Source organism: Nylanderia fulva, unplaced genomic scaffold, assembly GCF_048542155.1.
Source record: "Nylanderia fulva isolate GAGA-0341 unplaced genomic scaffold, ASM4854215v1 Scaffold7, whole genome shotgun sequence".
Taxonomy (NCBI): Eukaryota; Metazoa; Arthropoda; class Insecta; order Hymenoptera; family Formicidae; genus Nylanderia; species Nylanderia fulva.
In genome coordinates this window covers 151,774-277,039 of record NW_028190807.1, presented here as the reverse complement: position 1 = coordinate 277,039, position 125,266 = coordinate 151,774, and the positions used below count along the sequence as shown (strand labels likewise).

Sequence of the window (125,266 nt, the reverse complement as noted above, 5' to 3'; positions counted from 1 at the left end):
GGGGTTCGGACCCCCTTTGTGGGATTTAACCCGTACCCTAATAGTACAACATATCCGAAAGATGTTCAGAGGATATTCGAACATCCTCAGAATGTTCTCCGAACGTCTTCGGAATATGTGTGCTGTTAGTGATGTTAAATGGGAGGGTCATTAAACGCTAAAATGACGACATTTTCACGTCTGATGTGGAATGACATCATTAAACGTCAGAGTGACGTCTGGTCCCTAATAGCATAACATATCCGAAAGATATTCAGAGAATATCCAGAGGATATTCGAACATCCTCGGGATGTTCTCCAAACATCTTTGGAATATGTGTGCTGTTAGTGATGTTAAATGGGAGGGTCATTAAACGCTAAAATGACGACATTTTTACGTCTGATGTGGAATAATATCATTAAACGTCAGAGTGACGTCTGATCCCTAATAGCATAACATATCCGAAAGATATTCAGAGAATATCCAGAGGATATTCGAACATCCTCAGGATGTTCTCCAAACATCTTTGGAATATGTGTGCTGTTAGTGATGTTAATGGGGGGGGGGGGGGGTTTTAAACGCTAAAATGACGACATTTTTACGTCTGATGTGGAATAATATCATTAAACGTCAGAGTGACGTCTGATCCCTAATAGCATAACATATCCGAAAGATATTCAGAGGATATCCAGAGAATATTCAAACATTCTCAGGATGTTCTCCGAACGTCTTCGGAATATGTGTGCTGTTAGGGATGTTAAATGGGAGGTCATTAAACGCCAAAATGACGACATTTTCACGTCTGATGTGGAATGACATCATTAAACGTCAGAGTGACGTCTGATCCCTAATAGCATAACATATCCGAAAGATATTCAGAGAATATCCAGAGGATATTCGAACATCCTCAGGATGTTCTCCAAACATCTTTGGAATATGTGTGCTGTTAGTGATGTTAAATGGGGGGGGGGGTTTTAAACGCTAAAATGACGACATTTTCACGTCTGATGTGGAATGACATCATGAAACGTCAGAGTGACGTCTGGTCTCTAATAGCATAACATATCCGAAAGATGTTCAGAGGATATTCAGAGGATATCCAGAAGACATTCGAATATCTTCATGTTCTCCGAATGTCTTCGGGATATGTGTGCTGTTAGGATAATTCGGGAGGCACGCCCGATACCGCGCTAAGTCTAACGGCAAATGGGATTACGAACCGCGTTATATTATATTACTAGAGGAAGAGGGAACGTAATAAGCCGCGGGTGTATAAGGAAAAGTAATTAAGGCCGCATCCCCGAGCACGACGCACGAAAAACTGATAATGGTGATAAATAGGATTACCTCTTCGCTAATTATTCCCGATGATGAAAGTAATGATTATGTCTGTTCTCTGTGGTTTTCTGATGATTATTAAATAGATGCTCGCCTCTCCTCCTCTCCCTCTTCCATTGTGACGTGTTATAATTTTATGGCAATTATTAATCCAATTATTGGAAATTTATTACGATGCACCATTTACGCGGCGGCCTCAATTTTTCTTCACTTTTTAAGAATATTTACATTAATTTATGAAAAATATATGTGAAAAATTGCTAGATAAATATATTTCGAAAAGTTTAAAGGATAATTTTCTTGTTAATTAATATCACGTAATATTTACAATGTAGCTGAAAACATTTAAAAGGATATCATTTATAGCTTTTTTTAATACCTCGCCTTTTAGCCTCTGTTAATGAACGAGTTATACGCGAAAATTTTTCTACACGAGTAAATGACTACTAAAGAGAGAAAGAGAGAGAGAGAGAGAGAAGTAAGTTTTTTCAGGCTTCCATGGCTGTTTAATATCAAATCAAGAATCTCGCGTAAAATCCTTCCCAAAGGTACTTTGATTTTTCTATACTTTTCCGTTAAATTTAGGCATGAAAATAAAATTTCTCTCTGCAGAAATTTCTCGGAAAATTTAAGTAAAATTAACGAGTGATGATAGCAAGTGCGGTGAATATATATCAGTAAGTGACAGATTAAAGGAAAATTATTACTAAGTAAATTAACTTTTTTACTAAATAGAGGTATTTTATTTTTATTAGACATTTCTCTCATTATCTTCTCCGCTGTTTTGCATTTATTAAGCTTAACGAGCTTATCGGTGTATAAAACCCGATAATGAATTTGTACGAGAGGTAGAATAAGATAAAATTTCCCGAATCATATATATAAATAAACAATTCGCTTCGCTATCAAAAAAAAATATTATTCTTTATGCAAAAAAGAAATATATTAAATACCTTTCTCATTAAATAAATTTTGATTAATTTAAAATCATCTTTTTTTCCGACAGAAATGTCGAAAATCAATGAAAATTAAAGAAATATTAGCAAAAAAAAAAAGTAAAACTAAGCTTGAGAATATGAAAATTTTTAATTTTAATAAAATTCTACTTTATTTACAGACAGATATTCGATAAGTTCTCTCGAAATAGATTTCCTGATTTTATTTAAATTTAATTTAAATTGACTAATTAACACGAGTTTACAAAAAAATTTTTTTTATTATTTTAAAGCAGACACAATATTTTTAACAGATTTTCGGATATTGAAAACGATGTCGCAAGCCAATTTTCACCAACGCGTCAAATTTCCGAAATAATTGAGGTTTAATATGCAAAAAATGGCTATTTTGCGATATTTGAGATTTTTTTCAAAAAAGTTTACGTTATATGGAAATTCTGATCAAATATCATGTTTGAATGTATTGTTCATTCTCTATAAAATGCATTTTTTTATTTCAATATCTTTTTAATAATATTAGAAAGAATATAAATATAAAGTTTCACTGAGATAATAAATATTTCGCCTATAAAACAATGAAGTCATATAATTATATTCATAATTTATCATTTTTATCTATTATGATAGATTTCATCAATTATAAATATATATTTATATATATAGGGTGTCTCATTTTAATTGCTTACCTTGAATTTTCGAAATAAAATGCATTTTCGAAAAAATGTTTTAAACAAAAGTTGTATAATTAAAAGGGGAACAAATAATGGTAAAATCAATTTTGGAAAAAAATAATTTTTTTCTTCAGAAGCATCTTCATATAATTCCCAGTTTTATTTTTTTTTATAACATGACTAAAAAATAAGATATTGAAATAAAAAAATGCATTTTATAGGGGTCGAACAATATATTCATGATATTTAATCGGACTTTTCAGCTAACGTTAATCTTTGTTACAAAAAAAATCTCAAATATCGCAAAAATGTCATTTTTTACATATTAAAACTCAATTTTAGCAATCTGACCTACTACTGAAATTGGAGACTTGCAACCAAACATCTATAAGAGAGAACCAATTATCTCTAAAACAATTTTTGGCTGTGCGTGAACCAGTGTAATTATTTACCAGCAATCAACAGGGAGATTTGAAATTTAAATTAACGCATGGATGGATTCATATCCTACGCTAAAGGAATGTACATTTTTTATTAGAACACAGAGAGCGGCTTTTAATTATAGATACTTCTCGAATGCATCTATTAAAAACCCGACAATCGGATCGATTCCGTTCGACCTCGCGTTAAACAGCCGGCGACGACGCTGAAGCAGCAGCAACATCTGCGCGAGGAGAAGGGAGAAGGAGATGCTATCCGAGATATTAATTAGCACGGAGATATCTCGCGTGTATGTACCATATACGATGCCGCGCGATACATATCTAGCCTGAATTGCCGCGTCTATCTGGCTACATCTGAAAAGCCATGCCTACCTAAACCTACTGTCGACGACGCGGCAAGGTCTCAGCAACACGATATATTGATTACGTCGCAGAGAGAGAGAGAGAGAGAGAGAGAGAGAGAGAGAGAATGTCAGAATGTTGGAGTAAACCAGAGTAACGCGAAGCACGCCGAGCATGCACGGAGTAGAACAGCCAAATTCATCGAGGTGCACCGGAATATACGTGAAAATATGCGAATATATCACTCTCTCTCTTCCATTCCCCTCTTCGTTCCCATCCCTTTTATTGTTCGCATGTAATCGTACGGAGTACGATTCGATAGCGCGAGCGTCGGTCGGATATCCTTCGACAAATTCGATAAAACTGAATCTAGATTAATCGTCGTGAACGACGAGCAGGTTCTGTCTGCGATCCATCACCGAGGCCAGGAGGTTTCGGCCCGACATGGACGGATCTCTGTGTTTGCGGCGGGCAAGCTTGTGTGTTCCCTGGTTAGGTTCGATAATCAGGATGCGGGTAATCAGCTGTCTGCACGAATTGATCTTCGTTCTTCCCTCGGACGATGCACCAGCCCGATGCCAACAGCCTTTTCTCGACATTCATCCGTTAACGGAACGCGATGATGTTGCAAAAATAAATTTCATGATTAGCGGAATTTATTTAGGCCGTACATATAGTCATCGAATCACTCTCCTTCTTCTTCTTCTAGTCCCCAACGGCGTAATAGAAAATTACACTTTGTTGGAGTCGCAACTATAGTAATGGGAGTAAGTATCTTATACATTGGATTGAAAAAAGGACAATATACTTTAAAATAGGTTTATACATGGACGAGATAGATTTGAATTCTATAAATTTATCGAAAAACAAAAGCGTAGTACTTCGAAGTACATTAGATATTTATATATAGGTATCCCGAAAGTGGTCACCAAAAGTAGTCACCAAAAATAGTCACCAAAATAAGTCGTCATCCAGTAAAAACAGCTTAGTCAAAATGATGTCAATATGACATCAAAGCCGTCGTTTGTCGTCATTGCGTCAAGGAAATAATTTTATGACAAAAAATTAACATCATATATATATATATATATAAATATAAATTTAACATGTATAAGATAGGCAATAAGAGCCAAATCGCGGATGACAGTGCGTTATCCTAAACGAAACTAAATTTTTTCGTTAGAATTAATACCTGTGCACAAGGCACCAAATTTTTACTTGGACTGTCCAAGTAAAAATTTGGTGCCTTGTGCACAGGTATTAATTCTAACGAAAAAATTTAGTTTCGTTTAGGATAACGCACTGTCATCCGCGATTTGGCTCTTATTGCCTATCTTATACATGTTAAATTTATATTTATATTACAGAGCCTAGTTAAACTCTTAATATATATATATATATATATATATATATATATATATATATATATATTGATGTGCGTAACGAAAATATTATATAAGATAAAGTAAAAGTAGATGTTTAGATAATTATTTTAATATTATATGACAAAAATTCATTATAAAATATATATAGTCATTTTGATGTCAACATGACATCAAAATGATTATATATATGTATATTATAATGAGTTTTTATCATATAACATTGCTTCCATGTAATTGCAATGTTCTGTGCTATATTAATAAGATATAGAAATCACAAATTGTCTTATTATTGTATAATTTACTATATTGTAATTTTTAATTCTCTATAATGTAATTTTTTCTTTATTTTGCTCCTATTCAATGTAATTTTATTAATTTTAAGACTCTTGCACAATTCCAAACAACATGTAAGTAATATTAGAAACAATAAGGAATAGAAAATATTCGCCAATGGAAAAAGAAAATATATTAAATATTTATTATTTTTCCATTGGTAAACATTTTCTATTCCCTATTTTTATTGTTTGTTGCTTGATATTATGCAAAAGCCATTTAATCCTAGCATTTTATTTCTTTTTTTTTTATAGAGGTATAATTATTTACTTTGACATCAAACTGACATCAAAACGACAATCAGGATCATCGTCAAAGTATGGGATGTTTTGCAGTCAAATTGTACTTTTTTGCCATTATTTTGATGTATCATTTTGACACCATACTCTTCATCAATTTGATGACATTTTGACATTATTTTGACTATAAGCTGTTTTCACTGGTCACCTCCTTTTATCTTTTAAATGATTCAAACTGAACTCTATGGCGAATATAGTTGTTACTTATAAAAGCTATCTGTACTTATTAATGGACAAAAAGATATGCATAATTTTTTAAAATAATATGGATACTTCAATATAATGAAAGTTCTAGCACCTTTTTATTTTCGGTCCTGCGATATGACTAACTTCTGACTTATATTATGATCAAATAACAACATGATTTATGTCATACTCTAACGTACGAGTCAGAAGTGGGCTGTATCAGATTCGAAAGTGAAAAGGTAGACATCACCCACGATAGAAAATATTTATAAGTACGATAAATCGAACCTTGAAGGTGATCAATCTAAGAAAGTCGAATATGACTACCCAGGTAACAAGCATACGTCATTTTGATACTTAATAACGTCAGTTTGCTGCTTGAGTGTTTTAGATTGGATTACTATGATCAAATATGATAAACAAAATCTTGTTGATTATTATTGAATACTATTATTCGTATCCTAGAAAATGAAACTTAAAATTATTGTATCTCAAGTAGCAAACTAACGTCATTAAACGTCAGCATGGGTGCGTGTTGGTAAGACACCGTAGCGCTAGTTTTTTCACACATACAATTGTAGCGATGTAGCAGTATGTATTGTATGTATTGTAGTTTTTTGTAGCGCTACTGTAGCGCTACGGTAGCGGTGTCTTACCAAAACACACCCATTAACGTCATTTTAATACCTAATGACGTCAATTTGCTACTTGAGTGTTCTAGATTGGATTATTATTCGCAAATATGATAAACAAAATCTTGTTGTTGACTATTATTTGAATCCTAGAAAATTAAAATTGATTATTGTCTCTCAAATAGCAAACTGATGACATTATTAAACATCAAAATAACGTTATTTTAATACTTCTCATGACGTCATTCGCTGTCAAAATGACATACTCTTGCTATTTGGAACTTGGACTTTTAAGTATATAGGTACATATTGAACTTGATCCCATCCCTACCCAAGTAGAACAAAAAATCAAAATAATATCATTTTGACGTCATTGATCAAATTTGGAGTTCAAAAATGGTCAAGATGACGTCAAAATAATGTCAATTTGACGTCATCTTGACCAAATTTGAACTCCAAATTTGATCAATAACGTCAAAATGATATTATTTTGATTTTCTGTTCTACTTGGGTAGGTCTACGTGACTCGGAGCTGGAGCTAGAGCGTAATCCCGTGAAAATAGGTATATCGGCCGGCATGTGCCTCCTTCCGAGGCGTATAATTACATTACAACGTCTATCTGATCGTGCGGCGGCGGCCCTGTATATCCCATCTGGAGAGCGGCAGGATTTATGCGCGACAAACCAACTCCCCGGGTTTGCAGTCGCCAGCCGGAGGATAGGAGGGTTAGCCAAGGGGGACAAGAGGGAAATTTGCGGAAGAAGGTAGAACGTTCCCACGTAGATCCTACGGTGCATTGGGTATAATAAATTTTCACTATCGCGAGTTTGCCAACTAATCGGCCGCCTTTACCATTTAATTAAGGCAACCCGCCCGGCTCATCTATTGTTCGCGTCGCGTCAGCTCGGGCTGGCGCGCGTGCTTAATTGCCGGACACCCGGTGAAAATCAAGAGAAATCTCTTGCTCGCCCCCCCCCCCTTCCCTCCCCCCGAGTCCTACCGCCTATTACAGAAAAAAAAGAGAAAATAAAAAAGTGATAAAGGCGAGGGAGAAATTATGTAAATCGCGCACGACGATTCGCTTATAATGACAGATATTGTGTAATGGTTATTTGATTATTTTGCCTGTGTGCGTATTTTTCCCGGATAATCCGTCCGCGAAATAATAATCGGATTTTCCGCACAGATGGATTATCTTTGAGTGAGAAACCTGAGTATAAAGTTTACTATATTCCACTAATGTGAAAGATTAAACTGTTGAGCGCGCAAATGTATCTTTAAGGGGATACTGCAGTTGTTCTGTTTTACCAACTCTAAGTTAGGTTAGGTTCACTTTTTATTGAATATACGGATTGAAAAATCCTCCACAATGAAAGTACTGATATAATAATGAATGGGGAGCGATGTCCGGTAACTAATTTTTGCTGTTTTATGCCTCGACATCGATTCCGCATGCAAATAATTAATTCAAGTACGAATCTTTTGATACAGGCTTTTAATCTCATTTTTATTACTTTTGTATTATTCTTTCATGTCCTCTCATTGAAAGCGCCATATTATTTTGTGCACAAATAAACTGCAGAACTTTTGTATTAAATAACTATTGTTAAGAGCTGATGCATGAGGCCGATAAAAAAACTGTAATTTTTTAACTTTTATTGTTTTTTTTTGTACAAAATTGCAGCACTCCCCGTTCATTATTATCAGTACTTTAATTGTGGAGAAGGATTTTTCAATTTGTATAGCCAATAAAAAGAAAAGCCCTTGAACTCAAAGTCGGTAAAACAGTCATGGTTAGCATCGCCTTAACTTTGTATATGTATATATGCTGCTTTGTGGATAATATATATAAAGACTTCTTTATGTATCATGAAGTTTTCAAAAATTAAAGTATTGTAAATATATAGATTTTCTAAATTTGATGCATTATTCTGCAGAAACAAATATATAATTATATATGTCATTTTACTTTTTTTTGAAAATTGAATAAACTATATAAAGCCTCTATTTTAGATTTTTTAATCGATTGTTTATCTTATCGATTATCGAATTTAAATAACTTGAATTTTCGAGAATTGAAACGAAATCTAATAACTGTTCAATTTTTGGTGAATCTAAAAATTACTAAAAATTCAATATTAAATTTAAAAATTACTAAAAATTCAAAAATATATAATTTATCTCTTTAATTTGTAATAAATCTAAAAATTACTAAAAAAGTCAAAAATAAATAATTTAGCAATTTTTTTAATTTGTAATAAATCTAAAAATTACTAAAAACCAAAGATAAATAATTTAACAATCTCTTTAATAAAGGTAAGACTCTTCTCTCGACCGTACTGGCAAATATTATTTATTAATCACAACGTTTCGAACCTTCTTTGAGTCCTTATCAAATGATCTAGATCAGAGCTGTCCACATTTTGCTCTTTTCGGCCGATTTCCGAGATTCACCGCCCAGCGACCCCCACTCGCGCTCGAGGCCTTAGCAACGCGTTGACCGATAGCCGTAACTAATAGCGTTTTCGATTGGGGTGCACTGGCTGCACTGAATGTCAGGCGCGTGTTCGATTGGTAGTGCCAATGCGCACTTGGCTAGTGTTGCGTGTTCGTTTGAACGCACAACACTCGCATAGTGCGCACTCAGTGCGCACTAAGTGGCACCAGATATTTTGACGGTGCCAGTTCAGTGCACTGGATGCATGCAAGCAGTAGGGCATTCTTTTGAACGAAAATTCGACATAATGAGCAATTCGGATTTGGCTCTCTTTAATATTTTGGAGACATTTTTGGAATCTTCTTCTAGTTCAAGCGAGCAAGAAGAAATAATTACAACTCTTCGAACTAGAAGAATAATTTCAAAAACTGTAAATTATGTAGAATGTGTGAAAAAAATGGATAATGACACCGTAAGTGTTATATCTTTTTATATAAACATCGAACCTATACCCTTTTTTAAAATATAATTAATGTACTTAATGTAATAGCATTTTTATACTGAATAATAATAATTTTTATATTTGTCATACGTGATATTCTTGATCATCTTCTATATTTAATTACATATAATAAAAATCATTACTTAACTGAACACAAGATGTCGAGGTTACTTTTTCGTTCTTCCCGGAATCTAGTCAACTCAAGTGGCATTGAAAATTTCGGCGTGTTCTTTTTCACCTGCACTATTCAGTGCAACCCATGGAACTTGTCCAGTGTTCGTGTGAACTGAGTGCGCACTGGTGCGCACTAACTTTTTCCCACTCGAAAACGCTATTAGTTACGGCTATCGATCAACGCGTTGCTAAGGCCTCGAGCGCGAGTGGGGGTCGCTGGGCGGTGAATCTCGGAAATCGGCCGAAAAGAGCAAAATGTGGACAGCTCTGATCTAGATATACATAGAGAAGAAATACAGTACAGAGATTAATATAATAAAAAAATTACTTCACTTAACAATATTAGAAAATAATAAAACAAAACAAAACATACTTGTGAAAATAAAAATAAAATTATAATTCAAAGATGTCAAGAACAAACATAGTGTCGATTTGAGAACACATCAAGACTCTTAGACGAGTTATTGGAGACTAAACGACCTTTATTATTTTGTCATAGATATTACTTAGATTGTCGGTATCCTTTTGTAAATTAATAGCGTTATTATTTTTCTTAATAAAAAACATTTCAGCGATTTCTCTTTTTCTTACGTGTTTTTCACTGTGGAAAATAACAGGCGAAGTCCAGTCAAAATCGTGATCGAATTCAATTTTATGTTTGCTGATAACTGATAAATTACTCGAACACATTTTGATGTTGTTGAAATGTTCCTTTACACGTGTACACAGATGTCTCTTTGTTTGTCCGATGTATGACACGTTGCAATCATTACAATTAATTTCGTAAACTACTTCCGTCTTTTTATTTGTAGGCAGTCTATCCTTGCCGAGTGTAATTAAATAATTCGGTTTTTTAGGAATATTATGAACAACATTAAATCCGATATTTTTAAAAATTCGATCGATATCGCCTAAGCTATTAACATAAGGTAGTGAAATGAAAGAAGACTTATCAACAATACTTCGCTCATTCCTCGATTCATTCATGTTTCTGTGTTTTAAAAAATTAATTCTTTTATTAACCCAACGATCAATTACATGTTTAGGAAAGCAGTTATTAAATAAAATCTGTTTCGCGATATTAATATTCTCGTCGTGAAACTAGTCATTAGATAAGAGAATCGCGTGATCTACAAGATTAAAAATTGTGTTAATTTTGTATTTAAAAGGGTGATTGGAAAAGAAATTCATATATCTGTTCAAACACGTTTCCTTCCTGTACCAATTTGTTACCAGCTTTCCATTTGACCGAGAGATCGTTGTATTCAAAAAATTAATACATCCGTTTAATTGAATTAAAATTATCAAAAATTTCTAAAATAAAACATTTAAAAATCTCTTGAATTTTTAACATATCTAAAACAATTAAAAAATTAAAACTACAAAATTTAGCTATATTTAATTTTAACAAAGCTCTTTAATTTAACAAATCTAAAAGTTACTAAAAAACTGAAAATAACAAATTGAACAATTTCTTTAATTTTTAATAAATCTAAAAATTGCTAAGAATTCAAAAATAAAAAATTTTGCAATTTTTTTGTGACTATTTGTGAATCTAAAAACTATTAAAAATTTGACGGTAAAATTTACGCGACAAGTAAAAAGTGGATGTCAAATAACTCTAAAAATGTCATATATTATATACATATCAGACGCAGATACAAATAATGCATTAAAAAATATAACAAAAATAAAATCTCGACGGCAATCGGAGCATGTGCGGATGACATGCACAAAATTAATAAATTAAAATGAGATCTCAAGTCAAACTCATTTATTAAATTCTAAACGTTTCGACCCACTTCGGGTCTTCTTCAGTAGCTGCAAAATACAAAGAAACAAAAAAAAAATAAAAGATAATCGGTACAATCAGAAAATTATAAAACTCGTATACATACAATCCGCAAATAAATTAAATATCATTCTCCTCCCTATTCGAACCGTCCGGCCGTCGGAGTGTCTCCCTAACGGTGACCATCGTCAGGAAGGAAGCAGAGCAGTGACTCCCTTACCAACACTAATCAACATAGTATAAATTAAACGTGTAAGATCCCCAAGAATTATAAATTAAAAACCGGGAAGAACACTCACCCCGACAGCAAAAACAGAGAGAAGACGATGCTACACGTGACACATCACTCTAACGACTGTGCGGTATTCTACCTCGACACAGTCGATACATATATACGCAAAAAGACAAATATAAAAATAAAATATGAAAATAAAAATAAAAACAACTAATACTTATCGGCACTCATGTCAAAGGTCTAACGAAAAAATCCGGTTATGTATAATCACAAAGCTAGATTTTGGTAAATTTTTCAATTAACAGATCAAAATTCTCGTTTAATTTGTCGGTGTCGCTATGTAAATTTAAACTATTCTTCTGACGCTTTATGTGGATCATTTCGGATATCAAACGTTTACCTAAAAAAGGCTCCTCATCCAAGATTTTTACATCCTCCCAATTAAATTCATGGTTCAATAATCTATGTTCCGATATGACTGATAATTGTGACGCGTTTCTTTTTATGTTGCTGCGATGTTCTTTCATCCTAGTTTTCAACAATCTACCCGTCTGCCCTACATACGACGCATCACAATCCATACAATCAATTTTATAAACTACATTGTTACGGAGTTCCCTTGGTAACTTATCCTTGTGTACTTTGATGAATTTACGGAGACTGTTAATTGCTGTATAGGATGGAATGACATCCAAATCACGTGTAATGTCCTCGATTCTCTTTGATACATTATTAATATACGGAATATTAAAGTACGAAACTTTTTTCTGCGTTGGAATCTTGTCATTGCATATATTTGTTCTATTGTTATGCAACTTATTATTGTACCTTATTATTTTTTCGTTAGACCTTTGACATGAGTGCCGATAAGTATTAGTTGTTTTTATTTTTATTTTCATATTTTATTTTTATATTTGTTTTTTTTTGCGTATATATGTATCGACTGTGTCGAGGTAGAATACCGCACAGTCGTTAGAGTGATGTGTCACGTGTAGCATCGTCTTCTCTCTGTTTTTGCTGTCGGGGTGAGTGTTCTTCCCGGTTTTTAATTTATAATTCTTGGGGATCTTACACGTTTAATTTATACTATGTTGATTAGTGTTGGTAAGGGAGTCACTGCTCTGCTTCCTTCCTGACGATGGTCACCGTTAGGGAGACACTCCGACGGCCGGACGGTTCGAATAGGGAGGAGAATGATATTTAATTCATTTGCGGATTGTATGTATACGAGTTTTATAATTTTCTGATTGTACCGATTATCTTTTATTTTTTTTTTGTTTCTTTGTATTTTGCAGCTACTGAAGAAGACCCGAAGTGGGTCGAAACGTTTAGAATTTAATAAATGAGTTTGACTTGAGATCTCATTTTAATTTATTAATTTTGTGCATGTCATCCGCACAGGCTCCGATTGCCGTCGAGATTTTATTTTTATTGTAACACAATAATTTGAGCCGAGATTAACAGTTTGTTTTATATTAAAAAATATAACGACAATCTCAACGTAAAGGTGAGAGAACGATTATCTTCAATTATATATTTGTTTCTTTAATCTTTAATAAATGTTTAAATATAAAAAGAGATGAAACTAATTATTACGTGTTAAGAAAATAAGTGGTTATTGAAGTAAATTTAATTAAGATGTGATACCTTGAATTCTAAACTGATTCCTTAAAACTTGATCACTATAAAATACCGATGTAACACTTTATGTGACACTAAAGATAAAAATTTTTTTCACAAATATATTTTTTAGTGCGTACAAAAATATTTAAAGCGCTTCGGCGGACATGTCAAAATCTCGATGTGACGTCAAGTATCGATATATCGATGCATCGATATATCGCGCATGCGTGCAGAATGACAGAATTTTGACATTTAAAAATGGCGGATTAGACTCGCGGAAAGTTAAGAAGGTTAGAATAAGGGAAACAAAATATTATAAATATAAATTTACAACGCAAAAAAAAAATGGGACAATTGTGCAAATCGACGAAAATTACATTTTTGCAAACTTATGCAAAATTATGTTACACATTATGGCTGAGAGGAATAAAAAGCGATACGAAAAGTTACACCAAAACCGTGCTTTTGCCGCAAACTAATTTTCCGGCACGATTGGGCGGCAAAAAAAGAGTGGAGATGGATAGCTATTTAATAGAAGTGAGTTTGTTGCCTTTGCATGTTAATTTTCCAAAATTAAAAAAATGTTTTTTTTAATTTTTTCAAAATATTTTTCCTTAAGTTTAAAATATTTGTTTTTCTCGAAGGAAATAAAACGTAAAAATCAGTTGCAATCTTATATATAATATTATACATGTATAAATAAATAATATTATATGTGTAAATAATATTATATATAATAGCTTAATAAGGACTCGATAATCTACAAATAAATATAAACTTAATTATCTGTAGTCTGTAGTCAATTAATGTATACAAATTAATAATAACACATACATATGTTATAAGAATTTATATATATATATATTTTTTTTTAATTGCAGAAATGTGGTTTCTTGGAATTATACAATTGGCAGAGAAAGAATCTTAAAGGGCCAGATTTTGTCTTGCATGATGGTCCACCTTACGCTAATGGAGAGCCACACATGGGTCATGCAATTAACAAGGTCTAACAAAAGCTTCACAAAAATGCAACAACCTTTCTTATTGAAATTTAGAATAAGTTGTTATTATTTGCTTAGGTCCTTAAGGATATTACACTGCGAAATAAAATTCTAACAGGTAAAAGAGTGCATTACATCCCAGGTTGGGATTGTCATGGTCTGCCAATTGAACAAAAAGTACTTAGTAATAATATAAAGGATACCAATCCATTAGAAATTCGGCGAAAAGGTATTATATTCCTTTTCTAAAATTTCTATTATTTAGATCTTATTTATCTATTATTAAAATTTATGTACTTCAATAATGTCGTAGCTAGGAAATACGCCAGCGATGCCATAGCAAAGCAAAGAGAAACTTTTATATCATGGGGCATCGTGGCTGACTGGAACGAATCGGGATGTTATTTCACAAATCATGCTTCGTATATAAAAAATCAGCTGAGACAATTTATAAATTTGTATGACAAAGGACTTGTGTTCAGAGCCTTTAAACCTGTGCACTGGTCACCGTCCTCCAGGTACTTGGTCAGATCAAATCTAAAAAAATGTTTCTAATTCTTAATATTAATATTAAATATTTAGCCCTTTAATTTTATTTTGTATTTATTTTATAAATATTAAATATTTAATATTTTAAATGTTAAATATTTAATATTTAATATTTTATAAATATTTATAAAAATTATACTTAATATTAAATAGTTATAAAAATTTTTTCTTGATATAATCGTAGAACAGCATTGGCAGAGTCAGAGCTGGAATATAATGAGTCTCACAAGAGCAAAAGTGTTATTATTCGTATGCAACTTGATGCATCTATATTACCCTCAAAATTGAGAAGCTTAGAGAATAAACCTCTTTACGCCCTAATCTGGACTACAACACCTTGGTCATTGATAGCTAATCAAGCTATAGCTTTCTCAGATAATATTGTATATTGTATTGTGGAAGACAATTCGAAAAATTTATATATTCTTGCTCAAGAATGCTTGACTAGTGTCGAGCAGAACCTTGGTCCATTAAGATTAATTACAACCATCACAGGTAAGACTCATTTTCTTGCTCTTATAGTGTTTCATGTTCTTAAATATTTTATATAACTGAAAACTAATTTCCTTATAGGACAAGAATTGAGTGAAAGTAAATATTTCCATCCTATTACCAAGAAACGTTTACCATTCTTGCCTGGGCAACACGTAACAACCAATGTCGGTACTGGATTAGTTCATACAGCTCCTGCACATGGTCCAGAGGATTTCCTTATTGCAGTTGAAAATAATATACCAGTAGTAAGTCAATTTCTCTTCTCAAGTAATAAACTGACGTCAGAATGACGTCTAGTAACATCATTTTGATGTTTAATGACGTCAATTTGCTACCTGAGTTGTGTCGAATGATATTAGACGTCAAGATAATGTCATTTTGATGTTTAATTACGTCAATTGGGACTTGGGAAACCTTCTATTGGATTTAATGGCATCAATGTTACAGTTATCCTTGATAGATGTCGATGGATGTTTCATGGGAGAAGCTGGTGACGAATTCGCCGGTTTAGACGTCTTGACCGATGGCGCTGATAAGATTTTACATCACATCGGTGAGGATGTGTTGCACATTGATACAATTACACACAGCTATCCATATGACTGGCGAACCAAAAAACCTATCATCATCCGTGTGAGTCACCAATGGTTCATAGACATAAATTCTATCAAAGAAAAGGCAATTGTAAGTCTATTGAGATTTTCTGAAAGAGATGCACTATCACACATTCGTCACTTATGTGTTTGTATTTTATTTTTAACGCAAGGACAGCATTGCGAATATAAAAATATATCCGGAGCAAAATCACACGTCATACTCGAATGCACTACTTGCTCAAGTTAAACAACGACCGTATTGGTGCATTTCCCGGCAACGATCCTGGGGAACGCCGATACCGATTTTGTATAATAAACGAACCGATGACGTATACACAAGCAGGTAACTCTATACCCAGTTAGCAAGCATATGTCATTTTGACGTCGAATGACGTCATTTTCACATTTAATAACGTCAGTTTGCTACTTATACTATAATAATTAAGTTTCACTTTTTAAGATTCGAATAATAATTATCAACAAGATTCTGTTTATAATATTTGCGAATAGTGATTCAATCTAGAGAATATCCAAGTAGCAAACTGACGTCATTAAATATCAAAGTGACGTCATTTTGACATCTAATAACGTCAGTTTGCTATTTGGATGATTAATAAATGTACAAAAATAGAAAAAATCGCGTATTAATCCTATATATAAAATTGGATCCCGATAAAATCAACTAGTTGTAGCTGATGACTTACTGAAAAGATGTTAATAGGCTCAAAGCTAAATAATAATAAACGATTACTTCCAGTCACACATGAAAAATTCGGTCTCTAAATAGTACTCGACTGGCTGTAAGTCAGTAACTAGCCACTATTCAACTTTCAGTCCATTACATCTTTTGTTCAGTAGGTCATCAGCTACAACATATGAGAAAACCACCCAAGGAGCAAGCGTACGTCATTTTGACTTCGAATGACGTCATAGACATCAAAATGTCATATTAACGTTTGATGACGTCAACTTGCTACTTGGCCAGTTGGTTTAACCGGAAGACAAGGTCATATGGGATTAACATAGGGTTTCCTTTCACTTATCATTGTTCTTGTTGCAGAAAATGGGTCGAAAGGTTGTGCAAATTGACGGAACGCTACGGTCCTGATTATTGGTGGGAACTGTCGACCGAGAAATTAATCGGTCGCGAGCTACGGCAAGAATTGAACGATATAGATGACCTGGAGAAAGGAACGGTAGGTGCAACCGAGGATCTCTCTCGATTCAAAGTCTCCCATCAATATCTGCAAAGTACATGATTACATTTCTTCAAAGGATATCATGGACATTTGGTTGGACAGCGGTCTTTCGTGGTCGGCCGTTTTGCCGGAATGCAAAGCGGATTTGTATTTGGAAGGAATGGATCAGTTTCGCGGTTGGTTTCAGTCGTCATTACTAACGTCCGTCGCTCTTCAGGAACGTTCTCCCTACAGGTAGTTTATACAGAATGTCGCAATTTTAATCAACCACCCCCAGAAACTGTTTATTTTCGATTGTATAACAAAATGTTTCAAACGAAAGTTGTTTTATGGAGGACAGAAGATGACGCTACTGACTTTTTTCTACAGAGCACTTTTCAAGGTCATTTATGGTTTTTTTTAACTATTTATTTATATAAATCGATTTCTTGCAATTTTTAGCATAAAAACTTATAAGAGTAATTTTTTATGTCAAAAATTACGAGGAATTGATTTATATAAAAAAATTACAGTAGTTCTACATGTATTTTAATAAAATAATGACCTTTAAATGATCTTAAAGAGTGTTCTACAGAAAAAAGTAAATAATGTCATCTGTCCCCTTTTAAATCAAATCACTTCTGTTCGAAATATTTTGTTGTACAAAATCAAAAATAAAAGTTTGGAAGTGATCGATTAAAAAGACAAGTATTTATCTATATTATTTCAAAGTGCTCTGTTCGTGCACGGATTTGCGGTGGACGATAAAGCTTCGAAAATGTCGAAATCGGTTGGAAACGTGGTGAACCCTGAAATAATCATTAAAGGTGGAGAAAACTTGAATAAGAACCCAGCGTATGGCGTCGACACTTTAAGGTTAGCTACTTTTTTCGTAAAATATATGCGTGAAGTTTAAAATATTATAAAAATATTGGGTTGTTCAAAAAGTCATTGCGTTTTTTTCCAATAGATAGCGCTGTCCACATCTATTTGTATCTGAGCGTGCCATGAATGTCAAATGTTTATGCACATTTTGTTGTTGACACTTAACCTAAAAACCAAAAAAAAAGTTGACGCAATTTAGTCGAGTTTTGTGCTTGCAATTGTATTGTAGTTTAAACATGGAGAATTTTGAAGAGCATATTCGCCATATTTTGCTTTATTACTTTAAAAAAGGGAAGAAAGCAACTGAAGCAAGGGAAGAGTTGCGTCAAGTTTACGGCAGAAATGTCATTGAAAAACGTCAGTGCCAGAACTGGTTCGCCCGATTCCGTGGTGGTGATTTTTCGGTTAAAGACGCTCATCGCTCCGGTAGGCCTTCCGAGATTGACGACAATAAAATCAAGGCATTGGTGCAAGCAAATAAGCATTCAACGGTTCGGGAGCTTGCTACCGCTCTAAAAGTGTCCATTGGAAGTGTTCATGGACATTTGAAATCGCTTGGTTTCGTGAAGAAGCTCGATATTTGGGTACCGCATGAGTTGAAAGAAATTCATCTGACAAAGCGTATGAACGTCTGCGATCAACTCACCAAACGCGAAGAAAACGATCCGTTCTTGAAGCGTATGATCACGGGCGACGAAAAATGGATTGTCTACAACAATGTGAGCCGAAAAAGGAGTAGGAGTAAGCGAGATGAAGCACCGGAAAGGCAAGCAAAGGCGGACATCCACCAAAAGAAGGTGATGCTGTTAATCTGGTGGGATTGGAAGGGACCAGTCTTCTATGAGCTGCTTCCACAGAATAAAACGATCAATTCCGATGTCTACTGTGAGCAGCTACAGAAATTAAGTGATGCCATCGCACAGAAACGTCCCGAGCTGATCAATCGTAAGGGTGTGGTGTTTCACCACGACAATGCGAGACCACACACAAGTTTGGTCACTCGGCAAAAATTATTGCAGCTTGGTTGGGATGTGTTGCCACATCCACCATATAGCCCAGACCTTGCGCCATCAGACTTCCATCTATTTCGCTCCTTGCAAAACTCCTTGAACGGTAAAACGTTTGCTTCTGAAGACCTCATCAAACAGCACCTTGACAAGTTTCTCGCAGAGAAAGATAGGAAGTTTTATGAACGCGGTATTATGAAATTGCCCGAGAGATGGCAAAAGGTCATTGAACAAAACGGCCAATATATTATTGATTAATGTTCATTACGTATATTAAATAAACGCACCTGAAAATCAAATGAAAAAAACGCAATAACTTTTTGAACAACCCAATATATATAATAATAAATATAATATTATAAATCATAAGATTAAAATATTATAAAATATTATAAAATATTAAAAATAAAAAATAAATTGACAGATGGTGGGTGGCCAGCCACGGATGTCAGCACAGTCAAGTTCCAGTCACGACGACGTTGTTGCGCGAGAGTCACGAATCTATACAAAAGCTACGGTTAGTTCTACGCTTCCTCTTAGGCGCTCTACATCCCTCCAGCGAGGGAATCACGGTGGAACCGGAATACCTTCACCTCGACAAGTACATGTTGCACGCTCTGCATCAGTATAACAAAGAGGTAATCACAAGAGAGATAGATACTTGAAAAAAATTATAATGTACAGGGTGTCCCATAGGAAATTGTTGAAACTAATCGCCTATCATTTTGTAATGCATGCAATTATCGAGAAAACAGAAAGTTGTGTTGAAAAGTTTGCAGTTTAATGGATATAAATAAAATGTTTGTATACCAGTTTATTTTATTGAAAAAAAGTAATGGAAAAAGTACTAATAATAAATATTTTCGACGTGCGCACCATTTAAATTTGTACAAAATTTTGTTCTTTTACGAAAACTCGTAAAAATTTTTTCTAATATGTCTTTTTTAATGTTATTGACGATCCTTTTAATGGCTGCTATTAAATCCTGGCACTAAAAATATTTATCATTAGTTTATGTAATTTTATGTGATTATTAGCACTTTTTAATTCCTTTTTATCAATAAGCTGAACTAGTGTACAAACATTTTATTTATACCCACTAAAAACTGCAGATTTTTTTCCTCATTCCAACACAATTTTTGTTTTCTCCATAACTGCATACATTAAAAAATGACACCCTATATACCTGGTAATGATGTATCATTTTGCAGATTCAAAACTTGTACGACAACTACTTGTATCATCACGTGTGCAAGCTGGTGATGAGCTTCCTGACGAATACCGTGTCGCCGGTATACTGTCACTTGATCAAGGACAGACTTTATTGCGACGAGGTAGGATCCCCGACGCGGCTGGCTGTGATGGAAGTAACTTGCGAGACCTTGACCGTACTCGTGAGATCCATCGCGCCGATCGTTCCGCATTTGGCGGAGGAAGTGTGGCTCTATCAACCTGAAAACTTATGTAAGCGAGCGTTGAGCGAGAATTTTCCTAACTTTCAAAATCTTTATCATTCACAATTTTATCATTCGCGCAGCATCGGTGCCGTTGTATCATGCTGAATATAAAGTGCCGGAAACTTGGCATCAACCGGAACTCGCTAGGCACGTAGAGAGGGCGTTAAGCTTGAGAAGCAAGGTCAACACCCTGGCTGATCGTAACACGTGGGAATTGTCGGGCACCCTGACAGCTACGACGAACGACTATGAATGCCTTTCGGCAAGTTGCTTTATTTCTCTTTGCGAAGAAGCTCGCACTAATTCTACATGAAAGTAAATCCCGATAAAATCAGCTGGTTTTATAGCTTTTAAGTCTATTCTTTTTAGCTGAATTGGCTGCACTAGTTCACAGTTTATCTCTTTCCTTTCAATGTGGAATAAAAAAGATAAACCCTGAACTAGTGCAGCCAGTTCAACTGAAAAAAACAGATCTAATGATTTACTGAACAAAAGATATATAATAAACTCAAAGCTAAATAATGGTCAGTTACTGACCTATTCTAGTCAGTCAAACAATGCAGAACTTGGGGTTTTCGTGTTTGACTAGCTGTAAATCAATAATTATTCATTATTCAATTTTGAACATTTACATTTTTTGTTCAGGAAGTCATAAGCTACAATATGACAGAAACTCTGCTAATTTTAGGATCCACCTTCATATAGGAGAAATGCGGAATATTTTTTCTTGTAATTAGTTCTTAATCCTGATGATAAAAATAATTAGTATAAATTTCCTATCTATTCACAGATACTTCAGAAAGACGGAGAATCCTCCACGTCGGAATTGTGCGACATCTTACAACTCTCGTCAATTACGTTGTTGGAATCGCCTATGGCGAACGAAACGCAGATCGAATTACATAATACGGAGAAAATGCTCTGCCAAAGGTGTAGGAGGCATCCTGAATTGGATAAAAGCGGCCTCTGCAACCGCTGTGTTAAAGTACTCGACCTGACGAATGTGTCATCGGTATCAGTGTAAGCGCAATACAACCAGGTAGCAAGCGTACGTCATTTTGGCATCAAATGACGTCATCTTGACGTCACATGCCATCAAACGACGTCATCTTGACGTTAAATGCCATCAAACAACATCATCTTGACGTCAAATTACATCATAAACGTCAAAGTGACGTCAAATGACATCATAAACGTCAAGTGACGTTAAATAACATCATAGACGTCAAAATTACGTCATTTTGATCCTTAATGACGTCAGTTTGCTACTTGAAAGAGTTATACATATATATTTCTTATAACAAACTATCCGATTCTTTTGCTATAAGTAAATAAATAAAAATACATAAACGAGAACACATTTTGAAAATTAAATTATTTTTAATAGATCGAAATGATTTACATACATATGATTACCTATATCTTTTTACACTTGTCGAAACTGTGGAAGAAGACACGAATTAGAACGGAACTTTTTTTTTTACTGCACTATTGTTGCTTCGTCGTCAGGTAGTACAGATGATTTATATTCAAAGCGTTGAGGAAATGCGTCAGGTGCGGCTGATATCCGCTGGTGGCCAATTTGTGCGCGACATGAGCCATGTATGTCCGCCATTCGCAGAAGGACCGGTACATCTGCTCCAGACTTTTGAAATTCGGATGGCTGTATCGACCAGGATTGTCACCGTCGACCGTCCAGGCCTGCGACCTCAAGCGATTATGAAACTTCAGGATAATCTTGAAGATGTTGATCAAGCACACGCGCATCTTTTCACCGCGCGTGTTGAGCATACATCTAAAAATTGATACGTTGCGCGTGAATATCTTCAGTCTTTCAATCTTAGATTGTGACGTCAGAAGCGAAAAAGCCATTGAATCTAAAACAGTGTTTCATTGAGATATCTTTTCACTTAAAAATGACATCCAAGAATTTTCAGTCTGCATTTTCTCGCCTCTGACGTCACAATTCCAACATGGTCGGTGAAAAACCAGGAAAATAATAACCTCGAAAGGATCCTCTTAATATAGCTCATGTGCGAGAGATGAATCTGATCTATCGTCCGGGAATTCTGCAAATCCTTTTCGAACTCGCTCCAGCTTGCGTGCAACACGCTGCACGTTAAATAATTGTGAAGAGCATTCGTGAATTGGGTCATGGAGTGTCTGTATAACTGTAGCTGTGGACACAAAACGAACGGAAAAATTATAAGAAAATTATTTCGTAATATTTCTTTCATATCTAGTAGTAATTAAGACTCCTGGGTCCTCGCTGCGGTCATGTTAAATTGTGACGAGGCGAGAAACTAAATACGCTAAAAATTCTTAGATGCTATTTCGAAATAAAAAGATATTTCTATGTAACAACACTTCAAAGACTTTAGCTACCTTAAGTAGTGTTTCACTGACATATTCTTTCATTTAAGAGTGACATCTCAGAATGTTTAGCGTGTGACGTCACAATCTAACATGGCTGCAGCGAGGACCCAGGAACCCTAATTAATTGACTTACCTTGTGATATTGCTCCGAATTAATCGCGTTATGCTCTACCTTCATTATGTTAAAGTCCTCTTGCAGCACCCACGACATTCTGCCGGTCATTATTAGGAATTTGAACACCTTGCTATATTGCAGCATCATCGTATCATCCAAGATAATATTTAACGGCCATGCTATTTTATAGTTTAGGCAAAGACATTCCAAAACATTTGGATCAGAAATCTGCAATAACAAATTTTTTTTATTATTAAGGGTCCTCGTGTCATTTTGACGTTTAATGGCGTCAGTTTGCTACTTCAGATACAATAATTAAGTTTTATTTTCTAGGATTCGAATAATAGTTATTAACAAGATTTTATTTATCATATTTGCGAATAATAATCCAATCTAGAATAATCAAGTAACAAATTGACGTTATTAAGTATCAAAATGACGTCATTTTGACGTTGAATGACGTCAGTTTGCTACTTGAGCCGGGCAAGTTATCATGACAGAGTATCTACTTCCTGGAAAATATCTAGAAAATTAGAGAATTCTTTTTCCAAAAAATTTGAGTACAAACATCCTGTCAACAACAATAAAAATCTCCCTAAGTCTTCTACACTTACATACAACTGGCAGGGCTGATCGATGGCGGAGAGACTCAAGAGTTCGGAATTGGCGTAATTATTATTGAACGAGTTCATCAGCGCCTTCTTCAAGAGATTCGCCAGGGTCGCGGAATTGAAGAGTTCGATCGGAGCGGATATCGCGTAAAGGCGAGAATAAAGCGAGTTGGTCAGACTCTTAGCGAATTCGCCGTTCAGCAGGAAGAAGTAACTGCGTAGGCTGCGCAGGTGCGAGAGCATGTTGCACTCGTTCACCAGGTGCTTGATGATCGCATCGTTCACCAGCCGGGTCTGTATCTGCAGGGGGATGATGACGGACTTCTCCAGGTATACCTGGAGCGAGGTGTGATCGATCATCTCGACGTCAGCTATAGTCAGGAACGACGGCGACGACGATTTCCCCAGGTTCGGGTTCTCGGACCCGAGGTCGACGACCCCGAAGAGATTCGGCAGCTTGAAGTGGCCGTTCATCGGGGACTCGAAGCAGGTCACCTCCGTCATGATGGACTTCGTCATGTCGGACGGAGACGACTCCTGACCGCCGTTCAGAACGAATATGTCGTCGCTGTTCGGTATCTGCGACAACGGGGTGTGGGTCGACAACGTGGTGAAGTTGTCAGTCGTGCAGGACATCGGGGTATCCATATTATTATTATTATTTTGCACACTGTTCAATATCGAAGCGTCGTCGAGCCTATTTGAACACTCTTCGTCATCCGTAGGCCTAATTAATGCGTTCGTCACCTCTTTCTCGGGCAATTTGACATCCGGAGTGAAAGAAACGTTGTTGTTCGCACCTTGTTCATTATTGCCGTTCGTGTTCGCGCGATTAATCCTACTGAGCTCGTTGTTGTTAGAAGTATTCATCCCGTATTCCAGCAACAGTACCTTCAGCTTGTTGGTCTGCGCCGTGGTTTCCTGCGTATCGCTCCGTTCTTCATCTACATTCGCGCAATTAATTACGTTTCCTCGTTTATTCGAGAGGATCTCGCTGAGCTCGTTGTTGTTAGGAGTCATGCCGTATTCCTGCAGCAGGACCTTCAGCTTGTTGGTTTGAGCCACGGTCATCTTGTCTATCTTTTCGATGGCCAGGGATCTAGGCCTGTTAATAGTACCGACCAGTTTCTCGGTGATCTCCTCGTTCTCCAGGATGTTGTCTATTCGAGTCTCAACCGCAGCCGCCGTCTGTTCGTTGTCGTTCATAATCGTGCGGATGTTCTTCATCGCTTCGTCGCGCAGGAAATCTTGCAGGTTGCTCCTCTCGTTATTCCTCTTGTAGATGTAATTCATCGGTAAAGAATCCTTACTTGTCGTAATTTTCTCGTCCGAGGCAGCAACTTCGGAGTTTACACCTTTGGCGACTGATAGACTCTCTTCAGCATTATTAGAAGTGTCGTCTGTCGTCGCTAACTGATTCACTACCTCGTTCTCGGGGAAGTTACTGTTCTCATCTCGACTGGACGCGACTACCTCCGCTTCGGATGTGGAAATTGTGTCCTGTGTGCTGGGTGAGATGGGGATGTCTTCATTTTGTTCGTCGGTGTTGGTTGCATTTTCACTTGGTGGCACTTCTCCGTCGAGTTTCTTTATAGATTTCAAGTGTTCCACGCGTCTTTCGAAGTGACTCATTCTCGTCTTACGCCAGTTTGATCGCACGCGATCGCTCTCTAAATCGGTGGTTAATTTGTCGTAGTAATTTAGAAGATGTTCTCTGAAATATGATGAGAAAAACGAACAATGCGATTAGTATGTTGCAATTATTTTTTAGAATTTAAACTTATATACATATGCAAGACGAAGTAATAACTTTTCTGTCCATCTTGAATTTTTCACTATTTTTAGATAATTTTTTTGAACTTTTTTATTATTTTTAAATAATTATCTTACATAAATCGATTCCTTGTAATGTTTAGCATAAAAAATTACCTGAAATTTTTCACTATTTTTAGATAACTATCCGAAATTTTTTATTATTTTTAAACAATGTTCTTATATAAACTGATTCCTTTTAATACTTAACATAAAAAATTATCTGGAATTTTTCACTATTTTTAGATAACTTTCCGAAATTTTTCATTATTTTTAAATAATTTTCTTACATAAATTGATTCCTTATTGTAATATTTAGCATAAAAAATTATCTGGAATTTTTCACTATTTTTAGATAATTTTTTCCGGAATTTTTCATTATTCTTAAATAATTTTCTTACATAAACTGATTCCTTTTAATACTTAACATAAAAAATTAGAGTTGAATTGTCAAAAAATGAATGGTTCACAATCACGTTGGAATTGTGACATCATGACGTCATTTTGATGTTTAATGACATCAGTTTATTACTTGGGTAGTTTTTGAGGTATTTTAAAATGCGCTAAACCTATCTAAAGTAATGTTTCATCGAAATATTCTTTCAGTTAAAAGTGGTATATAAAAATTTTCAGCGTGTATTTTCTCGCCTCTGACGTCACAATCTAACACGGACCCAGAAGCTTTAAATGACCTTAAAATCTCATGAGTCTCCATTTACAGAAAAATAATTACTAGCGTATTATGGCTCTCTTAATACAGTACAACTTTTATAATTACAATATTTTCATAAAAATAGTGGAGATATTCCAGATGGACAAAGGTTCTATATATGATTTTTCCAATCATTTTTATTCAAGATTTGCTGATCTTTTTACCGCTCGGCCTTTTGTTGTTCTCCTATCTCTTCCTGCTCTCGCTCAAATTTCTCGAGTAACAATTTATCAGCTAGCATCTCGATCTCCTTTTTCTTCTCCTTAAACAAAGCACTTTCTTCCGCCTGGTGTTTCAATTCTAGCAACAATTCTCGTTTACTTTGCGCCGCCTTTGCGATAAGTTCTTTGCGTTCCGCTAAAGATAAAATTGCGAAAAAATTGTCAAATACAGTGTTTGCTGTTATCTAAATAAAATTATATAGACGATCATCTGGATGAAACTTTGGCATCATCTTATGTTTATATAGATAATAAAAATATATCTATGTCAGATGAAAAAAGTATTATCTTTACTAAATTATGTAGATTTTTCAGATAATTTTGATTTAAAATCATAGCACATAAAACTACTTAAATAGTCGAACTTAAGCAGTAAACGATAAAAATTTATAATTAAAAATATGAATACATATATTTTTATATCCCTTTTATAATTTACAGTTTTTTTAATAACTATGTTTACATAAACAGTCCTAAAAATTATTATCTAGAAATTATCTAGATGAATCGCCATATAATTTTATCTTTTATCTAGATATATTTCAAACAAAATCATCTTCATCTAATCTAAGATAAATTTACATATTTTTATCTCATCTTTATCTAGGTAATTCTAAAATCATCTAAGCGTGATAAAAAAAATATAAATAAAAATAAATAAAAATATATTATATCCCTTTTACTATAATTTACATTTTTTTATAATTATTTACATAAGGGATACTCAAAATAATAATATTATCTGGAAATTATGTAGATAAATTGCCATATAATTTATCTTTTACATATATATGTATATAATTATATATAATTTTTACATCTTTTATATCTAGATATATTTAAAACAAAATCATGTTCCTCTAATCTAAGATGAATTTACATATTTTTCTCATCTATTTTTTATCTAGCTAATTTTTAAATCATGTAACAATAAGTATACCACTGGTCAAATATATATATATATATCTTGAAGCTAGTATAGAAGCTAAAAATTGAGCTAAAAAAATATTACCGTTCAGTCTCGACAACGTTGCCTGCTGCGCGCGTATCACCAGCTCAGCCGTCTCCCTCTCGGCCCTCTTCTCATCCCGAATCGCGGATAAAAGGGAGACGATCGGTCCTAAGGCCGCTTCACCCTCGCGCTGATACTCCTGACACCTTAGCAGCTGCTCTCGCAACATGGACACGCTCAGGCAGACCTTCACTTCCGGTGGAGCGTTGAAGGACACACTGCATACAGGATTCTGAAATGAAATATTAATATTGAAAAATCTTCTTTTTATTCTTTTTACTTATATTTTTTATTAATTATATATTTTCACGGTGAAAAAAATAATATAATATAAACTATAACGAAGACTGACATGGGCGTCTGCAGAGAATCAGTGAAAAAATTAAATATTTGCTCTTCTGAATAAACACTGAAATTTATTTGTATATTTCATATATAAAAAAATAAAAATAAATTATTACAAATTTAAAAAAAGAAAAAAAATGTAATTATGCCTCTTCCTGGAAAAAATCCTGCGGACGCCTATAAAGACTCACCTTCGGGTTGCAAATTTTCAAAAGTCGCAGCGTCTTCCCGCATTGCAATATCGACTCCGATAATTCGGATAAGAACCCGGGCACCGATTCCGGGTCGATCGCGAAGCTATCGGTCCAGAATTTACGTCCTCTCTTTCGCAGATTGTGAGACCGAGCTTGGATCATAAATTCCCCGTAAACGTCGTCGCACGTCCCTTCGAACAGCCAATTTTGCAGCAACCTGGAATAAAATTCCAACAAAATAATAATAAATATTATTAAATATTCATATATTTTAGAGTTAAATATTAAATAATAAAAAGGAATATATTTTTTCATGTAGAATATAAAACCAGATGTTCAATAATTTTTCAATACTTATAATAATTGTATTAAAACAAAATGAATACAAGTAACATGAGAAATAAAATAAAAAATTCCATTGAATTCCATTAAATTTCCATCTTTACCGAAAATAGACCTCGCAGCAGGACTTCAATGTGGAATAAAACACCAAAGCGACCTTGGGATTGGTGACCTTGGTCACCTCTTTGTAAATGTGCGTTAGAATTCCGCTGCCTAAGGTACACTGACTGTGGTTGCAGCAGCGATCGCACAGTCTTGCGACTTCGACGATTAAATGAGCCAGAGGACGAACCCTTTTCAACAGACTCAACAATCCGTCAAATTCGTCTCGGTTGAGAATTCGTTGCAACGCCGAACGATAATACAGGAGCAGCTCCTTCACATTAGCACACATTGCCTGCACCAATTATTGTATATTTAGAATAACATATTTGATTATGTGCTATATTACTTTATAAACAATAAATTACAAACTGTTTTAAATTTAAAATGAAAAAATATTTAATATAATAAATTAATAATTTAATATATTTTATATATTAAATATATTAAATTAATAATTAGTAATAAATTAACTTCTTCTGACACAATAATCAATATTATTTACCTAAAATAAAAACTATGGAATTCAGATTTTTCAGTTAAAAAATTCATAAAATATCAGACAGTTGTAACCTTCCAAAAAAATGTTAGCCCTAAGTTTTAAATAAACTAACTATTAAATTAGTTGCTAATTACAAAAAAAATGTAACTAAGTTGAGTTACAGTTATAAATGCAGAAAAAGGAACGAAGTTAAGTTATAGTTCTTTTCAACTCTGCTTATACGTAATGTAGAAAAGTTATGTACTTTGAATATAAGACCATCCTGTTGTAATTTTCCCGTTTGTGGATCAGGCATGACGAGAAGCGACAGAGATTTGAAACTGTTGCCCCAGCAAATCGCTTCTTCGCAAGTGATCTTCAACCTTTCCGAATTTATACCGTACACACTGATGTTTTCCTTCAATTGAAATCCTATCTGAAATATATAAGTATAATATTATTACAAAATAAGTATAATAATATTACATATATAATTTTATATAAAATATAATATTATATTAAAATACATATAATATTACAAAATATAATAGGAAATATTGCGTTATACAAAGTAATATATGATTATATGTCCATACCATAGTATTATATTTGAAACAATCCGAATCTATGCCAAATAACAACAATTTAACATCCGATAAGAATTTTTGGGAAGAAATTTCTTGTATCAGGGATGTGGAATGCATCGCCTGTAACATAAAAAAAAACAATTTTTTTTATACAATATATTTGTAAAAGTGTATTTGCAGGGTTGGGTAAGCTAATAATTTTTTAAAACTAAGTTAATTACAGTTAGTTGCTTATAAAATTAATTTAGTTAAAAGTTTGCATGAACAAAAAATTAACTCAGTTAAAGTAATATTAAATTAACTGAAATTAAATTAAAAGCTAATTTTTGAAAACATTATATTAAATTAGAATTGTTTGTTAATTCTTTTAAAATTTATAATAACAAATAACACAGAAATTTTTATATTTATATTATTTGGTAATTACAATGAAACAAATAAACATAAAAATTAATAATACTTTTAATTTACAAATAATACATTTATAACTTATAAAAAAATAATAGTATTCAAAGATAAAAAAATTTAACCTAGGAAAAAAGTTTGGTCAAAAATAACTAGTTAAAGTTAAAAATTAATACATTTTAAATTAGCTAAGCTAAGTTAAAAGTCATTAACTTTTTTTAATTTTTAACTAATTAACTAGTTATTACCCAACCCTGAGTATTTTCTATACAACTACCTTCTTTGGTAGCAGCGGTAAAATACTCGTTTCTCTTATCCTTGCTAAATGCAGCATCGTCTCTGGAAGATCAGTGACAAACAATAATTGTTTGGAAAACTCTAAAGCTCCGAAAGATTCCCACGTTCGTAATTTTGGGATGTAATCGTTGGAAATTTGTACATCTTTCCACAGCGTATTGATATTTCTAACATATTCCGATTCATCCATAAAGTTGTAATTGAAATTATTCGACACACGTGTAACACACAAGCGATTTTCATTTTGATTATCTACAGATTTGATCCATTCACAGGGTAAAGTTACATTTGATATAAATCTTTGAGTAGACGAATATAGCATATTTGTTTGCTCAACCTGAAGAACAAATTGCATACAAATTTATATATTAAAAAACTTGCATGTGAAAAACATGTATATATATAAAATGGTACAATACATCTTACCATAATGCTTGTCAAAAAGGGAGCAAACATGTTATGTGGTTTAGCTGTACTCTCGGTGCAGCTGGATATGCAAGGGGCCATCTGGATAGCATTATTGTACCTAAAATGATGTCTACGTACAGACAAGTCCTTAACAGATACATAAGAAACTTAATATCATACCTAATCGTTTCGATTCCTACTACAGTTTTTGATATATGCTGGTCCTCGAAAGACACTCTACTAACAAAATTAGCCAATGTACATCTGTCTCGCCTGGCAGAAGTCCTGCGAATGCCCAGTATCCCCTCAAACTTTTCCGGCATGATAAACGATTCCAAGGGATATGTTTGAAACATTGGTACACCATTTACGGATCTCGTAACATCCTCAGGCAAGAAAGGATTGACTTTACCATAGTGAAATACATCCTGTATGAAGAGTACAATGTTACATTTTATAAAATTTGATAAAATTTTCTATAATTTCATAACTGATTGAATAATTGATGATGAGACAAGTACCTGTACAGTGCTTGTGTCTGTCTGAAAGCTTTTAAGCTCTATCAACAATCGAAGAACTGGTTGAATCACAGTCTCTACATTAACTGTGTTACTATACAATTCGTTTATTAAGCTTTCCAGCTCTTCTGCTTCCAATACACGTCTGAGGGACAATCTGAGCACGAAGGCGTACTTCAATATCTCCACTAAGGGATCAATTTCAGAATTCACTACATTCTCTGCAACAGTGAAGAGTGCTATTGTTTGCGCAAAAGTATCTGCATCCACCTATCATACTTTATTGCATCAATAATAATAAATAATAAGAATATATAATCACAATAATAAATAGGAATATATAATCATAATAAATAAAAAAAATATATAATCATAATAATAAATAATAAATAATAATAATAATAATAATAAATAATAAAAATATATAATCATAATAAATAAAAATAAAATAATAATAATTATATTATGTGTGTATATAAATATGAATGTACCTTGACTGTACACTTTCTCACTCTTGTTCAACAATATTTCATAAGCTCTGGAGCGAAAATCCTTTACTGTTTTGACGTCGTTCCTCGGTGGTGTATAGGAGTTCCCATTTTCCGTGCGATTCCTTCGCAAGGTATGTTCGACCAACTCGGTCACGAGGCCGTAAATACCGCTACTAACATCGTTCCGTTCTGGATCCATGATCGAAGTACTCTTTCAAGCGATTATTAATTAATCGTTGCGACGAATTACGGGAAACGAGGATTATTTTCATAGTGCCATATGTAGTCGGCCATAACAATACAACGCGAGCTTTTAAACTCTCCCCACCCACTTTTTCAATGTTGTTTCAGAATAAAGAAAATATCAAGAATAGAAAAAATGTTAAGAATATAGAAATTATTAAGAATATAGAAAATATTAAGAATAAAAATGTTGATAATAGAGAAAATGTTAAGAATAGGGAAAACTATCAAAAATAGGGAATTTTGTCCAAATAGTCATTTTACGAATAATAATTATATAATTAATTGAAGAAGCACACACACATATGCACATGGGGATAGGAAAAAGCATATGCATTAAAGAGATTTATAATATATAGTATTAATTTTATTGCAATATTATACATATGCACACATACATGCGTATTATACATCGAACGAAAATACGCACATGCCTGCAAACATATATATTGATCTCTTTCGCGACATATATATGCATATACATATTTTTTATATATCTAGATTCCTATACACACACGTATGTGTACGTATATGTATAATGAAGGAACATACGTGCTGCTTTTAATTTTTTGTGAGATACGTATGTGTCAACATTTTGTACAACAGCGTAGTCCATCTACCAATTAAGTATCATCCAAAATCTTCTTTTGTTATGTCCCAAGTAACAAATTGACGTCATAGACGTCATTAAACGCCATTAGACGTCATTAAACGTCATTAATCATCATTAAACGTCATTTTGATGTCTAATGACGTCAGTTTGTTACTTGAGGCAGAATGTGTGCTCGTATATATGTATATTTTTAATTATAGAAAAATAAAGTTTTAGATAAACGTTCGTGTGCGCATGCGCGCGCAAAAAAATAATTTTGAATTTTTTTTATATTACACCACCGCGCAACTTCTCCTAACGCATCCAAAATACCCCCTCTTGGTTTCCGATAAATCTACATATAATAATGCTATATGTATTTGTTTTTCTATAACGCTAATCCTCCCCCTTTTATAGAGAAAAATTAACGAATTAAGGTGCCTTTTCATATGCAGCATGCTGCAGCAGCAAATCAGTCACGTGATCAAAATTTATTAGAGCATATTTCTTTGTTCTCTTATTATTTCGAGATTAAAATTACGATTTTTGCTTTTATATTCTCACAATAATCTATTTTATTCTTAAAATCTATTATTTAACTAATATAAGAATAACAATAATTAGAATCAACTAGTTGCGTGTTCTTTTGCTTTGTTGCCTTTGCTGTTCGTTCAATTGAACTTCACCAATAGCAACAAACTGCTGCGGCAGTACCCTAACAGCAGAAATGTTCGAAAGATATTCAGAGAATATCCATAGAATATTGCAACATTCTATCGATATTCTCTGAATATCTTTCGAACATTTCTGCTGTTAGGGTATGCTGCACATGAAATGATACCCTTACATTGCACGAAAAAAAATATGTATATAATAAATAGACTCACAATCAGTATAATTTAGAGTTTGACATCTCATAGATGATATTTTCTTCTCCTAAATACGTATATTTTATCAGATTCTCCCATTTAAATTTTATTCTTTTTTTTTTTTTTATACGAAACATTCTCTTATTCAAACGTCAAAAATACTCAAGTGACAAAATGACGTCATTTTAACGTTTAATGGCGTCAATTTGCTACTTGGACGCTTTAAATGAAATTAGATAAACTATTCCGCGATGTAAGATACAAATCCGAGTTAATCTCTGATTAAATTTCAGCAAAATTAAAAATTATATGCATGCTGATGTAAAGATTCCCCGGGAACTCTTGTATTTGTATATGTAATTATATATATATATATATATATATACTTGTGTATTTTTAAGCAACCCCTGCTAGACTTAGATCCACTAAATCGCGTCCTTATATATGCTCTCAAATAGCTGACGTCATTAAATGTCAAAGTGACGTCATTCAAAGTGACATATGCTTGCTACCTGGATTGATTTAAGGATGTATAGGAGACAAAAGTAAAATTTCAACAAATTACTATTATTTTCTTCTAAATGGTTTAGTGAATGTTAATGTAATTTTGCAACATTATTCCTTAAAGGTTCCTTAAATTATACATGTAGAAAATTTGAAAAATATAGTACTATTTTTTTATATATTTAACATAATGTAATCAATCATAACGAATTTTCATAAGATTATATGTAAAACTAGCGGAAATTTAAATTGCAATAACTTTTTAGTTAGTGAATTAAATCAAAGTTTTGACAGTAGCTTTATAATTTTAACTCTATATAATTTTTACAAATTTTGTACCATTTTTAGATATCTCCCATACATCCTTAAATGTAAAATATTACAAGGTTCTACCTTTTTTTTGTTTCTTCTGGTAACAATCTTTAAAGCAAACTATATCATCGAAAAGCTCATAGTTTCCTAAAGTTTTCTCGCTCATCCGCTAAATATTTTTTTTTCATTACTCACGATACAATGATTTATTTATTTATTTTTTTAAGAGTAATCTCTCTATACAGTCTCTTGTTAAAACTGTGCCTCGTTTTCTTCACCCTCACACATGGAACATTCATGATTGAGCATATCATAAATGAAAAACGCTGTTGTAATAATAATTGTAATAATAATCTATTTCTCTCTTTCTTCTATCATTTTGCATTATTATTATTATTTAATCATTAATTGCGATAACGACGCCAAGTTGGTGCAAGCAGTAGTGCAACGAAAAAAATCACGCGAGTATATATATGAAATTGGATGTTTGATCTGCGAAATGTACTCGTAAATACACACACACACACATACGTGTGTCTGTATATATAAATATATATATATACACACACACATATATCGCGCGTTCACTCGATTGGATTACATTGGGTAACACATTCTCGTTTCTTTTTTTTCGTCTATTTAATAAATCGGCTATTAAACTGCTGAATGGCACACGTTACCGCATCACATTATTGCAATTTGATGTATCAGCACGACGTATCAGCTGCTGTTACTATTTTGGATGACTTCATTATTATTTTTTGTATTTCTTTTCAATCAAATAAGCTCCATATACATATATATACTATATCTTCAGCCGAAGTTAACAAGTCATAAAGAGAAAGCATTTAATAAAGTATATTATCTTATATACATTGACTGATTGAGAGAATCATGTTTTAAAACATGAATAATCTAGAACGGGAAAAGTGTGCCTTTCCGTTCTCGTCATTCGTTCCTTTCTATTTTTTTCCAAAGTATCGGTAATTCTTCTGCGAACTCAACATACAACAGTTTTCTCTCTCAATTTATATAATAGAGAACCCTGACACGCTTGATCTCGAATAATGTGCAGTCTAAAGCGGTTAATGCAATTAAAAACAATATGAAGTCTGCAGTATGTGTTTTCGACGATAGAGTCAAATAATGCAAATGTAAATGATCTACATTAACGGGACGCCGTGTTGGTTCAATGATCATCCATGTCATGAATACGTTGGCGCTTCGGTTGCGACGGCTGGGACGCCTCCGGCGGCTCCGGACTTTCGACGATTGCCAGCGGGGCCGGGGAACCCGGCGAGCTATCCGACTCGTCGTGGGCACGTTTGCTAACGCTCCCGACGCCAGCATCGGGGCCGATAAAATTTCCACTGTTTCAAAACAGAGAGAATATCAAATAGAGATCTCGTTAACAGGAGCATCGTTGGTTACAGAGATATATAACCAGAGATGTGTATTAATTGTTATTCGATAAATAAATGCATTTGAAATGGAAATACAAAATGTGGCCATTTTACATTTAAATTTTTTTTACATTTTACATTTTTCTACTTTTAAATAATTTTTATTGCCCCATTTTCTATTTCAAATACATTTTTCTTGCGAATATTAATTGGTGTCAAGAATATTGTAATCAAGAAATATAGTTTCAAAACAATTGTTATTGGACATAAAATCAACGACATCTAACAATGTTCATGGTCCGTTTTCTCGCTTCTGACGTCACTATCTAACATGGTGGCAGCAGGATCCAGGGTCCCTTTTCCTTAAAATGGAAATACAAAATGTAAACTATGCCTATTTTATACTTAAAATATTTTTTTTTTCAAAAACTTTTCTATATCTATTTTTAAATGATTCTAATTACCCATTTTCTGTTTCAAATATATTTTTCTTGCAAACTAAATTAATCGAGATATCAATAATATTGCAATCAAAAAATGGCATTTTAAAAGACTAACTGTGAATGTCTGTAAATAATAGATATTATAGACATTTTTTATAATCTCATACATAAATGTTTATGTAATTCAATTTTTGTAAGTTTATATTAAAAAAAATAAGAATTTAAATAATAAGTATAATAATAGTAAGAAATATAAAAGATAAAAAATAAAAATGTTAACAAATATATAATATTGATATTTAAATACATTTTTTTTATTTTAAAAAACCATTTTTAAAAATCTCCATTTTCTATTTTAAATTGAAATTTGAAAAATAAAAATGTTAACAAATATATAATATTGATATTTAAATACATTTTTTTTATTTTAAAAAACCATTTTTAAAAATCTCCATTTTCTATTTTAAATTGAAATTTGACATTTTGCATATTTTCAAGTGGAAAGAGATTGCAACTGTTTTATATTTTCTATTTTAAATTCTATGGGTTTGTGGAATACCTTTTTCTGCACATCTCTGATTACGAATTATAATCTACAAGAAACAAACCTGTAATTATACGTCGTTTGTACAATAACAGGAGCAGGACTATATTGGCCAGCAGGGGATAAAGAATGGTCCTCTACAACGTTTGGTCCAGGCACCAAATATTTTTCTAGAGAAACGAGCGATGATACATTATTATTTTACCAAAAAAAATGACAAAAAAAGAAAGAATCTTACTTAATTAAGGAAAAAACCCCTTACCTTCTCTTCCAGTATCACCAACTCCGTTTGTCACAATCGTTGTTTGCATTAGACGTCCCTTGTGAGTCGACTGAGTCGACGTGTACGGGTGTCCAGGGGAGCCAGGAGCGGATTGACTCGTCGCTAGTTGTCCAGCCGGAGAAGGGACCGAGCTGTCTGGATACGATTCTGGACCCGGAGAAGCCTCTCTGCTGAGGCATTCCGGAGTCATCAAGCCACTGATTCCTACGTGAGACGGTGAAGCTGGTGCACTCCTGCAAACAATATCATGTCAGATGGGGCTCAAAGACTCCTAACTAGTAAACTGATGTCATTTTGACGTGTAATGACGTCAGTCAACGTCAAAATGACATATGTGTTTAATATTTGAGATATATATATATATATTTAAAAAAACATTCACACCCAAGTAGCAAAATGACTTCATTAGACATTAAAATGATCATTTCAACGTTTAATGACATCATTTTGGCGTCTAATGATGTCATTCGATGTCAAAATGGCATATATTTGCTATCTAGGATATATATATATTTTATTATATATATATATATATATATATATATATATATATAAAATATAAACATCTTGATACTCAATTAACAAACTGACGTCATTAGACGTCAAAATGACGTTATCAGACGTCAAAATGTATATGGAAAAAAAATATATGTTTTTTTTAAATTTCTTTAGCATTACCTCGAAGACAATGTCCCGAAAGGGGCACGAAAGCAAGGTACGCCACGCTGTCGCCTCCGTCTGAAGGCCTGATCGATTAGTTTTGCTTCCGACTGAGGATCAATTTTCCAAAAAGATCCTTTTCCTGGCTCTTCCTGGCTCCTGGGAACTTTGATAAAATAACGATTCAGAGACAAGTTGTGTCTGATCGAATTCTGCCAGCCTTTGTCGGCTGTCCTATAATACGGATAGTTCTTGGTGATATAAGAGTAGATGCCGGACAGTGTGAGCTGCTTGTCCAGCGCCGAGGCTATCGCTTGTACAATCAGTTGCGCGTACGAATATGGCGGCTTCGAATCGTCCTTAGGCGGGCTGTAATGAGCGGTTGTGCCGTTCGGGCCTGAATTGTTTCCACCCCGGTAACGCGCTTCGGGTTCCGGGCTAATCTGCCTGCTGGAGGAGGAGCTCTGCCCGCTTTCGTGCCTCTCCAACGCGTTATGTCTATCCAAGGTGGAATTCTGCGGATCATTCACTACCGCAGCAGCGTACGCGGCCACCATATGCAGGTCCGCAGATATGTTTCTCCTACCCTGGCCAGCTCGTGGACTAGCCGGGCAGGAGTTGGCGGCGCTGATGGTTCCCGTCGGCGACGGGAACGGGCTGCTGTATCCTGTATCCGGGATGTTGATCCGCAACGGCGGCAGGGGTGCTCTTTGCTTCGGAGGAGACGGCACGCGGATGTTACCCTGCTCCTGCTCGTCTATGAGCGATTGGAAGATCAGCCTGATCGTTGTACTGGGAAATCTGAATGTACACCTGCAACAAAGAACAAAGGTTAGAGATGATGTTGAAATAAGAGAGTACATTATGTTACTTCGAAAGAAATTCGTCGCCGACGAGAACTATCAGCGCCGCCAACTCCTGCCCGGCGAGTCCACGAGCTGGCCAGGGTAGAAGAAATATATCTGTGAACCTGCATATGGTGGCCGTGTACGCTGCTGCGGTAGTGAACGATCCGCAGAACTCCACCTTGGATAAACATAACGCGTTGGAGAGGCACGAAAGCGGGCAGAGCTCCTCCTCCAGCAGGCAGATTAGCCCGGAACCCGAAGCGCGTTACCAGGGTAGAGCTTTTCATTACACAAATGAGATTATATTTTACAATATATGTGCTTTGAAATTATTTATCAATAATATTCATCAATAATCTTTTTCTTCAAGTTATTAATATATAATCAATTATACTTACATGACTATTGATATTGTAAAAATAACCATTGTATATTACCTTATCTTTCTATCTAATTATCTTTAGTTATGGGTTTTTTTTGTAATTATTTTGTGTAATATTTTTGTCAGTTTTTTAATTATTCTGAGATAATAGTTTCAAGATGTTATATTGTAACAAAAATGTACAATTTATATTCTATGAGGTATTTGAGAAAAAGAGTATCCAAAAAATGTGCAATTATGTATTTCTTACAAAGTTACATTCCAAAATTTACTCCTTAGCGTAAAGTAGCTTTTGAGTGACCAATCAGAAATTTATGTTTTTTTTTGACCTTTCGGAATTGATTTAACTAATCAATTAAAGGCTACTCTAGGGAGTAAATTTTAGAATGCATCCTTTTGCTATAAAAAAGAATATAAAATAATATAATTATATTCTTTAAAAGTATTCCAAAGGAAGAAGAATATCCAAAAAAATGTGTAATTATATTTTCTTACAGGTATTATTTGAAAAAAAGGAGTGATATTCAAATCTTCAATCAAAAAGGAAAATATCCAAAAACAATTGTATTTCTTACAAATATTCGAAGAAGAGAATGTATCCAAAAAATGAACAATTATATTCTTTGCAGCAGAAGAAGAAGAAGAAGAAAAACAAGAACCATCTAAAAGTAATAATGGTGGAAAAATCTAACTTTCAAAAAATGTGCAATTGCATTTCCTCACAGTATATTTGAAAAAAGTGTATGATTTGATTTCTCATATGTATTCAAAAAGCAAAATATCCGATAGCAATTATATTTCTCATAGGTGTTCAAAGAGAAAAAGGTATCTAAAAATTGAAGAATTACATTCCTCGCAGATCCTAAAAAAATAAGTATCTGGAAAAATGTTACAATTACATTCGTCACAAATATATTTGAAGAAGGAGAAACATCTAAAAGCAACAACAGTTGAAAAATCCAACTTTCAAAAAATGTGCAATTGCATTTCCTTATGGTATATTCAAAAAAGCAATGTACGATTAGATTCTTCAAAAAGCAACGTACCCAAAAACAATTATATTCTTCATTTAAAGAAAAGATGTCTAAAAGAATGAATAATTATATTCCTCGCAGATCTAAAAAAAGAAATATCTAGAAAGATATGTATATTTGTCAATATGTGTCGGGGAATTGTGATCAACGCAAGACTGTTCTCCCAGACAACACAGTCTGTAACCAGGAGGTTAGAGAAATATCTGGAAAAATGTTACAATTATACCTTTGTCACAAGTATATTTAAAGAATGAAAAGCATCTAAACGCAACAACGATACAACTATCCAACTTTCAAAAAATGTGCGATCATATTTCTTCATGATATACATGTATTCGAAGAGAAGTGTACTATTAGATTCCTCATGGGTATTCAAAAAGCAAAGTATCCGAAAGCAATTATATTCCTCCCAGGTATTCGAATAAAGAAAGAAAATCCAAAAAGTGAACACATAAATTCCCCGCAGCTCCTAAAAAAAGATGCAATATCCAGAAAAATTATGCAATTAAGCTTGTCAAGGTATCCAGGACCAGAAAATGATGGAAAAATCCACCTTCCAGCCATGAGATAAAAATATTTACACTTCTCGACGAAACGATAACACGGAAAATGTCTGTAAATAAATAAACAAACATTCATATAAACGCGGAACGGCGAACTCACGATTTTGGTAGTTGAAAGGGTGGCGCGCCCTTGCGCTGAAAAACCCCGTCGACGAAGACCCCATTCTTTCCGTTGCACATCATGAAGAAAAACGGGTGGTCGAAGTAGATCTCCAGGTGTCGGCGCGAGATGAAGGACGAGTGGCCCATGTTGACGTCGACCTCACCCTTGCTGCTGTTGCGGCCGATCGTGATGCGCCGCTGCCTAACCATATACTCGAACTCGCGGCCCTCCAGCCGGGCAATCGGCGCGCCCTTCGACTCCGGGTTCCACTGCATCTTCGTCGGGCTGGCCGGCGCCGACTTCAACGCCAGAAGGGCCCAGGCGTCGCTCTCCTGGGTACGGGAGTACGTAGACATAGCACACAGAGAAGATGAGAGCCAAGTGAACTCGCGGTCTGGTGTGGTGCTATTAGGATGGATGGAGAGAGAGAAACAAGGGGGGGGGGGAGAGAGAGAGAGGGAGGGATATAGACAACCGCGCTGCGAGATCGAGAGATAAATCTCGAATGTTATATTAGATAAATAGATGCGCGCAAAAGATGGTGGACAAGGTGTAAGAGGAATATTGACACTCTCTCTCTCCTCAAGATATATATATATATATATATATATATGTATATATATATATATATATGTATATATATATATATATATATATATATATAAGTGGATAAAATGAGAGGGAGGGAGAGAGAGGATGTATATGAGGAGGGGGAGTGAGAAAAAAATTAGAGCGAGAGATAAAGATGAGGCTCCAAAAAGTAGAGAGAGAGAGAGAGAGAGAGATAGAGGGAGAGAGAGAGACGCGAGAATCGAAAAACACGTACGGCGCGAGTAAAAAGTATCTTCACTCGCGCGAAATATGGCCGGCTTATTTCCCGAGAGAACTTCCCCCTCCAACCTTCTTCTCCTCTTCAGCTTCGCGCGCGCACGATATTACGTGACGTTTTCTCTCTCTTTCATATACAAATTTACACTCTCAATTACATATATATATATATATATATATATATGTATGTAACTTTTTACTTGCACATGTAACTTACATATATATGTAACTTTGCATGTATATGTAATTTTACATATATATGTAACTTACATATATATGTAACTTACATATATATGTAACTTTACATATATATACATATATAATCTCTTACGAGTTATAAACCTGGGTGCAGAGTAGGGTAAGATTTATAAGCAGCTTCTATCTCTCTCTATCTCTCTCTCTCTCTCTCTCTCTCTCTTTCTGTCTCTCTCTCTCCTCTGTTTTGGTGCTCCTTCTTTACGAGTCCGCTAACGATCGACGACTGTCAACGACGACGTTGACGGTGACGATGTGGATTGTGGATGATGATGTGACGCGGGAGGAGGAGGAGAAGGGCCCCGACACACGATGACGGGATGATGATATGATATACACATATACGCGCGCAACAAATATTTTCTTTCCTTCTTGTTTACCCACAATCCGAAATGTGGTTGATCGCCACGTGACCCGGCGACCGCAAATTTGGCGGCGATTTTGAATCCCCGGCGGCAAAGAAGTATCGAATTATCTTCTTCTTCCGAAATCGACGAAGATATACATTTGTAAAAATTGACTTTTTCTCTGAATTTTGTAAAAAATAAAATAAGTATATTAAATTATATATGGAGATAATATATAACGTTATTTCTGATCAATCTGTTTTACCGATATCGTTTTAGAATATGTCTAATGATGTTTTAAAACACCGTAAGATGGCGCTGCATGTTCAATAATTTTGCGAAAATTAAAACTGAGTCCACAAAAAAAAACACAAAAATTAAATATTAGTTCTATTATCTAAATATTGTTTCTATGCATACAGTTTTATTTATATTTTTTATATTTACAAATTGAGGAAAAAAAATATATATATTGATATTTCAGAGAAAAAAAGGAGAAATAGAACAATATAATTTATTTTTTTACAAAAGATATATTTGCTGCTCAGTTTTTCATTATTCACCGATTATTTACTTAATAACCTGTTTGTATTTTTCGCGTTTCATTGCGATAAAGAATTGCGATATACATACTCGGTTGTTAGAAAAGAACAGCAACCGAGGCGCCCATTATCGATGGCCAATCAAATTTCGCGTACGAGAAACGTCATCGTGAAGTGTCAAACGTCAGTCGCGTATCTTGCGAACACGTGCACCGTGGTTAAATTCTCCATAAAAGAGAAAAAAAATAACAAAAAATAAAAACACTACTAATATAGGGACAGAATAAAGGAAGTAATAAGAAAAAGAGGAGAGAAAGAAAATATATCGATTTTTTATTCGAATTAATATATCGTCATTACAATTTTCCTTTTATAGCTCATTATATTTTGTATTGTTTTTTGACATAATTAATTTTGATATATATAAGATCACACACACACACAGAGAGAGAGCTATCTGTGCGAGATAAGAAATAAAATAATTCGAGACAGGCGATTATATAAATTTTTTTATTTATTTTTTTCCAGAAAAATCGAGCAAATTTAACGCATTTTACACTACTGTCACTCAAGAATCAATCTACGCATACGATCTCTCGCGATTCGTCTCTCGACCTATCCGAGAATAGGCCGATCTTTTTGCTCCTCTTATACTTGCATACTCAATTTTCATTTATACAAACAATTAATTGAAACAATATACAGCGCGTCGAACAGCTGATCTACGTTTGAAAGTTTATGAAAGTTGTGTGCGTGCATTTTTTAATGTGTGAAGAAAAGCTGGAATTGAAAAGATGAACACAATAAACTGTGAAGTATGTATATATATATATATATATATTTTATTTTTATATCTATAAAATAAATCTCAAATCTTCTCGTTTTAGTGAATTTCACTTTTAAATGTCATGATATAAATAAAAAAATAATGCGTATTTCATGAATAAAATTATAATATATCTGAATATATATATATATGATACTTGAATATGAATGACATATTATATATATATATACTCACATGCATTCAAATAATCTCGAAATTTTACTTAATTGCGGTTATATCTCTTTAACCTTGAAAGGGGGCATCTTTCTTTTTATCTAATAATTATATAATAAATAGCATTATATACGTACGTATTACGATTTAATTTATGAATAATAAAGTATTTGAAATATAATAAATTGAAGAATAAAAATAAATATCGCGGGGTATCTGAAACTTTTTATTAATTAAAATTTATATATATATGTGAACAATATAATTTCTTGTTTCTATATATATAGTGTAATTGCTCATTATCATTACTACAATTTTCAGATAATTAAAACATTTTAAATTATAAGCTATTATATTTAATACATTCCAAACATAGATCGCAATAATCGATCGTATATGATTATCGTTCAGTATATTTATATAATCTTAAACGCATTGCAATGAAGGACACATTTGAGATAATTATACATATATGCATCAAACATGATGGGAATTAATGATCCAACATATTATCACGGAGTAAAAATAAAATATACACTCGAATCATAAACAATTAAGGAATCATAAAATTCATAAATATGCTAATCAAGATCGCTGCTCTTTGCTCATACAAAACTAATTATAATAAAAGTCTTACTTTTTATGTGATAATTATATGTTAATTATATATATATATATTATTATTAATACCAATAATATGTCATTCGTATCTTATTCATTGTTTGCATATGAAATATTATGTTTGTCGAGATAAAAATGCGTGTACAAATTTCGGATTGTGTCGAAAGAATCAGAAGAGACATGAAATATATAAAGCGCAGAAAATGCATTTTAGGCCAAATTCCTTACATATTTCTTTGCTGACTCCGCTTGAAAAGATAGGCGATACGATCTGTCGGCCTATGACAGATTAGATCGGTCGATGACAGAAAAGACATGTTCCTTACTTAATAATGACATAATAATGCCTCTTGTGACGCGACTATAAATATATACGCGCCTAATGGTCCTATTCCGAAAACGCGAGAAGCCGAGTCTATTTTAACGGATTTGGAGCGACTAGGTTCCCCGGAGTAGGGTCCCGTTGACCCTACGGACGCCTAAAACCAGACGTCCTGGACGGACGGCCAGAGAGAGTTCTCGGCTACTCGCGAGTAGCGATCCTCCGAGATCACCTTGATCGCGTCATTCGTCGCGAATTTGCAATTCACAATTCACGACGTCACTCGCTCCTGCCGGGTTGCACTTTAACCTCCCTTTTTCTCTCTCGCGCGCGCGTCCCGGGTCCACGTGGGTCGCCGGATCAACCGCAATGCAAAACGTACGAGCATTGGTAAGTGGCCGATTCCGATCGAAATCAAACGGGTTGCTTGCAATCTCGCCAATATCCCAAAAATGTCTTATACTTTGCTCAATAAGCGTGATTTTTTAAAGATAATATATGTGCTGAAAAGTCGGAGTGATAAATGATGTGTAAAAAAGAGATTTATATATTTCAATTTTTTTTGTGTGTAAATATTTTCTGGCAATTCATGATAATTTGTATTATATAATATATATTCTAAAAAAGGCATTCGTCCAACATCCCTTATCCAAAAACTTTCATCAAAGTGCATAAAAATCTAAATTTTAAAGAAATGTTTGCAAAGTTATAAAAGTTGTAAACAAAATTTTCTACAAATACAAATCTATAAAACTTACATTTATATTAAAACAAAGTTTTATATTTCTAGGTGCTTCCAGTCTTAGCTGCAGTGGGAACAATAGTTGTTATAGGAGTTGCATTTAAAATATACAAATCTTGGAGCGATAAAAGAAAAAAATCTCCAATACTACTGATTGATCCAGTAGTCAAGTATAGTTTACCTTTAATTCAAAAAGACATAATAAGTCATGATACAAGGAAGTTTAGATTCGGCTTACCAACACCGAATCACATTCTGGGTCTACCTATTGGTCAACATGTACATTTAACGGCAAGAATCGGGGAAGAGGTTGTGATACGGTCATACACACCTGTCTCAAGTGATGATGATCATGGCTATGTGGATCTTGTCATCAAGGTAATTAATTAAATTATTAAATTAATTATAATATAAAAAAAAACATGTTTTGAATATATATTTTTCAGGTATACTTCAAGAATGTGCATCCAAAATTCCCAGAGGGAGGAAAATTGTCTCAATATTTGGAAAACATGGAAATAGGAGACACCATTGACTTTAGAGGTCCATCTGGTAGATTGGTTTACAAAGGAAATGGAAAGATCTGTATAAAACTTCTTAGGAAAGAACCACCGGTAGAATATAATGTTAAAAAGGTAAATACATTTTTATACATATATTAAATACGAGTTGTTATATAACTTGGGTTTTATTATTATTTTTAAGAGCAACTAGGTATTTTCTTAAAAGAATATGTATAATAAATCTACATTTCTTTCTCTGTACAGATTGTTATGCTCGCTGGTGGTACAGGCATTACACCAATGTTGCAGTTAATCCGTGCGATAATAAAAGACCCTACAGATGAAACTCAAACTTCCTTACTATTCGCTAATCAGACTGAGAAAGATATCTTGCTACGAGATGAATTACACGATATCGCCAAAAAACATCCGAACAAATTGAAACTTTGGTTCACAGTCGACACAAGTAGTGAGGGATGGCCTTACAGTACAGGATATATCAGTGCTGATATAATAGAAAAACATATGTACCCACCATCATCAGATACCATCGTACTAATGTGTGGTCCACCTCCGATGATCAATTTTGCTTGCACTCCAAATCTCGATAAACTTGGTTATGATTCCAAATTACGATTCGCATATTAATTGATGATTTGTCATGCAGATCATATAGAGTTTGCATCTGGCAAAGATTTGCTTTGCTTTTAGTAATGTTTAGGGGTAAATTTCTGATTAACTAAATGTCATACAGTCTGCTTGGTACATAATACCAATCAAAAACTTATCTGTTAAATTTTCATCCAAACTTATTCATAAAGACAACTCAAACAGTATTGCATAATTCCTTGTATAAGTGTTATAAATTTACAAAATCAACGAAATGTAATTGTGCTATATACAAATTATCTATATAGAGTTAAACGAAAAACACCAAAAAAGTTTTGATTTTTTTTTTCAATTTTAAAGATTGACAAACAAGATTTTAGAGCAAATCATCAAATTTATATGAAATAAACATTTTCCTTATGACTAAAATATATTTTATTCAATTCATTTTTTTGTTCATTAAAAAGTGTACAAAATTAGGTAATTAAAGTATATTGTTCGTGTAGAATATGCATACAAAATATTGTATAAATATTTTTCAAGCATTTATTAATGTTGAATCTATTGTATTGTTATAAAAAGTTCTGAATACAGACGTTCTGCTTATTGTACAATATCTCTCATTTGAGAAATTAGGAAAAATAAAACACAATTCTTGTAGAAATATAACACAATGTTCGAAGCAGTGTAAATGGTATATTCTGCTTACTGTGATAATTAGTACATTAGTATCAAATATATAACATTGTGAACAAGAGAGTGAAATATTGACGCGCAATTAAATAATACTCCAATATCTTGTTAATTAAACATGTTAATTTTAGTTGTTGCATGAGAAAGTAAATGGCAATGATAATAGCCATGTGAAAGTATCGCAAATCGAAACAAAGATAGAAATTTTTTATTTTAACAATGTCCTCTATCTTGAGTACGTTTCCTAGGAGCCGCACGCAAAATGTCATCCACACGTAATATCATTTCCGCTGCTTCAGCTGCGCTTATGAGAACTTGTCGTTTTACCACCCAGGATTCGGTGATTCCTAAACGCTTCATGCAACCAATTTTGCCCAATTCCATATCTGCAAGATAATACGATAAATTTAGTTTAATGTATCCTGTGTAAATCATAAAAGCTGTTCACATACATACACACATATACAATGATGTTATATATATCACAAAAATATCAGATCGAATAGAAATCACCGACTATGTTGGAATTGTAACGTTAACGGCAAGAAAACATATTAAAAATTCTGATGCCATTTCAAAATAAAAAATATTCCGATAAAACCACTTCAGATGGCTTTAGCTCTTAAAATATCTTGAAAGTTATCTTTTTTTCTTTATAATCAATTAATAGCTGTAAAAAAACTATAATATTGGCCTAGTCTGCGTAGTTTGGTATATGCGCAGTTATTCCGCATGACAAAAATCTGATATCATGATCATTTTAAGAATTTTCAGCGTTTCTCACTTCTGACGTCACAATCTAACATAGCCACGGCGAGGATCCAGAAGCCTTAAACATTTACCTAATCCCATGGTGCTGCCACCAGAATTATGCGCAGCTCTCAACTCGCTAATCAACTGCGCAGAGTCATAGCCAGCATTGTCGGCGATGACGGTCGGCAACTGCTGCAAAGCTCGTGCAAATGCTTCCATCGCAACCGCTTCCTTACCCGGTGTGGAAGCAGCCGCTCGCATAACGGCGCAAGCCATAATCATCTCGCTGCACCCACCGCCATAGACTATTTTCGATTCGCGCACTGTGGCGGCCAAGACGCAGAGCGCGTCGTGCAACGACCTCTCAGCTTCGTCGATGATCTGCTGAGTCGCGCCGCGAATAACAACGGTGCATGCTTCACCTAATGGAACTCCGGAAAATCTCAGGAGCGTGTCTTCCCCGATCATGACCTGCGTATCAAACAACATATTAATTATATAATATAAAATTCGTATGTGTGTGTTACTGTAATATGTTACTTATAAGTTATATTTATGTAAATGTATAATATATTAAAAAAATTAAATTTTAACGTTATTTGTAATCGTCGCGTTAATACCGAATGTTGTATTATAGATAACTGAAACATCCAATATTGAATTGCAAGAAAAAGGAAAATTAATTTACCTGCTCGATAAGATCGCATTTTCCGAGCTTGACTAATTCTGGATTATCAAAGGTGCTGACTATTTCGCCACCAGTAACAAGCGCTAATCTCTCGATACCGTCGAAATCTGCATGCTCGATAGCCATGATTCCGGCGTCGGCGAACAATTGTTCTGGATAATTGTAAATCAATTGTCTATTGATGAAAACGTTGCATTCATGCTTCAAGATCTTGTCGACCTTATCCTAAAACGAAATGCAGAAACTTATTGCACATTGATTGGAAGTTTAGAAACATGCATGAAAAAAATTTAATGTAAATATTATACATGTACCTTCATCTTTTCTTTTTCCGCAGTTTCCAATTCTGCGATCTTCGCCATTGAATCCACACGAACTCTGGAACCAAATACCTTCAAACAAAAACGCATGCAACGTTAGAATCATTTAGATGATTAAAAAAAATATTATATGTACATACATATATAATAGAAGTATATACCTTGATTTTGTCCGTGTCCATAGATGTATTAGCGATAAGTATGCGTGCGTCGCTAATTTTTTGTGGTTGATGAACACCAGGCTTCTTATCCAACAGGAATCCCTCATCCAAGAACGAATCAGCGAGCGTTGCGCCGCGTTTCTTTATAACTTGAATAGCAGATAAATTACCAGAACCCTTAAGACGCAACACCGCGTCAACCGCAAGCTTGCTAAAATGTTCCTTGTGTTGCGATAAGATCTTGGAGCTCAGTGTTGTGCGCGCGATATTCAGTAAATCCTCGCGGAACCGTTCGGGATCCGCCGAGTTATTTGCTGATGCATTAAGCAGAGCTTCTGTTGCTACAGTAGTAGCATTTCTCCAACCGCTAATAATAGTCTGTGGATGAATCTTTTGATTCTCAATCAGTTTCTCCGCTTCACGCAAGAGTTCAGCAGCTGCAAGGAATAAAAAAGAGAATTAAGCAATGTTTAAGTGACTCAAGCAATGCTAAATCCAAATAATTAATGTACATACCAAGAACAGTGACTGAAGTAGTGCCATCTCCTACTTCGTCATCTTGGACACGAGACATGTCCACCAAAATTTTGGCAGCAGGATTATCAACACCAACACTCTTAAGAATGGTAGCGCCATCGTTAGTAACTTGCACTTGCCCTGCAGACCTTCCGTGAGATACAAGTATCTTGTCCATGCCCTTAGGACCGAGGGTGGATTTCACTAGATCTCCAATGGCTATAGCTCCAATGAACGAGCTCAACCTAGCAATCTCTGCTTTTTCCTCTCCAGCTTCATGTTTGAAGATCCGTACCGGATTCAAGGAAACCTTGCAACAAATTTGGTAAATAATTTATTTACTTATTCACATAATATAAAATCTGTAATACTTGAACAGAATCGAAATGGAGCAGCATCCGTTTCTTTCAAGTAATAACTACAACATTTATAAATATCATGACTGATGTCGAGATAATTGATTTAAAAACGAAATTCTTGAATATCACATCGTGCAACATTATAAATATAGTTGAAATTATCATGTGCAAGTTGTCTTCTGCTTTTTCGACGAAACACGCCATTTGTCGTTCGCTTGAGACCGGGTTCTTGACAATCTTGACGATCAAGACAATTGCTGACGTTTACTTCAATTTTCAGGTAAAAGAGAAGACGAAACCACGTGCGAAACTTACCATCGTAAATTAATGCGAAGATCACTATTTTTTCACAAGAAAATCACGCAAATGACGGAAAGATGAACAATCGTCGTAATGGCAAATAATCGTGATGTGATTATTCAGACCGCCATGCGTCATGTGACGTCACTCTCGACTTGTTTTCATGGAACGATGACACTCGACGCTGATTGGCCGCATCTGACAGAAGAGACCAATCACGTTCGAGTGCTACGTAGCAGTCGAGTCTGCTGAACGCGGTCGATGATTCGCTGCGACACAAACGAGGAGCGAATCATGAAACACGATTCAGAAGACGGAGCGGAAATAAGCCAATCGGAGAGGATATTTGGATTTTGGATAACCGTTGAAATCGCGATATTCAACCGTGCAAGTGAGATTTGCTCCTTTCTCTTTTGAGCGCGTTGTATGTCATTTTCTGAAATTAATTTCCTTTTATGTCCCGATTTGAACGCTGATGATTCATATATGTTAAAACGAGATACATGCAAAGAAAAGAGATAGCTAAGTACAGGTAAGAAAACAAGAAAGACAAACAGTGTATCAATAATGAAAATCATATATACTATTAAACAGAAATGCCATATTTAAAAATTATTATAATTGATCAAAAAATATAAATCTTAAAAAAGATTAAAAAAGATATAAATCTTAAAAGAGAAAAAATTTTATGGAATTACTATAGCAAAATTTGTTGTGTAAATATTAATTTTAGCAACAAATATGGTATTAATTATAAATATATACATTCGTAAGAGGAAAATTATGAAAAATAATAAAATATGAAGATTTACGAAATAATTAAATGTGTTACAAGTATTTTGGAGAATTATATCAAGTTATTTATTACCATAGAACTTATATTTATTACAGAGTATTTGTGTAATGTAGTTGTTGTATCTTGTAATTACGTGAATTATTTTTTAAACATCTCTATAGAATATTTTATATAACACCCATTATTTCCAACACTGCCATATTGAATGATCTAAAAAATCAAGTATACAATTACAATGTATCTTCATTAATTTTGACATACATATAAAGTATAGATTAGATTTAGAAATGCGCGCATACTTAGAAGCACTTACTTAGAAGCTATTTGATCACCTGGAATGTAAAATGGATTGCAGACAGCATTGGAATATGCAGCATGTAATTTCTTGAAAGTCTGTAATCAGAAGTTGTTAGGGTGATTACTTACAATATAATGAATGAGTAATCAAAAAGTTATATAAGAAGAAAACAAAACATTACCATTTTTACTTCATTGTCTCTTAATGATACATTGGATGACTGCAACACTATGACAAATTTAATCTTTGTGTTAGTCGCATATCCATATCTAAAAACAGAAATGAATAGAAGTATACATTTGACATATAATTTACATCTGTAATAGGTAATGTTCTTTGCATAACGTTACGTACATTTTATATTCTTCAGTCGCGAACAACAAGCCCAAATATAAGTCTCGTATATCAACTGTCGTTTTATTTCCTACATTCAATTTTTCTTCTATAATATCAATCGACGTGTGCACTTTATAATGAAATTGTAAAGCAGAAGCTTCATCTGCACACTTAATGTATTTTGGAGAATTCTGCAAAATATTTTTCCATTAATTTCGTGAATAATTTAATCTTTACAATTTGACGAGACAGGCAGGACTTGGGATAAGGATATATTTAAACATATACACATTTTATTACATTTATTATTAAAAAAAAAAATTCTGTTCTTAATCGTAACCTGTAAATTCGAAAAGAACGTATATACTTGCATCTTTGCCAATTACAGCTACACAAACGACCATTTTAGGAGATTCTACGAAAATGCAATAACAAGATTTATTATAATATATCACACATTTTCTGCTAGATATACTTTTAGATGAAAATAATCGCGAGGGTAAACATTTCGTAACTAGAAGCAAGATTAGGTTAGAGTAACTGTACTATAGTATATGTGCAGTCATTTGAATAAAATTAAAATACTATTTTTTTAATAGATAACTTTACTTATAGTTAAAAAATATAAAATACAAATATTAATATTTATTGACATGATACATAACTGTATTATATACAGTATGCAAATATGTATATATAAAATGTGTATGTATACATATCATATATATATGTATATATTACAAATCAATAATTCTAATTTATAAAAGTATACTGCATTGATTGAGCAGTGTATTTATACAATTAACGTGGAATTTATACAACATTATCAAACATTTGTACAATTTGATATACAATATTCTTCCTTCTCTATTATTGGTCATAATATCTTCTCTTCAAGGTTCTGTACTTGCGCAACATGTATAAAGCTTCTAATTCTTTGATTACAAAATTACCATGTCCTATCATTTTATCTATTTTTTCAGGATCAGTTTCTGTCTTGTTCTTATCAAAAGCTCTCTTCAGCTTGGTCCTGAAATATTGATATCCCTTTGGATAGTCTCGGCCCATGAACAATAGCTGAAAAAAATTCAATAAAAGAGAAAATTTTAAGCAAAATTAATAAAGAATTAAATTTTGAAATTTATTTATATTCTAAAAATAATACTAAATTATATTAATAATTATAAAATGAGGTATTACATGTTGAACACAATATTAATTATTAAATACTATTAAAATATGTATGACAGAGAACACTTACCGTTTTGTATAATTCAATAACTTTAGTACGCTGTGACATGGCACATGATAAATTTCCAAGTTGAGTTGACAGATAAACACTTTGGAGAAGAAGCAATTATGACATTCGGTTATATTTTCGGTTTTGATTATTCTCATTAAAAACAGCAAAAATGAGAAAATAACAGTATGAACTACGCTTTAGAGAAGTGTCATGTGAACTGTACATGTGCAATGTCATTACTGTCGAACGAATCACACTCTAGACATTTAGCCTTCTCATGTTTGTATATAAACATATACAAAGAACGTTTTCCGCGAAGTTTCGCAAACGCAGTTGAGAAAGTATTCTATCACTTTACCATTATTGTTGTGTCTGCGACGAAAACCAAATCTCTGTGTCTGCGTCGCAATTGAGGTAAATTTCACATTACACATGTTTGTAATTCAGCGATACCGGTTTTTTTTAATATATCGCTATATATAACATTTTGCAACGAGATATAAAATTGAGCACTTCTTTTAATGACCTTTTTCTTTATTTTTTCGCCAAACATATTTTCAATTTTGTATAAAATGCACTTTGATCCGAGATTTTGAATATTTCTCAGGTTACACAACGCATAAAAATCGAAGTTAAAACTGTTTTCGGAGTAATTCAATATTGCTTTGAGAAAAAAAATTATTTGAATGTTATATCAAAGTGAAAAGAATAAGAAAATATAAATTAAAATAATATTGTTACGTTTTCAACAGTAATATAAGTAAAAAAGAACAACAAAATTTTAAATATTGTTAATTATTCTTTGGCATTTTATTTTTATCTACTTTTATTTTTTCAATGTAATTTTATATTTTAAAGCTCTAATACATAATACATATATACATATATGTATGCCTTAATTTTACATTTATTTACATATATATATATATTTATGTAGATAAAATTGCTGATTATTGGCTTTTTTCTTTAATGACATTATTTGTCACTGTGATAATATCCATTGTTGCATTAATGTGCCTTTTTTCCTGTTGCCTCTTTTTAAACAAGACAAATGCAATAGTGTGCACCATTAATTCGATTAATGTATACGTGCCCATCCATCAATCAATGTGACCCATTAGGTCAGCTGTGTTATCGGAATACTGATAAATACATAAATATATGTTTATTTTGCTGTGTATTTCAGAAAAGAAAATGTCTAACTTTAGGAGTAGTATATTTTTAATATTTTTTGGTAAGTAATATGTAATATAATATATTGTGTTAATTTATCTTTTCAGTTTTTTTTAAATATAACTTTAATATAACTTTAAACTTTGTATAGGAATATGTTATGCAACGGCGTTTTCCACGAAAACTTTAACAGCACCAACATTCAGTAAAACATATACAGTAAAAGGAACTCTGTATATACCATATGCAGAGATCCGAGAGCCTTTTTATGCATGGTACGATGGCAACAGCGGATCTAGTCGGATTGATTACTATGGAGGTAGATATTTTTAAAACTTTATTCATTCTTCTATTTTTAATTTAGATATAAGCTAATTTAGTTACATAGCATATATACGTAATGTATGAGCAACGTATATGAAACCTATTATTCTTTGTTCAACAGGAATGGTTAAGACTTTTCAACTGACAAATAAAGGGCAATATGGAGCCAGCATAAAAATAGCACCTATTACTACCGAAACTGTTGTTAATGAAGAAACATGTCTTCAAGTAAATGGCACTTTCGATATGAAGATACAGCCTCAATCTATTACTCCAGATGCCTCTGAAATGGAGGTAAAAAATATACAATTAACAATTTATAAATATGGAAAATATATATTGAATATGTTTTTAATTTAATATAATAATAGAACTTAATTTAATGTAATAATAGAACTTAATAAAATAAAATTTATATACAGTGCATCGGCGAAGAGATGATCAATGGATTGTTGTGTGAGAAATGGCGGCTCATACAAGAAGTTGGAGAAAAAACGAATAAATATACACTCTGGATACGTTATAAAGTAGGAATTTGATTATTTGTGTAATTTATTGCAATAAAATAATATCTACAGTATAAAAGGAGAAATGGTCTTTGCAGAAATCACCATATTTTCCACAAGTTAAGGAGCCCATCCCTGTAAGATATGAAATGAAAGGATTTAATAGTCTCTTAGGTTCACATTATGATCATTATTATTTGGAATATGACTGGTATTCCTTTGATAAACCTTCCGATGATGTCTTTAAAATCACAGAAAGTATGTAAAATACCTAATTTTTACAATTTTATTAGTTTATCCTGATAAGAATTTTATTTTTTAATATCATAATATTACTTTTAAATCAAATTTAATTACAAAAGAATATTGTTTATTTGCAGATGCAACATGTATTAGCTTCCCAGGACCAGGTGAAAAACACATATACACTTTTAATCCAATGCGTGAATTTATTCATAATTATGAAGATCATTTAAATGAAGCATTTGACATATTCAAGCAGACTCATCAGAAACATTACAAAAATGAATTGGATCACACGTATCGCAAAAATTTATTTAGACAAAATATAAGGTACAGTTCTGTCAGAGAGAGAGTACACATTGTACATATTATAAAGATTATTCTGTTATTTTATGTAAAAATTTCAGATTTATCCATTCTATAAATCGCGCCAATTTAGGTTACCAGTTAAAGGCAAATCATTTGACAGATCGTAGTGATCTCGAAATGAAAGCTTTACGAGGCAAACAATACACTCCAGGTTACAATGGTGGAGCACCATTTCCACATGATATCGAGAAGGAAATCGCAAATGTTCCGGACAGTATAGATTGGCGATTGTATGGTGCTGTGACACCAGTTAAAGGTATATAATTCATATACAATATCGCACTTTGCAATTATATGTACTAAGATGTTGTTATAATGTATTTTATTTTAACAGATCAATCAGTTTGTGGTTCTTGTTGGAGCTTTGGTACTACTGGAACAATAGAAGGCGCATATTTCTTGAAGCATAATAAGTTAGTGAGACTATCCCAACAGGTAAGCAATTTGTAATCAGTATCAGAATGTACAAATTTTTATTATTCTGTTGTGTGAGAGATTATTATTGTTTTTATTTGGCACTTTTAATGTTAATGTACTATACAGGTAATAATAAATGAAACATGAATATTGCAGACTCTTATTGATTGTTCATGGGGTTTTGGTAATAATGGATGTGATGGTGGAGAAGATTTCCGTGCATATCAATGGATCATGAAACATGGTGGTTTACCTACCGAAGATGATTATGGTGGTTATTTGGGACAGGTAAATTATTCCATTACATTTATTAGAGACAAAGGTGGCCAATTGATATAATTACTTATATTTATTGCGTATACAAAACGAAAAATATAAAGATGATTCTTTTTTTTTAGGATGGATACTGTCATGTAAATAATGCAACGTTGACAGCTAAGATTACAGGATTCGTCAATGTTACTCCACGCAGTGTAGACGCTTTGAAAATTGCCATTGCTAAGCACGGTCCAATTTCCGTCGCTATCGACGCCTCCCATAAAACGTTCTCGTTCTATTCTCACGGAGTGTATTACGATCCAACTTGTGGTATGAGATTTTAATACTTTTATTACAATTTGTAAAAGTTTTTACAAGTTTCTTTACTCAATTACTATATTTTTGGATTCAAAAGGCAATACAGAGGATAAATTAGATCATGCTGTTTTGGCCGTTGGCTATGGCACTATGAATGGAAAGGGTTATTGGTTGATAAAGAACTCCTGGTCAAATTACTGGGGCAATGATGGATATATTCTGATGGCACAAAAAGATGACGATTGTGGAGTTCTTCTTGCTCCTACATATGTTACTATGTAAAAATATATCTATTTCTTTATAAGAAAGAAATTATCTATTCTATATTTCTAGGAACTAAAATATTATATAGTGCTCTCTAAGTTTTCAGTTAACTTAAACTTAAAACATAAATATAAATAAAAGAAAAATTATGAGAGGCTACATAAAATATATTTAGTAGTTTAGTTACATGTTTCATAATAAAAATGAACTATAATAAATTGTTGGAGATTCTACTTACTATTTATATAATTGCTAAAGGAAGATTAAGATATGGAAATTATATAATAGTTAGAAATAATTAGAAATATAGAAGAAATAAAATGTTTTCTAATAAAAAGCATTTGCACAAATTTTAAAAATGAGCATATATATGCTTCAAGCAAAGAATCCTATATTTATCTCCAGAACAGAGAACTAATATTAAATTAGTATCACATAATTTTATAGACTCGATTTTTTTAATTTATAAATAATTTTTTGATAAATTTTGCAATTTTTGAAACACAAACGCTATATCATATTTTCAATTAATTTTTATTAATAGCTTTGTTAACGAATAATACGATATATATTCAGAAATTTTTATAAACTGTTTTTACACATAACGATGTCAACCGTAATTAGCAACTATACTAATTCGTTTCTTCTTTTTTATATTAATTAATGCATTTTTTCTGTTTGTCAAATAGCCTTGTACAAGTTCAAAATACGCGATAATAACTATATATTTTTACAAATATATAAATACTTTTCCTAGAGCATGTGTGCATTTATGTCCAGTAATGGAGAGCGTGTAGTAATGTTTCATGATATGGATACTTTCAAAATATACATAAGTAATGCTGCTTATAATTATATCTGCGTACGTACAAACTAAAGGAATGTAGAAATTATAAACGTAATACAAAGAACATTTATCAAGATAAAAATTGGAAACGTGTATCAAACTATTAAATTAATTTTTTGTAATAAATTTAATTAGATACGTTGAAGTGTCTCTTGATAATATATATTATAATATATTATACATTATATTATAAAATATATATATATATATATATATATATATTATATATATAATATATAATTATATAAAATATTATATATCAATGTGAGATATAAAAAAGAAAGCGAATAACTAAAATATTAATGCATGAAAAAATGATATCGGTAGCAAACAAACAATACATTGTGAAGTGTCTCTTGATAATATACATATATTATAACATTATATAATAATATTATATTTATATATAATATATAATTATATATATATCAATAAGATATAATATTAATGCATGAAACAAATTATATCGGTAGCAAACAAGTCTTAATGAAAAATTGCTCTCTGGTAAAATCTGACATAGTACATTAATAAAAATTGTTGAACTTCGTCGTTATCGTAAAAGTAAAATGACGCAGATGATAAATATTTAAGTACATGAAAGAAGGATATATGTATACTTTTCGCAGATTTTGTTTTTAGTTTATATAGTACATGTGCGACTACAGAGTCGACGCTAAAGCCAAAAGTCCGCAAGAATCTTGTACATAAATCTTTATATATCCGAACTTTTTTCTGAGATGGTTCACTCGTTATCACTAAAAATTTTACTTTCATTTTATATCACTTACGGACATACGTCAATGTCCTATCGAGCTCATGAAATATTTCGATATCGGCGAATATAGCCACAGATGGAGGCGATGAGCCTCCTTTTTACATATATGTATATGTAATGATAAGTTATAAAAATGATAAAAATTGTTTCAGAGAAATAGAGAGAAGGTGAAGTACAGTTAAGCATAATTTTGTCATTTTTTTTCTTTTTGTTTTAGATGCAATGCAATCTTCCATATGACCGAAACGTTTCCTCGTCTTATTTTCTTCGTATATATGTATCTTTGTTTTGATTAAAGGAACCCCATTTTTAAGGCATTGTATAGGGCTTGAGTATCCGAATGGCTATTTATTCTCCAAAAGGGAAAATTGTGCGCTCGAGCTGCCGTCTCTTCATCTGAATCATCACCTATCACCACGTACGTACATCTACGTCCAAATCGGGCAACCACTCTGCCGAAACAGCTCTCCTTTCCTAAAACGGTAAAAAAATTAATTTGCTATTATTCACAAAAATAACAGCGAAAATGTCTAATTTCTAATGTACAATTTATATTATATTATAATTTATATTATATAATAATTTAATTATTTCTTTGTTTGATATAGTATAAAATTACCAATTTTGGAGGCCGAATATATATTTTCTATGGGAAATATCCCGCCGATGCCGAAGAGCAGAACCTTGGAGAGCGCGGGTACCAGCTGCGTAGTCGTCACCAGGATGTTGATGCAATGACTCCTCTTATTGATGATGTTAAGACACTCGACGGCCGACGTCAACCATTTATCAGTCAGCACTTCGATCTCGGAACGCAACTGTAGCCACTGTTCGCGTTTGGCCGTGCCCAACAAACCGCCCACGTTGTTACGATAATTGCAGTAGATCTCCTTAATCTTACGATAACGAAATGCCAACTTCCTCATCCAGTCGACGCCGCCTCGTACACCAGACGCCAGGCATATCCCGTTATTCGCGGACGCGCACTGGAAACCATCGGTCGTGAAGTTGTAGGACGACAAGTCCTGTCCGTTATCGTCCGACGAAACGTCGTCTATGTGTACTTGATCGCAGTCCTACGGGGAAAAAGAAAATAGATACTGGAGAGCTTTCATTAAAGTTATATGAACAAACCAGGTACTTGAACTATCATTTATGAATAACACATACAAAGTAATACATTCTGTATATCTTTTGTCAAGTACAAAATGTTATACATAATTGTAATTATTAAATTAAATATTAAATATTCGCAGAGTTTGATTAAATATTAATAAAAGAATCATATATATACATTTTTATATATCTAGAAGAATTGCTCTATTTTTTATTTTTAATAAATTAATATTATGTATATGTAAATATGTATATAAAAGTTATGTGTAACAGGAAGATTTTATCACCTCGACATCATTGAAGAAAAAGTGCGTATCTGCTAAACTGAATATCATCTCTTCCATTCTGTACGCCGCTTGGGCCAGAAGGGCTGGATCCTTACGGTGCTTCGTGGCGAATTGTCCGGTGAGCAGAGAGTGAAATACAACTATGGTTTCATCCAGATCCCAGATGAATATACGTTCGGGACCGGCTTCCGTCGTATCCGCCGAACCGATACTGTTTCCGCTTCCGCTCTGCCTCCTTCCGCGCCTGCATGGCTTCGTCGTCGCCACTACGAAAGCGAGAACATTTGTGAAAGTGTCGCTCTCATCGATAAATATCTTTCGATCCCACTTACGTGAGAACAATGTATAAAAATATTATTCTATATTTTCTTTATCCAAATATGGACACAAATTTCAAGCGAATGTTATGTCACACGCAATATTCTACCAAAAAAAAATATATATATAGAGTATATTAGCTATAAAAAAATTAGCTACCATAAGTTAGCTAAATTTTAGTTATCTCTATATTACACCTTTAGTTATCATGTCTAAATTTTAGCTATGATAGTTTTTTTAGTTATAGAATTCTCCGTTAAACTATAGCTAAAAAATATTACTTACCATAGCTAAAATTTAGGCATGATAACTTTAAGTTGTAATATAGGGACAGTTAAAATTTAGCTATGGTGACTATTTTTTTCTCTGATATATACTACGTGAAAATATCGTAGATATTGTTTTTTAACTAGACGTAACAAAAATCAGTTAGATTTAAATGGCTAGATCTGCGACTAAAAGGTTTGAAAACTATAAAAATGCGTGTTACAACAAAGCAAGATATAAATCGGTTTTTTGTTACCTTCAATGTTTACTGTTTCCCTCGCGGTGAGATCGCTCGCATCATGCGTCGTCGGATCCAAAGTGAGCGCGGACTTTGTTGAATCTTCTTGCAAAACAATTATAATTAATTACAAATATTTGACATAAAAAAGCATTAAATGATGCAGATGATTTAGTTTATTTTAAAAGCTACGAAAATATAGACAGGTTCGAATAATTACAAAGCACATATGTGACACATAGGCATGAATGCAAAAGTGTGAACTTTTATGTCTCTCGAATAAACGACCTATATATATTATATATATATAAATTTTATATTATAAATATTTATTATAAATATATAATATATATTTTAAATATCTATATATATATATATATATATATATATGTATGTATATATACATTTTATTTTTACTGATTTATAATTTTTTAACAATAGTTTATGTAAAACATTGTATTTTATTTTCTCCTTACAGGAAATTTCGTTTACGAGAGATAGAGAGAAAGGAACTAAAAGAGCGTGTGATTTAATGAAAAACTTACCAGCAAAGTTGATGTTGCCGATGTTAAAGGAGGTCGGAGGCGCGTGATAACCGGGTACAGGATAATATCCGGAATACTGAAGCGGTACCCTGTCGTTTCCGTATAAACTACTGCTGTAAGCGCTATAATCTAATTTCTGAAAGAGAGAATGAAAAGTGTCACATTTGCATTTGGAGGAAATTGTGAAAATGAAATGATCACCTGGGTGGCTGATGATATATTCTGCGCGACGTTCGGGAATGTCGTCGTCCCGCTGTTGTAACTAGCGTAAGGTGCATACTGCGTCATCGAGCTTGACGACGTGTAAGAGCTTAGATACGTGCTCTGCAAGCTCGCGTTTTTCGAAACTGTCGTCGATCCGTAAGGCGGCGGGTTGTATAGACTAGACGAGATGGAAAAAGGAAAACGAACAGAAAAAGATAAGTTTTTACGCTGATGAACAATTATCTGTACGTGAATTAATTATAATACAGTCCAATGATTAAATAATGGTACTAATTTTGTTTTAAAAAGTGCTCATGTTTTATCTAATGCTGAAAATACATTCCTCGAGTAAACAAAATATCATCTTTTATCGTAAATTATTTTGTATCATTATTTAATCGGCAAATTATGTGCAAATTAAATACCTATTGTAATATTGATTGGTATCATACAGGGATCCGTAATCCGTCTTTTCCATCGAATCCGGATACTCCTGTTCCTTCTCCTCAGCATTCTCATCGATGTAGAGTTCGCCACCGGGGACGCTATCGTTTTCGGGACAGTCCTGCACCTCGTTTTTAACTTCGGTCTCTTGTATGAAAATTAACAGGTAATATAACATATAAATATTATTTTCTAAAATATTTACGCGCTTAACTTAATAATAATTGTCAATCTTTCGATTGTTTTTTCAAAAAGTAGGCAAGATTTATATAGTAAAAGTCATGAAGAAAAATGACGAACCATATGTGCACCGATGAACGATCATTAACATGAGTGATTATTAATTTTATCTCAATTTTTATTTCTGTATAAAACATACATCATCTTTTCCTGCTTATATAGAGATAACGGTGTTTAATAATATTTAATCTATCTATTTGATCTATCCAGCGAGATATCTAAATGTATATGTCATTTGATCGGTGCACGTTCACTCCACGTCATTGTAGAGATTAGAGATCTTGCTATTTACCATTGTTTACAGTGCGAGGATGCTGTACCGAGGCTTCAGTCGACGAAGACACGTTGCCAGCATTGTCTAAAACCCCTGCTGGTTTTGTCGGATCATTGTCCTCGGTTAACATATCACTCTATCTGCATGACATAAATCATCGATTCATTGTTACGTTAAAAGAGAATGAAAGAGGATGATTTACGAGTTAATGAAAGCAATAACTTAATTTGTGCTAATTTGAAAATTATTCTAATTTAAAAATTATCGAAATCTTGGCGATATATCTCGATATATCTTTGTTGCGGGAAGATTTGAAAATTCAAATATAAATATAAAAAGAAAGTCGTGGACGAGGCATAAAATCCTATGTAATATAAAATAAATATAAAATAATATTAATGTTACATATCTATTAATATTATTATATTAAATAATATAATAATAATAATATATTAAATAATATAAGTTTTCTATTATTTTTAACTTAATGATTATTACATATAACAAATGATTGCACTTTAACGTGATTCTACAGGTGAAAGAAGATTGCACCTGCGAGATCGCAGGAGTTCGCTCGCGTGTGAACTTCATTATTGTCTGCCAATTGCGTGTCGAAGAGGAGTGACTGGTTGGGTAGGCGTTCACCATGAGGCACCTAAAGCAGCCAATGGAACCTCTCACGATGCTTTACATTATGTATTCTTTATGTTGCCAAGTCACTATCTATCTGCACTCCGCCCTGTTATGCGTGTATATGTATATAACATACATATATCGCGCTATGGAAAGTACCTTCTACGCGAAAGCACCAAGGTGTAACTATGCAGACGTAATTTAAGGACAGTTTTTTTCTTAAATGAGAGTATAAGTGCATCTCATATAGCTTTGTTACATTTTTTCAATATTTAAAATTGAATAAGATCCTCGATAAGAAATTTTATACACAAATGATAGTTGAACATTCTTATAGGATACCTATATATAAATATTAACTTAGTTTTTTTGCCGCTATAGTTTTCTAAGATTTGTAATTTTATCTCGAGCGAAGAATTTTGATACTCTCATCAATGAATAGTTTTCTAGATTTTTATACGTACATGTACACAATGCGCAAACTTATTCTGCAGCGTTGCGAATATCTTCTCTCACCTGCGGAATCGCGTTAAAATTTGTGTGCAATCATTTGAGATATTATTAAATTTGAAAAAAAAAACAAAAAATATTTAATATAATATCCAATTTACTTAATAGGATGTGTTATTTGGTTAAATAATTTAGTGATTATAAAGTTGATTTATTAATAATATAATTAAATAAAAGAATGCACGACATCTCGGATCTAGATGAAAAATCGCGTCTTTTGTGCAACGATCTCACGTTTTCGACAATTCTGTAACGACTGATTCTACCGTTAAAAGTATAAAAGTTTATCTCACCTAGCAAAGGTCACACAAATATAATGAACATTACTGACTCAACAATTACAAAACGATTCAAAATAAAGATAACATATATTAAATTAAGTAAATTAAAGAAACAAAAATAAGAACATGGTACACTTATATTTCTTATTAATCAAGGTGAACAAGGTTTATAGTAATTGCTAAAATAACGCGTGTAACAGTGCATGCGCAGTTAAAGAGAATAAGATTTTCTTTTTTATCTGTTACGTTTGAATATTAATTCTAAATTATAATTTTTCAGGTTGATATTTTTCTCTACGAGATCGCCTGCGGATTAATCGAGGGACTTATTATCGTTACGTCACGGATACGAAATTGTCACCCTGTATATCATTATTGCTCATCTCGCCGTATAAGCAGAGAGAGAGATGAAAGGCACTCCGCTTATCTAAACAAAAGGCCGTGCCGAAGTGTTTATCGCGGGTGAGTTGCTTAGCTTGCTGTCTGGCTTGGCTGCTTGTCTGTCCATCAAGCGTCAGGGAAATGCAACGAAACGAGAGGAATGCCGGCTCGGTCTCTCTCGCCCGCAGGACTCTTCAGACTCGGGTCGGCTTACGTCGTCGACCGTAAGAAAGAAAAGGAAAAGCAAAGCGCTAAGGATGGCTACAGTTCGTTGAGACAAAAGCTTTTTGTCCGGGAGCCTACCTAGCCGCGTGTCAGAAGGAAGAAACGAAAAGTCTTTAGGAAGGGTGCGCCTCTTGAAAATATTGTTTTTCCGCCCCGGGGTTCCTATTTACTCCTACTTATAGTAGCTTCTGAATTTATTATTGCCTTAGCAAAATATGTTAACCATTAAGTCCTATAATAGATCTTTTCATAAGATACTTCACTTCATTACTTAATTTAAAAAAATGTATTACTTTTTTTTCAAATTTTCCAAGTTCTCTTTGACAACAGATTCGTGTCATTGTTCAAATTACTATAATATTCTGATTTTAATTTTAATTTATTACTGCTAATTTTTTCATGAAATTTTATAATATAATTGATACCATGAAATAGATTTTTTTAAACATTAATTTTATTCATACTTTCATTATCTATTTTTAATTCGATTTTATTTTCTTAATCTTAATCTTTGCTTAAGTAATCTTAAATTATTTTTCGAAGATCTGGATTGAATCTTTCTAACAATAATAAGTCATTTCATTTTTTTTATTTCAGTTTTCACAATCTCTGTCTATGAAGTAAACACGCTTGCAAGGATTAATACTGGAACGACAATTTATTGTATCAGCGTTACGTATTTAGAAGAGGAACTATCAGCCTTTTTGGAGGGAATGTATTGTTTGATACTACGCAACGACCAATTAAAATACATTACTGTCCTAACGAGCCGAATGAGATGCATAAGTTACGCATGCTCAATTGATAATGACGTTTCCGCGTGTGTGCGAACAGCGACTCTTGCGTCTCTAATACAGTTCCTCGGAAAAACTTTACACTCGGAAAACTTTATCACGCGCCAAGATAAACTGGTATTTAATTCTCAATATTAATTTCTCACCATTCTTATCAAATATGGAGAAGAAAAATGTGCAATTCTAGAAGAATTTTAAATTAAAATTAAATTAAATTTAAATTTAATTAAATTTTAATTAAGCAGATCAAGTTAATGAAAGTATTCAATAAAATTTATTCGATAGAATATGTTATTCTTGAATTTTTCGATATAAATTATATAATAGTTTTGAAATAGTTTATATTTTCTATTAATACGAAAGGTATTTTTTCAGAATATAATCTAGAAACACGGCGATATAGTTGAGAATTTATCTAAACAAGTCGATCTTGTTCTATTTCTCTCTCGCAAGATTTTGGATATGCCAGAGATCAAAAATTAATAAAAGTGATGATTGGAAAATTGAAACTTATATCTGACTAAAAGGTGAGATTATTATCATATAATCATTTGAAAACAAAGCAATCCGTATTTTTATTTTCTTCACTAACTCTATTTTTTTTATTAGGAACCTCACGTAAAAGATCTACTCTTGCGTCGTTAAAGGAAAACTACGCCAAGTAAACAACATAATTCAGGAAAGAGAGAGAAAGAAAACCTCTCTTCACGACAAGTCTAATTGAGTAAAATTGAGCGAACCTTACGTCTCGTTACTCCAGATTCGAGATAGGATATCCACTGATGCACGTTCAAGGAAGCCTTCGGCGATTCTCTCCCGACAACAGCATCGTTATATCCCGGAGATGAAACGTAAACGTAACGCGCGTATGTGCGTACGTGTGTGTCTACGTGCGCGTAAACGCGTATCCGGATACGCGCATAATAATTATAATTCCGATTCACTTTTCTCGCACTTTTCGCGACCACGGGAACATCGTGTCGTAGCTCGTCTACGATCCTCCCTGCCCGTTTTACGTTTCTCGCGCACCGCCCGGCATACACGCGCGCACATGCACGCAGAAGGAGGCACCGTCTCTCGTCGAAATCACAGATAATATCCAGGTCCGATCGAACACACAGATCGGATGTTCGCGAGAGAGCGGAGACTGGAATCGCTGAAAGCAGCAGGATCTCTCCCGCCGCAGGATCACCCTGGATTCCGCCCGAGGGTTGCACCCCACCAAAGAATCCACTTGCGATCGCGAGGATCGAGAGCAACTTTTCCCGTTTACGAGTATTTTCCCAGAACAGAGCTCTTTCGCAGGAGGATCGCAGAGATCCCGATCCTTTATTATTCTCGCGACGGACTCGCTACCATTGTTTCCCGGCGCGCAGAGTACGCGTTCGAGAGGTATGCGTATATATGCTGTGCCGTGTGTGTGCGATACGCCGCGGCCTGTGGAGTTCTGAGCATGCGAAATGTCGCCTGCCACCCCCGCCCGATGGTCACGTGGTCGTCCGCTCGTTCGGCTCTTCTCCGTCGCACCCGCACCTTTCCTGCCCATCCTCTGCGTTCGTCCCTGTCATCTTGTTCTTTCATCTCTCTTTGTTCCGTGCTCTCACAGTCTACCTTTCGTCCTTTAATATCTTTCTTCACTTTTCTGTTCTCTTCTCTCTCTATCTTTCCTCTTTCTTCTCTCTTCTATTTTTGTTTTCTCCAAATTGCTCCATGAATGTTCCATGAGTGTTTCAGATGCATCATATGTTCATCCTAAAGAAATTTCATCCAGGATCATATATTGCATTTTTTCTTTCTTCATCTCTTTCTCTCTCTTTTGCTTATTCGTTGTTCTCTTCTCTTTCATATCTTTCACATGTGCTTTTTTTATGTTCTACATATTATGTACAACTATTATGCTAGATAATACATCAATTTTTTGTGTTTCAGGATCAAGATATCGTAATAAAAAGCTTTGGTTCTTTCCCTATCTCTCTCTGTATTCTTCATCTTGCTCTCACAGACGGACGCACACAGATCGCTCATTAATTAGAGCCGCGCGCATGGTAGGCGATGGCGCGAGAGATAAAGGAGGAAAGAGAAACGAAGAGGACAGAGATAGAGATAAGAAAGGAGAGAAAGAAAGAGAAGTCCTGAATTAACGGAAGAGAAAGATGGTCCTACGTTCCCCCTACATAATTGTCACCTTCTGTCACCGTTTATTTGTACAAATCGCTCGGCAATGACGTTCCTCTCTTGCGCGGGACAGGTTTTCCAGAAAGAACAGCGATTAAAAGGATCTATATAGGCGATCTTAGATAAGAGTCGTAGAATACGTGTTTTAGAACCTTACGAATTAGTATTGTAGGATAAAAGAAAGAGAAGAAGCGTCACGCGCGTTTCTACATTGAAAATGTATTTATATGTAGTTTTACATATAAAATACTTTTGCATACTTCGATTTAATCTTACATATTTTTATTAATTTTTTTCGTGCTAGACATCAGAACTGCTATCAATCAATTGTCCGATTTTGACAATAAATTAGCATCGAGCAAAAAATAATAATACAATGCTTATTACAAGTCGGAAAAATGATTGTTTCAACCGAATAGAGATTTCAGAAAACAAAATTTATGAATTCAAATTCATCGATATATTCCTTTTTTTTTGCATATTTGCGAATCGTGACGCGACTCTCTTTCTCGGTCTTTCTGCCTTTTTTTTTTGGTCGTGAGAAAAGAGTAGGGAAGATAAAGAATTCTTGACGGGAGGTCCACGCCACCGAGGCAATACGTCATACTCGATAGGTTCCTGGAAGAGGCGAGAATGTTCCCGCGTCCTTTTTTTCCTCGCTTTATCGATTACGGCGCGATAAAAGCGCCGCGAGAGATGTCCGCTTCCTCTGTCACTGTGTGACAAAACAAATTGAGGCCCGTGTTGTGAGTGAAATAACGGAGGGCGAGCAACGATCGCTCGAAACATCATTCGCAACCCTTAAAATTAAAAAAGAATTACATTTGTCATGCTGAAAATAGATTAAAATAAATTGACAGAAACTTGCACATCTTTAATCACAGATCGCTTTCAAAATATTTGACTGTTTATTTTTTTCTTTTATTTTATGATTATTATATAAATAAGCTTGTAAAATTTAATGAAGAAATTGCTTGTAATCATAATTTTCAACATTCTATTGTTAAAGAAGTTATGAATAAGAAAAAATTGGAAAAAGAACTAGAATTTTTAACATTTTAGTTAAACATTCGTGACTTCTATTTTTATTCTATTCTAATTTTTTCTTAATGTATTTCTTTTAAAAAACTTGTTCTTTCCAAAATAAACTTTATTTCATTAATGTTTCAGACTTGAAACCTCTTTACGGCTAATGTAGCTGTAACATCGAGGGTGAGTCTTCATTTTTCAAGGACGATATGACGAAAATGAAGAATAACACGGGCGGCAATATAATTTTCTACATCCTATACCAACATCCATTGTATGTTTTCCACCAACTTGATGGACTCTCAAATTTCGTTAAAAGTCTCTTGCTAACGTTACCATAAAAGCATCTCAAGAAACTTTCCCGTTTTAAGCTCTATTCTACGGTACGCTTTTTGTTCGCAATTGTTTCGAAGCTTTCTTATGCGATCAATAATATTTGATTGTTATATATATATATATATATATATATATAGAATGTACATAATAATAAACAATATCTCGTAGTTGTGAAATATAATTCTTAATCGATATTAATTTTCAGGAAAATCGTGTTCACTAAAACTAGACGATAGAATAGCGAATGAATGTATATGTTCTCGGGGAATATATGGCGATCGACATCTTGATCAGGGCTTTGTGACGAATGACAAAGGAGAATAATGCTTTTACATAACGGTGAGTAAGCATGCGAGGGTCGGATAAGTACGGCTAATCCAACCCTCCGGTTTGTATTTTCACAGTACATCAAACACAGAAGGATCTCTTCGCATTTCTGAGAAAGATTGACTATCATGCATGTTCATCTCTTTATTGAAATCGACCGATCATCGATCTTATATTACGCAATACGTACTGTCCATTTACTTCAAATGGATACAAATGCGATATTGCGTAAGTAAAATTGTCGTTCAGAAATAAGCTACCTTAAAGAGATGTATGCTTCATTTTTATATGTACAATAAAATATTTGTCTGTATATAAAGAATGTCACATGAGGATTTGAATATTTCTTAACAATAGATTTTTTAGCCAATTTGTTTCCCTTAATAAAAATGTTGAGGAAAGTCATCATATTTTTTATATTATATATATTCTTGTAATTAAATTTTAAATTAAAATTCTAAGTAAGACCCGAGATTAATTAAAAAAATATATAGTTTTGTTAATCTTTCAACTTCCACAAGTTTTGCGAAAAGTTATAACTTATTATAAATTGTAACGATGCCTGGATATTTTCGCTAAGGAAAAAGATAAATTCTTGAAATTATATAAAATCTTTAGAAAAAAGAACATTCTGTGATTTTAGAATATAAAAAATAAACGTATTGCCAAAAAATTAAAGTAGAGAATTAGCGTAAAATTTTTTTTGCTATATTTATTCAATGCTATTATAGAATTATATATAAGATCTTTTATCGTATAAGGATATGTTTGTAATTTTTTTCTTTTATTTTAGGGAAAATGGATTAAATGCACGCTGGAATTCTCATGACAAAAAGTTTCTTCGTTCTATTATCTATAGAATTCAACACTTTCCACGTACGAATGAAATTCTCAATCTTCTTCCCGAGGGAGCTCGCAACTCTCGCATCGTGCTACTACTCTTCGAGATAAGTGCGATACACCAGCTTCGTGAAAGAAATATCGATTCTAACGTGTGACGGACATTATTGCGTTCCCAAGAGTTCGCCTATCGCAGAGACAGCGGATAATAAAAGAAGACGCGCCGGAAAGATAGACATGGCGTCGACATTATTCTGCAGTGGGTCGCAGCCGCTGAAGAAATGGCGGAATAATGGTTTTGACGATATCCTTTAATAAGGGAATTTTTTGCAAGTTGCAAAAAAATGCATATATACACATGTATATTTTTTCTCTGAAGTTACTCTATGAAAATATGGTCCTTATTTTCAAGATATATTAATATACATAGTAGGCGTATATATGTGACGACCACCCAGGTGTATGTATACCTCATTGTGTGCTCCAGGAAAAATGCAGGGACATAGAGACGTATACGGTGTCGTCGTGGGATCTGCGAAGTAGGCCCTGAGGTATGCGTTTTATTGTTGATGCCGGGATAACATTATTAATCCTTAGACTATCGAGATCACTATTTAATAAGTTTTATTTCTCTTATTTTAACAAATAATTTTCTCATTGAAAAATATATCTTCTCTTTTCTTTCAATTTTATTTTATTTTTATGATTTACATTCTTTTGAAAAAGAAAGCTTAACGAATAATACAATATAAATACAAATTAATGAAAAAGTTAATTTGATGATCCATTGTCAGATATTAAAATTCCATATGAAAATTGGATGATTAATCTTTCGTGTTAATGTAATCAGTATTACGCAATATATCAATATATGTTATCTTGAGAGAATTTTATGAAAATACCTAAAACTACGGTTTATCGATCATAATCATTCATTATTTCGAGTGTGTTTGTTGTAGACCTACACGGCGGATTGTTATGAATCATGTCAAGTTTACCTTTAGACGAAAGAATTGCAAAGGGTTAATGGATATACAATCAATACACTCATCGTCAATGAGGATCCGAAAAAAATTAACGAGTTGGCGTACAAGTAAAGCCAGCAATCTTAAAAATATTGATTGAAGGCGAATCATCAAGTTCCATAGGAAATTCCAATTCCACTAGGACTAGCAGATATGCAAAAGGCGATTTTTTTTCGCAAAATAACATCGCATCAACGCATAAGCGAAACACGTGACATACTTAAAGTACGGTCCTGCAAAAATGGACAAACACACATATGTTAGAGGACCTGCGAGAGTTTCGGGCCGGAGCTAAGTAAGCGCGAGAGATATATCCCCGTTTTGCACGAGGATGTGTGTGTTAGGAAATGGATATATGTATGCAACGAGGAAATATCTCTGTCTATGTGAGTAGGTAGATAGGTATGTACGAATGTGCGTTCTCCCTTCTCGTTATACAGGGTGTTTCGCTATTATACAAAGACAAAACGTATATATGATACCCGGTTAAAAGAAAAAAGAAAAGGACTTTGTAAAAACTGATCCTCCTGCAACGAGGCTGTTGAAAAAAAACTTTGTTCATAATCGATGAAGTCAATTATATTTTTTTTGTTCGCATCTTATGTGCCAAATATGGTTTAAATAAGTTACACATATGTGTTTATTGTTATCGATACTTTATATTTGTTAGATAAGGATGTAGATGAGGATAAATTCTTCTTTTCCGAAATCTCTAATTTACTATTATTTATATTGATATTAAATTTTTTCAGAATATGCGCGCAGTTGAGCCGCATTCTCGGCCGGAGATCCTCAAATTCCGCGGCGATGACGAACGAATGATTTTCGGCAAGGACACCCTGTGTGCATGCAACGCAGGCGCAGGCAGCTGTCACCTTACACCCATGGTAGAGGAGGAGAAGGAGGAGGAAGCATGGGGCTGCGGCGGCCATTCTCAACTTATCTCTAGGATCTTTGTAAACATGTCGTGAAATCCGAGTATTCCGACAGTGGCGTAGATCACGGGGTGGAAAGGATCTATCGAGAGGCGGGGAATTAAATTAAAATCGAAAATTGACAGAGCCGCGGTGTAATTTCGAGCCCTAATTAAAAGCGCGCCGAGATCTCAACTCTATCCTTATTTGTATGGAGACTCGATTTTTTTTCTAGAGCGACGTGGAAAATTTCAACTCCACTGCCAATATGTTTGCGTAATTTTTCATGTCCGAAAATGAGGATCCTCGCATGAATGCGGCATCGCGACGCCGCTATCCATGTGGTTCCCTTGACAACCAGGATCGCTAGTGGCAACGTCACTAAATGGAAAGCGCATCTTTGTTCCGTGCTAATAAAAAGGACGCGTCTGTAGACACCTAATGATCCTAACGATCCTAGTTTAGAATATGCGCCTAACAATGTTCAAAAATTACATAGTTGAGAATTGGAATGTCACATATACTTGGAATTGTGCTGACTATTCATAAATGAGATTTAAAAAATCCCTTAAACATCGTTGTGAGATTGAAAGCCACCGGCTTTTACGTATTAATCATTATAAATGTAAATGAGAAACAAAGCTATTAATTTAATTGAAAATAGACTTTCTAATGTAACACATTATCAACTTCTTGAAAACGTTAGAAAATGATTATTTAATTAAATCTTTACTAGTAATAAATGTTGAAGTTGATTAAAAAATTTGTAGATAAAATTTCGTATAATTTTTCAACACATTCTCTGTGTGTATATCAAAGTTAAATCTCTTTTTTTTATTCACGCTAGAATTAGTAAATAGACGAATTAAAATCGAATATGCATCAGGGAAGACTTGCTCATTTTTAACTATAAACTTTAATATTTTATTTTCGAAATTGTTTCAAAATTTTGAAATTCCTTATTTCAATATCTTATCCCATCTTACATAAATTTTAACTTGGACGAAAATTATATAGGATATATTTAGGTAGAGGTGTAAATCAAAGATTTCATAATTATAATTAAAAAAAAGATTAAAAATAAATACTATTATATATATCTGTATCTGTATATATAAAAAGATTACAAAATAACTACATATATATACATGTCTTTATAATCTCATTTGCACTAGTTCTATATTTTTTTATAAAATAGATCTTGTATATAAATATTTTAAATGTGAGGCACAATGCTTGTATAATTAAGCAATGCCCTTATCGCTACAATGCTATATAAACATATAAATGATATAATTAAACAATGATATATAAACATGCAAATGATATAATTAAATATCATAAGTATACAAAAAGAAATTTAGTAAATAAAAGCGCACGTTTGTAATAAGTGCATACATGACGATCAATTGATTAATAAATGCATAGTTATTTTAAAATGACATACAATTTTAAGATAACTAGTATTGAATTTAATCTGTGAAAAAATTAATAATATATGTGGACACGCTATTACGCGACATTTCGAAACTATTGTAAAGATTCTGAGTTTCAGGACTCGCCAGACAACAACCGCAGCAACGTGAAACATAATACAAGTTGCACCAGCCAGTCCTAAGCTCAGCCATGCGAAGCGAGCAGCCAGCAGCTAAAAAACGCGACGTACGAATCAGATTACATCTTGCGTTGGCTGCTTATCTATTCTTCACCTTACATCGCCTCGATTCACCTCATTTCGCTTCAGTGACTAACCCTTCGATCAGCGTCTTATAACATAACGTCTGTATGCACGCGATCATATGAACAAAAATTCTTAAATCCTCAAATATCGAAAATTTTTGGATAATTAAAATAATTTTAGGATAATTAGATTAATTACGAAAGATAAGAAATAAATAATAGTATATAATTTTCTATAAAATTATATTAGGAAAATTAGAGTACATGAGATTGAAGATACAGCATGAAAAGTGAAAAGGCCTTGTGCAAATAAAAATTTAGTTGTTTCAAATGCTTTGCATATTTCATCACAACAAACACTTATTCTAAATTAATTGTTGAATAATTATAATTACCAGACGATTCATTCAATTTCTGTGACATTATTTTGTGTTGCTTTAAAAATAATAAAAAAAGGTATGTGTGTGTGTATTTTAAACATTAATTGTCTGATAATTCTAATTACACAACAATATTTTCGTCATCCACACTTCTTCGCCTTATATTATATGGCTTATAATATATAGCTAAAATATTAATATTATTCAGTATCTGCGGTGGCAGTTTGTAAGAAAACTGGAGCTTGAGCACCTTGCGCAACTTGTATCAATTGTGGTTGAGTTTGAATAGGAGCAGTTTGAATTATTATAGGTTGATTACTTCCACCTTGTACTTGCATACGAATCATCTGCAGTTGCTGAGGAGTCAACTGAATCTATTTAAAAAAAAAAAAATAATGAAAAATGCAGAACATGTAAAAATTAAATTAGGTAAATATTTTATGAAAAATTTCTTTTATATTTACAGGTATTTGTTGAATTTCACCACTAGGAGTGACAATTTGCTGCACGATTTGTATTCCACCAGTCTGAGTGGTGGGTGTTTGCTGTGCTTGTTGCAATTGTATAATTTGTTGACCAGATGTTTGTTGCGGATTTTGAACCGTAACCGTTTGGGTTGTATTCGTATTATTGGTCTCCTAAAATTGATAAAATATTTATAAATACATATTGAAATATGTGAAATTTGTCCAAATTAGTTTAAAAAAAAATGTATACCTGCTCTACCGGACTGCCAATATTGATAGTCTGAATTTGTCCACTGGAAGGTTGAACAATCTGTATAGGTTGCGTAGTATTGCCACTGCTTTGTACACCTTGATTCGCCGAAGCTTGTTGCTGCGCCAATTGAAAATAGTAATGAACCTGATCAGAGTTCATTGATGTACGTACAGTGGCTTCATTCTGTGCTTTGCTTTGTTTGATTTCATCTCTAGGTACTATATCTATGAGAAAATCAAATTGATCATATTTTGTAACTGCCATTGCAATATCGTTCCTTTGAAGAGTTCTTCTCTTATTATCCTCTGTATGCACCCAAGCTCTGAGAGTCAGTTCATGTATAAAAATCTCTGCTGCTTTGGCAAAAAGCATGGGAGCTTCTGCACTTATCATCTTCACATCACCATCCAATTTCATAATCTTCTTTATCCTTGCCAATGGTAAAGATTGTGTTTTAAGATCCATCTAAAAATGTTCATTTAAAAAAAAAATTAAGAGAACTGTACTTCATTAGATTATTAGTTTTACTAACTGTCGTAATATTTTTTATTTCTTCCATAACTTTTGGCCAGAAGTGAGCCAATGCTTGTTGGGCCTCGGAATTGCCCGGTGATGCAATTTGCAGGTCTCCATTTGAATCACCCTCTACTTCACTATCTTGATTTCTAAAAATGTATAACAATATATAAGTTTGTGTAATTTTGTCTTCTTGGCTCTATTGTTCCAAAGACAAATTTAGGAAATTAAAATTGTTTATCCATAGGATATATTTTTTTTTTTTTGTACATATATTTATTATATTTTACTAATATAAATATATATATATATATGTATACCAAATATAATAACATCTAACCTAAAAAACCAGTTAGTATGTTTACTTACGCATTTAAGAAAAATACAGACATTTTTGCAGCTGTCACTTAATTGCATATAAAGGTAAAATTCCTTTAATTATGAAAACTTCATCATTGCAGAAAATTTAGCAATCATTCAAATTATATTTTTATTAAAACTGTTGCACCTCCTATAAATAGTTCATTAAAAGAAAGAACAATCAACTGAATTATGATCCTCCTTTATGTCACCTGTCACTTGGGTTAATAATTATACATGTTTACACAAGAGTAAAAATGATTACGATTTTGCAATTGTTGTACCATATTATTATATTCGCCTATATTTGTCTCTGCAAAGAATAGATATACGATCAAGTGGTATCAAATGGAGGGATTTTTTCGCGCATGCGTAAAAGCATAAAGTCCCTCCTCTCTTTTAAAAAACGAATTCTCTTTCAGAGAATTACAAATTCTATCTCATCATGTGTGTGTGTAACATTAATAATTATTCATATATACATTATTATATGTTAATATAAAAAAAAGATGTTAAAAATAAAAATCTACATCTCAATTACAGAAATTTCTTACGACTTACAATGTACCCAAGCATGAAGAACCAGTCACGTGGCGGAGCATGTACTTGCGATTTATCATTATTTCTGCACTTGAAACGAATTGAATACATCAAATTCTTCCTTTGATTTAACACTTGGTTCTTTTGAATTGATATTTAATAGATAAAAGTTTCACTTGCAACTAAAAACAGATCGATCACTCAAAAATTGGATCCGAGCAAGACATATGCGGTAACACGTTCAAACACGAATAGGTCCGTTCCACGGACAACAAACAACAACGGACTCGAGACATAAAAATTGGACGTTGCAAAGAGAGAGAAAAGCGAAAAATTCGCTCAATGCAAAAGTATAGACAACAGAAACGGGGAATAGAAATACATCCACCAATAGGACCAGAGGATCATATTTAAGCCCTGCTTCTATTGGTGAATATATTTCTATTCCTGTTTCTGTTGTGCATAGAAGTAGAATTTCCGAACACACTCCAAAGTAGATTTACCACGTGCATCGCACGCCTACATTTGTTGTGTCATACAGATTTCAAGTTTTCGTGATGTTTAATATTTAGTCTGATTAGATTTTAATCAACGAAAGAATCACTTTTTCTCTCAAGATGAAGACTAAACCGACTCGTCACAAGGAAACGAATACTTTTCAGGTATTGAAATTGATGAAAGGAAAACTATTAGGTTGTCGGAAAAGTCGTGATGTATTATACAATAATTAACTATATATAAGTAAAAAACCTTTGAAAAACAGAAAAAATACGTCATGACTTTTCCGACAATCAATAACTTACATATTCATTGTTTCTTTCTACTAAACCGACCTTTTGTTTTTGCACAGTTCAAACCGTTCTCTGAAAGAGTGACGGAAATCGATGTCGATGTCTTTCATCGCGTAGTGCATCGGTATGAAGATAATGACGAGGAAGTAGAGACTTATTTTCACCAAACGCTACAGAAATGGAATGTCCTCAACTTAACGGAGGGCTATGTCACTTTTAAGAAGCAAATGAGGAACATTGTTACATTGCCTCAATTGATTCACAAGAAGCAATATGTCATCGACACGCTTATGGAGTATTTGAAGAAGCGAGATCCCTGGTGTCTGCAGCCTATTCTAGAGTAAATATAGAAAACTGCATAGATATATTCATATATTATATCTTATATTTTTACATTTGTACGATTTGTTTCTTATAGATTAGTAGTAGCTGTAGCGAGGGATCTTCAAAAGGATTTTTACGAATACTTTCCAACATTCTTATCTGAAATGATCAATTTATTACAAACAAAAGATACAGAGCAGATAGAATATACATTTACCACTCTGGCATATCTATTTAAATTTTTATGGCGATATTTAATAAGAAACGTAAGAACTGTGGTCAATCTACTGTTGCCATTATTGTCTGACACACAACCGGTCTATATAAACAGGTTTGCCGCCGAAAGTTTTGCATTTGTAGTTCGTAAGATTAAAGATAAAGAGTCCTTTCTAAAATTAGTACTGCATATTTTGGAAGATAATGCAAATGGAGTATCAGGTTGCGGAAAATTATTATTTGAAGTTGTCTTTGGCATCACGGGACAATTTCACTCTTGCGGAGAACAAATGTTACTGATTTATTTTAATGCTTTGCAAGATCAGTCTATGAATCAGAGTCTTACTTATGAAATATTGAAAGAGATCATAAATTGCATCCTGCAAAATATACATCCTCAAAAATGTGGTATTATGTGGAACGTTATATTAAAAGTAATAGATATGTTTAGCGAACAATCGAAGCAATCGTTGAAATCTTCCGAAAGAGAAGACGCGTTAGTTTTATTTCTACGTCTTATACATATAATTATTAGTTATAAAAATGGAAAGTTTTTAATCGATACTATATCTCTGATAAAAAAATTAATTGTTATAATGGACACATTAAATGAAGATAATATTTTGCAAGAGGTGATTAATGTGTCTGTTGCTATTCTCTTGGCATCCAATGTCAAATTAATGCAAGAAAATTCGAGTCAACTGTTGTTGAAAATTATGGCGGTGAACAATACAAAATTATTGTACTTTGCTGTTGAAAAGTTGATGCACTATTCTTCATTTGAAACCTTAGTCTTACCTCATGCATTACGTCGAATTATCTCTATCGGATTTGACAGTGAAACGTTGCTTCTCTTTGCCAAAATAATTCTTGTCAAAGCATCACCTTGCCTTAATGGTATAAGTTTGAACAAATGGAAGAAATATATATTAGACATACGAAATATCAGAGTTGAAAACATCGATTATTTCTCGTCGGAATTGAGGACATTATCTACTGATTCTGTTTCGTTCGATGCAATGAGGATATTGATAATTTTACCGCACCTAAAACCATTGCACGAAGAATTTAAAACTGCATTAAAAACTGGATTGTTATTTACGTATCAAAAAATGCTGGAATACGATAAAAGTATAGAAGATGCTGCAAGCCTCAATAGAACTAGTTTTATATTTTTATTAATGCTAGAATCGATAATACATATATTAGAGCCGAGTGAGCTTCACGAGTTTTTTGTAAAATCCAACATAACAATAGCTGATCTTATTAACAAATATCACGATAACAAGTACATCATAAACGCGATAGATCTCTGCTTGACATATTTCGTTGCCTCAGAGTATCACTCCAACTATATCAATTCCGCAGTTTTCGATACATTAAATAACAATATAGTGAAGAGGCTGAGTTCGCCTTACAGTAATACTCGATTGATCGTAGCACACTTATATTCTTTATTTGGTAACGTTGATGATCTGAGAGGGCCTTTGATAACGCAGGATGATGGCAACACAGGCAAAACTGCCATGGAACTTGTCTATTTGGTAGAATGTGAATCCGCAACAGTACAAAACTATCGTGCCAAATTATTGCATTTGCAAGCTTTAGGATTTCAGAATCAGGCGATAACTAATTTAAATTCAAGATATTACGAATTCCCATTGCGTTGCCTGATCGCTAATCTATATGTCAATTTCTCTCTGCTCTGGCAACCTGTAAGTATAGTCCTAGCTAGTTACGGCAACAAAGAATGTCCACAGTTCTGGCCGACGTTTCTGGCCGAATTAACGTCCAACAGTGTGCCAGAAGTTGAATCGAGATCGTTGTTCGATTGCGACGTCATCTCCTCGTTGGAGATCCAGATAGAGAAGCGCAACGACAAGCCCGACTTCGAAAATTACAAGATACTCCTCTGGAAATGTATGACGCACTTCTCCCATTACGCCGAGACGAAGAATAGAGATTTAACTGGATTGTTTATCGATTTTATAAATACAAATTTCTTTAAATCTAACTCCGAAGATGGCAAGTATTGCAATATCAAGAAGCGCAAGTGCGGAATCGACATAAATAATGACATGAATGATAATGAAGAAGAAGAAGAAGAAGAAGAAGAAGAGGAAGAACGGATTGAAATTATAAAGACTACTCAAGTGGATGCGAAGAGTAGAAATTACAAGGTGAAACATCTACTTGCTCAGATGGAGATATTTGAAAAAGTGTCAAATCCAAAGATGTTGCACAGAGAATCAGAGATGCGTCAGATTTACTTGGACCTACTCTGTTCGAAAAATGCCGACATACAGAAAGCCGCCTTAAATTGTCTCTTTGCTTATAAGCACGAGTATCTTTTGCCATACAAGGAATCGTTATACGGTTTGATAAACGAGAAGAATCTGAAGAACGAGCTCGCGCGTTTTAAACTGGATCGAGAGAGTGATGTAATAAAGGAGATGCATCGTGAGAATCTCATACCGATTATAATGAGAATTATCTATGCGAAAATGCTTATGAAGACCGGTATAAGAACCGGCGGGAAGGCCGGCGGATTTACACGGCGGAAAATGGTACTGCGTTTCCTAGGTGGCACCCAGGAGGACGAGATGATTGTATTCGTCAAAATGGCCTTTCGACCCTTCAAAGCGTACGTGTCGCTGGAAGTGGAAGAAGACGAGGCGTTCGATTTGAAGCGATACACCGAGAACATCGTCGACGCGATCGATCTGGATAACGTTATGCCACCTAAACGTATGCAAAGCGCTGTGAATCTGCTAGGGATAGTGATGGAACAGTTCGGCGGGAAGATGTCGACAAGACTGTTGCCGCGTTTGCTCAGGATATTGATCTGCATCCTGGCGGAGGTGATCGGAATTCTAAGTAGATCGGACGAGATTTATCCAGGATACCTGTCGGCGATCAAGAACGTGCGAACCAGTTGCATAGGCATCTTGGCAAGATTTTTCGTGCATTTCGAGGACTACGACTGGAAGCGACACGAGATCGACGCGGTCTACCACGTCGCGATATTTCCCCAGTTGCAGAAATTACCAGTTGAGGGTATACACAGTCCCACGGCCTTGTTGAAGCTGTTCATGGCATGGGGTCAAAATCCACGGTATCATCCATTGTTCGTGAAACATCGAGAGGACGACGAGTCGATCAGCCCTCTTCCTTACATCGTGCAACTGCTCTTGAATCCCAAAACACACCAGTCTGTCGTCAACGCTATTTTGGAAATTATTGAGAAATTACTGACGTTAAAGGATTACGGACAATCGAACGAGGATAGCATGCAAGTAGATAATCCGCCGTCCTTACCACTAATACCAATACTGACGAATCTGCTTGATAAGGAAAAGAACATACCGAACGGGATCAATTATGGCTCCTCCATCCTTCTGCCGCATATCCCTCGCATTTTGGAATTTATCAGAAATAAACTGGAGAAATCCAACAGAGGCATAAACAAGACCGAATTGCTCATATTGTCGCGAATCTCCGAATTTGTCACGGACGCTGAGACGTGCGACACAGTGTTGAAACTGATACTGCCTGTGTTAGTGAAGAAGGCTGCAATTGGCAATAACGAAGAAGCTATCGTGGAGCTTACGACGACCGTGATGAATCTCGTAAAACTTGCGAACAAGCCGGAGACTCACGTGCGTGCTATCGCACCGCTAATGGGTCTTGTATCGGACGTGTCAGCTCGCAAACTTCTTCTGCAGCTGTACGGCGCCATCGCCGAGAAGTCCTCGGAGGAGTGTCGCGAGACTATGACACGAGATCGCGATATCCTGATTGCGCTCAACGCGTGGGATCGCAGGTGGATCGATCAGCCTGACTTTCAGAGAAGACTGGACGCCTTCGACGAAATTAAAGGTTTGACTGAGAAAAACGCGATCACCCTGGAATTCGGCGTGATTGTGATACACAACTGCTTTCACTTTCTGAAGACCGAGTCGGATCTGGCGATGAGAGATTGCGCCGGTCAGTGCTTAAAACTCGTGGGATCTAGATTGGCGAAGGAACACCAGACTAATCCTTCTAACAGACGTTATCTGATGGACGACACAATTCTGGCGCTTACGAGAAAGGGGATCACGAGCAGAAACGAGACTATTCGTCTGCAATCGATAGCCTTTTTAGGACACATGGCTCTGGAATGCGCGGATGTGCATCCTATCTTGCGAGACATGTCATTATTAACTAATCCAACCGATCCCGAGGTCGATTTCTTCGAGAATATGCAGCATTTGCAGTTGCACAGACGAGCTCGTGCGTTCTTGAAGTTCTGTACACTCGCCAAGACGTTACGGAAACCGTTCAATTCTCGAACCTTGACGCAATTCATCCTTCCCCTCTGCTCTTCTTATCTATGCAACGAGGCTTTCATTAATAAAAATAGCCTCATCGACGCCGCCATCGAAACTGTCGGGGTGGTCTGCAGACTTTTACCGTGGCATCATTACGAGATCATCTTGAGACATTATTTGAATAAACTGAAGAGATCCATAGAGTTTCAGAAACAACTCATTAGAATAGTAGTAGCAATATTAGATTCGTTCCATTACGACTTCTCAAAGTATAAAGAAGTGCAAAAGATTACTTCGGCAGGAACCAAAGATGATGCCACTGTGATTAGCGAAGAGAAAACTAATGAATCGATCGGCGAGGAGAAAACTAATGAAGCGATTGATGAAGAGAAAACTAATGAAGCGATCGGTGAAGATGCGATTTTGGAGGATAAAGAAGCGGAAGAAATATTGGAGGAAGCGCTAAATGATGAAAACGTCGAGAATATTGAAGAAGTAGAAGGAGATACTGAAGCAGCGAAGGAAGATTTACTAATCGAAAGGCAGACGTTACTTTCGCAAAGCGGAGCGAAGAAAGTCATGTTCAGTATATCGCATGGTTTGTTACCCCAACTGCTTCGATCTATCACAGCTAGAACGCGACAGGACAGCAGTCATAAGCTCAACAAGAAGAAATTTGCGTCCGAAACGGAGGAAAATGATTTGATGAGAGTTCCCATCGCTCTTGCGCTTGTTAAATTATTACAGAAAATGCCCGGGGATATTTTGGACGCAAACCTTCCAGGGTAAGTTTATGATATCATGTAGCGTAATATTTATCTAATATAGGAGCAGAAAATCTCTATTTTATCTGGTTGTATAGATTTTCTGTTTTTTGTTTTAAAGATTATTTCTTTGAATTATGTGGATAATTAATTGAATAAATGAATGTTTCTATACATAGAACATTCTGATAAAGTTTGTTATTTAATTTTGATAATTTTGTATATTTTTTTAGAATTTTTATGAAACTGTGTACATTTCTTAAATCGCGCATGGAGTCAATTCGACGTACAACTCGTGAGACACTGCAAAAAATTATGATAACATTAGGACCAAAATATCTTCATCATCTTCTGAAAGAAATGAATGCATTATTAACAAGAGGTTTTCAAGTGCACGTTCTGGTATACACAATACAGTCCGTATTACTTGCACTGAAGCCATATTTTCAGAAATTCGACATTAATCATAATCTACAAAGTATTATATCTGTAAGTATTTATTTATAATTACAAGCTTAATGTAATGTGTTTATGTCTAATTTGTATATATTTCTAAAATGTTTAGTTTCGCAATATAAATTTTGTCATGTGTGTATTCTACCAATTGTAAATTCTAAAAAGATATATACATATATAATATCGTTATTTTTAATATTCAACTCTTGAATCTTCATTCTTTGCCATTATGTAATAATTTTAATATTTATATTCTTAATAAAAATTTATTTATAATTCAGAATCAGAATTTTTGTTAATATAAAAAAACTTTTAATGCTTGTAATTCTCAAAACACATTTATACTACATTTGTAAAATATATTTTTATCAATTAGTAGAACATATATAAAATTTGATCAAAAATTTTCTGTATCTTTGAGTAATTAACTAATTTTTACACAGGTATGCAAAGTCGATCTGTTTGGCTTAACTGCGGAAGAAAAGGAGATATCTGGTATCGTTAAAAATGTGTCAGAAGCAAGGAGCACTAAAAGCTTCGACATCTTCCATATATTAGCAGAGTTTATAACGGAATCTTGTTTATTGGACTTAATCATGCCGTTGAAAGAAGTGCTGTTGAAAACGCATACGTACAAAACGATAAACAAAGTTACGGAATGTCTTCGAAACGTAACTCTGGGATTGGCGGATAACTCTTACATACTACTGGAACAGATGCTCATATTTCTCTACGGCATCATCTCGGAAAGCATACCGGATCTTCTGCCGGAGAAAGACGACAAAAAGCTCGTGGAAGAGAAAACGAAATATCTCGTGCCGCAGCAATCAAACTGTTTCATCATACCACCAGCACCCAAAAACAGAATGGGTATTAAAGCCACAGCGAAAACCACCAGGCACATCAATGTTCACGTAATGATAGAATTCGGTTTGAAACTGTATCACATACTATTGAAACGAGACAAAATTTCTTCTACGGAATACAAACCCTATTTGGAACCCTTTGTATCGGTTTTGAGCGATTGTTTAAATTCTCATCACGTTAAGCTGTGTACCGTGGCCTTGCAATGCTTAAACTGGATGCTGAAGATGGACTTAACTTCGACATTGGCATCGATCTCGGGAATCTGTAAAGCCATGTTCGATATCTTACATAAATACGCTGTCGCGGGATTAAGCAAGGGAAACAACTTCGATCTCGTGATGGCGACATTCAAATGCATGTCCGTGATTGTTCGCGACGTGAAATATTTCAGCATCGACGCCGATCAGTTGAAGATCCTCATCTTATACGCGGAACAGGATCTGCACGACAGCGATAAACACGCCACTGCGTTTACATTGCTCAAGGCTATAATTCATCGAAAAATGATCGTTCCTGAAATGCATGCTGTCATGGAAAAAGTCGCTAAACTAAGCATTACCACGGAATTGGAGCACGTTAGATTGCAATCGCGTTCCTTATTCTATACGTACTTGATGGAATATCCACTTGGCAAACATTTAGACAAACACATATACTTTTATCTCAAACAATTGAGTTACGAGCTACAGCCAGGTCGATTGAGCGCATTGGAGATGATTCATACTATTGTCACAGGATTTCCGTTAAAAATTTTAATTAAAAGAGCGGAGATTATATTTCTAATGACGAGTCCAAGATTAATAGACGACGATGATCCGACCTGCCGTAAACTTTGTGCGAAATGTATAACAGAAATACTCACCCGGATATCCTACAATGAAAAGAATAAGCTATTCGACAATTGGCCCGTTCAGTGGCTAGGTAATTCCAACATAAGATACCGAACGTTGGCGGCACAATTATGCGGCATATTTGTGACTGTTGAAAAACATGAATTTGATTCACGATTACCTCAAGTTTTGCCGTTGTTATTGAAGCAGTTTCACGCAAATGTCCCCGTTTTTGGCAATGAACAGTCTGGAATATCTATGAAGTTAAACAATAAAGACCGCTTACAGAAAAATGTAAAGGATTTAGAAAGAGCGAAAGATCATCATTTAATTCAAGTTTTACATTTATTGTTGAAGATAGCACGTTACACATCATTACTCACGAATGAAAAGTACAAAGATTCCATCGATTCTTTTGCCGGTAAGAAACATTCATTATAACTAAATAAGCCTTTTTTCCAGCAAGTACACATATATTTTATTTTATTTCACAGAATATAGTCAATCTTTGTTGTCTCACCCACATATTTGGGTTCGATTATCTGCCGCACAATTTATTGGATTTATCTTGACTACTCTGGACGTTGATAAAATTGTGACGCTTTTAAATAATCCAGAAAATGACGAAGAACAAGAGGGATACATGTACTCAAATCCTATCGATACTTTAAAAAGTTTGATTTTAGACTTAATAGCGCAACTTTATCCAGATATGACATTTGAAGAATTAGCAGATCAAGTTGTGAAAAATCTAATTTTTATCGCACAAATATTAAAATCAATGAAAATATCGGATGTGCAAGGTGATAAACAGGATGATAAAAATACAGCAAAGGATAGCAATAATTTATCTCTTTTTTGGCTTATCAGAAAATTGAGAAAAGCTGTTAATGTAGAGATAACACAAGCTCCCAAATCGACATCAGTAGTAAGGATATATTTTTATTTCTCGATTATTTTCTATGTTGAAAATTTATATATACACAGAAATTATATGAATTCTACATTTTCAGAGAACTGCAGCATTCAAATTTATTGCTGGTGTAGTAACTACAATTCCCATGGAATATTTAAATGCGATACTTTTTAGTATCATGTCTCCATTGGTACGAGAGATAGCTATAACAGAAGAAACAAATGTTGAATTACGTCGACTAGCTAAAGAAGTACTTGCTATGATTAAAAAATCTATAGGAAATGAAGAATATGTTAAATTATTAAATCGAGTACAACAAAAACTTGACATTAAGAAAGCAGAGAGGAGAAAAGTTCGCACACAACAGGTAAATTCACTTATTATTTATCTTTTCATATTTGAAATAATTTTTACATGAGATATAAGAAAAAATATTTAGGATCACATACAAACAAACTTAATATACATGATATTTATTACAGTTTGTAGTTAATCCTGATCTAGCAGCCAAGCGCAAATTGGCTAGACAACAAAAAAAGAAAGAATCGAAAAAAAGGAAAATAAATAATATAAAAGCAAATAAAGTAGTCAAAAAACGCAAAAAGAAAGTAGACCCAGACGAAGTGTAATATGCGTAATTTATAAAAATTACAATTTCACAATGATTAATTACTATTTGTAAATATTTGTAAAATATATGTGTATAAATTATTGTAACATTTTTACAGAATATACAAAAGTATACACAATGTCAATGTGTAAAGTTTATAATTGTGTGAAGTTAAAAATAAAGACTATAAGTAAATATATATTGCGCAAAGATATATGTCATTTATATATATATGTATATATTGTGTATTTATATATATGTATATCTTTCTTTATATATAAATATAATTATAGATATTTATATAGATATATATAGATACATTTTTGAAGAAAATTTATTATAATTTTAAATAATTTGTTTATACAAAATATTTATAATACAATCGGCGAAAATAATATATAAATTTTATTTATTTATATATATAAATTTTATATAATTTTCTATATAACTTTGTTTTATTTTTCTTTTTTATTGTTTTATTTTACAATTTACATTTATTTTTTGTACCTTATATAACTATTGATACTATCGCAATAAAATAATTATGTAAATATTAATTTTACAGAAGAATTTGAGAAATTATCTTTGAAAATAAGAAAAACTTAATTTTTGAACGCATTGAACATCGTTGCGCATGCGTGAAGAATTTATTTTGGGTGCGTTCCGTTATGCACTGCAAGTACTGGCACAGATTAATAGACAGATCGCCAAAGGTCTGGATGAAGGAGAGACCAGCATTTCTCACTGATTTCAGCGCCATATCGTAGTAGTAGTCAATGCAGTAACTATTAATACGTTCCCAAGATAAGAGCGTCTCATGCTCATGAACTCGTCCGGCGGCATGTACGAGATTTATCTTTTCGTAGCGTTCGCGTATTTCGGAAAGGACAGAATTTTATGATGTTATAAATAAATAAATAAATAAAATATTAACCTGACCTATTATAATTATTTTTTAATAAATGTTTCATTATTATTATCATCTAAGTCTAAGTCGTTTAATTAATTTTTAGTTTTTTAATAATTAATTTAATTTATTCTAATCATTTTAATATGTGAAAAATACTAATACGTATACGTTTTATAATGAATTAATATATTTCGAGAGTCGAATTATATATTTTTAATAATATAAAAGTGTTCAAAAATTATATTTGACTTTTAATTTTAATTATTTTAGCAAAGAGTTCCGAAATCTCTTACACACATAATAAAGATTTTGTTCATCCATATAATTCGCAATTAAGTATATATGTTAATTATTAATTTTAATAAAATACAAAATTAAAATTAAAGGTCAAATATAATTTTTGAACATAAATATATTTAATTCGTTATAAAACGTATACCCGCGTGATAGTATTTTTCTCGTACAAAAATAACTAGAACAAATTAAATTACTCATAAAAAAATTAAAAAATAATTAAATAATTTATATTATATATGATAATAATAAAACATTTTATAAAAAAAACAGATTCAATAAATATAAGTATATATATAACATGTACTTATATTTATTGAATCTGTTTTTTAATAAAATGTTTTATAAGCTTAGAAAACTTGACTTTGACGTAACTAGCAAATTTTATTTAATTATTTCACGACGGTTTGACGTAATAAAATGTTTTATTATTATTATATAAAATATAAGTTTAAATTCTTTAATTAATTTTTAATCTTTTATGATTAATTTAATTTACTCTAATTATTTTTGTACGAGAAAAATACTATCATGGGTATACGTTTTATAATTAATTTAATATATTTGTGTTTAAAAATTATATTTGACCTTTAATTTTAATTTTTATTTTATTAAAATTAATAATTAACATATATACTTAATTGCGAATTATATGGATGAAAAAAATCCCCATTATGTGTGTAAGAGATTTCGGAACTCTTTGCTATAAAATAATTAAAATTAAAAGTCAAATATAATTTTTGAACACTTTTATATTATTAAGAATATATAATTCGATTCCCGAAATATATTAATTCATTATAAAACGTATACGTGATATTATTTTTCTCATATAAAAATGACTAGAATAAATTAAATTAATTATTAAAAAACTAAAAAGTAATTAAACGACTTAGACTTAGATGATAATAATAATGAAACATTTTATTAAAAAAAGATTCAATAACTAGTAGGTCAGGTTATAATTTTTTTATTTATTTATTTATAACATTATGAGCTATTAAGCTCATCATCTCGTTCGCTCTCTGTCTTGCTTTCATTCGGCAAGTCACAAACGATATATGATACTCGTATGTTCCTACTTCAACTCTCGAGAATCTGAAACAAACGAAACTCGTGTCCAATATACAGGGTGTCCGGTAACTAACAGACCAATGATTACAAATGGATTCTTTGGTCAATTTGGGAACGATTTTTCCTCAGCGAAAATGTCGAAAAAGGTCATCATTTTTTACAACTTTCCAATCTTTGTCATTATGTATCTTTATAACTAAGCCTTAAATTAAAATTTTATTATAGTAAACTCTACCTGAAATTAACTGAAGAATGTAATTATGTTAGACTTTTAACTCCAAAACGTTTAGTTTTCAAAAAACCTATTTTTTTTAATCGCTTATAACTCGAAAATTATTGACTTCTCAACATTTTTGCTAAGGAAAAATCGTCTCCAAATTGGCCAGAGAATCCGCCCTTAATCATTGGTCCGTTAGTTACCGGACACCTTGTATATATTATATAAAAGTGTATAGCACGTCAGAAGCTTGTGAGCTTACAGCGATAAGTAAAAACAATTGCGTATTTATTTCATTGCGTTTATCTGTTTAAACGCGCGCTTTAATTTTTCCAACGTTTTTGCCTGTTTATATTTTAAAGGTCCTCTCTTCTAAAAATCTTGTTTTAAAGATTCTCTCCGCGAGCAAAATTCGAAAACATAAATTATTTAATATTTTTACTTTATTATTTGTAAATCCTCGGTAATTTCAAAATTTTTCTATTTAAAAATTATTAATTTTCTATTGCCAATTAATTTTATCACAGACTTTACTCTTACTCCCATTGCACTTTCGTTTGCGGTTTTCAGTATACGATTTTTTATCGTAGTTACTGAAAATTATTATTGTGAATTATACTTGTGCAGTGATTTGAAGAATTTACAATTTCGTTGAAATTGTTGATTTTTCAAAAAAATTACGAGATTCGCGGAAATTGCGTGCTTTCTTGGCATTTTCCGTTCGCGGCAGGCGGTTTATTTTTTATTGTTGCAAGTGTTTTTGTTTTTTTTTATTAAAATAGATAATAATAATGTGAAATAAATCACGATATTTGACAGATGTGCATATATATAGAAATTGTAATAATAATAATATTATATCATAAAATTGTAAATTGTTTCAATTTTTTATAGACTGCGATAAAAGATTTTACATTTGGATAAGAAACTGCGGTAAGTAAAAATATAAAATTCTTGAAAACGTAAAAATATTTGATAACGTAAAAAGGTGAACTTTGAAAAATAAGGAACTTAAAAATTGCACTAATAAATGGGCTATATATATGTGAGCCGTGCGCGGATGTAAGGTGTGTTATATCGAAATTTAATTAATAGAATTGAGAATTAATCCCAATTTTAAGTCTTACAAATGTCCAAGCTAATTTTTTGTACCTCGTGTACATTTTTGAAAGTTATATCGAAAAATTAAATTTCAATATGCGTCTTACATCTCACATTTCGCATACGGCTCACATATAGCCTATTTATCTCTTATACTTTATTTCAACCCTTATAGAAATTTATTACTAGTAACGCCAATTTATCACTTATTTCGAGTAATTAATCACTTTTATTTCGAATACTTAAATTACTGTATATTATAGTATTTTAAATACTCAAAATAAGTGATTAATTGGCGTAGTGATAAATTTCTACAAGAGAATAAGGAGCCTTTAAATTCTTAATGTAAAAAATTTCAAGTAATTTTCTTTAATAAAATTTAATTAAAAAATTTAATTAAAAAATTTTTGAACACTGTGTTATATCACATTTAAAATCGTGATTATTTCAATAAAAAAACATTTTATGTGTAAAAAATATATTTTTTATATTTAATAAATTTTATATATATATGCATATATGTAAAATATTCTCTCTCTCTCTCTCTCTCTCTTTCTCTCTCTCTCACACACACACACACACACACACACACACACACACACACACACAACGGGGGCCAAATCTCTCAAATTGGTCTCATGATCAATTAGCCTGGATTCGCACCAGGGGCAAAGTCTGTTGGTAATGTCAAACGAATTTAGCCTGGACTTGCACCAGGGGCAAAGTCTTTTGGTCGAGTCTACGAAATTTAGCACGGACTCGAACCAGGGGCAAAGTCTTTTGGTTCAAGTCTACGAATTTAGCACGGACTCGAACCAGGGGCAAAGTGTGTCGGTAAGGGGCAAAGTCTATCGCACGAAGATGGCGGTCTCTTCTTTAGGCAGGCCTTTGGCGATCTGTCTATTAATCTGTGGTACTGGCACTATGACGTCATGCAAGTGTACTGTTGACAGCGTTCCTTTTTAATTTTGTGCACTTTGAAGCTACTGCAAAATAGTAAAACGGAACGCACTACAGTACGCTTTCAGCAGACTTTTAACTAACCTTTTTCGCTAATAATCATCGAGTGAAAAATTGGTGAAATGGATAATACCATTATTGCATTAATTACATATAATTTAATCGAGAATATATATGATTCGAGTGAGTCATCAAGTGAAAGCGATTTGGAAATGGAATTAATAAATGAAATGAGACGACAAATTAAAATACCTAGAATAAAATGTAAAAATTACGTTAAAAATATTGTATCATTATATTCAGATATGGAATTTAAAAGTTAGTTCCACCGTACACATGGAGGTAGCCATCTTGATTACTGCGAGTGCTTTACCTCGCCGGTTGCAGTAATCGCAACAGGAAATAACGTCAAAATTAATGACGTCATATACTCATGATAGTACTTTCGCAGTGCACTGCTATCTATATCGGAACGCTATTGATAGTACTGTCAGTACTTGCAGTGCATAACGGAACGCACCCATAACCTGAAAGAATTCAGTATTGGAATGAGTAATATTTTCATGTATCACGTCACAGATTAATAGACAGATCGCCAAAGGCCTGCCTAAAGAAGAGACCGCCATCTTCGTGCGATAGACTTTGCCCCTTACCGACACACTTTGCCCCTGGTTCGAGTCCGTGCTAAATTCGTAGACTTGAACCAAAAGACTTTGTCCCTGGTTCGAGTCCGTGCTAAATTTCGTAGACTCGACCAGAGAGAAGGATGAGAGTGGTCATCCCTTCGATTTAGCTGCAACCGGAATTCAAAGCGCCTCTATGTGCACAAAACGTGCACATTGAACTACGTAGCCATGTGCACGATGCTCCCGAGTGGTAACAGGCTATGTGCACGGTACGTGGTTCGATTCCGTGCTATGTGCACAGATGAGCGCCAGTAACACGTAGCTGTTAAAGGAGATGAGTTCGAGACCTCGCAGGGCCAATTTTTTTTTTTTTTTTTTTTAGTACGACTATATTTGTCAATTTAATGAAATCCTTTTAATTATTGTGGAATAAAGAGATAAAATGCATTTCTCAAGCGTACGCGAGAAAATCGAAATCAAAAATAATGAGTGCCGTATAAATACATATGGAATAGAGCGTTATATCGAAGAGCGTGTGGCGTAGCGTTAAGGGGCTAGACACGTACCGTCGAGGTTAGAGGTTCGATTCTCAAGGAGTGACTTTTTTTTTTAATATTTTTTTATTTTAAATAAAATTTTTTTTACCATAAAATGTAATTTTTACACAAAATAAATGTAAATAACACGATTTATTTACTTATAACACGTATATTACAAAAATGCATTTTTCTTTGCCTCAAAAAGCCGTGAAAAGCCGTCTGTAGAATAGCTGTATGCGATAGGAACTTGTATGATTATCTGTTTAATTAAAAATTATCCGATTTATGTCGTGTTTGCTGTCGTTGAAATCGCAAAAATCTCAATAATCCATTAATATTATTTTCGAATAGATAAAATGCAAAATAAAGGTTTTAGTTTTTCACTTATAAGATGTTTATATTTGTGAATTGCCATGGATGGGGAAGCCTATTGTTCGAGAGTTCGGAACGTTCTTTGATCTCGATACTCGGGCGCTCGGGCCCGCTTATCTTTTCGAGCTCATCTCACAACTCGTCGTGTGCGAGAGAGAAAGCGAGACTGCGAGTATAGAGCGAGCGAGAGGACCTATCATCAAAGAAAGTTCCGAACTCTCGATATATAGGCTTCCCCATCCATGGCAATTCACAAATATAAACATCTTATAAGTGAAAAACTAAAACCTTTATTTTGCATTTTATCTATTCAAAAATAATATTAATGGATTATTGAGATTTTTGCGATTTCAACGACACCAAACACGACATAAATCGGATAATTTTTAATTAAACAGATAATCATACAAGTTCCTATCGCATACAGCTATTCTACAGACGGCTTTTCACGGCTTTTTGAGGCAAAGAAAAATGCATTTTTGTAATATACGTGTTATAAGTAAATAAATCGTGTTATTTACATTTATTTTGTGTAAAAATTACATTTTATGGTAAAAAAAAATTTTATTTAAAATAAAAAAATATTAAAAAAAAAGTCACTCCTTGAGAATCGAACCTCTAACCTCGACGGTACGTGTCTAGCCCCTTAACGCTACGCCACACGCTCTTCGATATAACGCTCTATTCCATATGTATTTATACGGCACTCATTATTTTTGATTTCGATTTTCTCGCGTACGCTTGAGAAATGCATTTTATCTCTTTATTCCACAATAATTAAAAGGATTTCATTAAATTGACAAATATAGTCGTACTAAAAAAAAAAAAAAAAAAAAATTGGCCCTGCGAGGTCTCGAACTCATCTCCTTTAACAGCTACGTGTTACTGGCGCTCATCTGTGCACATAGCACGGAATCGAACCACGTACCGTGCACATAGCCTGTTACCACTCGGGAGCATCGTGCACATGGCTACGTAGTTCAATGTGCACGTTTTGTGCACATAGAGGCGCTTTGAATTCCGGTTGCAGCTAAATCGAGGGGATGACCACTCTCATCCTTCTCTCTGACTCGACCAAAAGACTTTGCCCCTGGTGCAAGTCCAGGCTAAATTCGTTTGACATTACCAACAGACTTTGCCCCTGGTGCGAATCCAGGCTAATTGATCATGAGACCAATTTGAGAGATTTGGCCCCCGTTGTGTGTGTGTGTGTGTGTGTGTGTGTGTGTGTGTGTGTGAGAGAGAGAGAGAGAGAGAGAGAGAGAATATTTTACATATATGCATATATATATAAAATTTATTAAATATAAAAAATATATTTTTTACACATAAAATGTTTTTTTATTGAAATAATCACGATTTTAAATGTGATATAACACAGTGTTCAAAAATTTTTTAATTAAATTTTTTAATTAAATTTTATTAAAGAAAATTACTTGAAATTTTTTACATTAAGAATTTAAAGGCTCCTTATTCTCTTGTAGAAATTTATCACTACGCCAATTAATCACTTATTTTGAGTATTTAAAATACTATAATATACAGTAATTTAAGTATTCGAAATAAAAGTGATTAATTACTCGAAATAAGTGATAAATTGGCGTTACTAGTAATAAATTTCTATAAGGGTTGAAATAAAGTATAAGAGATAAATAGGCTATATGTGAGCCGTATGCGAAATGTGAGATGTAAGACGCATATTGAAATTTAATTTTTCGATATAACTTTCAAAAATGTACACGAGGTACAAAAAATTAGCTTGGACATTTGTAAGACTTAAAATTGGGATTAATTCTCAATTCTATTAATTAAATTTCGATATAACACACCTTACATCCGCGCACGGCTCACATATATATAGCCCATTTATTAGTGCAATTTTTAAGTTCCTTATTTTTCAAAGTTCACCTTTTTACGTTATCAAATATTTTTACGTTTTCAAGAATTTTATATTTTTACTTACCGCAGTTTCTTATCCAAATGTAAAATCTTTTATCGCAGTCTATAAAAAATTGAAACAATTTACAATTTTATGATATAATATTATTATTATTACAATTTCTATATATATGCACATCTGTCAAATATCGTGATTTATTTCACATTATTATTATCTATTTTAATAAAAAAAAACAAAAACACTTGCAACAATCAAAAATAAACCGCCTGCCGCGAACGGAAAATGCCAAGAAAGCACGCAATTTCCGCGAATCTCGTAATTTTTTTGAAAAATCAACAATTTCAACGAAATTGTAAATTCTTCAAATCACTGCACAAGTATAATTCACAATAATAATTTTCAGTAACTACGATAAAAAATCGTATACTGAAAACCGCAAACGAAAGTGCAATGGGAGTAAGAGTAAAGTCTGTGATAAAATTAATTGGCAATAGAAAATTAATAATTTTCAAATAGAAAAATTTTGAAATTACCGAGGATTTACAAATAATAAAGTAAAAATATTAAATAATTTATGTTTTCGAATTTTGCTCGCGGAGAGGATCTTTAAAACAAGATTTTTAGAAGAGAGGACCTTTAAAATATAAACAGGCAAAAACGTTGGAAAAATTAAAGCGCGCGTTTAAACAGATAAACGCAATGAAATAAATACGCAATTGTTTTTACTTATCGCTGTAAGCTCACAAGCTTCTGACGTGCTATACACTTTTATATAATATATACAAAGTGTCCGGTAACTAACGGACCAATGATTAAGGGCGGATTCTCTGGCCAATTTGGAGACGATTTTTCCTTAGCAAAAATGTTGAGAAGTCAATAATTTTCGAGTTATAAGCGATTAAAAAAAATAGGTTTTTTGAAAACTAAACGTTTTGGAGTTAAAAGTCTAACATAATTACATTCTTCAGTTAATTTCAGGTAGAGTTTACTATAATAAAATTTTAATTTAAGGCTTAGTTATAAAGATACATAATGACAAAGATTGGAAAGTTGTAAAAAATGATGACCTTTTTCGACATTTTCGCTGAGGAAAAATCGTTCCCAAATTGACCAAAGAATCCATTTGTAATCATTGGTCTGTTAGTTACCGGACACCCTGTATATTGGACACGAGTTTCGTTTGTTTCAGATTCTCGAGAGTTGAAGTAGGAACATACGAGTATCATATATCGTTTGTGACTTGCCGAATGAAAGCAAGACAGAGAGCGAACGAGATGATGAGCTTAATAGCTCATAATGTTATAAATAAATAAATAAAAAATTATAACCTGACCTACTAGTTATTGAATCTTTTTTTAATAAAATGTTTCATTATTATTATCATCTAAGTCTAAGTCGTTTAATTACTTTTTAGTTTTTTAATAATTAATTTAATTTATTCTAGTCATTTTTATATGAGAAAAATAATATCACGTATACGTTTTATAATGAATTAATATATTTCGGGAATCGAATTATATATTCTTAATAATATAAAAGTGTTCAAAAATTATATTTGACTTTTAATTTTAATTATTTTATAGCAAAGAGTTCCGAAATCTCTTACACACATAATGGGGATTTTTTTCATCCATATAATTCGCAATTAAGTATATATGTTAATTATTAATTTTAATAAAATAAAAATTAAAATTAAAGGTCAAATATAATTTTTAAACACAAATATATTAAATTAATTATAAAACGTATACCCATGATAGTATTTTTCTCGTACAAAAATAATTAGAGTAAATTAAATTAATCATAAAAGATTAAAAATTAATTAAAGAATTTAAACTTATATTTTATATAATAATAATAAAACATTTTATTACGTCAAACCGTCGTGAAATAATTAAATAAAATTTGCTAGTTACGTCAAAGTCAAGTTTTCTAAGCTTATAAAACATTTTATTAAAAAACAGATTCAATAAATATAAGTACATGTTATATATATACTTATATTTATTGAATCTGTTTTTTTTATAAAATGTTTTATTATTATCATATATAATATAAATTATTTAATTATTTTTTAATTTTTTTATGAGTAATTTAATTTGTTCTAGTTATTTTTGTACGAGAAAAATACTATCACGGGTATACGTTTTATAACGAATTAAATATATTTATAAGACTTTTAACAAGGCTCTGTAATATAAATATAAATTTAACGTATAAGACGGGCAACAAGAGCCAAATCGCGGATGACAATGCGTTATCCTAACGGAACTAAATAATTTTTCGTTAGAATTAAATACCGGTGCACAAGGCACCAAATTTTTACTTGGACACGGCCAAGATTTTAAATATGAAATAATCTCATATTTTGAGATTTAATTTCAATACCCCTTTAACCCCCCTACGGAAAATAAATAAATGAATGCAAGAGAAAAATATAGATCCGAAATTCGTTGAATCGGGAATCGAACCCGAGACCTTTCGCTCTCGGGTTCGATTCCCGATTCAACGAATTTCGGATCTATATTTTTCTCTTGCATTCATTTATTTATTTTCCGTAGGGGGGTTAAAGGGGTATTGAAATTAAATCTCAAAATATGAGATTATTTCATATTTAAAATCTTGGCCGTGTCCAAGTAAAAATTTGGTGCCTTGTGCACCGGTATTTAATTCTAACGAAAAATTATTTAGTTCCGTTAGGATAACGCATTGTCATCCGCGATTTGGCTCTTGTTGCCCGTCTTATACGTTATAAATATATTTATGTTCAAAAATTATATTTGACCTTTAATTTTAATTTTGTATTTTATTAAAATTAATAATTAACATATATACTTAATTGCGAATTATATGGATGAACAAAATCTCTATTATGTGTGTAAGAGATTTCGGAACTCTTTGCTAAAATAATTAAAATTAAAAGTCAAATATAATTTTTGAACACTTTTATATTATTAAAAATATATAATTCGACTCTCGAAATATATTAATTCATTATAAAACGTATACGTATTAGTATTTTTCACATATTAAAATGATTAGAATAAATTAAATTAATTATTAAAAAACTAAAAATTAATTAAACGACTTAGACTTAGATGATAATAATAATGAAACATTTATTAAAAAATAATTATAATAGGTCAGGTTAATATTTTATTTATTTATTTATTTATAACATCATAAAATTCTGTCCTTTCCGAAATACGCGAACGCTACGAAAAGATAAATCTCGTACATGCCGCCGGACGAGTTCATGAGCATGAGACGCTCTTATCTTGGGAACGTATTAATAGTTACTGCATTGACTACTACTACGATATGGCGCTGAAATCAGTGAGAAATGCTGGTCTCTCCTTCATCCAGACAGTGTTGTTAGACGGGCTAGGTTTTTTCGCGCATGCGCGTATTACCGTGACGTAACCATGACGACTACAGTAACGTATGATGTTTGCGCGCGCAACTACGGACCAAAACCCTGGACCACGGAGTTTTGGCGGAATCGCAGGAAACAGATAAATTGAACGTACGTAAAAATAAATAAATTATTACAATATATGTAATATAAAAGTGTATTATTATAATTTATGTATATTAAAATTAATCAATAATTCAAATTATAAATTGTATAAATAAAAACTAAACTCGTAATTTACGTATGTTATAACATAGGTACACGTATATGTATATATTTTATAATTTCATTATTTGTTTATTGTATGTTTATATTTAACATTTTTAATTAAATTTATTATATTTATAATAAAAATTATACGATTCATTAATTATTTTAAAAAATTTTCAATAATTTAAGAAAAATTAAACAGAGGGGGAAATCAGGACCCCATTTCATGCGAGTGACTACTTCATTAATACTACATTCAATGCGCATGCGCGAAAAAACCTAGCCCGTCTAACAACACTGCATCCAGACCTTTGGCGATCTGTCTATTAATCTGTGATCACGTGAAGTATTATTGTAACTATAATTTTTAATTACAACATTGCATTCATTTATTTATCTCATTAAAACAGGCAAACGTCCAGTTATAAATTTTACTTGATATGGTAAGAAATCACACAAATATTTATCAATTTTTAAACATATTTGTGTTATATATTATATGATTTAGGTTAAAATTACCGGTAATTTTATTTTTATGATTACTGATTTATATATATTATTTTTAAGGTAAATCTGTACATAAATTGTTTTCCTTTATGTTGGTGATTTTAATATTCACCATTTAATAAACATTACTGAAAATGGTACGAGCAAGTGAGAGCGTTATTTTAACCATAGGCGGAGTCTTGAATGATTCTGCCAGGCCTTTGAAAGAAAGATTCCGAGCGTTATTTACCCTGAAGAATATTGGTGGTGCAACGGCAATAAATCAGATCAGTAGATGCTTTAAGGACGAATCGGCGCTGTTAAAGCATGAGCTTGCATATTGCCTGGGTCAGATGAAGGATCCTAAAGCGATTAGCATTTTAACAAATGTATTGGAAGATCTGTCACAAGAACCTATGGTACGTCATGAAGCAGGTATGTGTGTATTTGGTATGTCACTTAATTAGTGGCCTGTTTTGGAATTGATAAAAAAATTAATGTGATTTATACAGGAGAGGCATTAGGTGCTATTGGTGAGCCAAGTGTAATTCCATTATTGGAAAAATATCGCAAAGATCCTGTACCAGAGGTAGCAGAAACCTGTGAGTTGGCCTTGGATCGATTGAAGTGGTTGGAATCTAATACTAATACAGAGAACTTACAAAATAATCCATACTCGACTGTCGATCCAGCACCTCCGGCTGATATAACAAATGTGGATAATTTACAAGAAATTTTATTAGATGAAAACAAGTCATTGTTTGATAGATACAGGGCAATGTTTTCATTGAGAAATTTAGGCACCAAGGAAAGCATCCTTGCTCTTACCAAAGGTAAGAAATTATATTGTTCCAATATAAGGAAAGGTAGTAAGCATGGAGTAATAATTAATCATTTGCCTTTATGTGATACAGGTTTGAAAGCTGGTAGTGCTTTGTTCAAACATGAGGTAGCGTTTGTTCTGGGACAACTTCAAGAAGAGGCATCTGTGCCAGGATTGCGAGCATCATTAGAAAATACAGAAGAAAACGAGATGGTCAGGCATGAATGCGCGGAAGCCTTGGGTTCCATTGCCACTCCTGAGTGCTACAAGATATTGAACAAATACCTCAATGACAGTAAAAGAGTCGTTCACGAAAGCTGCGTTATCGCTTTGGACATGTGTGATTACGAAAATAGTTCAGAGTTTCAATACGCGGATACACTGACCAAGCTTCCTACTGCGTGAAAATATCCGTTTTTACAATGTATATAAATACTGTATATTTATTACATTTCGAAAAAAAAGAAAACTAAGTTCTTTCTTTTACCATTGAGGAAAGATTTTTATTAATTATTACTGGCGAACCTTAAGGATTATTATCTGTTCTTTCTTTTCCATAGTCTATATATTTTTTCGTGCGTTCAATGCAACTTTCTATTTTATATTATGAATGCATATATTCTTCCTGCTTTCCTCAGTCTTAATTTTCTAGTAATTTGCGGCATTAATTTTTATAGTCCATTTTTATTCGATTCAGATTATGCGAAAAATCTTTAAAGACTCTAGCGAATCGATCGTAAAAGAAGTTTGTATTTTGTCACGTTAGACGATTTTTTTTTCTCCAAGAAAACGGTAAAATCAACAGATTGTATTGCAATGATGTATATGCGGGTGTACCGCTAATAGCATAAATGAGTCCGATAAGAGACTCCGCGCGATACGAACCGGGCCTTTCCGAGCGGAATCGATCAACCACGTCACGGTCCAATGTTTTTACATTCGCCGTAAACCTCATTTATTCGAATCATTTCTCTATAATCACGTTTGTAAATATATGTATATGTGTAGCGCGTTGGCTTATATACCTGTAGCGGAATTTCGATATTGTCGGTGCTCAATTTCATGAATATCGCGTGCCGCCTCGGGCATTCATTGACATATATAGTCGTAGCTTTTATTGCTGTAAATACACAGAAACCTTTACGACTTGTATACTCCGTCAAGATAAATATTTCTCGGTTCTCTTACGTTGTCGGGATGTCATTTAGATGGTGTTATGCAAGGGGGAACTTGTAGGCATAAAAAACGTCTCTCCCTGATAGGTCGTAGGGGAGAAGCTCGACTTAAACTGAATAATGAAACGATTAATCAGAGTCTAAAGCAAGATTGACGCGTTGTAAATATTGGACAAGTAAGCTATAGTTCGTCAAATCTTCAGTAACTTCGCGAATATATATACAGAATCACGTGCTTTGTTTTCATCATTAAACCAAAGAATTTTACCGTCTAAAAGAGACGCGCGCGATGGCGCCAGGTAGAACATAATGGCATAATGACGTCACTTAAGTCATTTTGGAAAACAAAATTTTGAGAATTATATAAAGCGATTATATATCTTATATTAGGGAGCTTTTAAATCTATAATTCCTTTTGTCAACTTTAAATAATCTTTTTATCATTTTTGTCAAGATAACTTTTAAGTGATGAATAAAATTATTATGACGTCATGAATGTTATATTCTACCTGGGGATATATATACACAACATTTAAACGTAATAAAATTTAATCAAATATATGACATCTTTTAACAAAATATTATCGATGTCGCGTCCGCACATTCATCTATCTGCGTTTTCATCATCGATCTTAACATAGCATTAAAATATAATCCATTAACACGCCATTAAGGTATAAAAATAATTAATCGATCGCGGCGCGAAAGCGCGCGCAAACTTTTCTCCCGCCACGAGACTTTATCTTTTCATACGAAAGAAGAAGATAGTTTGGGGTAATAATTTATTTTTGCAATATATCTTGCGTCCAGGCACTTGTATATGCGACGCTATCGCTCGCTGTAAAGTATAAGACGATTCTCGCCAAAGTGCGAGGCGGGGGATGGACGGGGGTGGTCGATATTAACTCCGCGAAGCACCTTACCTCGCGGAGAACCGCGGTGGCTGAAGTTAGTCACATGCCGGCCGCGGTCGAGTGTACTCGCTTATTTGTACTGGAGCGTCTCTCCGCTGCTTCATCTAAAGTAAGCGCTTCCTCTCTCTCACATCTCAACTTTTTTTTCAATATTTTTCATTATACTTATTTCAAGTAAGCACTTGCTCTCTTTCTCATCCGTTCAAAATATTAATCACAATAATATCGTCAAAGGTTTGACGATAGCGAGAACGAAAGTTCGTAACATTTCGAGCAACATTTTCAGATATTTACAATCAATTTTCCGATTGCTATTTTACTTGAAATTTTTTTATTTCTCATTATACTTGTTTAATAAAGTAAGCGCTTCCTCTCATTCTCATTTATTTAATATATTAATCACAATAATATCGCCAAAGATTTGACGATAGCGAGAAGAAAAGTCACATTTCGAGCAACATTTTCAGATATTACAATAGATTTTTCAATTGCTGTTTTATCTGAAATATTTTTTAAAAATATTTCTCATACTTATCTATCAAATAAGCGCTCTTTCTCATATCTGTTCGAAATATTAATCACAATAATTCGCCAAAGATTTGACGATAGCGAGAAGAGGAAAGTAACATTTTGAGTAACATTTTCAGATATTTACACTCAATTTTTCGATTGCTATTTATATATCTGAAATATTTTTTAAATAATTCTCGTTACCTAGCTTTAGTTTTCAAGTGGTCTTGTATGAAATTCATATTAAAGTGCACTGGTTCCTATAAATTTTTATAAAAGAGATGTAAAAAAATAATTTTCCTTAAACTAAATTAAGTTACAATTTTTTTCATCGTCGAATTGAAAAGTCACATGAAAATTCCATAACTTTTTAATGCATATTAAAATTGTATATTTCTTATTAATATTAATATTCTTCGATTTGATGTGCTAACTAATTTAGTTTTATGTATTTTTTCTGTCTTTCTATTCTCTTTTTTCCTTATATAAAAAAATTTTGAATTTTTAAAACATACAGATTTACAATATTGTCCACACACACACACACACACACACACACACACACACACACACACACATGAGTATTATATTATATATAACATAAAAATATGTTTTGTTTCTGTAACGCTAAATATTTTGCGAAAACTATACATATGATATAAAAGATAAAATTTAAATAAATGATTTTTGTTAAATCGAGTTTAAATCTTTAAAAATCAAAGAATATCTCCAAAGTCTTTAGACCTTTTTCCCTGTTTTTCCAAAATTTTAATTCTTTAATTTAAAATTTTAAATAGTTAGGATTAAAAAGGATAGAAAGATAATAATTAATTATACAGTCGAGTTTATTATCTTGCAAATTTTTGTTGATTCTTACAAATTTATTAAAATAGTAGATTATCAGTTTCATCTCTCGATTAATATTAGTAAAATACACATTCATTTGACTAAAATTTATGATTATTATAATCATTATCAAGCGTGATTTCGTTGGTCTCCCACAATTTTGAGCCAGCGCATGTATAATATATTTTAAAAAATACGCACGTTCTTTCTTCGAATTATGCAATCGCTTTTCGTGTGTACTACTTTTTTTACTTGAGAGTTTCGTGTCGTGAGAGATTTAATGATAAACTTCGCGGTTTTCCTCTTGCGAGACTTTTAACGTTAAAAAAAAAAAATACCAATATAACGTGCCGAGCGCGATGTCGTCCCGATATATATATATATTTTATTCAATCTTAAAATTATTCGAACATTTATTATCTCTCGACAATAGAGGAGAGACGGAAATCTCATCTCATAAATCGCGGATATGAATATACAGCGAGCTCATGACACGAAACGATGAATGACATCTCGTGCGGCTGACGTGTTTTGATCAGTCTTCCTTATTTATGATCTATTCGTCCGTGAAATATGCATATCTTGCTTCGAAAGTAATCGCTCCCGACCTGTTTGACTGTCTTTTGTAACGTCAATCGCGCCTCTCTCGATATGCCGGAAGCAAAACAAACGTCAATCATTCGCCAATTCTTGATTCCGGGCAGAGTCGTCGCAAATAAGGAATCGCGGAATAAGCTTCGACGGATGTTTAGGAGGAAGTAGACTTGACATCTCGCGTTCGAATATTAATATCAAATGTTAGAATATTTAAATTAAATTTTAATGCGCGATTTGCGCGGGCAAGTTGCATGTTTTCCCTTTCCGGTTTCCCGCTCTTTTGACGTCACAATCTCGTACACCTGCAAACACGACAGAGCGTTTAGTTTCATTCTTATATTTTGTAAACATTAACAAGATTGTTTATATTTGACAATTTTATATTTTGTGCAAAGTGTGTAAATTATAAATTTAAAATTATAAATTATAAATTAAAAATTAAAAATTTATTACGTAGAAAATAAAACTGCATATTTGCCGCAATTTGGAACAACACGATGGAATATATGAGAACTTCGGCATTACGTGTCGATCGTTAAATTGGCATACCCTTATGTCAGCATATCCGGTCTTTACAATCCTAGTTAATTAACTTTGTAGAAAGAATCGATCTATTCCTTCCTTCCTTGCATAAACCGTTATCATCATTATTGATATTCAGTTTTAAAGCTCGGGCTTTTTTTGCGATATGTTAATATAAACCACGAGTGAAAAAATATATGCAAATATTAATTTGAAGTTCAAAGGTAAAGGTTTTTACGATAGAAAATACGAGTGAATATATATATCGATATCATAGAGCGATTTTATACGACTTTATATGCACAGAGGGAAAGGTAAGAGGAGATATTTGCCTCCTTCCCTGGAATCAGCAAAAAATTGAATATTTCTCCTTAAAAAAAGACATTTTTAAAAATTTCAAATTCTATAAGTATTATAATTCTGTGAATAACTGAAAGTATTTTGAATCATCTCAAATATATCATTTTGACATCGAATGACGTCATTAGATGTCAAAATGACGTTATTTAACGTCTAATGGCGTCAGTTTGCTACTTGAAATGTCCCCTCCTGAAAAAATCGTGCTCTTGTTCATATGCAATTTCTAGCACAGTGACTTGCATGTGCGATTTATGTGTGTATATGTACACCGGAAGCATCGATGAGCGATCAGGCGTCGTCGGATTCGCGATCGCGGGAGATGATGAGGGATAATCGGTGGTTCCTGAAGGACGAGACGTAGGGGGATATGTCCGGCTGCTTGTCGTCATCTATGACAGGCTCGACAGATGCGGGGCCGCTGCAGCCCCAGGAAGATCCCGTGCCGCCATCGACTTACGACCTTAGACCCTTGTCCGAGGGCGATGGCTCGTCGGCGAGGCGAGGCTGTCGTCATCGTCATCAGTTACGACGTCGGATGACGTCCGCTCCGCCGTCCGGACAAACGATACAGCTGACTCCACTCTGGGAACACGTAGTACGCGTCGAGATCAAATATATTAAATTAATCATATTTTATTATATAATAATATTTTTTTATATAATTATACATAATTATTTATAATTATATATAATATGTGTTATATAATTATATATAATTTATATATAATTACATTTATTATATTATTATATATTTTATTATATTAATTATATTTTATTTCATGTTTTATGCTTGTATTTTTTAATTCTTAAAATTGAAGCACTTTGGTTTTTTATTGGAGATATAATTGAAATTTGCAATTCGCGGTTTTTCCGGCCAGGTGCGAACGCGTAGGTTTCCATCCGAGATCGACACTCAGGCCACCTTCATTGAGATCTCCGAGAGACTTCGAGACCCGGAATGGGAGGTGCGCCAGCACGCTCTGCGAGTGCTAATGGACGTTCTACCGACGCTGAATGCCGATGTCGTTGACAAGGTCATGCAACCGGTGGTGCCGGAGCTGATCAATAATTTGGGGCATCCAGCGCCGGCGGTACGCAAGGGCGCCTTGGACGCGCTGCGGGTCTACCTCATTCACACCCCCAACAAAGACAGCGTGGTCAAAAACGTAAATAGCCGCAATGCGCTGAAAAAGAAGCTTTTTTTCTATTTTCTCTAATATTCAATATGAAATTAAAATCAAATTAAAGATTAAGTTAAGTTAAACAATAATTGGATAGCTAACAATAATAATTGTGAATAAAAATTAAATGCAAAATTCGTTTCGTTACAGATCCTTCACGACGGCTTGAATCGACCGGACGCTCACAATCCATTTCAGACGAACGTGACAACGGGGGTGATTCTGAGTGCTCCGCTGCTGCTTTTTCCATCCTCCGACAGTCCTCCACCGACCACGCAGATCCTGAAAGACGCCACGATCGCCTTTGCCGCACGACTGGTCCAGGTACCGCACCAGGAGGCCGTTCTCAAATCCCTCATGAAGATTCGCGATGAGGTCGGCGACGAAGAATTCGAGAGCTACCTGGCGGATTACGACGACAAGCTGAAAAAGAACATCGACGTTCTCTCCAAGATTTACAACATCAAGCCAACGACCAAGAAGAAGCGAGAGAGAAATCGCGCGCGGGATATCGTCAAACCCGACACGAAGGAACGTACCTTGGACAAGAGCTGGGACAGCGACAGCGACACTTCCGGTATTGCTGAAGAAGAGGATGAAGGCGCGATACCACCAGCGAGAGTTGTTCTGGAGACCGAGATCAAGTTCAACGAAGAGACGGCCATCACGATGACGATCCTGGAGGAAAAGGAGGAGGATGAGAGCGGGAATTCGGCCTCCTCGGATAAACGGAAGACGCCGAGACGCGTCCGCTTCGGCGGCGAGATCGTCAAGTTGAGGACACCCGACAGCGACGAGACGGAATCGATCGAGATAACACCTAAGACGAGGATCCCGCTTCCTGTATCGCCAGCTACCAAGATGCCGGAAACGACGAATCGGAGACGACCATCGTCGCAGCCCTGTAGTCCCTACGCGGGAGAGAAACGAAGATCGAAGAGGGTTTCCAGGTCGGCATCCAGCAGCCCCAAGAGAGAATACACTCACAACGCGCAACTGAGTCCTAAGAAGAGTATCCTCACACGAACGGACGGTCCTCTCATCGTTATCGATTCTACGGAAGAAGCTAAGAGAAGTAAAAAAGATAGGAAAAGCGGCGAAGCAGTTTTGGAGGATAAAGCTTTTTCCAAGGTGAATGATAGTTCGAAAGAAGTTAACGAGACGTCGAGGAAGGAAGACGCTGCTTTAGCTCAAACAACTTTGTATTCAGCGAATAAAGAGGATAAACTGATCAAGGATAATGAAAATAACGTGTCCAAGGCAGCTCAAGTTGCAACCCCGAAGAATGCATCATTAAGGGGAGAACAAACGATCCTTGAAGGAAATCACGTGATCGATGAAAGCGTTTCCGAAACCGCCTCGCGACGAGAGAAGACTTCATCGCCGACAAAGCTGTTGAATCCAAGTCGTTCGAAGACGACTGAAGAAAATAAGGACGACGAAATGGAGAGAGGACGCTCGAATGAAGACGTTCGGAAGGCATCGATCGAGCAGAGCAATTTTACCCGCGATTTTTCCAACAATCTGCCATTCGGGTCGCCGATTAACGGCGAATGCGAGGCGCGAATAGATCGCCTGGTTGGCGGCGATTTCGTCGACGACGAACGGGAGGACGTGCGCATTTTCGACGACGGCGAAGGACGAAGGGGACGAAGCGGTCAATGCTCCGGCGACCGGAAGAGCGCGTCGGAGGGGAACGGAAGTGTCACTTGCAGCAGCAGCGAGGGCGAGGGAAAACCGCGAGAACCTAGCTGGGAGGAATTAGGGTTGGTCGGTCAAGAGGTGCTGGACGATCTGCACAATAAGGTGAGTGGATTCAGAAAGCAAAATCATTTCCGAATAATCTCGAAGTTAATATAAGTACACCAAATATTTTATATTAAGGTATTATGTAAATTTATTGTATATATATATATATATATATATATATATATATAATTAATTTTTTTATAAAAGTTTTTATAAAAGTTTGCAACAGTTAGACCTTTTACGGTTTCATATTGAGATGTCTTTCATAGTTCTTTCTTAAGATATTTCTAAAAAATAATTAGCAAATTATATACATTTTTAAATTTCTATAAAAAATTTCTCAAATAATATAAATTAAGTCAAGTTAAATTGACGATATTAAAGCGAGGACGAGAATAATTGATTTATTCGTGCATGAAATTCGGAGAGAATTTCCTCTTAGAGTTTACGTAATAAAAAATATTAATATGTGCATAGTAAATATTACTATATACATGTTAAAATTAATCGAACATATTATATATCTTACTGTGGTAAATATTAATATTTTTATTATAGTAAATATTAATCAGAGAAACTCTTATAAATATTGTCCCATAATTTTCAGGGCAAATTCTAAAAGAAAATTCTCTCTGTGTAAATTAATTTTCGAATTATGATAGCACTAATATAAAGTGCAAATATATAACTAAATATATCATATCCGTATTTATTAATGTATCTCAAAGACATTGATGTCTTTTTTACGCGAAAATTTGGTATCATTTCCGCCAGGGCAGGGTAACGCTCGGCTTCTGGGACTCGCGGCGAGGATTAACATGCTCATTCGGGGGACCCTTGACTTTAGGACAGGTCGCCGGTCCGATACATTAGTACACGGGTGAGAAGTAGGTCGATCGATTCTCGTCGACAAAAGTTTCGTCGCGTGACGTAACGTGATTTAAGCTCCATCAATTATCGGGGTTACGTGTGCGCGCGTACACAGAACCTTAACGTATCTTTTTCTTCCTCTTTTTTTTAATCTCATATACACGAAGAACTTGTTTTCATATCAAGCATCATATCGCGGCACTTTATGTGTCGTTATTAGAAAATTACGTCATACAGATAGATCGCTAGACGCTATAGTGCAGAGCTTCGCGCGGAGATGTGTGACCTCGATTTACATTCGATCGGACTTTGAATTAATCCGTGGACGTGGCGTACTCGTAATAAATATCGGGCGAGTAATCGAAAAGCTCGAAGTCCAGTCTTAGCTTCTCGTAAAGCTTTCGCACAGTCGCTCCGTTTAATTGACGGAAGTATATCCTGGAAGCGTTGACGTGACCATTACTATGCCTCCATCTAGGCTTAATCTTGTCCTGCAATCCCAACTTATTGATCGCGTACACTTGATCTCGCCACAGCGATTCCACCTACAAAATTATGATACATTTACAGAAAATTTAATTTGGAGCAAGAATTTTTTTATTAAAAAAAATTTATTAAAAAAATTCGAAGAAATGTTTAATGTTAAATATTACAGACGATGAATACGTGGTTTCGCGGATTCACTCACATTCGCGATAATGTCATACTTGACGAGGCAGGGAGTGCAATAAAGATAATACGGCATCCAGTGATCATCGCCATAACTTCCTAGATCAGTATCGATCATGTAATCGACAAACTCTCGAAAGGTCGGTTCCACACCTGCTGGAGGTGGAACATTATCACGTCGGATCACTTGATCTGGTCGTGGTTCCGTGAAATTTTCCTCTGAAGATTAAGAAAAAAAATTCATCATCACTCTCTATCTTCCATATAAAATTCACATTAATCGCACATTTTTTTCGTTATTTAAAATGATGAAAAAAATGTTAGAATATTATATTTAAATCGTTGAATGTAAAGATTTATTTATAACAGTTTTTGCTTGCATGAAGAAGGGATTCGAGCTATCGCGATCACACACTTTTTCCCTCTCTTCTTCTCCCTTTTACTTTCTCGTGACTTACTGCGATACTTCCGCACGATCTTGGCTCCGTGCTTGCGATAAAAGTGCAATGTTCCGTGCTCCCGGCCGGCGACGGAGTTCTCGAGTTTGTCGCGATAGGCGCTCAACAGCCTCTCGAAGGGATGTCGGACGACCAGGAGTCTTCTGGTCGCATTTAGGACCCGTTCAGCCTCGGGGTACTCGAGTTCCGGCATCGCCCTTCTAGCGACAGTCGACAATTGTTCCTTGCCGTTATCCAACGTCTCCGAAGGCACGTTCATCAATAGGCAGAGATTGTAGAGCCAGGTCGTGGTGCCGGCTTTGTACACCGGGCAGTAGGATATGTTGTGTACCCTGTTGCAGCAAATTGCATAATCCATGGTCTATCGATTTAATCGATTCTTTATTAATGTCAAAGTATTTTTTTTTTTTATAATGAACCTGTCCATGTAGAAGACGGTGTACTGTGGCGCAGGCGGATGTTTGAACGACGAATCCTCGGCGAGCTTTCGATAGGAGCCCAAATTGTACTTCTTGCATACTCTTTCGACGTTCAACAATCGTCGTGTGTTGTCCATCTCAGCTTTGATCTAAGATGATTGATGTAAAATCGCGAGATTTAAAAGCATGGCAGATATAAAAAGAGTCTATTTTTATCGAAAAAATATAACGTAAATTGTACATATATCATTTTGGCTTTATTTTAGTACTTTAAGATGTAGTCACTTTCATTCAGAATGTTTAAAAATAAAAAATTATATATAATATATAATATATAATATATAATAATTATATATAAATTATATATAATAATTAAATTATAAATTAAAATATATATAATATAATTAAAATATAAATAATTTACGTTATTCCTCTTAGGCAGAGATCGGTTTTGTTTACCTATCATTTGTTCTCATCGTCAATATCGTTAATAGAATGCAACGTGTGTGACTCACCAACAGCTTTCTCAACTCATCGGCGGCGGGAAGAGGTTTATCTTCATCTCCGATAGTGATAATAAACAATTTTAACGTCGACAAGATAACGCCGAGGCAGACGACAATTTGAAATAATCGGAAAAATGCACGTTTCTGTTGCCTCGACATAATCGAGACGCGATTTATTCATAAATATATAATCACTTCGCGTTTATACTTTATACTCGTAGAAATGTTACTGAAGCAGAACGATCGAATTCTTCCTAGAGTTCTCTCGCAAGGCAAACACATTCTCTGCACTTCCTCTACCAATTCTATACACAGACTAACTGACCGGTTTTGTGTTCACCAATTGCGATGGTGATGGATCTAGAGTATCATCGGCCCCGAGTTGATCACTGATCATCATAATTATTATAAAATATTACTTAGAGCGTCTCAAAATGATCAAATGTCTTTTTTCGAGCAGAGTTAATTTCGAGATGATTTTTCCAAATGAAAGATGATTTAGCAAAGTAGAAAAAATGAATAAATTTTTTTCGGTATCGATGAACGAAGGTCCACTCCTGAGGTTTGAGTGGGGAACTTCACGGCCAAAGACGTTCTCCGCATAAATTAATTCCGTTAGTTCAGCTGTTGAAACTCGTGTGACACCTTCTTTAAAGAGAAAGAAATCATTCGGAAAATTCGAATGTAAAATCGATACGTCAAACTCGAAAGAGTGATTTCAACTCGCTGACAGATCAATCTCCATTAAATTCCTCTATCGTGCCCGCGAATCTATCTAGATGTATGTACATACAGCTATCCCGAACGACGATCGCGATTGTCACAGGTGCGCCTTGTGTTCATTCAGCGACCGACGTCAAGGTCACTGCACTAGACCTTTTTATGAATGCACGCGCGGCCTCGGCCTCGTCTGCGCGAGAGAGGTCTATGAAAATAAATACCTCTAAATCCTCCCTCCCGCGCAATCGATTTCCACGGGGTGTCGTTTGTGTATCCGGAAAAACGAAATATGTTTCCCGCAACTTTGGACTTTTCGCGACACATCCTATAGGCGCTGCATAATTGATGCGATGTCACCTGCAGGTTCCTACTTCCTACTCGCGTATTACTTTAAAGTCGGTTCTCTATACCGGATAAAAGTTTCATAAAATTTTGTTCGCTATTTGTCGTTGAATGTATATAATCTTCCAATTTTCCGCGAATCGATGAGTATCTCATTTGAATACCACCTAATCAATTTTTCATACACGCTCTGAAAAAATTGTTAACTGGATTAGATCTTTCAACTAAATTATTATTTTGTTGTAATTAAATATATATTAGTATTTAAGTCAAATACATGCACGTTTTGTTAGATTTAATATGTTATATTTAATTTAAATATTTTTATATGTTCAATTAACAAAATATTATTTAGTTGAAAGATTTAATCACCTAAACATTTTTCTTTTCAATGCGTGTCAAAGTAAAATTTATTTGAAAATTAAATCTTCTAATGATCATTTATAGTACATTGTATATAGTTTCTCTCCATTAAATCACAAATGAATAAAACCCATAATTCGTTAATAATTCCGAAACTGATTCATGAAAAAGAAAATAAATGCAAAATGAATAACGCATTTCGTCGAAATTATTACGTCGCTTTTTTACAGCAGAGTAAAGTCGAGTTTATGCCAAAGCAAAGTATGAATATTCTACGATGGGAGGGGAAAGAGTGAAAGAGGGTGAAAAACGACGGGAGAGATTTCCCTCGCATTACATGGAAGAAATAATATAGACAGAGAGAGGGGAGAAAGGTGCAAGAAAATAATTAGCCACGTATTGCGTGCCACGTCGCTCGGTCCAGGAAAACGTTCCCGTTCCCGTGTATATGCAAATCAAGTGGCAATTGTACCACCACGACCGAATGTAATTTTCAAGCCGTTCTCTGATTCATTGTAAGCGCCATAATCAGCCGGTCATTTGTTCGCCATGTCTGACGAGACGTTTGAGAATATTAAAAAATTATATTAAAAATATTAAAAAAGACAGAATATTAAAAAGATTCTACACAGAGAAATTCTACGAGAGATATCGAAAGAAGAAAAAAAGATGCTAACCCTGGTATCGATTCCGCGGTTAGGGCTCGATAGGAGAACACGCGGTGAGAATGCAGATGCACCGACTGCATTCGGTCTCGCTTTGACGATCAATAATGTCGGACTCCAGTGAATTTCCAGCGACAACGTTCATTCGCTCTCACGTAATTGGATTTCCCGCAAATAAAAAAAATTTCTTTTTACATACGGCAATTTTATTTTATTCCCTCGACAGAGACGAATGGTTAGGCGGGCTATAGAAATGATTCGAGTGAGATCGACGGAAATCAATATACATATGCACGTAATTAAAGATGAATCACGCGAGTACAATTCACCTAGCGTTTTTATAACGATTCAGCAATTTGGCGAAGTTAATTCAAAGAATAACAAACACAGGCAAGTGCGGCTTATATCCTTATTACGTGTAATTGGAAGACTTGCACGCGAGATGAGCACAGATAGAAAATATAATGTTGGCTATATGCATATATATAATGATAAGAAAAATCAATCTTGTTAGGCAAAAAAATTAATCTTCTCGAGCCTTCCTGAATCGAAGGCTTTCTCCTCTCTAACAAATTATTTATTATATACGGAGAGAATTTTCTCTTATAATTTACTCTGAAAATCACACACACGGAAGAATTTTATAAGAGTTTCTCTGATTAATTATTAATAGTAAATAGTAAAATTTACTATGTATACATATTAATATTATCATATTTATCTTATAAAATTTTTCCAGTACCATATTATCTCACGATTACCATGATTTTCCGGGTAAATTCTAAGAGAAAATTCTCTCTGTGCATTAAAAATAATATTTTAAACGAGATGTAAAAATATAGAAAATACAAAGAAAGAAGAGCAAGAGCGAAATAAAAAAAAAATAAGATAAGCAACTTCTTGCATTTAAATATCCGACAGTGTTTATTAAATCGTAATAAGATGTCTGGAGCACATCGTGGAAAGGAGAGAGAAATGTAATCATATGATATCACATGACTATTACGATGCATTATGCTTGACGGGGCTTTTAATCGTCTTCTAATTAGACGTTGTCTTGCTCTTTCAGGACGATTGGCGGGCACGCGTGAGAGGCTTGGAGAGAGTCGCGTCGGCTCTGCGGACGTCCTCGGCGCTGATCGCGATAGAGTCGCGATTAGGATCGCTCTTGCATGCGGTGCTCGGTGGCGAAAGGAGCTGCCGGGTGGCCGCCGCCGGCTTCGCCGTGGCGAAGGTAAGCTCCTCGTAACTTTCGTCAAGATCAAGCCTTAAATGCGCGAAGATCTCGGCTAATTTATTGCCAGGACGAGGTAATTGTCGGCGGATAACGCCGAGCCTCGTTATTATATAAATTATATGTATGCGCATGTATATCGCGCGCTAAAAGTATATCTCCAATCGAGAAGCAACTCTTGACAATTAATATATTTTTTGTATTTGAAAAAGACGATATACAGAGTGTCACACCGAAAATATACAAGTATAGATCTTGTTATTTTGAGACAATTTTCCTTCAGAAAAAATATTGAGACATCAATAATTTTCTCCAATTAATTTCAAGTAGAGTTTACTTTAATAAAATTTTAATTTAAGATTTAGTTATAAAGATACATATAATGACAAAAATTGGGAACATGCAAACAATGATGGCCTCCCTCGACATTTTTGCTAAAGAAAAATCGTCAAGGTTCCATTGTTCAATTTTTAAGATTAGCTGAAAATGTTTTAAATTATTCAATTTTACTTATTTTTTCAAATTAATTTTTTTATATCGCGCACGTAAGAGATTCCTGAATGAAGCTTTCGTTATCGATATTCGATCCTAGAAGCATTTACAATTCTTACAGTATAAAAGTTGCAAGGACGGCTATGTTTCATGTATATCCTATCGCAAGTTGCGTAGAAGACACTTTTAGCTGAAGAATATGTTCTACGATTCTTTCGTAATGTCATAGAGGCTTATGACGCAGCATAGACGCGTCAAACGTTAGCTATATTCCATAGTCGTCGATTTTTCGCGCCACGTGTCGACATTCTTATATAGAGACTGTTTCGTAATTTCTACCTGTAGGTCGTGGTCGCCGGTGTCTCGGAAGACGCCTTGAGGAAGAGATTGCCCCAGCTGGCCTGGGGCCTCGCCAGACAGGGTGGTCCAGCTGCGGCGCAGCTGGCCAGGATCGCGATGCTCAGACTGAAACCCAGCCTCCTTCTGGAACAGCTGCTGCAGCCTCACTGTCTAAGCGCTAGAAACGCCAAAGTAAGTCCATCTCACGTAATTAGTTTGGCGAAATATCTAAAGAAAAATTGCATCGCTCCCCGTTCTTCGCAGACGAGAGAGAACGCGCTGCAGCTACTGATCTTTTCTCTGGTGACGTTTCCGAGTACCGAGTTCAAGCTGGAATTTGTGGCTAGTCGAGTCGCCGCGATGGTCCCGGATCGTCGACGCAGAGTACGTCAAGCTGCTCTCGATGCTTTAGCCGTTTTAGGACAGATTTATGATTCCGAGGTATGACTCGAAAACAAATTAGGTATACTAGCAACTGATATTTTTTAGCTACAGAATTCTTCGTTGAACTATAGGTAAAAAATATTAGTTAAAATTTAGGCATGATAACTAAATTTCAGGTGGTAATATATAGGGATGAACTTCTACATCTTTCAGTTAATTTTAGATAAAATTTATTTTAATGTGAAGTTTAATTTAAGACTTACATTAGTTACAAAGTTATATGATGCAACGCATTGGAAATTGGCCAAAAATGATTATCCCCCTTGACAATTTCGCTAAGGAGAAATTGACTTTAAATCTAGAGAGTCTGGAATATTAAAAAGCATCCAATAATTTCGGAATATTCGATATTTATTGAGAAATTATTATCAAATAATTTACAATAAAAAATCTATTGTAAACAATAAAAATTTAAATTTTGTAAAATTTAGCTATACAGTAGCTAATATTTTTGTATGAAAACCCGAAGAACTAACGCAAAATTTTATGAATAATGCAATTCGAATTCTGTAGCCTGGCGTTTCATATAGAAAAATACATCTGGGACCAGCTTTATTTTTAAGTTTCGATTTTAAATACGCGCAACTAATCTTTCAATTAGAGTAATTTATTTGACAAGGTCTATTGTTTTTGCAGGAGGTTCTCGAGGCAGGAAGACAAGCGGCCGATGGACATCCCGATGCCGAGGCAATGCTGGCTGCCGTCAGAGCACGGTTGGCCAGGAAGTTGCTACCCCTGGTGTCGGCCGATGGCCTTGTGGTGTACGGTTTGCAAATTTCATCGACTGTTCAGATCACTACGGGTAATAATAACCGGGAACAAACGAGAGAAGCGTAATACGTGTAGATAAAATAAAATTATAATGAATTATCGAATTTTCAAATCGAATAGAGACTGAATTTTATTATTAAGCTGGATGCATCTCAAAATCACTCCGACTTTCCTTTTAATAGCAGATGATTCTCCGATCAATTTGGGAAACGATTTTTCCTTAACGAAAATCTCGAGGCTTCTATTATTTTCTTAAAGAATTAGAATTAAAAAAGAAACTTTTCGCAAAACTTTGTGGAGTCAAAAGGTGAACTACAATTTTTGATATAAAATTTATTTCAATGGAAGTTTAATTTAAAACTTAGTTATAAAGGTGTATGATACAACACATTGGAAATTTGCCAAAAATGATAATCTCCTTTAACATTTTCACTAAGAAGAAATCGACTTTAAATTCAGAGAATCTGGAATATTAAAAAAAAGCATCCAATAATATTGTAGAATATTCTATATTTACTGAGAAATTGTATTATCAAGTAATTTAGTACAGTAGAAACTCTACTGTACAATAACATTTTTTATTTTATAATAGAATTAGAAAATATATTAAAAGATAATAAAAACTTTGTTCTATTGCTATTCGTTTTATAATAGAAATTAAAATTTTGTAACAAAAATAGATACTGTAAAATAATATATTAGAGTATTTTATGTTGATTCTTCTTACAATCATATACGTGAAAAAACCATGTAGTATTTGTATGTTTAAAGAACATTTTAAAACCTCATATTTAGCCGCGTGATATTTCGATGTAAAACACGAGATTTAATATTACATATAATACATATTTTGATTATCTACACGCAATCGTAAAGTTTGTTCTATTCAACTACATGTGTTATCTTTTTTCTTTCTCTCTCTTTCTCTGGTGAGAGCACACATAATTTTGTATCAAGCGCAAATATGCAGAACCGCGTTTAATCGAAAGAATATAATTTTTGGACAAACCATAAATTATAAAATGTACATTTTATGACAAATGCATGTAAATACTTAAATGTACATTTATCCTCGATTTTCTTTACGAACAGGTCCCGATGTCGATTGGATCGTAGCGGGAAGCGGCTCGGTCTCACCTGGTACCGGTCGCACCAGAGGTCAGATCATCGCCACATCTAGATCGGCGCAAGGAAGAGCATCCCGGTAAGTGCCTAAGTAGCAAACTGACGTCACTGAACGTCAAAATGACGTCACTAAACGTCAAAGTATGCTTGCTACCTAGGTAGTTCGGAAGAGGACCGTCCGAGATATTCAATACAAAAAAGTATATATTTATGTAAAATCGAAATACATGGTTTCTTCTAGGAACGAAAACAACCGCGAAAACTCTTGGATGGATAGACCAAATCTCGTCGCGCTTGGTGTCAGTTTGCAATCTAAGACCGAATCGACCGCTTGGCAGATATTACCTTCGCAAACTAACGTAAGATGACCTACATTTTCCATTATATCTCTCCATACATCTTCCATTTTACAATCCTCTCACATAAAAATAATATATGCGGTCATAAAGATAAATATACATATATGTATATTAATAATAGAAAAAAATAGTAATATAAGTGATAAATGTTGGAACTATATTTTTAAAGCGTTTGCAATTTTATAAATTAATTTTTCAAGTAAACCCAATTAATTTTATATCACAAAAGGGTTCTATAACACACAGAGATCTCTTAACGTATTTCTTAAAGAATATGTATGACTGGTCGATACTAGTAGATTGTAATAGATTAATGAAAAGAGATTATATTAATGACTTTTGACATTATTACGTTATTACTTTCATAAAATAGTATCGATTCTCCATATATAGCGGCGTTTACGTACTGCCAATTTTTCCTGATGTCATCGTAACATATTATTCGTCGGGTTATTGAGCTTTGCAATTCAAATGCTGTAATAGCAAACACTTAAGAGAGTAGAAAGCAAAAAACGGGGAAAAGTGCGATACATTTTTTTCCATCGAGTTTTACTTTGCATATCTTCCGCCGCGACCCTTTATAATTATTATTCCTCCGTCGAGTGTGAGAATTGAGTAAGGAGCTTTGAACACGAAAAAGAAACATTGTACTCTTTGCGTGCGATTCAATAACATAATCTTTTCGCAATTTGTATTTGCATATCAGTTGATTTCGTCGACGAACTTTTAATAGAGATTATCAGGCTTAATAAGGTCATTGATATATAAAAATATCCTGTATAAAATGTCTAGTATATTTTTAACATTTTACGGCGACACGTTCATTTGTTTCTTTAATTAATTCCGATGGTACGTCACGGACAGGAGATAATTGTCACAATAATATAGGTTATTATATCAATTTTCCACTCAATTTTTTTACACATAAGTAAGAGTCCATACTTCAAAATACAAAATTTTTAAAAATAATATAATTGTGTAACGCGTTTAAATATCAGTTCGTGGAAATGTGTCCCTGTCAAAAGTGCCGAGGGTTAGAATATCCCACCGTGATTTATCTCAGATTCGATATTTAAATAATTTTTATACAATTTTCTTACAGGACGACAATGGAAATGAGATAAAAGGCTCGAACGGACGGAACGTGAATGCGGGTAATGTAATCCTTCCCTAATTCCGATTTTAATTAACTAGTTTGATTGTGTCTTTTGTAACAAAGTTTTGTAACGACAACTTGATTTTCCACAGGAGTGTTCTCAAACGTCAATTTAAGATTCGAAGAGCAATTGCGATCCTCTTACACATCATCGAATCAGTACGATTTCGGTGAGACTGATGCTAAAAATCACAGAGAGATTTCTGACAATAATTTTGAACAGAAAGCGCGAAATCGTAAAAACGTTAATGAAGTTGCTAAAGAAAAGGTAAAAGGCTCATATAATCGTATAAAAAATACAGAGAGCTTAAATAAATTGTATTCTATATTTTCAATTAATTTCCTTCATGTATAGAATCACTACTATACTTTTACTACTAATCATAGAGCCTGTATATAATAGATACAAGTGTATAATAAATATACACCAGAATATAATAAATTATTTTTTACTATATGAGGTTTATGAAATTATGATGCAATATATTATTACAAATATATGGAATATACATTTATTAATTGTGCAAAATGTGCGCTTACAGGAAAGCACTGCTCTCCGAGGAGAATCCAAGATTCCGATATTGTCAACACGCGAGCGGCCTAAAATAACTACGCAAAATCGTGAAAAATCCATCAATCTGGAATACATCAATTCTAATAATTCGCGAAAGCAAATGAAGGATGCGTTGGACAGCAATAGCAACCGGATAAATTCGCGGCAAGAAAATATTCGGTGAGGATTATCATTGGCTTCACATCGCGAGAATTTGCAATTTACACATCTCAAATTGAATTAACATTTGTTAATTGTGCATGCAGGTCATATGCGGCTGCGTATCAAAGGCGAAAACGTCTGCAACAAGAGGCGAATCAGACTTTGAATCAGACATTCGATTCGCATTGCGGTAGTTACCGTTCATCTTACGCGAAAGCTCCGGAAATAACAAATAGAGAATATAATGTAAGTTATATTTCATTCATTTTTCTTCATTTTCATTGTTATTTTCGTTATTTCATTCATATTCCGTTGCAAAAACAAATTATATATACATATATTTAATGTAATACAAATTTATCTACGAAAGTAACGCGAGAGGGATTAAAGATATTAAAATCTAAAAAATACCATAAATTAAATTATAACAAATTTTAATATAAAATTATAAAAAATCTAAATATTAAATAAAAAAAGGAACCGCGTATGTATCTTTGTAAAAATATATTCAAATTTCATTTATATCTCTCTATGATTTTGCAGAGCGTTGCGGGAAGAGAAGCGATTTTCTCGAATGACAATTACGGCAGATTTGTGAACGACGATTTTACGGATAAGAACGAAAACTCGGATCGCGCAGGAGGACGTAAACGATTATCTAGAAATATGCAGCAACAGACGCTTGTCGAAATGTGAGTCATTTTAATCCCTTCTGATCTGCGAAAATTTTTCTCACAATCAGCATAATTAATTTTCATTTCCACAGGTACAGCTCGATTCACGAGCGACAGAGGAAACTTGCGGACAGAACTGTATATAGACGATTACGAACTGCTCCGAATCCATTAACTTGCGTGTATGACGAGAATCTAAAATCACAAGTCTCGGATAACGATAGGAACACGATATACCGGGTAATAAACTGCTTCATTGCTTCACTAATTAAGGACAACGATTGCATGTCTAATTTTCTTAACAATAAAAAAGCGCTTTAAAAGATGACCTATTGATGTCTAGACAATTTAATTTTAAATTGATCTCTTTCGATTTTATATGTTATTTAGAATCTAGATTTTTAAATGTTTAGAATTTTATAAAATTTTAAAATTCTTTAACATTTTGATATTTATGAATACTAACTTATACAAATCGTGTCGCAGTCGAAGGATGGATCGGAAATGGCGGAAGTGGAACGGAAGACCGAGGATCTGACCTAATTTTAAATTGATCTTTTTCGATTTTATATGTTATGTAGAATCTAGATTTTTAAATGTTTAGAATTTTATAAAATTTAAAAATTCTTTAACATTTTGATATTTATGAATACTAACTTATACAATTCGTGTCGCAGTCGAAGGATGGATCGGAAGTGGCGGAAGTGGAACGGAAGACCGAGGATCTGACCTCGTCGGATTCGCAGGAAAACGGACGTTCTTCTGTGGAAAAGGTGAAACCTCATCGCCGAAGGCTACGATCATTATCACCCTCGGAACTCCATCGACCGCGACAGTTCGGCAAATTGACCTCCAGAAGATTTCGCACCGCGTCGATGTACGACATGTAAGTCTCTCGTGAATAAAAAGCTCACATTTTTTCCAAACAAAATCGACGCGTCATCCTGGCGAATCGACTCGACATACACATATACATATTTTTTTAAGAGCACTTAATTTCAGACAGAATCGATTCTGTCCCAAAATAAACTGCGAGCAAGATACCCACCCGGTTTATCGATCACCGGCTGAAATATGCGTATAATAATGAACCCTTAGACCTCGAACTTTTATATTTCGAATCCCATAAAGAAAAATTTGAAGAAAAATGCGAAACTGTGCAACTCGCTCGACGTAATTTTTTTCCATCCGAAAGAAACCTCATCCCGGGACTGTGCGATTACACACATGTTCGAGATAATCGCGAAAGGCTGTGACGGCTCGCGAAGGTGCGCGACCTCGTATTTTCGCTTAATCTCGATCTCGTCTCACGTGGCACATATTATTTTTTAACACACTTAACGCGACGCGTGGTAAGATCCAAATCGCCGATACAGAACCGGTACAGAGGATGAATTATTTCAGGTCGGCGAATTATCGCATGTCGACGATTTTTCAAGTCGATAAACACACGCCGATCAATTTTTTTAATTTATAAAATCCGCGTTCCCCGTCGAGATTGCAGGCTGATCTCAAATTTAATATTTAATAGCTCGCTTACAAAGTATGCCACTGTATCACGAGCGAACCATTTTAACCGGTTCGAATTAGCCGGTCGATAAAATTAAAGGAGAGGAGAAAAAATGTCTCGAAGGAGAGGGAAAGCGTGCGTGCGACACGATATAGAAAAAACATTTCGAGAAGGAGAATTTTATTTTTGCACGGAAATTATACGACTCGAAAGCCCTAATGTTCCCTGGTATTAAAAACCTATATATATGCCATATGTGCACATGTGCACATCATGCGGGACTGTTGTAGATTGTCGAAACGCCTTACGTATATCGCGCGCTATCGTCCGTTCTTCCTCGTTGAATATTTTACGTTTAAGCCGACACGCAGCGACTGATCGCTGTTCAATATTTCCTATCCAGAGATATTTGCTATATAAACGCGAATACAGGCAGGAACTTCCTCGTGCGCCCGTAAAAATCAATTTCTTGTATGTATTTTAATTTTTTTTATAAAAATGATTAATATTTCCTATATTAATTTCGCAAAAAATTTTTCGTCCTAATAATCTCATGTATTTTCCTTCCAAAAATTTTTTAAAAATTAATAATTATTATACGAAAATTTCTTGGAACGTGATTCCACACGTGACTCACGCTATCTCTTTCAAAATATAGAAATTGGATGACAATTGGGAATTTCGCGTGTTAGCAATTAGAATCAATTTTCGCCGAAAGAGAAGGATAAATTATGGGTGAACAATAATCTCAGATTCAGATAAGATTGAAATTTAAATTTAGAAATCCGACACAACTGTACACTTATCTTCTGCGAAATTATGAAAGATTTAGTCCGAATTCCAAGACTCGTGAAGAAAGACGGATAAATGCGGTTAACACTTGCCTCAACCTTCTTTAACCGCGTTTCACCGCGGATCGCATGACTCGACCTGGCAACCCTTTCTTCCCTCGTGACCACGAGGGGAAAAGGGCGAGTTACGGTCAGCCTAGCTAGTAGGAGGGTGATTTGTAAGAGCGTAGAATAAAAGAAAGATAGAGTCTCATTATCATCATATTTTTTTATCCATAAAATTAGACGTTTACTTTAGTTTCAGTTATATTTCATCTTCTTATATTTAAATATTTTATTTTTTTAATTATTTTATATTTTATTTTATTTTTCTTTTTTTACTATTTTATGTTATTTTATATTTTTCATTATACTTTATATTATTATAATAATTATTAATTTATATTATTAATATAATTATATTTTATTTTAATTATATTATATTTTATTATTCTTTTTTACTATTTTATGTTATTTTATATTTTTCATTATACTTTATATTATTATAATAATTATTAATTTATATTATTAATATAATTATATTTTCTTTTAATTATATTATATTTTATATTTTTTAGTTCTCTTTAAAAAAAAAAAAGAAAAAAAACCATTTTAAATTTACATTTTACTATCACTACATTTTAAATTCATAGCTTATACATTCTTATCTTCGTTAAAAAAATACAGAAAAATACAGAATTATAGAAAGACCAAGGAGTCGCTGGAAGACTTCGGGGGTAGGAGGGAGGGTGTCGGGGGCAATGTGGGGGTGGCAACGGCAGCGGTCAGCGTCGGGACGCCTCTATGTAAGCCACAGTCGTGCGTAAGTCGTCGATTGTCGACAGTCATGCCGTGTCGTCCCTCGTGAACGCGACACCATGCATTCTCGTTCACCATCCTTTCCCGCCTTTCGCGGACAAACACGAAATTAGAGAGCACCCTGACCACCCCAATAATCATGCGTTTGACACGCGAGTGTCGTCGACCTCTGTCATTTGAATCGGGCCGCAAACGCATCCCCGAGTGCATCCGAGTGTGTGTATATATCCGCGACGTACACGTGGACTCGTACTATGCAAGTTCGCCCTTGAAAAGTCTCTCCTAGAGATGGTAGCGCGATGAGTATCGTAAAATCTCGATCGAATGCGCGACTGTATAGGATAATTGCGAATAATTCGATCGTCTGCGAAAATATATGCAGAGATTTAATCGGGACGAACGACGACTCGGGAAATGTTAAAGGCTGAGGAAAAAATAGCCGCGCAAATCAAATAGAATGGAATAGTATGAAAAAAATTAAAATATGAATAATGATAATAATAAAGGTATAGGAATGAATAGTGTGAAATAAACGAGAACTAAATAAAAATATAGCAGTCAGTTTGAACCTCGGAAAGCGAGTTTTTCTTGGACGTCTGATCGATAATTAATCGGTGGCCCGATCTAACGCGAGTTCCTGCGTCGCGTCGTTCGAATTATTCCGACGTCATCAATTTCGAATATTTCGCAACGCGCAGAGCTGGTGAACTTTGAAATAGTCGTTAGTATCGATTGATTCTTTCGCTAGAGTTTCTCTGACGCGGCTATTTCTCCTTTTTAATGATTTGAAAAAGGTCGAGACTTTGCGATATTTAACCTTTTACATCGCTACCGTCCCATCATTGTAAGCTACACAACATTAACCATCACTCGTCCATTAGAAAATTAAATAGAAAGTAAGAGAAAATGGCTCGGAGATCAAGAAGTCGAGTTGGAAAATTGATAGAACGAATAAGCGTCATTAGAAGTCAATCGATGGTTAACAGAAGCGATCTTCCTTTGCGGACGAGAGGGTGGACATTCTCTAATGACATGATTCGCGAACGATGGATTGCTACCTAATTAAGTGAAAGAGTACAAATGATTAGTGCGCGATATAGAGGTGTAGAATTATCGCTCGAACTATGAAGAAGTCGCGGAGATCACTCGGACGAGAACCCTGAACCGGGATCGTTGACGAGAAGAAGGATGATCCTGAAATTTTGCTCCTGGCCGAGTAACGCGAAGGAGGAGCACAAGATCGCGGACGCCGTTCTCCGATGCTGCCCGTGCATTTTCCGATGCAGGAAATCGGTCGGCGTCGACAACAATGACGTGGACGACGGCGCCGCGTCCATCTCGACTGTCATCACCACAGCCACCACGCCTGTCATCGCCCTTAGGCTCAACCGAAACGGCGACACGGTGTACGTTGACGTTCATCGTCTCGTCGACGACCAAGTTTCTTTGCGGAAGGGAAATAATAGCGCGATTCGTACAGAATATGAAATAATAATTATTATGAAAATAATGATGTTTAATACACAGAGAGAATTTTCTCTTAGAATATCCCCATTTATTATTTATTATTATATTTTTTTATTATTTTTATTTATTATTTATCCTGATTTATCATGGTAATCATATGGGAATATCATGGTAATCGTGGGACAATATAGTATTGGAAGAATTTTATTATAGGCTTTCTCTGTGATTTAATATTTACATCACAATAAAAAATATTAATGTCTACAATAACATAAAATATGTTCGATTAAGTTTATTATGTACATAATAAAAATTATGTATTAATATTTTTTATTGCGGTAAATATTTAATCAGTAAAACTCTTATAAAATTCTTCCAATACCATATTGTCCCACGATTATTATGATTTCCAGGGTAAAATTCTACAAGAAAATTCTTTCCGTGTATTATTAATATTAATTTAATTACACAGGCAGAGAAAAAATTTTGGTCAAGTAACTCTAATCAGAACAGATGTTTCTTATAGATTTTTAATTAGAAAAATTAGCGATTTAAACGAAAAATATCTAATACAATAAATATATTCATTAACTAAATAAATCTATTTTTACTATTAAAATGTCAAAATTTTTAAGTGACATTAAAACAAAAATTAAAAAGAAAATATTTTTTTATATTAAAATTTAATAAAACTTCTTTGATTCTGAAAAATTTGTTTCAATCATATTAGAATTGTATTTTTTCACATATTTTAAATAAAATTATATATATTTTAAAGAAAAGTAATAATGTAATAAAATTGAAATCCAACTATTTGTTTTCACTTATTGTCAAAGATTAGTGAAAATACTTGCTATTTGTTAGACAATTTTGTATCCTTTGCTAATGAGAAATCAATATGTAAATCAAACATTTACCTACTTTTATTATTTTAGGAACAGTTATAGAAATATCACATAAATCGTTAATTTCTCTTAAAAATTTAACGTGATGGAGTAATTTGGACAGCGGCATTTTTTTGTATAATCGAAAATCTATAAGAAAAACTTATTCTGATTAGAATTACTTGACAAAAATTTTATTTGTCGACCTATGTTATTATTAAAAAATTAATATTAATAATAATTATTATTATTATCAAAATAATAATTATTATTTTAAACAATCACAAAAAGGACGCTATTGGAAAAGCTAATGCTTTTCGAATTCTTATTAAGAAAAGATAAACTTGAGATCGATCAAAGAAGAAAGAGAGAAAGAAAGAGAGAAAGAAAGATAGTGCGATATATGAAAATGATTTTTAATATTTAAAAACACTTTAAGGTAATGTGCAGTCAAAATTTTTAGGAAAGTAAAACGTCGCCAGAGTAAATGTGGAAAACATCTGTGTGGAGATAGAAAAATACATATATTCAAGTATATAAAGACGCACGTTGGCCTTCCTTGTCAATCGTGACACTCATGTTATTTTATTCATACTGCCTGATTCGTAATTCCGCGATACTGACGCGATTGAACTTACGTAAGCATCTATAATATATATATGTATATATATATATATATATATATATATATTATATATATATATATATATATATATATGTGGCTCATGTAAAAATACTGCTTTGCGCGATCGCGCGAGGCATCTCTGCTAAAATATTAATAACGCATTCGTAGAGCGCGAATATACAAGATTGCGTAGAAACTTTCAAGTCGATTTCTATTTCCGTATTCTTTTTTTACAGCGACAAAGCGGTAAAGGAAGAGGAGTACAATGTGCGAAACAAACGTCACTTGTCGCCGGAGGCGAAGAACTA

General features: G+C 33.7%; 13 protein-coding genes and 2 long non-coding RNA genes across 24 annotated transcripts in view; 7 read left to right on the top strand and 8 right to left on the bottom strand.

The window, feature by feature from the left end:
- Positions 1-11,295: 11,295 nt before the first annotated feature.
- LOC146720379 (uncharacterized) lies at positions 11,296-11,687 on the bottom strand. Its single transcript, XR_014926098.1, has 2 exons — positions 11,578-11,687; positions 11,296-11,500 (listed from the first exon to the last, which is right to left on the bottom strand). It is a non-coding gene; the product is annotated as an uncharacterized LOC146720379 (long non-coding RNA).
- Positions 11,688-13,562: 1,875 nt separating this feature from the next.
- IleRS-m (Isoleucyl-tRNA synthetase, mitochondrial) lies at positions 13,563-21,853 on the top strand. The gene is made up of 15 exons (XM_029318126.2): positions 13,563-13,866; positions 14,211-14,333; positions 14,409-14,559; positions 14,644-14,848; positions 15,064-15,374; positions 15,453-15,619; positions 15,822-16,058; positions 16,141-16,313; positions 17,031-17,166; positions 17,246-17,403; positions 17,881-18,024; positions 19,465-19,678; positions 20,252-20,504; positions 20,578-20,759; positions 21,288-21,853. Exons 1-15 carry the CDS (start codon positions 13,675-13,677, stop codon positions 21,519-21,521), a joined length of 2,880 nt encoding a protein of 959 aa, XP_029173959.2. The 5' UTR covers positions 13,563-13,674; the 3' UTR covers positions 21,522-21,853.
- A 4-nt stretch (positions 21,854-21,857) lies between these two features.
- On the bottom strand, positions 21,858-31,850 carry Grip163 (gamma-tubulin complex component 6). Its single transcript, XM_029318125.2, has 15 exons — positions 31,527-31,850; positions 31,039-31,256; positions 30,698-30,945; positions 30,536-30,635; positions 30,090-30,446; positions 29,417-29,527; positions 29,086-29,256; positions 28,342-28,634; positions 27,893-28,112; positions 27,357-27,588; positions 26,288-26,480; positions 23,603-25,313; positions 23,007-23,216; positions 22,502-22,674; positions 21,858-22,292 (listed from the first exon to the last, which is right to left on the bottom strand). The coding sequence occupies exons 1-15, from the start codon at positions 31,723-31,725 to the stop codon at positions 21,986-21,988; spliced, it is 4,743 nt and encodes a 1,580-aa protein (XP_029173958.1). The 5' UTR covers positions 31,726-31,850; the 3' UTR covers positions 21,858-21,985.
- A 2,387-nt stretch (positions 31,851-34,237) lies between these two features.
- On the bottom strand, positions 34,238-41,766 carry FoxK (forkhead box K). 3 transcript variants are annotated; one of them, XM_085488480.1, is made up of 6 exons: positions 41,469-41,766; positions 40,307-40,641; positions 37,398-38,192; positions 36,699-36,952; positions 36,501-36,606; positions 34,238-35,416 (listed from the first exon to the last, which is right to left on the bottom strand). In XM_085488480.1, the coding sequence occupies exons 2-6, from the start codon at positions 40,582-40,584 to the stop codon at positions 35,236-35,238; spliced, it is 1,614 nt and encodes a 537-aa protein (XP_085344606.1). In that variant the 5' UTR covers positions 40,585-40,641; positions 41,469-41,766; the 3' UTR covers positions 34,238-35,235. The 3 variants fall into 3 exon arrangements, with proteins under 3 accessions (XP_085344606.1, XP_029173961.2, XP_085344607.1); XM_085488481.1 differs by lacking the exon at positions 41,469-41,766 and adding an exon at positions 35,737-35,811 and having other exon boundaries at positions 35,249-35,416; positions 40,307-40,890; XM_029318128.2 differs by lacking the exon at positions 41,469-41,766 and having other exon boundaries at positions 40,307-40,788.
- Positions 41,767-42,862: 1,096 nt separating this feature from the next.
- LOC114942715 (NADH-cytochrome b5 reductase 3) lies at positions 42,863-48,129 on the top strand. Of its 2 annotated transcripts, none has more exons than XM_029318134.2 (4): positions 42,863-43,096; positions 45,015-45,344; positions 45,413-45,601; positions 45,734-48,129. In XM_029318134.2, exons 1-4 carry the CDS (start codon positions 43,076-43,078, stop codon positions 46,115-46,117), a joined length of 924 nt encoding a protein of 307 aa, XP_029173967.1. In that variant the 5' UTR covers positions 42,863-43,075; the 3' UTR covers positions 46,118-48,129. The 2 variants fall into 2 exon arrangements, with proteins under 2 accessions (XP_029173967.1, XP_029173968.1); XM_029318135.2 differs by lacking the exon at positions 42,863-43,096 and adding an exon at positions 44,192-44,614.
- CCT2 (chaperonin containing TCP1 subunit 2) lies at positions 46,611-50,029 on the bottom strand. The gene is made up of 7 exons (XM_029318133.2): positions 49,884-50,029; positions 49,210-49,519; positions 48,694-49,130; positions 48,527-48,604; positions 48,213-48,437; positions 47,614-47,995; positions 46,611-47,157 (listed from the first exon to the last, which is right to left on the bottom strand). The coding sequence occupies exons 1-7, from the start codon at positions 49,884-49,886 to the stop codon at positions 46,985-46,987; spliced, it is 1,608 nt and encodes a 535-aa protein (XP_029173966.2). The 5' UTR covers positions 49,887-50,029; the 3' UTR covers positions 46,611-46,984.
- Positions 50,030-50,307: 278 nt separating this feature from the next.
- 26-29-p (C1 family peptidase 26-29-p) lies at positions 50,308-56,562 on the top strand. Of its 2 annotated transcripts, none has more exons than XM_029318132.2 (12): positions 50,308-50,400; positions 53,728-53,775; positions 53,866-54,033; positions 54,160-54,332; positions 54,461-54,565; positions 54,643-54,802; positions 54,925-55,117; positions 55,195-55,412; positions 55,491-55,591; positions 55,730-55,861; positions 55,972-56,161; positions 56,247-56,562. In XM_029318132.2, the coding sequence occupies exons 2-12, from the start codon at positions 53,736-53,738 to the stop codon at positions 56,429-56,431; spliced, it is 1,665 nt and encodes a 554-aa protein (XP_029173965.2). In that variant the 5' UTR covers positions 50,308-50,400; positions 53,728-53,735; the 3' UTR covers positions 56,432-56,562. The 2 variants fall into 2 exon arrangements, with proteins under 2 accessions (XP_029173965.2, XP_029173964.2); XM_029318131.2 differs by lacking the exon at positions 50,308-50,400 and adding an exon at positions 52,761-52,955.
- On the bottom strand, positions 50,706-52,973 carry LOC114942717 (trafficking protein particle complex subunit 2-like protein). Its single transcript, XM_029318136.2, has 7 exons — positions 52,560-52,973; positions 52,252-52,375; positions 51,670-51,713; positions 51,317-51,489; positions 51,144-51,231; positions 50,978-51,057; positions 50,706-50,874 (listed from the first exon to the last, which is right to left on the bottom strand). The coding sequence occupies exons 1-7, from the start codon at positions 52,596-52,598 to the stop codon at positions 50,832-50,834; spliced, it is 591 nt and encodes a 196-aa protein (XP_029173969.1). The 5' UTR covers positions 52,599-52,973; the 3' UTR covers positions 50,706-50,831.
- Positions 54,984-66,258, bottom strand: eya (eya transcriptional coactivator and phosphatase 2). Of its 4 annotated transcripts, none has more exons than XM_029318137.2 (9): positions 65,533-66,258; positions 61,987-62,108; positions 61,436-61,601; positions 61,008-61,188; positions 60,807-60,942; positions 60,280-60,366; positions 59,439-59,704; positions 58,655-59,111; positions 54,984-58,509 (listed from the first exon to the last, which is right to left on the bottom strand). In XM_029318137.2, exons 2-9 carry the CDS (start codon positions 62,096-62,098, stop codon positions 58,328-58,330), a joined length of 1,587 nt encoding a protein of 528 aa, XP_029173970.1. In that variant the 5' UTR covers positions 62,099-62,108; positions 65,533-66,258; the 3' UTR covers positions 54,984-58,327. The 4 variants fall into 4 exon arrangements, with proteins under 4 accessions (XP_029173970.1, XP_029173973.1, XP_029173971.1 ...); XM_029318140.2 differs by having other exon boundaries at positions 60,280-60,363; XM_029318138.2 differs by having other exon boundaries at positions 65,538-66,258.
- Positions 57,474-73,449, top strand: LOC114942720 (uncharacterized). The gene is made up of 13 exons (XR_014926079.1): positions 57,474-58,517; positions 58,644-59,172; positions 59,425-59,556; positions 60,740-61,620; positions 62,504-62,664; positions 63,673-64,120; positions 64,596-64,909; positions 65,168-65,319; positions 65,402-68,379; positions 68,538-68,671; positions 69,453-70,050; positions 70,459-70,910; positions 71,277-73,449. It is a non-coding gene; the product is annotated as an uncharacterized LOC114942720 (long non-coding RNA).
- Nf-YC (nuclear factor Y-box C) lies at positions 73,345-75,905 on the bottom strand. 2 transcript variants are annotated; one of them, XM_029318143.2, is made up of 6 exons: positions 75,656-75,905; positions 75,104-75,407; positions 74,751-74,883; positions 74,216-74,683; positions 73,963-74,136; positions 73,345-73,872 (listed from the first exon to the last, which is right to left on the bottom strand). In XM_029318143.2, exons 2-6 carry the CDS (start codon positions 75,124-75,126, stop codon positions 73,699-73,701), a joined length of 972 nt encoding a protein of 323 aa, XP_029173976.1. In that variant the 5' UTR covers positions 75,127-75,407; positions 75,656-75,905; the 3' UTR covers positions 73,345-73,698. The 2 variants fall into 2 exon arrangements, with proteins under 2 accessions (XP_029173976.1, XP_085344694.1); XM_085488568.1 differs by having other exon boundaries at positions 75,104-75,245.
- Positions 75,906-76,136: 231 nt separating this feature from the next.
- Positions 76,137-85,920, top strand: LOC114942708 (small subunit processome component 20 homolog). The gene is made up of 8 exons (XM_029318127.2): positions 76,137-76,296; positions 76,485-76,765; positions 76,844-82,063; positions 82,276-82,531; positions 82,942-84,616; positions 84,690-85,123; positions 85,209-85,478; positions 85,594-85,920. Exons 1-8 carry the CDS (start codon positions 76,252-76,254, stop codon positions 85,738-85,740), a joined length of 8,328 nt encoding a protein of 2,775 aa, XP_029173960.1. The 5' UTR covers positions 76,137-76,251; the 3' UTR covers positions 85,741-85,920.
- Positions 85,921-97,613: 11,693 nt separating this feature from the next.
- On the top strand, positions 97,614-99,146 carry nero (deoxyhypusine hydroxylase nero). Its single transcript, XM_029318130.2, has 4 exons — positions 97,614-97,782; positions 97,907-98,260; positions 98,338-98,658; positions 98,740-99,146. Exons 2-4 carry the CDS (start codon positions 97,981-97,983, stop codon positions 99,051-99,053), a joined length of 915 nt encoding a protein of 304 aa, XP_029173963.1. The 5' UTR covers positions 97,614-97,782; positions 97,907-97,980; the 3' UTR covers positions 99,054-99,146.
- Positions 99,147-99,222: 76 nt separating this feature from the next.
- The window catches only part of LOC114946075 (uncharacterized), a 31,861-nt gene continuing 5,817 nt past the window's right edge, over positions 99,223-125,266 (top strand). For both annotated transcript variants that reach the window (XM_085488623.1, XM_029322490.2), the window contains exons 1-18: positions 99,223-100,846; positions 103,848-104,167; positions 104,451-104,738; positions 104,904-106,559; positions 112,584-112,748; positions 113,586-113,771; positions 113,844-114,020; positions 114,660-114,825; positions 115,887-115,998; positions 116,161-116,278; positions 117,381-117,432; positions 117,527-117,702; positions 117,977-118,167; positions 118,254-118,395; positions 118,693-118,841; positions 118,916-119,063; positions 119,501-119,709; positions 125,195-125,266. The exon at positions 125,195-125,266 is cut by the window's right edge and continues 41 nt beyond it. In XM_085488623.1, the coding sequence (XP_085344749.1) occupies positions 103,940-104,167; positions 104,451-104,738; positions 104,904-106,559; positions 112,584-112,748; positions 113,586-113,771; positions 113,844-114,020; positions 114,660-114,825; positions 115,887-115,998; positions 116,161-116,278; positions 117,381-117,432; positions 117,527-117,702; positions 117,977-118,167; positions 118,254-118,395; positions 118,693-118,841; positions 118,916-119,063; positions 119,501-119,709; positions 125,195-125,266 (4,235 nt within the window). In that variant the 5' untranslated portion in view covers positions 99,223-100,846; positions 103,848-103,939. The remainder of the gene's footprint in view (positions 100,847-103,847; positions 104,168-104,450; positions 104,739-104,903; positions 106,560-112,583; positions 112,749-113,585; positions 113,772-113,843; positions 114,021-114,659; positions 114,826-115,886; positions 115,999-116,160; positions 116,279-117,380; positions 117,433-117,526; positions 117,703-117,976; positions 118,168-118,253; positions 118,396-118,692; positions 118,842-118,915; positions 119,064-119,500; positions 119,710-125,194) is intronic.
- Positions 106,727-110,257, bottom strand: LOC114946078 (carbohydrate sulfotransferase 11). The gene is made up of 5 exons (XM_029322495.2): positions 109,434-110,257; positions 108,919-109,067; positions 108,500-108,831; positions 108,061-108,260; positions 106,727-107,917 (listed from the first exon to the last, which is right to left on the bottom strand). Exons 1-5 carry the CDS (start codon positions 109,581-109,583, stop codon positions 107,687-107,689), a joined length of 1,062 nt encoding a protein of 353 aa, XP_029178328.1. The 5' UTR covers positions 109,584-110,257; the 3' UTR covers positions 106,727-107,686.

Excerpts from the sequence above, each read along its gene's own strand:
- IleRS-m (XM_029318126.2), top strand. The coding sequence starts at position 13,675 with ATGGGACAATTGTGCAAATCGACGAAAATTACATTTTTGCAAACTTAT. Across the intron at positions 14,334-14,408 it reads TGGGTCATGCAATTAACAAG|GTCCTTAAGGATATTACACT; the intron begins GTCTAACAAAAG and ends TTATTTGCTTAG. Across the intron at positions 16,059-16,140 it reads CTATCAAAGAAAAGGCAATT|GACAGCATTGCGAATATAAA; the intron begins GTAAGTCTATTG and ends TTTTAACGCAAG.
- Grip163 (XM_029318125.2), bottom strand. The coding sequence starts at position 31,725 with ATGGATCCAGAACGGAACGATGTTAGTAGCGGTATTTACGGCCTCGTG. Across the intron at positions 30,636-30,697 it reads GTAGGAATCGAAACGATTAG|GTACAATAATGCTATCCAGA; the intron begins GTATGATATTAA and ends ACATCATTTTAG. Across the intron at positions 23,217-23,602 it reads ATCAGCCCTGCCAGTTGTAT|ATTTCTGATCCAAATGTTTT; the intron begins GTAAGTGTAGAA and ends TTGTTATTGCAG.
- FoxK (XM_029318128.2), bottom strand. The coding sequence starts at position 40,665 with ATGTCTACGTACTCCCGTACCCAGGAGAGCGACGCCTGGGCCCTTCTG. Across the intron at positions 36,953-37,397 it reads TTCGGGACATTGTCTTCGAG|GAGTGCACCAGCTTCACCGT; the intron begins GTAATGCTAAAG and ends TATTGTTTGCAG. Across the intron at positions 35,417-36,500 it reads CAAACGACGTATAATTACAG|TGGAAATTTTATCGGCCCCG; the intron begins GTTTGTTTCTTG and ends GTTTTGAAACAG.
- LOC114942715 (XM_029318134.2), top strand. The coding sequence starts at position 43,076 with ATGAACACAATAAACTGTGAA. Across the intron at positions 43,097-45,014 it reads TGAACACAATAAACTGTGAA|GTGCTTCCAGTCTTAGCTGC; the intron begins GTATGTATATAT and ends TTATATTTCTAG. Across the intron at positions 45,345-45,412 it reads ATGTGGATCTTGTCATCAAG|GTATACTTCAAGAATGTGCA; the intron begins GTAATTAATTAA and ends TATATTTTTCAG.
- CCT2 (XM_029318133.2), bottom strand. Across the intron at positions 49,131-49,209 it reads TACTTCAGTCACTGTTCTTG|CTGCTGAACTCTTGCGTGAA; the intron begins GTATGTACATTA and ends TATTCCTTGCAG. Across the intron at positions 48,605-48,693 it reads TGGACACGGACAAAATCAAG|GTATTTGGTTCCAGAGTTCG; the intron begins GTATATACTTCT and ends TTTTGTTTGAAG.
- LOC114942717 (XM_029318136.2), bottom strand. The coding sequence starts at position 52,598 with ATGTCACAGCGTACTAAAGTTATTGAATTATACAAAACG. Across the intron at positions 52,376-52,559 it reads TTATTGAATTATACAAAACG|CTATTGTTCATGGGCCGAGA; the intron begins GTAAGTGTTCTC and ends AATTTTTTTCAG. Across the intron at positions 50,875-50,977 it reads GGTGATCAAATAGCTTCTAA|ATCATTCAATATGGCAGTGT; the intron begins GTAAGTGCTTCT and ends TTGATTTTTTAG.
- 26-29-p (XM_029318132.2), top strand. The coding sequence starts at position 53,736 with ATGTCTAACTTTAGGAGTAGTATATTTTTAATATTTTTTG. Across the intron at positions 55,118-55,194 it reads TTATTTAGACAAAATATAAG|ATTTATCCATTCTATAAATC; the intron begins GTACAGTTCTGT and ends TAAAAATTTCAG. Across the intron at positions 55,592-55,729 it reads TAGTGAGACTATCCCAACAG|ACTCTTATTGATTGTTCATG; the intron begins GTAAGCAATTTG and ends TGAATATTGCAG.
- eya (XM_029318137.2), bottom strand. The coding sequence starts at position 62,098 with ATGTTAACCGAGGACAATGATCCGACAAAACCAGCAGGGGTTTTAGAC. Across the intron at positions 61,189-61,435 it reads ACCAATCAATATTACAATAG|TCTATACAACCCGCCGCCTT; the intron begins GTATTTAATTTG and ends CATCTCGTCTAG. Across the intron at positions 58,510-58,654 it reads ATATTCGGCCTCCAAAATTG|GAAAGGAGAGCTGTTTCGGC; the intron begins GTAATTTTATAC and ends TTACCGTTTTAG.
- Nf-YC (XM_029318143.2), bottom strand. The coding sequence starts at position 75,126 with ATGTCTGTATTTTTCTTAAATGC. Across the intron at positions 74,884-75,103 it reads TCTGTATTTTTCTTAAATGC|AAATCAAGATAGTGAAGTAG; the intron begins GTAAGTAAACAT and ends ATACATTTTTAG. Across the intron at positions 74,137-74,215 it reads TTGGCAGTCCGGTAGAGCAG|GAGACCAATAATACGAATAC; the intron begins GTATACATTTTT and ends TATCAATTTTAG.
- LOC114942708 (XM_029318127.2), top strand. The coding sequence starts at position 76,252 with ATGAAGACTAAACCGACTCGTCACAAGGAAACGAATACTTTTCAG. Across the intron at positions 82,064-82,275 it reads TTGGACGCAAACCTTCCAGG|AATTTTTATGAAACTGTGTA; the intron begins GTAAGTTTATGA and ends ATATTTTTTTAG. Across the intron at positions 85,479-85,593 it reads GAAAAGTTCGCACACAACAG|TTTGTAGTTAATCCTGATCT; the intron begins GTAAATTCACTT and ends TATTTATTACAG.
- nero (XM_029318130.2), top strand. The coding sequence starts at position 97,981 with ATGGTACGAGCAAGTGAGAGCGTTATTTTAACCATAGGCGGAGTCTTG. Across the intron at positions 98,261-98,337 it reads TATGGTACGTCATGAAGCAG|GAGAGGCATTAGGTGCTATT; the intron begins GTATGTGTGTAT and ends TGATTTATACAG. Across the intron at positions 98,659-98,739 it reads CATCCTTGCTCTTACCAAAG|GTTTGAAAGCTGGTAGTGCT; the intron begins GTAAGAAATTAT and ends TATGTGATACAG.
- LOC114946078 (XM_029322495.2), bottom strand. The coding sequence starts at position 109,583 with ATGTCGAGGCAACAGAAACGTGCATTTTTCCGATTATTTCAAATTGTC. Across the intron at positions 109,068-109,433 it reads ATGAGTTGAGAAAGCTGTTG|ATCAAAGCTGAGATGGACAA; the intron begins GTGAGTCACACA and ends CAATCATCTTAG. Across the intron at positions 108,261-108,499 it reads GATCGTGCGGAAGTATCGCA|AGGAAAATTTCACGGAACCA; the intron begins GTAAGTCACGAG and ends CTTAATCTTCAG.